This window comes from Amblyomma mixtum, chromosome 8 (genome assembly GCF_055824585.1).
Source record: "Amblyomma mixtum isolate Tamu chromosome 8, ASM5582458v1, whole genome shotgun sequence".
In the NCBI taxonomy this organism is placed as follows: Eukaryota; Metazoa; Arthropoda; class Arachnida; order Ixodida; family Ixodidae; genus Amblyomma; species Amblyomma mixtum.
The window spans coordinates 55,834,284-55,976,982 of NC_143019.1; the positions used below are offsets into that span (position 1 = coordinate 55,834,284).

Genomic DNA, 142,699 nt, shown 5'->3' on the forward strand with positions numbered 1-142,699 from the left:
TGACACCACTTCGAACATTCTACGTCAAACGGGTGTCCCCCAAAATGTCATGCAAATGGTGGTCCCGGTGGGGGGGGGGTCCCACTTCGATGACCGCTATACTGGCGCATAAACGGGGTGTCCAGGCTAACTTTAGCCAAGGGCTAAAAAATAAGGTATTTGAGGTAGGCCAGGAAAACCACTTAGATACAGCTACCAGCCGGCTTGCGCCCCTAGGGAATTTTTCTTATTGCTATTGCTTATTGCTTATTGAAGTAATTTAGATAATTTTTCTAAATGCGTACATATTGACTTTAGAAGGGCAGACGTGAATAGCAAAGTTGGAGAGCACCTTCAGAAACCCCCATTCTATTTATTTGCGATAAAGAAAGCCTCACGTGTATCTTTTTTCTGAGCTCCAAAGAAAGTCCGCGAAATACAAGGGAAAAAAATCACGTGACTAGCGCGTTCGCGGGCCACGATTGTGCTGCTCTCAATCCTTGCTTGAGAGAACGAAATCAGCTGCTGGCAAGGCGCGACGACCCTGCTGCTCCGGCAGGCCGATATGTCGACGGTGGTTGCGACGCCCGCGAGAGCCAGTCTGCAAGCGTGACGGCTCCAGTTGCGCCGCTACCACCGTCGACATATCGGCCTGCCGGAGCAGTAAGGTCGTCGCGCCTTGCCAGCGGCTGATTTCGTTCACTCAAGCAAAAATTGACAGTAGCACAATCGTGGCGCGCGAACGCGCTATTCACGTGACTTTTTTGTATTTCGCAGACTTTCTTTGGAGGTCGTAAAAACGATACGCATGAGGCTTTCTTTATCGCAAATAAATATAATTGGGGTTTCTAAAGATGCTCTCCCACTTTGCTATTCACATTTGCTGTTTAAAGCCAATATTTATGCGCTTAGAAAATTTATTTTAATTGCTAATTAATTAGCAAAACAAGAAATTGCCTATGATGCGCAAGCCGGTTGGTAGGTGTATGTAAGTGGTTTCCCTGGCTTACCTCAAATATTTTACCTTTTAACCCTTGGCTAAAGTCAGCCTGGACACCTTGTATAACGGATCGAAAGTATGCGTATCGAATGATGCGCTACGCGCCCACAGTTGCTATGTGATATTTGGTTTGGTTTATGGGGTTTAACGTCCCAAAGCGACTAAGGCTATGAGAGACGCCGTAGTGGAGGGCTCCGGAAATTTCGACCACCTGGGGTTCTTTAACGTGCACTGACATCGCACAGTACACGGGCCTCTAGAATTTCTCCTCCAAAGAAATTCTAGCCGCCGCGGCCGGGATCGAACCCGCGCCTTTTAGGTCAGCAGCCGAGCACCATAACCGCTGAGCCACCGCGGCGGCAATGTGATATAGTGTGGTCACGTGGTTGGTGTTTTGGTCAATTTGACCTTCATTGCTGAGAGACTCGTCCTTGACAAACGTTAGTAGCGAGAGCTGCAATGCTACTTAGCTAACGCTCTTAAAAGCATCAGTGTGCTGTGCGATTTCAGAGCACGTATGCGCGCCTGATGGAGTAGCAGGCCAGAGGCTGTTAACACCGCGGACCTCTTCATCGCATTAAAGACGCCTCTCTCGAGCTCTAGTATGTGCCCCGTTTGTACGCTTGTTTTCAAAGGAGCGGTTTTTCCGGGGCCACACAGCTTTTACCGTATCGGCCGCTACAGCAGGAAAAAGTGAGGAAGGACGTGCTCCGGTGGTTTTCCTATACACACCCTTGTTTTTCTGAACGCACCTCCTTAATCCGTAACGTTTTTTTTTTTTTTTTTTTACATACGAAGGAGAATTTTCTTCATATTTGTCACGAATATTAAGGCGAAGGCCTTTAATGCCTCATCGATGTCGACAGAAGGTTGTCAACAGAAGCTTGTCAGCAGAGGTGTCACGCTTTTGACGGGTGTCCACCGAGATATGCGAGACAGTTACTGCTTAATTTCCTTTCCTCAAATACAATTTTCATTTTCTTCATTACGGCCCCTCTTTCTCTTTCTTCTTTCACTCCGACCTCCTCCATTCCTGTACGGTGCGGTTCAGGTGTCCGCCTAGATGACTAAGAATTACTGCGCCATTTCCTTTCCTCAAAAAGCGTTGCGTTCAAAGGGCAACGCATCGCGTCGAACGGGTGGTGGCGTTCCGTGGACTCCCTGGCAGCGCTACAACACGCTGTCACGTTCCACTCCTAAAGGCGAAGCTTAAGTATCATTAACGAGCAGTTAATTAGTATTAATAATTAATCGGTAATTAGCCGTTAATTTGTATTTTGCCATCACTCAGTAATTAGTCATTAATTGTGTGGGACGTCATCCAGTCGTGACGTCACCAGTGCCACAGAGGGAGTCAAAGTGGTGCGGAAAACGCTTTCGCCTCTACGCACTTTAGACAAAGTGCCCCCTGAATTTCGGAGACGTAAACGTTGCTAGCCCTACGCAACACATCAGCGACAGAAAGCAAAAATTAAAAATGAATACCACCTTTTCTCTCGGATTCACCCCCCCCCCCCCCCCCCCCTCGTCCAGAAATTTAGACGCACTCCCTAATTTCAGTTCCCGGAGAAACCCCTGCTTTGGACTTCGTCGCCTTCATCTGGGTCCATTACGCCATTGGACCCAGAACAGCTATAGCATATCTGGATGAAGCAAGAGGTCGTTTGTTCGAGCCTGTTAGAGGGACACCTAGTAAACGCGTTGTGATGTGCATGACTTAGTAACGAGTGTTTGGGGTGCGCACTAATCTTACAGCAATTAAAAAATAACAAATGTGCTCATTTGGCTTCAGAAATTGCGCGGCTTGAAAACGCTGTGTTGTGCCGCTTCATTGTACTGCTACAAATAGTATGCATGTGTATGAGTATGCAGTGGCATAATAAGTCGTGCAGTGTAACCTAGATATTACTGGTGTAATGGGTTTTTCGGGTACAACGCACAAAGCACAGCTCGACACAAAGCACAAAGCGCGGAACGGCGTTCACCGACAGGCACTGGTTCCAACGGCACCAACAGGAAGCGCGCGCTCGCCGAGAGCAGTCCGGCTGCCGCGCGGGCACTTCTTCATCACACTGGTAATAGATAATCGTGATTCGTTATCATCATTACCTTGCTACACCTACTGCAGGACAAAAAAATTAGGAGTCACTTTGGCGACTAAAGTGGTGCAAGGCGAAAGCCTTAGTACAGCATTCTGTCACGAATGTGGTTGTGAATGATGATTCAAGTGCTGCCAGCGAATGACGCGTCCATTGGCTGTCTGCGTGTGTTACTGATGTCTGGTTAACATGTTAAGCTTCGCCTGTAAGAGTGGAACGCGACAGCGTCTTGCAACGCTGCCAGGGAGTCCACAGAACGCCATCGCCAATTCGGCTGTACGCCTTGCTGGACGGTAAATTTATTTTTTGAGGAAAGGAAATGTATCTCTCTCGCATATCTGGGTGGACACCTGCACCTCGCCGTAAGGGAAAGGGGGAAGATGGGAGTGAACGAAGACGCCGTATTAGCTAGACGCGCCTTTGTTCATTCCAAACCATTCAGCTGGCATTACGGAGTGGCTAGCGTGCTCGTATCGCACTCCGGAGACCCTGGTTCGATTCCCCAACTCGACCAATTTCGTTCTCGGTTTTATTGATTTATGCGGTCTAACTAGAAAGGTTAATTAGGCTATTTCATATTTATATTATTATATTTCTATCCATCGTGTTCTGTCATTCACCTGTCAATTGTTGGAACTGTCTAGGATGTTCGACACAACGTATATGAAACGAACAACGTCGAACTGAGTGTGGAAGTGCGTGGCGGTGGAGCGAACGCGGTTTCGTACTTATGTTTTTTTCAGCAGCGGCGTTTTCCGCGGACGCTGTTGTCGCTGCGGCGCGCGTCTTTCTTTTCTTTTCCTCTTTCCTCTTTCCTCTGACCTCTTCATTCTCCTCTATCTTAATTAGGCTAATTGGTTAATTAAGCAATTAACTAAACTCAGTCCAACTTAGTTGGAGCATCACTATACGATCCCTTTGATTGGTTGCATGGTTACTAGCCAAAGTACAATTGGCCCCATTTGAAATTCGCGCACTGTGACGTCACGAGCATTTCGACCAATTGAAAAGCGTGACATTTTCTGTCGACAACTCCTGCTTACAACGATGAGGCATTAAAGGCTTCCGCCTTAAAATTCTTTGTGTGTTCCTGTTCGTGCCTCTTCTTCTTTCTTCGCGCAGTTTTATAATGACTGATTCCACGCACCAACAAGCCCAACTGCATGCTTTACTTTAATTCTACTAATAACTCCCTCCTGCTATTCCTAGACCCTATGTCATGGTCTCCTACTACCTGGTCTCCAGCCTGCTGCCTGTACAATGTGCTGTTTTGTAGCGTGAGCTACATTGCCCACAGTCTCGCCGTTTCGCGTGCTCTCTTGCAAGACCATACTGCGCATGCGCGAGGAGCAAGTGACGTCACTACGCACAGCTGGCGTGCCTCGCCGCGCGCGCTCGCCTTCCTTTCCGTAAAATGATCGGAGTGTAAAACGTTGACAACGCCAATGAGCACAATGAACGCCGACGGCCTATGGCTTCAGCGGCGCGTTTCTAGCAAAACGTTGCCAACGCATGCAGAGCACACCTGTCACTACCGCCTCTTAGCTTGAGGCACGGTTGAGGTGTCCACACTGCTCCAAGATGGCAGTTATGCGCCTTCCCTCTGGTTCAGGTGTCCATCGAGATGTGGACACCTCACCCTCACCTCACGCTATGTATATCCTGGCATAGCAGAGCTAATCCACTGCCAATTTTTGTTTTCGCTTTGCTCATTGCCGATTCCACATCTGCATAGAAGCTTTCGGCGATCTGATCATGGCTGGATGTTGGCGCGTAGGCCTGTACCACCTTCAGTTTGTACCTCTTATTAAGACTAATTAGCTACCACCCTCGTTAATACGTTCACGCATTCGTCTATGCTGCCAGCTATACCCTGGTTAATGGGGATTCCCACACCTAGTTCTTGTCTGTCCGCTAATCCCCGATAGCATAATACGTGCTCGCCCTTTAGTACCCTATGCGCCTCATCTGTCCTCCTAACCTCACTAAGCCCTATGACATCCCACATGGGGTTCTTTAAGGTGCACTGACATCGCGCAGTGCACGGGGATCTAGAATTTCGCCTCCATCGAAGTGCCACCGCCGTAGCCGGGATATGGAACCCGCGTCTAGGTCGAGCCAAGCACCATAACCACTGAGCCACCGCGGTGGCTTATGCATCGTGTGAAGTGTCACCAGCGCGGGTAGGTGATACTGGTGTCAGTGAGGCCCCAGCATTACGCAGCATGCAGTACGTAAATGTTGTGAATCTTGTCTTCGAAATTTGTGGGCTCATACTTGCGGATGTTGTCGGGCAGTGTCCCGAACGCCCCCTCCCTGTATTCATCCCCCCCTCAACCACTCCGCGTTTTTGCGGGCTGTGGCCTCCTGTCTATGTATAGCGTCCAAAAAGCGTTTCGAAGCTTTCGCCGGCGTCTTGACCATCGCGGGTAAGCACGCGCCCCACACGAAGACTAGGAAGGTAGCCCGAGCCACACGCTTCAATTTGTGAGGCTGTGCTCCCCTAGATCCTACGAACGTGCTGCTCACGCAATTTGGAGGTTATCGCGTCCGTTATTCCAACGCATGAAAGAGGGGTGGAGATAGAAGAATCGGCCTAGTGCATTACTCGTGCATTACTTTTGTGCATTACTTTAAGCCTTGTTTCGTAAGAGCCCCTTAATCCGAATATGTTAAGCCTCGAGTGATCTTCAAATCACGTCCAACTAAGAAAGATACCACCTTTCGCTGTAAAAGGAATCTGCACCAGAAAAAAAGCACTCATTGCACACATATGCCATACTAACGCATTTAATGCAAACGCAAATAAGAGATTTCATGAAATACGAAATGCGGTCATTAGAACGCCCTGTACAGTTGCTAATACAACATGGTTGTGCCCCACTCGGTAAGCTGTCACAAAATGCAACCTCCTACGACTGCCGACCTCAGTGGGGCACCAACACAATTAGGTACTTCAAGCCGCTGATCCGCTGAGCTTTCTTAGGAGCCTCTTCGAAGGCCGTCTTCAGCGTAAAACAACGCCTTTGTTCTTCACCTATGAACAGAGGCGCCTCTTCGCTGGAGAGTCACGAGCGTTCCAAGACGATCGCGGTCGCTGAACCAACCTCGGACGCTGTCGAAGCACTCTCGCTGTCGCGCGCTATGGCCGATGAAGAACGCCATAGGCTTGCAAGTGGAAACAGATCCGCCATCTTCGCTTCGTTCAAAAAGCAAGTCACCGCGCTCCGAGCGTCCGTGCTTCACACCGTCAACGGAAGAGAACTTTTCCTTGAAGCCACCCACGGTAGCGAGAAACTTCGGACAGGCCCCTGGTTGATGCAGCGGGACACATGGCGGCTGTCGCGGTCTTTCAGCTGTTAGCGCCGCTAGGCACAAGCAGCCAAAGCAGGTAGTACCTGATGGGGAAGGCGGCGGAATGAATTGAGCCCAGGTGCCTCCTGCTTTCTCTACCACGGGCTCCACGATATCATCGAGGATCCGGCGTAACATATCTTGTTTGTTCGACAAGACGGAAGACGGACGTTCAGGAACCGACAGCGGAGGTGACTTCACCATGGCGGGCGCACTCGGCAGCAGCAGCAGCGACGAATCTTCAGCTTGGGCCATGAAGACCGCTGTCTTCACTCCTCGCTTGTTCGAAAACACATCCGCACCGCCAGAGGAACCGTCAAGTGAAGGAGCCGTGGCTGTGAATTCTTCACGCACGTTCAGGCCTAGACGAAGTCCTGCCGATTCACTACTGCGACGCACCATCGAAGCTGAGACGCTGTGGACCTTTCGCTGCCGGCGTTTGACGTCTTCATCCTGCGTCGTTAGGGCGACTTGAGAAGGGAAGTTCTGACACAGACGACGTCCGCAAGTCCCGTCCATAAAGTCGTCGCTGGGATCCAGACCCATGGTGTAGAAGAGCAGAGACGTGGCAGAAGTGAGCACTGCGTCCCATGCGCTTCGAACAAGAACTGCGTTGTTGGCGTTGACTTCCGTTCGTGGCGCGCTAGAAGTGAAAAATTGGGAAATTTTTCTTTTTTAGTAAAGGAAATGACGCAGTAACCGTCTCACATATCTCGGTGGACAACCGAACCGCGTCGTATGGGAAGGGATAAATGAGGGAGTGAAAGAAGAAAGAGGTGCCGTAGTGATGGGCTCCGGAAAAGAAAAAATTCAGGGGGCGCTTTGTAATTGGTTTTTGGGGAAAGGAAATGTATCTCTCACTCGCATATCTCGGTGGACACCTGAACCTCGCCGTAAGGCAAGGGAGGAAGATGGGAGTGAACGAAGACGCCGTATTAGCTAGACGCGCCTTTGTTCATTGCAAACCGTCGAGCTGGCATGGCAGAGTGGTTAGCGTGCTCGTCTCGCACTCCGGAGACCCTGGTTCGCTTCCCCAACTCGACCAATTTCCTACTCGGTTTTATTTGTTTATGTGGTCTGACTAGGAAGGTTAATTAGGCTGATTGGTCTTTACTGTTGCTCAAATGCCATCCATCATGTCCTGTCACTCACCTGTCAAGTGATGGAACTCTCTAGAATGTTCGACACAATGCATATGAAACGTCTAGAAATTTCTAACTATTAATGATGGTTAATGTTAGTTAAGGGTGATTTGCACATTTCGTGATACTAGTTAATGTATGGTTAGTGATAGTTAACGTGACCTTAACTAGTACACTGATTAATTATTGTTAGTTAAGGTACAGGTGCAGTGCACAGTCCCACTTGCCACTTCTTAACCACTACTAATTACTAATTAGTCATTCAGTCATTGAGTACAATATGATCATGAAATCCCTTTATATCATGTTCCGATGTCTTTCGATTGCACCCGATTAAGTATCGTTTGGTTGGTTTGGTTTATTGGGGTTTAACGTCCCAAAGCGACTGAGGCTATGAGAGACGCCGTAGTGGAGGGCTCCGGAAATTTCGACCACCTGGGGTTCTTTAACGTGCACTGACATCGCACAGCACACGGGCCTCTAGAATTTCGCCTTCAAGAAATTCAGCCGCCGCGGCCGGGATCGAACCCGCGTCTTTCGGGTCAGCAGCCGAGTGCCGTAACCACTGAGCCACCGCGGCGGGGATTAAGTATCGATTGGCTATTGATTGGCATACGTCCTTATAAGGCATGCATCCGAAACGCGGACACATTTGCTAGCACGTCTTGGTCACGACAGTATGAGGCATTAAATGCTTTCGCCTTAATAATTTCGGCCACCTGGGGATCTTTAACATTCACTGACAGCGCACAGCACACGGGCGCCTTTTACGTTTCGCCTCCATCGAAACGCGGCCGCCGCGGTCGGGTTCGAACCCGAGTACACCGGCTCAGTGGACGAGCGCCTTTACCACTGTTGTTGTTGTTGTTGTTAGCCTTTCAAAATATGGCACACACCCAGACTGGGGCATCGGCTAAGAATTGGGAGGCAGAGGTTGCTATTCACCAGTACATAATAAAGGCAAAAGAAAGCACGCGGGAGAGCGCAGGTTTTTCTTGTCGTTGTTGCCTTAGTGGCATGGCACATACCCACGACGGGGGATATGCCAGGGTTCAGAGAGGAGAGCCAAAAGAAGGTAAATGGGAGCGAAGCTAATGGTTTAACTTTGATTGTCAATCTTATGATTTAACTTTGGGTAAGAATTCAGAGGAATTAAAGACGAAATTATAAATAAAAAAATGGAATAGAAAAATAAGCGGGCGATAAGATTAGAGAATTGAATACGAGAAAAATTGCCGAGAGATTTTTCAATGCGAAAATTTGGATACCATTAGCAAGAGCACCGCCGCGGTGGCTCAGTGGTTACGGCGCTCGACTGCTGACCCGAAAGCGGCGGGTTCGATCCCGGCCGCGGTTGCCGAATTTCGATGGAGGCGAAATTCTAGAGGTCCGTATGCTGTGCGATGTGAGTGCACGTTAAAGAACCCCAGGTGGTCGAAATTTTTGGAGCCCTTCACTACGGCGTCCCTCATAGCCTGAGGCGCTTCGGGACGTTAAACCCCAATAAATTAAATGATTAGCAAGGCAATCTGCCGGTAGCATTTATTTAATTCTGGAGGTATCCGCAAACTTGATGCAATGCGAAACCTCTGGCGCTAGCACCGAAGGAGAGAAGAAGCGGAACCGACAAAGTGAGCCCCATTCGAGTTTTCACAATAGCACTATTGCTTGTTTGTTGTTTTTGGCCCGTGGTGCGAGAAACCAAAAACGGGAGTGATACACGAATGCTGCAGTTTTGTCTTTTAACTTTATTTTATTTTAAACGAACTAACTGCTCGTGTAAAATGCTGCAACCACGCTGACGGTTAATTGTGCAGCTTTCCCCTGGTCTTATGCTCGGCTTCTCTAGAGTGTAACACATGGAAAAGCACGTCGTTGATTCCACCTCGTGCTCAACAAACACAGCTACGGTGCTATTTGGACAACTTGCCCTTCTGGTATCCCTCTTTATACACGTTATCCAAGAACCCCATCCTTGAGGGGACTTTATATAGGAACTCAATTCCTCGTGTCCATATCCACTGTTCATCACTGTCTGTCAAGCCTTTCGAAGACTTTCGAAGCCTAACAGACAAATAAATGGTTTATGGTTTATTGGGGTTTAGCGTCCCAAAGCAACTCAGGCTATGAGAGACGCCGTAGTGAAGGGCTCCGGAAATTTCGACCACCTGGGGTTCCTTAACGTGCACTGACATCGCACAGCAAACGGGCCTCTAGAATTTCGCCCAGAGGCGATATGCTATAGGCCCGTGTGCTGTGCGATGTCAGTGCACGTTCAAGAACCCCAGGTGGTCGAAATTTCCGAAGCTACCCTCATAGTCTGAGGCGCTTTAGGACGTGAAACCCCCATAAACCATAAAAGCGTGGCCTCTGGGACGGCTGTGATAAAAACCGGCAACTCGTAGTCTGCACACGAACGCACGTTCGCAGAAACGTCGCTTTGGGCAGAGGAAACTCCAAGGCGGGGTCTTAAATCTGAAGAGTAATGTAGATGGCGAGTGGGATTAGGTCTCTACCCTTTATTGGGCGTGTCACCGTACGGCGGCAATAATAATTACGGCCCGTGTTCGACACAACAGGAAAATCATCACCGAGGCCAACGCATGTCCTGGGGACACATACAGACGTCATGCCCCCTCATTTATATACTTCAAGAAAGCAACCCCGGTGGGATTGGATGTTTAGAACGCGCGCCTCCTTGATCAAGCAAAGCTCGCCTTTGATGAGTTTACGATAGCTCCTCGCGAAGTGGACGAAAATGTCGACCTGGTAATCTGATCGATAGATGGAAGAAAGCGACGGCGTGGTGAAGCTGTCGTTTCTTTTTTTTTCCTCCAGGAAAGGGCGAAAGGCCTAGGAGTGATTTCACCCACGTTAGCTGCTAATCGTACATTTATGGCCTCTCCTTTGCGCACCAACACCTCTAACATTACTTTCAGGCTATGCTGGAAGCCTCGGTTCACGATCGCCTGCTTGCAACGCCAATTGTCGCGGACTTACCTTAGACAGAACTGAGACGATTCTCCCAGCAGTTGATGTACGACCATTACAGCAGCGTTTAATATAAAGGAAGAGTATGTACTGCGTCGAGGATTACTTCTGTGCAGACGGATAAAGGCAGCATTCAATTTAATGCAAATCATGCAATAAATTCAGTAAGGCCCTACTTTTCCATTCCTGAACAGTTGTACGTATAAGTAGTGTGTGCTGCAAAATATTTCAGATGCGACACACTAATGATTGAAGGAGTAAGATACAGTCCACAAACTGTATAAGACAGACAAAGAGTCATGGTTGTATTTACATTCCCTGCACACAAAAAACTCACAGGAACAGATAAGGTTATCTGGCGTTTAAGTTGTGTTCCACACACGCGCTAAATATCCCACAGTCACAGATTTTTTTTTTTTAGGCCAACCTTCGCACTTGTCTCCGTCTCGCGGACACAGAAGTCTGATCACTCCTCGCAAGCATTAAACCTTGCTTTTTTTTCTACACACACGCACTTAAAGAAAGTCTGCCCACACTTCAAGAAGCTCCGTGCCTGCCAGCTTCTCTTTCGTCATATCCGAGAGGATGCGATGCTGTTGCTTCGAGAAGAACTCTTTGTAGCAGCCAACCTGACCCTTGACGACTTCCTCTTCAAGATCGCTCCGACCTCCCACCGTTGCTTCCAACCCAGTATCCCTCGCGACCTGACTCAGTACGTCCGGGTCTGTCCGGATTCCCAGAAAGTCTGCGATCAGCTTCACACTTCCCAGCGGGTCTCTCCGCATAGTCTCGTAGCATAGCAGCAGGACGAGAGGGTCGTCTTTGCGGTCGTACCAGGACAGAACGTGGTCGAAGTAATCTCCGAAAGCCACCTCGCCTCGCGTGAAGCACTCGAAGAAGTCGTCGAAGGTGCCTTCGTAGCTTTTGCCGACGTGAACGTAGTTGGAAGCGCACACGTCGAACGGGTTCCTCAGGACCACCACGTGTCTGGCCTCCGGGCTAGCGGGACTGAAAGCATACGGCAAGTGGTGCTTGACGAGCCTCGGCGTGCCCTCTTTGACGCACACGGTGTCCGCGTCCACGACCTCAATGCAAGGGAACTCCTTGGTGAGTAGTGTGTGGAAGTCGGGCAGTGGCGACCCCTGGTGCAGGAGGCTCCAGATGATGTACTGTGCACGGGTTGAGCAGGAGCGAGGGTAGGAGCCGACGAAGATGTCTCCCGGTAGCGGCTTGAACCAGAGGACCTTGCGGATCTTGTCGCGGTCGAACTCGTTCTGCTGCAGCAGCAGGCCCTGGACGTTGAACAGGCCCACCTTCTTGTACGAGACGTCCGCGCGGCGCTCTGGCGGCGGAGCGCTGTTGCTGAGCTCGTCGGCCCTGCATGAGTTGCGAGAGCGTTGGAAGAGCGTGATGTATAGTGAGACATCACGTGACACTTGTAAAGTCAGTCCAACAAGTGCTTGTCTTTCAGCGATTGTTTTAAAAAAAAAAGACATTACTAAACGGTACTGTAAAGGTGGAAATAAGGAAAGGAGGAAGAAAAGGGGAAGGAGGAAAATAAACAAGAAGGAAACACAAGGAAAATATAAAAAGGAAAGAAAGAAAAGGAAGGAAATTTCAGTAAGTTTCATAGTTTAGTCGGCCTTTGTAGGCATCCACTTCAGGATAGCGCCATATCCAGCGAATCCCTATACTTGTCGTCCTTTGTGCGTTTACTGCACTGTCTTGAATATCTCAGTCAATCAAAAAGCATTTATTGGCCCTGCGTTCTTCTGTATTCGAATGACACCGTTTGAGGTCAAGTGTGTTAAAAAGCTAAGTAAGCAGCAGTGCTCTCCATCGTGACCAGCCTGCATAAGTAAGCCTCTTCGCGCCGCATCGTCAATATACTTGGCAATGATAGTTCGTTATCTTGATGGCAGTGAATCACGTTAATCAAAGCAGCAAAAGTTTTGGCGACCGCAGCTCCACCTCTACCGCCTACTGTCTCTGTACGTCATGTATAAAAAATAAATAACTAGCGACGGTGTTCAGGCGGTCGATTAATGAGAGGCAGACACTTCTCTCACTTTCCATGTGTTTCAATGGGACCTTACTGGACTGCACCTACTCGGAAGTACCTTCGCACGGCTTGAGTTTGTCTCCACTGGGACAAAATAAAACACATACACACGTGCCTATGAGGTCCCACCGGAGCTACAACATTGTCCCATGAAAAGCACTTTTTTTTGTTACAATTCCGCCGATCTCGCGACGCGTGTGTGCTTGGAAACCTTCAAGCCACTCATTATAAGTCCTGGCACTCATGACGCCTCACTGATCTAGCTGAGAATTGAGAACGAAATGCGGCTACCAAATTTCGCGTATCGCAGACCAAAAGCATATATGCTTTTGCTATCGCGGCGACACATCAACTCTTCGAATTCTATAATTACGGCCAGCGCACCGTGCAGAAACCAGCCATTGTGCACGACGCGAAGGCAGCACACACCTGTAATTAGACGCCACGAACGGAGCGGTGGTTCATTGACCGACTGTGAGAGGTTCAGACAGCAGTCAAGGCATTGATGACAGGTGTCCTCCTGTCTAATCACTGCGGCTAATCACTCCACTCTTCGGCAGCACTCGGTAGCTCAGGCAGCTCAGTCGGCAGATAGACAACGAGATACTGATGCTCCTTAATGCAGAAAGCAGGACACAGGTTCCAGCGTACCCGTTGCCGTGCGTCACAAGCAAAGAGATAACACATCTTTGGAAGAAAAGCTGGTGCATCGATGTTCGCAATGGCTCGGTTTGTTCCGAAAGGTGAAAAAAAAATGCTTCAGCGAATACACTTTTGCGCGTCCTGTGGATTTTATGCTTCTCTAGTCTTAGTACACATTCAACTTGACGTCTAGTGCCGTATCGTGTGACTCGAAGCTTTTCTTCGTGCAGGGTTTATGATAGTATACTCCATCATTCTGCATTGTTCGTAATTTGCCTGGTGATGATGGCATTGTGCTTCAGTATTTCTAATTAATTTTTTTTGGCAACAAGAATGAAGGATTAATTTTTTTAGGATCTCCATGAATTATCACGCAGTGAAGAAGTGAAAATATATTCTGCGGTTTATCGAATTCTTTCGTGGCTCACATTCAAAGCACTGCAGTTTTTTGAGTCACGAAAATCTTCATCGCTAAGCTGTTTCTGCAGGAGACCGCGGGACGCCGCCTCCGTCGCTTCACGAAGCCGAATATCGCCTTGAACGTACAACGCTGCACAGCAAGCTACCAAATGGCTTTCGAGGACACATATGTCGCCGTTATATGCTCACAGGGAGGCTAAGGTCGTGTACTACCTTCATAAGTCTTGAAAGCTGTAAATGGCTTCGTGAACGACGCATAATCTTTTTCAGCCTTTTAACGTCCAATGCATCTCGAAGGCATTTCAAAGGCATCTCAAAGGCGTGACTACCCCTTGTAAAAATAGTCTATAGACAGTCTATAGACTTCTTATGACTTTACTGCCGCCCTATATATATTTCTTTTGTCTATTCATAGTCTATAGACAAGAATCTACTAAAAGTTTATGGCCACTAATCTACAGACTGTCTATAGCATTTGTATTGCCTACAGACTGTTCCCTAGGATTTGCCCATAGAGAGTCTATAGGCTTTATAGACAGAAGTCTATAAACAGTCTATAGACTGTCTAAAGAAGTTTTGTAAGGGGCACAGTCTTGCACCAGCTCCGACCATTGCATATAAGTCTAAGGTGCCCTAGATTAGAAGTTTCCCTTCTCTTCGTATTTAATCTCTCACCCTAAGCAGCCTCGGTTTATCCATACACCGCGCCATTTCTCGTACGTGCCGTACCCACATTCATAAATTTCCTTCTTATAATTTCATTTCGAATGTCATCAACTCGAGTTTATTCTTCGATCAATTCACGCACGCGGTTCTTTGTATACCCAACAAAGGTAAATCTGTCTTCTTTTGTCACACAATTCTTATCTTCCAGTTCAACATATTTGTAGCCCTTCATTTAGTCTCCAAGTTTCGGCTCCGAAGTGACAGAATGCCTGCTGACAGAATGCAACGGTTGCGCACATTGCTTATGGGGGACGTGGGTAGGCTGCCGTTCATGACTTTGGATTATCCGCAAATTGCATTCTAACTCATTCTTATTCTCCTAATAATTTATTTCCTATTGTTAGATCTGCCGTGGCTATTTCACCTGGATGGATGTGTGTACTCCATCACTGCTTAAACAACCTCAGAGTCGACCATGAACCGCTTTTTTTTTTTTTTTGCAAAAATGTCGAGCATTATTATCTTTTCCCAAAGGGAATACACGGTCGTAACTGTGCGCAGTGCCTTAGCATACAGTGAGGCGTCTGGCGGTGCACTATGCGACGCTCATCAGGCAAACATTACGACGATTATCATCTCCTAACACGACAGTCCGGTTCATCAGAGGTCGTTAAGTTCCCATGCATTTTCGTTCGCTTCCAACTTCAGGGGCGTCAGTAAACAGCTTCGACTTATGCAATGCCAACCAGAGGAAATAGTTCATGTTCAGGTCGGCCACTGGCAAAGCTAGCACTGCCTCAAACCTGGACGTTCGTTTGTCCATCAAAGACGTGTCTTTCAATGGTTCACTTCTATACTGTGCCACTTTTCCAACTGGCTTATAACTTACATGCACCCTATCACTCTCATTACACGTATCAAAAACATCAGAGCTGGCAGTTATAGTTTCTATTAACATCGTCTGCAAACAAGGCTAGCTGCGTTTCAAACTGCCACATTCATTCCACCATCCAATACAGGCGCATATTTCAGCGGTTCTCCTCTTACACACGGCATGATTTTTAGTGCGCTCCATTAGTACCACACAACAGATAACTCCCCTGGCATGTTTCGAGAGCACCAGAACTCTCATATTACACAATTAATACGCGCATATTTCGCCAACCTTTCTCCGCCACTAAAGGCAACGACTTCAACATCCGCCAGGACAGAGCGATTCGTTTCAGGCGAGTTTACGTAACGAGCAAAAAGATCGAGGAACCCAGTACTCACGGCATCTCTGTAAGCGCCGCGCGAAGGGCGACCGAGCAACAGGCAGAATTCCGAGCGCAGCAGCCGAGAGAGGAAGTATAGCGACCGGCGCTTGAATAATCGTCCTCCACCGACGGGCCGCGCTCGATTGGCCAGTCCAATGTCACCCAGCGTATTCAGCCTTGGCAAGCGCGGCCGCGTCTACAGCGGCTCTCTTGGAGTGAGATAAGGGGGGAAAAAAAGAAAGAAAAGACACACAAACACGAAGGCGTCACGTCAGCGAGGCACGTGTTGTTTCGAGGGCAACTTGTAGGAGGAGGCGAGAGAACCTTCGGTGAAGGCTGCTCCTCCGGCTGAACACCCTTTTACACTTTTTTCTTTCTTTTTTTTTCATTTCCCATCTCCAACGGCGCCACTCGACTCGCCGGCGAGGGGCCTCGGGGCAATCTTTTCACTCGCTGGCGTGATGCTGTGGCGAGCTTTTCTCGCGAGACATAGCGAGACGTAGAGCGGAGCGCCGCTAGCGTGGCGTCTGCGGGAACGCGTTTTTTACGACGGGTGACCGCATATATCTTATCGCGGCGCTTGTGCTTCCTAGGGATAAGACTGACGTCTTTGCGAGCACCTCTTCGGCTCCAAAGCCCGTTGATACGGAGAGCTGTACTGCGCTCCTTTGGATAAGGGAGAAGCCATTCCAACGAGAGCGGTTTGCACTGAGCGATCACGACGGCCGGGTTCGCTGCCGTATGTATAAAGGGTGTTTTAATTGATTCAGTACATGCGGTTCATTAAATGCTACAACAGATACATAGCATCACTTTTGAGGTTGAGTTATCTGAATATGCGACTAGCTCTTTTAAGCGCATTTGTGAGTATAAATTGCTTAACCATGTATCGTTCTGTACGTGACTTTCTATATATCATATTCCCTTCACTCCTAATTGATTATGAAGAATCGCCTTGTATATCTCAAAACTCTATGATAGGTAATTCTGCGAGGAATATTCTGAGCAGCACGTGGTACCTTCATGCAAGCTAGCAAAAAAATACTCCTCAATCAACCACATGCTTAGAAAACGCATAAACAACCCCCCGCGGTGGCTCAGTGGTTACGGCGCTCGGCTGCTGACCCAAAAGACGCGGGTGCGACCGCGGTCGCGGCGGCCGAATTTCGATGAAGGCTTAATTCAGAGGCCCGTGTACTGTGCGATGTCAGTGCACGTTAAAACACCCCAGGTGGTCGAAATTTCCGGAGCCCTTCACTACGGCGTCCCTCATAGCCCGAGTCGTTTTGGGAAGTTAAACCCCAATATACCAGAAAACGCATAAGCAAATCAAAAGAATGAGAGATATATATGTTGATGCACTTATATGAGGGCTACCTAAAAAGGATAGCCGAAGCCATGCTGCTATTTAACAGCGACGTCACTATAATACAATGCATCTCGTTTACTGCGTTCTTAGTTCTGCCGATAATGTATTTTCTCTCTCACCCTCTCTATAATCAAACACGGCGAATAGAGGTCCTTCTGTAACAAGGCCGCTCTTGTTTCAACTTACCAGGGCTGTAGTTATGAGGCTTGAGTAGGTATATAAATCCTGTACCGAGAAGTGGTACGACCCAAAACCCCTCCTTATACAGTTCGACAGCGATTGCTTCTGTATTTAAGACTAAGGATCCAACACCAGCAGCCGTCATAGGCGCAGTTCTCTATCTCTCAGCACAGCTCGGAGTGACGTCAAAGCACACTGATATCGTATCACCACATTATCGCTAGCACCCGAGCCGCAAGTCGTAAAATGCGCGGCTGCCAGAAGTTATAGGTCGCTTTGTGCACTATGGAAACCAACATGGCAGACAATGCCCTGTTTTCTTCTGCTGTTATTGTTTTCGATAACAACAGCGTCTCCAAGTAGCCCGTTTCGCTCTACGGTCATGGTTTCATTGCAAGCATTATAATGCTATACGTCGAAATATAGCACTGCGCGTATTTCTTAAAGCTTTGGAATTAATTCTAGCGCCGCAAATCTCGTCACTGTACCAGGTTTTACAAGGTTACATTTATCGACTACCCATAACGATTGCACTAAGTCCCTCTTGACGTCACCATGCTATACATGCTTACATGTGGCAAATATCTCTAATGATCGCGCTAATTCCCTCTTTTGATGTCATCAGGCTATACATGCTTGCATTTGGCAAATATCTCTAACGATCACGCTAATTCCCTCTTTTGACGTCACCAGGCTTTGCATGCTTACGTTTGGCAAATACCTCTAACGATTATTCTAATTACCTCTTTTGACGGCACCAGGCTATACATGCTTACATTTGGCGATTACCTGTAGTGATTATTCTAATTACCTCTTTTGGCGTCCACTCTGACACTATTCAACCACTGGTAGTCAGTTCTGTCCGTTAAGTGTTCTGCCTATGTCGCTTTATTCCTTTCTATTTCAGCTAAAGTAAATTCAGAAACCGCACTGCACTACAACAGCACAACAGGCCAAAACACGAACACAGCAAATCAGCATTATGCTTTTAGTCACCAGAACCGCACTTACGAAGCAATCGTCACAGCAACTATACATGCGAGTGCTTAGGGTAACTGTCAAAAGCGTTCCCGGGCACACCCGGAATCTTCCGTCCACATGGCTGTCTCCAGTGACGTCATGGGATCGCCCTTGTTTACGAGTTGCGTGGGGCACCGACAACGACGACTGCGCCAGACAGCAGCGCGTTATCGCGGCTGTATACGTGTCTGCCGACTCCGCGGCCGAGTTCTTCTGGCGTCGTTCCAGCCGGGATGGGTGCGCTCCGGACCCGCAGTTATCTGCGTGCCGACGTACTCGACACCCGATCCCTTTACCGTGCACACGCATGTTTGAGAAGCGCGCTGGCGTCACAGCTGATGTCGCTTGAATGCAAGTCTTTGAGAAGGATGGTATATACCGTCGCGTTCTTCACTGCGAATGTGAAATCACTATTTCACGGGGTCAAACCCAACCAAGAATCTTGTGGCGTCCCTGACCTTGAGTGTGCAGAAATAAAAATAAATAAACGTGGCCGCGACTGGATTTCGAACCCGCGGCGGCGAGCAAACAGGTCAGCTTCGCTGGCCACTGCACGAGAGCACTAGGCTACCGCCGCCGCCGATCACGTCTCTAGTTATTGTTGTTGTTGTTCACTTTCTAGAATGACTGCAACACACTCTTGCGCTGTGCATTGCACGTCATCATCTTCATCAACTTCCATCTGCAGTGCGAACAACAGATCAGATTAGCTTAAACTTAACCTTATACCGCCGCCAGACGTGCCGACGACCCATTAAAGTACAACCATGAACCAACCATGCTAAACACATGCTTTCGCACGTCTGCTCGGTTTAACTTCGTTCAAACGCTACCTTTATAGAGGGATAGCTTGCACTATGCGTATTTATCTCCCCCCGCCCCCCTACTCACGGCTAGGAAAACCGGAACATCAACAGTTCTCAAGAAAAGGCCTTGCGTAGGTGACGCCGCCGGGCAGAGCGAATGCCGCCACTTGCTTAAAGACAGCGACGTCCAGTTGAGTTATGCCACCGGCCGGGCTCCGGGGGGGGGGGGGGGGGGGGGGGCGTCTGCTGGGTCAGCAGTCCGCGGTAATCCGACCCGCATGGGAACGCGGTCCGGTGTTCCCGGTTGTTGTTCGCGACGGTCATGGCTCGCATTCGGGACCGATAACTACCCTAATTCTGAGAGCCGCCAGGGTCACGGGTTCTGGGGAGACCGGCGCACCCGTGGAAGTGTTTTGCTATGTTGTTTCTATGTCTTGTGCTTTTTCTTTCATAAAAGAGAGAGTTTTTCTGATACAGTAGAAGTGTGGAGCGTGGCACGTGACCCAGGGAGCCAATCCGTTTGTGTGTCCGTTCTCGGAGTGTACGATGTTTGATGTGAAACTGATATCCTTTTTACACTATGTATATTTGAGAGAGTGTTCCTTACATGATTTGGAGGGCGCGTTGAGTTGTGATGCTGTAAGCTACAGTTGGGGTTAGCCTTGAGGTTTCTGCCGGCAACTGCTCCACGGTAGCGACACCTACAATAACTAAACCACATAATCCGGCACCGAACTCACCAACACAAATAATAGTCACTCATGCTGTCACCATGTACATGGAGACTAGATCCGTGTCCAGTAAGTACTTTAAAAGAAGACGTGTAGCCTCCTCACTACAGAATTGGTTCCCGCGCGGGAAAGCAGTGTTCTGAAGGGAGCTGTGAGGGAGTCCTGCCTTCTTGAGAGAACCGAATAACACGCACCTTTCCGAGTTGTAAAGAGTACAGCACATTAAGTAATGTCCTATATCACCGCACACACCACGCGTTGAAACCCGCCGCGATGGCTCAGTGGTTACGGCGCTCGGCTGCTGGCCCGAAAGAGGCGGGTTCGATCCCGACCGCGGCGGCCGAATTTCGATGGAGGCGAAATTCTAGAGGCCCGTGTACTGTGCGATGTCAGTGCGCGTTAAAAAACCCCAGGTGGTCGAAATTTCCGGAGCCCTTCACTACGGCGTCCCTCATAGCCTGAGTCGCTTTGGGACGTTAAACCCCAATAAACCACACCACGCGTTGAACATGATGGAGACGATACCAGGGTCGTCTTATACATCCACGCAGGAGTACGAGCAGAGTCCGTGCGTATGCGGTACAGTAAAGTTGCTTGGGATCTTTGGAGACCCTTGGTCACACATGGCTTGTCGGGTGAGCTCCACAAAGAAGTGAAGTGACTCAACACTGTCTCTTTGAAGATTCTCTTGTCATCTTGAGGAACTTTTCTCGAAGGGTTCCCAGATAGAGCTGTATGGTCGTGGCTGTCCGCCATCTCGTTGCCTATGACACCTATATGCGAGGGCACCCATTGGAAGCGTATAGAGAAGCCTCTGTTGCTCAGATTATGCAACAAGCGTAGAGAGCTAAGACACAAAACACCATTAGAAAACCCATGCGCTAACCTTTAAAGCGCAGATTTTGAATCCGGAAGGATAACAGCAGGTTGAGCCGTACAAGACCCTAGCTTCTTAAGAGCCGCCTGAATGGCAACGCTTTCGGCAGTTGTGTAGGACACTACTTCAGTAAAGAGTTGGAGGATGGAACACACGGCTGGTAACCAATCGTATTAAAATTTCGGCATGATTGGATGCTGAACAATCTGAGTCGGGCCCATAGGTCTTTAAAACTGGGTCCCACAGCCCGGGAAAAGGAGTTCTGGGCTACGGTCAGATGTTATGCATCTTCGGCTGTGCGGAGTAGGGGCCTCCCCTAATGTTAGCCAGTTCCATGTTGTTGTGCTCACTGCTCAACTTTTTGTAGATACGTAAATTCATGTACATAAAGCATCAGTTTATATCCCCTGCTAGTCCTCTGTTGTTGCCGAATATTGTCTGCTGGACCGTCGCTGACGGGGCACCTCTGATGGAAGGAAGAAAAAAGAACCTGAATTTTACTACCATATTTCTGATGCTGTGAAATTTGTTGGGAAAAGCCCTGTGCATAATGACGTGCCGCTAGAAAATGTAAGAATATAAGAAAAGATAAGCACCTCTAAACAGCAACCCGTAAAGCTCCAAAAGCGGCGAGAGGTGTCTGAGGCGAAACGGCTGAAGTAGGAGGCTCCTCAAGCCGCGCAAGGACCCAGGAAAACCATGCGCTCGTCCTTGCGAAAATTTGTTTGGACTTTCTATAGACTGTCCACGGACTGTCCACACACTTTTAGCTATAAAGTCTGTAGACTTCCTATTGACAAATCATATATGCTAGTTATCATTTGTTAAACAAATGATATAGACGGTTTATAGACAATCTATAGATTTATGGCCGAACGTTTTAGCAGACTTTTTCTATATACAGTTCACAGACTATGAATCGACAAAAGGAAATATCAGTAGGAAGTCAATAGAGTCCATAAGAAGCCTAGACAGTCTATAAACCATTTTCATACGGGAGATCTGTTCAGCTCGAAGGATAGAAGCGACCGGCGACACCGAAGAACCTGCCAATACCAAAGTGCGCCTGGCGCCATCTATGAGCCACCCTAAAGTCTGTCGAGCCTTTCCCGAAAGGCATTTCATGCTTACACCTGCTCCCGACGAAGCGATCGACTACAGGTTTTGAAATCTATATCCCTAAAGTGCGCGCCCTGTCGCACGTCGGCGCCGAACCGGAGTACAGACGCTCTCACCCTTGCACCAGATACATGAAATACTGAAGTAATAAAGAAGTGCGATTTGTTAGCGCTCAGCGTCTAGGCTATTGGCGAGGGGCACGAATATTTCTTCTACTGTTTCGAGATCAAGAGATGTTCTTAGGTAATACAAGCCAAGCAGTAAAGTGTTTACGACTTTTAAACTTGCTTCGACCCAGAGGCACTCACCGCACAGTTCGAAGTCATGGCGTCGGAAAGGGAGACAATAGTCCGTCCGTCCGTCCGTCCGTCCGTCTGTCTGTCTGTCTGTCTGTCTGTCTGTCTGTCTGTCTGTCTGTCTGTCTGTCTGTCTGTCTGTCTGTCTGTCTGTCCGTCCGTCCGTCCGTCCGTCCGTCCGTCCGTCCGTCCGTCCGTCCGTCCGTCCGTCCGTCTGTCTGTCTGTCTGTCTGTCTGTCTGTCCGTCCGTCCGTCCGTCCGTCCGTCCGTCCGTCCGTCCGTCTGTCTGTCTGTCTGTCTGTCCGTCCGTCCGTCCGTCCGTCCGTCCGTCCGTCCGTCCGTCCGTCTGTCTGTCTGTCTGTCTGTCTGTCTGTCCGTCCGTCCGTCCGTCCGTCCGTGCGTCTGTCTGTCTGTCTGTCTGTCTGTCTGTCTGTCTGTCTGTCTGTCTGTCTGTCTGTCTGTCCTTCCGTTCGTCCGTCCGTCTGTCTGTCTGTCTGTGTCTGTCTGTCTGTCTGTCTGTCTGTCTGTCTGTCTGTCTGTCTGTCTGTCTGTCTGTCTGTCTGTCTGTCTGTCTGTCTGTCTGTCTGTCTGTCTGTCTGTCTGTCTGTCTGTCTGTCCGTCCGTCCGTCCGTCCGTCCGTCTGTCCGTCCGTCCGTCCGTCCGTCCGTCCGTCTGTCTGTCTGTCTGTCTGTCTGTCCGTCTGTCTCAAGCCTGTTTTGTGGCAGGCTACCCACCTGCCCTCACCGGGTTGTGGACAACCTGCCCAGGAGGTATGTGTGAGTGTACAAATATAGACGCCTGGCAGTTTGCCCACTTCCCACTGCCCATAGGGTTGTGGGTCACAGGAGATTGCTCAGCAAGTGCAACCTGGGTCTCACGAGACCCTTGGACGGCAGACCTTGCCATCTCAGGGCAGTGGCGTACCGCTTAACTGCTGTACACTGCGTCAGGAGTGGTATGAGCGCTCGCAGCAAATAATGTAAAGAAGAGGAGGGTGAAGTCTGCATATACGAGCATTAACTTATCGCTATTTGAACAACTTCCATCCGTGAACAATGGATCCGAACAGCGGAACTAAAGTGAAACCATATTACGCTAGCGCACCCAATTCGCATTTGGCTGAACTACGCAAGTCGACCGTCATTTTGGAGCGAAAGCCATATTTCTGGCGTGCAAACTTTGAAGGTCATGTTACGGCGCAGATATGACCTTGAAGCAGCCCCATTTAATAAAAGAACATACGAAAATTGTGGCGTAGATGGGTATCTAAACCGGGCTTCCTGCATGCGAGACGGGGGTCACTTCCACTCCATCACGACTGTTCACTGTTTCTCCTTTATTGCATGAGAGTACACCCACCCTGACAGGCTTTAGTCCAACTTAACCAAGTCGGATCCAGCTCTCACTTTGCCTGCACATCAAAATCCCGGGAGGCACACGCATGCATAGAGGAAGGAAAGAAAAGAGAGCCAGGCAGGGGGATCGACCTCCTTCCTGGCTTCCCTTCGACTCTTGGAAGAGAATGAAGGCGCGTGTAGTGAATTAAAAAAAAGAAAACCCGCCACCACACCGTTAGCTAGTTGCATCATATAGTCTCTGTCGTGGTAACCGACATCAAAAACGTAACTAAGATAGTTAAACGAAGAGATTTCACAGAACCGCCTCCACACTGATACAGGAGATTAACGTATAGGGTATCGTCACCGCATCGGATGTCACTGATCCTATAGTGAAGTCTTTGAAAGGAACACCCGCTGAAACATTTTTTTTTTGTCCGCATTAGAAGATATCAGAAGAGCAAGCAGTTAACCCTTATCGTTCAGAGCGTTTTTTTTTTCTGGAATGAAGCATTAACCCGTTTACAAGCGCTGATTTTAGACCCTTTTTTATACGGTACGCTGCGGCGGCACCCAATATGGCTCACTCTTGTGCGCATGAAAGGGCTCGCTTCATCAAAATCGCTGACCCCTCACGGTTGCCAGCAATAACCAGCTTATAAATAACGCGTTGTTGAGCCTATGGGAGCCAGAAAAAATAGCGTCTGTGCGCCTGGGTACCTGAGCATACTAGTTGAACGGGCTGGTCTGAAGCGAAAAGTTAGGGGAATTGCAATGCTTGTTCGGCGCCCAAAGAGTGCGTAGTTTATTTAGCCACGCTGGATCGTCCCTGCTTAGATAATGGGCGAATTCTTTGTACACAACGGTTAACTTTGGATTTTTGGTGCGCCAGGACGCTTGAAGGGATCAATCACGTGACTGCTGCCTCCCTCCCTGATTGGTTGATCCGAATGAGTGCCGAGGAGAGCGGCGCATAGCGCACACTTCGCCCAGACAAGTCTTGCGTCCTCAGCGGTCTACGTAGATATCAGGTGAGACTACACCGTCTCGTACTTGCCCTTAGTGTTCGAAGATTAGCACGTATAGTGCGCAAACTGCTGCATGTTGAGCGTTGAAATGGCAGCTCCTGAGCTTTGATATAGATACCTGAGTGAAAAAATAGACGATTTAATGTTTGCGTAGATGGTGTCTTCTGGAGTGGACTATGTTATTCTGTGAGTGAATATGTGCATGGATGGTGGCACTGCAATGCACCGGTTTTCTTTGACGAGTTTTAGGACATTATTAACATATAAGTGACACTACGGTGGAGCAACTGCCGGCAGAATAAGCAAGGCTAATCCCACCTGTAGCATACAACAGCTCAACTCAACTCAACTCAAAATAGGTGTATTTAAGATCACAGAATAACGGAACTCCGAAACTTTGGTTTCATTGAGATTATTATGGCTTAAGATTTCGGAAGTTTGGATTTACCTGCAGTTCTCTGATATGGCATACCATACTAGCTATGTACACCAGACTGCGCTCGACCTTCCCCGGGCACGCATTTCTTCTAGAAAATTCGTGGCTCGTGACTTTATTGTCAAAATTTGTTTTCCGAAATATTTTGAAGACTGACGACACATTTAGGCCCCTTGTGCTTGGCGCATGATAGCCTTAGCCGCTTATACGCCATTAAACCCAACACAACACACATTTAGGCCCCATCAGACGTCCAATACTATCTCATTAAAAGATCTCGAAGTTGCGAAAAGTGGGTTTTATCGTCTATTCAACCGTAAATCTCATACTGAAATGTTCCAAGTAAAAGTACAAAGTACCGCGCACTTGGTAGTCACGGCATCTGGCTCAAGGAATTTCAGTGAAGACATTTCCGTTCTAGGCGAGGAAAGTTGAGAGCCCCAATTCCCGATCATTGTTGCGTCGCATTGTGAATCCATTCCATGCATGGTTTTTTTTCCTCCATGATTCCATGGCAGCTCTCGCCGGTTCCAAAGAGGCGCTTGCTGGCCGCTTCGTGCTCTGATGAACCTCATCTCGTGTTCACCCTAACACTTTCACAAACTTAAGTTGCTTCCTTCCGGAGTAACTAAAAATACGCGAATTGAAATTCGTCTTGTGGGATCATGTAACATGATTGATCCTGGTCGGGACTGTTTGGCGCATATTACAGCTAGGACACATTTCATATAGTCCTTCTTTTGAGGCGCTGTTTCTCATAGAATGTAGGCTGCAGATGGAAGCTTGAGAACGGTCCGAGGCTGCGTTTCGGCAACAAAGGCTGTGGCAGTGAAAGTGACGTGGTCATTATACATCGACCTAAAGCCATCATCGCTCACTAATTATACTGTTCAGGCCGGAACAACATTTTCGAGGCGAAAGCCTCTAATGCCTCATCGTTGTCGACAGAAGGTTGTCAGCAGAGGTGTCACGCTTTTCGGTTGGTCGAAATGATTATGACGTCAGAGTGCGCGGATTTGCAGTAATGAGGTCACCCACGGATGCCTGACGCCCCCTTTTGGAGCAGACGACAACTAATAAAATAGTTGTCGTCCGCTCCGACAGGGGGCGTGAGGCGTCCGTGGGTGCCCACATTACATACCTCATTGTTGCGAACAGAGCCATGGATATAACCGAACTCATCGAAGCAAAGAGAGAGTCGTGCTAAGGAAGCAAAGTCGGCAGTCAAAGCGTGTAGTTGTAATGTGTAGTCAAAGTGTGTAGTCAGATAAAGCACTAGTACAGCACGAACAGTCTCGCAATCAATGCCAAACAGTGCGCCAGGAAAGGCTTTCGCCTTGAAGCACTTTAGAGAGCCAAAGTGCCCCTGAATTTTTTCTCAGCGACAGCGCAGCTTTGAGAAAGGAACTGCTGTAAGAGCTCCAGTTCCATAAGCGAGAATGACAGCTTCACCTGCTCCGAGCACCACGAAAGCACCAGCTCAGTGCCTCTTCCGAATCTGCTAGAGCGTCCCCTTCTGTGAGAAGATGGCATACGAAGCAGTGACGACAGATGTAACGATAGCAGTAAAAGTTTTTCATGCAAAACAAAATCTCTTGGAATAAACCTTCAGTAACCGTTCCGGTATAGGTGCGGTATCGATGCATGTTGGTCGTATTTATATTGTGCCCACTCGGGTAGGTAGGGGAGTCATGTTACCTACGGCAGAATCCGTGCACGAAAAATATATTTTTTTAAATTCTGTACTAGTGCAGCGGTTCTCACCAGAGTGCGGTGGATGCGCTATTGATAAGGCAACATGCCTTATCATGTTTGAGATCAGGGCTTTATTGCATCTTGTTTACTAGGGGTATACGTGCGGTTACGGATCTCGGGAGCCCGGCAAGAAATGTGAGCTGCGGGCGAGAGTTGGGAGAGAGCAATCGAAGGCAGAGTGAAGCGACGGAGAGAGCCTGGAATGTTGAGAGACTCACGTGCTCTCCCAGTCAAAAATTCCTTCAGCCTATCGGTCTGAAGGCTGAAGGAACCCGTAATTTGGGCCTGTTGGGCCTGTTGGTGATGGGCCTGTTGTGATGGGCCTGTTGGCCCTGTTGGTGATGGGCCCGTTGTGATGGGCCTGATGGCAGAGTGAAGCGACGGAGAGAGCCTGGAATGTTGAGAGACTCACGTGCTCTGCGTCTGAAGCCCTGGTCACGAGACGACACGCGTTCGCACCGCAGGTCATATAACCACACGCTCATCGTGAGAAACGTGGCCGCCGCCGGTTGCGCTCTGGGAAGACAGGCGTGAATGCCTGGGTGCTCGAGCGCGTGGTAGGCTGGAATTTTCAGCAGCGCAGCCGCTGTGCTGTGCAGTGAAGTGGCGTTACGGCACAACTATTAAACAAAACCAACCAACTATTAAAGGCAGTGCGGACACTCAACTTCAGATTTTTTTTCCCCCTTCTTGTCGAAGTATGCCACAGACATTAAAGGTATCAGATGCGCTATCTTCCGTATGTTTATTTGGACCAGCTCAGTATGAAATTTGCTGCCTAATGTGCGCCAAAACGCAACTTCGGGACCTTATTCTCCTCAACGTTGAAAGTTCTGTTCCAGCTAACAATTTTTTTCCCAGAAATAGCAAAGGTCGCGCGTAGGGTATGAAATTTTTCCTAATTACCAAAAAAGAGGCCTATATTTTTTTTTTGGAAATCGCAGAAATAGCGCATTTTTACTCTAAAGTTACCAGTTAAGCTATGAAAAATTTGCTACTTCCATATTTTTTTTGCCGACAGGAAAGAACAATTCTTGGACACCTTTTAGAAGAAATATGTAGTGTTGACAATGGAAAAAAAATTATTTGTTAATTTTTTAATGCGACCGAATTTTGCACTCGCCAACAGAATTGAAAGAGTTGTCATATGTCCCGATTTTTTTTTTTTTGACGGAATCATGAAGGTTTGGTTTGGTTATTGGGGTTTAAAGTCCCAAAGCAACTCAGCCTATGAGGGACGCGGTTGTGAAAGGCTCCTAGAAATTTCGACCGCCTGGGGTTCTTTAACGCGCACTGACATCGCACAATACACGGACCTCTAGAATTTCGCCTCCATCGAAGTTCGGCCGCCGCGGCCGGGATCGAACCCGCGTCTTCCGGGTCAGCAGCCGAGCTCCGCAACCATTGATCCACCGTGGCGGGGCAAATCATGAAGTATAGACTGCAAGGTATGGTACGTTTGGAATGGAATGACCCTGTTTACCATTTTTTTTACTTGTTCTATCTTCCATTGGGCAGCTAACTGAAGAAGCCAGCTTCTTCCGTGGGACTATGGAAGTTGTGAGATATTTTTATGCATAGATCGGAGCATTTGCATTCGGGAATAGACTACATGAAGTGCCATGTGATAAGCGTGTAGTAAGCGAAGTCCGCTGCCCTCCAGACAGGTGTCACCCATTCACACAAAATAATATCCCCACGGTGCGGCCTATATTTAAAACCTGAAAAACAATATTTTCCACCTACAAATAGCTAAAGAAGCTTTCACTTCTCCCCTACGCACACAAGCAGTCGAAGGGAGCGAAGCTCGCGATTTGAAATCAAAACCTGTCTTTCCTGCCACTTTCCTTCCTATAATTGATTAATTACTCTCACTTACTCTGCTTATTTATTTGTTGCTAAGCTGTCTTTTTGTTCTACTGAGTTCAATGGTACACAGGCAACTAAGGCCATCGTACGCCAAACGCAAGGTTTAATACGTGTGCTTGGTGGGAGGGCGTTAAAATTAAAAAAAAAAGACTTGCTTGCTTAGAAACTTTGCTTGTTTTAAGAAAGACGCAACGCAAGAAATTTCGATGAATAGATTTTGTGTAAGAATAAGCTGGGATGAAATGGGATGTGTCACGTGTGCAACGAAAAATTCTGGGAAATGTTTCTTTCCTCAGTTTCTCTAGCTGCGTGCATGAACATAAAATGTGAGTTATGGTGATCACTTCTCCACACAGCTCGCATGTTGGTCCGTCTAGTTTTGCAAGAATAAGACTGTGTGTAAGAAGTGTGCGTCCAGTACGAAGCCGATTAGCTGTATTTGTAATAAAATCTCGTTTCTTCTTTATATTCAGCAGATTGGGGGGCTCGTTCGATGTACTGCAGAAGAGGCCAGCAGTAACTAAAAGATATGAAAGCGTAAGGAAATATACATTTTCGCACCGTTCATTGGGGTGGAAAATTAGCTGCGTAGTCTGTCAAGCCAAATACAATTTCACAGAGAATAGAAGAAAATACAGCCACGCCGCCAGTTTGATTCGAACCCACAACGTCCGCATTTCGCGTGCATTGCTTCATCTTTGCACTACAATAGCGGCAGCCCGTCTGTCAGTTTTCGGGAATTTTCGTGCTATGTCCTTTCTATAGATCATCCTTGTCTCATTATGATAAAGTTGCCATTTTATTTAGTATTTTTATTATTAGCGTTTGCTTACGGGCCATAGAACGTTTGGCGTATATTCTTATATGTGTGTGTGTACAAATTAAAAAATAAAAATTTCTTGACGTAAAAGTGGACTTGAAACTGAAAGCTGATAGCGATAGTAAACCCTGAACTAGAGCACTGCACGGGCCTGAATCTGAGGCCCAAGCCCGGCCCGGGCCCGAGACCTGAAGCCCGAGCCCGGCCCAGGCCCGCGGCTTCAAGCCCGGGCCCGGCCCAGGCCAAAGCCTCCTAGAATACTTTCAGGCCTGCGCACTCGCTCCGTGACGTCACGCACCTTGACCGAGCAGTGCGGGAAAGTATCTGCCGGCGTCGCGCGCAGTGCATGCGGCACGCATGAGCTCTAAACATCGGACAAATAAAATTTAGCGCCTTCGCGAGTGAGTAAGAAAAAAGAAAATGGAGGCAAAAAAATCACCATATTACATTCTTGATGCCTTTATTTCAGTCATATAACTAATATGTCCCGGTCACGGTTTGTCACGGTTCATTTGAACTTCTTTAATTTTCTCTCTTGAGCTGCGGCCTTCTTAGCCGTTAGCAGGTACGTCTTCATCTGTACGTAATTTTTCATGTAGGTGTTCGTGGCAGCCCACAAAATGTTGGAAATCACTTTGTCCGGGTGATGTCCGTTGCAGCAAACATCCAACTCTTCGTCATCGCTCAACAAGTGCTTCAGCAAGCAAAGGAGCAGCTCTCTCTGATGGCGTGTGGAATGGAACTGCGCGGCGTTTTCTTTTGTCGTCAATTTTTCAAGCACAATTTCTGTGTGCAGAACAGCGTTCACAACGACAGGCTGCGGAAATTTGAGCGCTCCTCTAGTGAGCCCTTGAATTAGACAGTTCTCGTCCGGTGGAATGTCCCTGTCCTCTCTTGTGAGATTTCTTGCACAAGCTTCGCAAGGAAGTTTGTTAAAGGCGGCGTGGGCGCAGAAACCAGCTATGTAAATTACTGCGGGCAAACTTTGTTTCTTTGAATTGATGTCATCCCATGTAACCGTGATGTTGTATTGGTCTTGCAATTTTCTGCCGTCAAATGTGATGGTGCTGGACTCTGAGAGTTCTTTCATATCTGGAAATACCAGTGAGTCTTGAAGACGCAGTTTGGTTTCCGACTCAAATATTTGCTGAACAGAAATATGATAATTGGATCCAGCAAGCCGGCGGTAACGTCCAAACCTGCTCTCCAAACTATCTGTTCGAAATTTCCCCAGCAAGACATATTCAAAATTAAGCTCTTCGAGACAGTACCTGCTGAGTTCTATCAACGCATATGATGTCAGCCGGAGTGCTGCATGAGTTTCTGGAGTCAGTGAACCAGAACGGCTGCCACTCATCTTCAGGTCATTCCATGTGTCCAACCAGTCTACAAATTCACCAAGAAATTGCAGCTGCTTGCCAGTCACGTTTCTGACAGGCTCCTGATAAGGATCTCTGAGGTGTCGGCCCTTTGATGGTGTTTTTGTGTTCACGATGCACCACCACCTGTGTATTAAGTCAATGAACTCCGCAGTATCAGCGGCATAAGGAAAGCCGGTTTTCATACCGGGAGTCTTCAGAGCTTGTGCTACAAAAGGATTGATTACTTTGAGCGCAAGTTTCACATTTTGACGCTCAATATTTGTTGGGTGCAAGGCCTTGTATGTTAGTCCATAGGCAAATTTAGACAGGTTGTGTCGCTCTGAAGTATACAGGTCCCGAAGCGTCTGAAACGAAGCTTTTTTTATTTCAAGCTTTGATTCGGTGCTTTTAAACTCTGGATAAAGAAAAGATGTATCTGGATTTTTTTGATTGAGCCAATTGTTCCTAATGCACTTTAACAGGTGCACGGGATCCACCGCAAAAAACAACGGCCGTGCATTGTCCGCCGGATGAGGATACACTATGTCAATTGCTTTTTTCTTGGAAAATAATGACATTACTTTTCTGTTTATAGAATTGTTATCGCTTACAACCGCAATAACCTTGAGACCGGCTTTTTCAAGCCCTAAAATAACCTTTTTGAGGACTTCATGCAAGTCACTTGCCTCAATGCTGAAAACTGGCAAGATATGTGCCACATCTTTGTGTCCAGAAAGCAACGACTGCGTCATAAATACGTGCGCAGTTTTGGCAGCTTCAGAGGAGTTGGATGCTGTTCCCGTGAGGGAACCTCCCTTATACTCAAAATATTGCTGTATATGGATCTCATCCATCATAAGTGTTACCGTCCTCTCATGGGGTTTCAGAAGATTTGCTTTTTTTGTTATATAACTTAAAAAACCCTGATCACTTTGCTCTGCCGCAGGGCTAACGTTGTATTTGTTACAGAGTCTGGTGATTGTACAGGGATGAGGCACGATCAATTTTCCAGAGCTGCGAACAAATTTGTACGCATGTGGGGAAATTGTGAAAAATATGCTTGACAAGATGACAAGCTCTGAAGAATATCTAAATGCAGTCCGTTCTCTGTGGAGCAGATGAAGCTGTTCTTTTAGAAATCTTAGGGTTTCCATCTTTTCCACTGGCAGAAGTTCATCACTTGAAAGGTCATCAAGAAGAGAAAAAAGTAATTGAAAGCAGGCTTTAAGTTTTTCGTCTTTCTCGCAACGGTCGGGTGCTTTGAACTGCTGCACACTTTTGAGGACGGATTCCAAACTGCGCATGTCTTCAAGTCTGTCGGGAACTGTCATTTCACCACCGCGCAGCTCAACTTTTCTCCAGAAGGCTGACACCTTCAACGAATTATTTACTACCACGGAGCGTTCGATTTCTGGGTGCGCTGAATTCTTTTCGACGTGAAAGAATGCTACGGCGGCGTCAGTTTTGCGCATCACCCAGAAGTCTGAGACGTGAAAACCTTCAAGGAGAGACAGAAGTTCCCCATACGACGAGACTTTGTTCCTGCGCTCCTCTTCTTCATGTGTCGCAAGTGACATCTCGATGGCGTCTTGCAGACGAGTTGCTTCGCGTCGTCTCCGCTTTGCATCGGGCTCCTCGCGAATCGGTGCAGAGTTAGACAAGTATGATGGGCAATTTGGCAGTATCGTAGGTACCGCGTCAGGAGTGAGTCGGGTGAGGTTCATCGCAACTTCTATTGTCTTTCCATCAGCATCTGTGTACGATGTTGTAGACCGGAGGTATTCGGGCTTAAAATGGAGCTCGCACACCTGCATAAAAGAGGAATGTTCCCTTTGAGTATATGAAAATTTTCTACGTCATGTTTTCTTTTTTTTTTATTTTGCGATGTAACTGCTGTTGTTACTACCATTGGCTAATTACTGCTATTGGTGCTGCTTATAAGTGCTGCTGTATGTCAGTTAACTGGCATCAACTGTAACACGCTGTGTACCGAACTGGTTGCATGCCGTATGCTTAATGCATCCGAATGTATATTATCATTTGAAATTAACAGTGATTGACATATGAGAAAATTATATTACCTTTGGATCCCGCAGTGTGTCGATGTCCACATCATCACGCCGGATGGCCTGCTTCCATTTTATCCTCCGGTCGTCTTTTGGGAATGAAAAGACACGGACCTTCGGACCGCCGTCATAATTTCCACGGCAGTTCGGCACACAACAGCGGCCCATCCTGGGCTGCCGGAACTTTCACTGACACTTTCACGACGCAGATATGCAGCACACAACACACGTTTGCAGAAGGAAATCAGACCACGCTACGAAAAGAAACACGTGCTTAGCTTCAGAGTCAAGCTGCCGTGACAGGACACTGCACGCAGCACGTGTGTACTGACAAGCCTAAGCGGTAGTGCACCAACTTGTTTGACCGGTCACTGTACCGCCCGACCGGTCAAGGTGGGGTGACGTCAAAGGGTTCGAGGAGGAAAGTGCGGAGGCCTTAAAAAATTCGAGGAGGCTTTGCCCAGGCCCGCTAAATTATCGCTCTAGCGAGCCCGGCCCGGCCCGTGAATCCCGGAGTGAAGCCCAGCCCGGGCCCGGCCCGGCCCGTTTCACAGTAATGCTTGAGGTATACTGCTCACTCTGAGCAAGCAGACTGTTACTAGACCGATAAAGAACTGACCGACAAAGGTTCTGAAGCCACAGTTTGGCTTGCAGAAAGTTGGTTCTTTTGAACCCAGAAGGAAGGGATTAAGAGCAGTGCTCGCCAGGCCCTCTTTTGGACAGTGATCTCGTGTAGGTGCGCAAAGATAAGCTCGGAAGTTCCGAAAGCCAAATAAAAAGGGCTGCATACGCGCGTAATAGACTACTTTGCATTACCCCATCAATTATATTCTACCGCCCGGAAGAATAAACATCAAAGCTGCCTAGCAAGAAGTGGGATGACATTTTTTTAGTGAACGCGATCTCACAGGTTGAACTCATAGCCGAACTGGTCGCCTTTCAGCAGAAAAGAAAAGCTAAAAGGCTTGAGTATTTCACGGTGTGTTTTTTGAAGACTATAAGCGTCCTAAACTAATATGTCCTTCCAGAATGCATTTCTAATAGTGTATAGATATGTTTTGGGATGACGAACGATCAATGGCCAATAAGGACCGGTAAAATTTTACTCTTGCTGGTGGAGGAGAAGATAACGCGCGAACCACGTGATAACTTACAGGGCAAAACACTTGTCATGACAACCAGGCTGAAGAAGCGAGGAGGGATATATGTGATAATGAGGTGAGATTTACAAACTCTCGCGAGCTTTTGTGGCTATTTCATTTACGAGACGTTCCGGTCAGCTGATCAAAAAGAAAACCAAATGCGCATTAGTTTGTGAATTTTCTTGCATGAGAAAAATATAGCTGTAAAATAAAAGCTATGTTTTTCGGGCTTATGGGCCCAAGGGGAGTCAGGCTGTGAGAGACACCGAAGCAGAAGGCTCCGGATCATGTCGACCACCTCAGTTTCTTCAACGAGCAATGATACTACAAAGTACATGGCTGTCATGCTTGCCGCCTAAATAGAAATGCGGCCGCCGAGGCTAGGAGCAAACCCTGGTTCACCGGCTCAGTAATCAAGCGCCTTGACCACTAAGCCACCGCGGCGAGCAAATAAGGAAATAAATAAGTCAATGAATAAAGCTAAGTTTTTTTCTCAGCGCATACTATAACCCATAGCTCATCCGTGTCACTGCTCCAATGCCGCAGTTGTGTACTTCACTCTGCAATATTGAATGAATAGTCGGACACCAGCCGTTTCTATATAGACCCAAGCCCAGCTCGGGTCCGCAGCTTTAAGCCCGAGCCCGGCCCGGGCCCCCCGGCAAAACAGATCATGTCCCGGCCCGGCCCGCGGGAAGGGCTGGGCCGGGCCCGGGTTCTCGGGCCGGCCCGAGCCCGGGCAGTGCACTACCCTGAACTTACTTAGCTGATCTTGTAACGTATAAAGAGTCGAGAACGCCGAAACCACTGTAATGCTATTGTAATGTGTATCTCAATTATGTTGTTTGGTGTACCTTTCATGTAGTGTAACAAAGTGGCAACTTGTTTTTCTTACGATGAGTACTGTCATGTAATGATCCCCTGGGCCTTTGTCAAGCTGTGTGCACAAATTTCAGCCCAGGGTGACCAGCCAGATTTTTCTGATAATTTGATTGATTGATTGATTGATTGATTGATTGATTGATTGATTGATTGATTGATTGATTGATTGATTGATTGATTGATTGATTGATTGATTGATTGATTCGCCGCTACAGTTGGAGAAACCACTAATATTCCTATCGGTCTGAGCACGCCATCTTCTACAACCATAGCTGAGAAACCTGTGGCAGCCCCCGGACAAGGTTTTTTGGACGACCTTCGAACGACCGTCACCGGTTCCCGGATACGCGACCCAAGATCGCCAGCCTCCCTTGAGGCTCAACAAGCATCCTCAACAACACACATCGAAATAGCGGACCTAACGCCAAGAACTCCAAGAGAAATATATAGGCAAGTTGGTGAGCGTTCTTGGGCATAACTGCCAGCGTCCGTTCTTGGCTCATGCGTCATCCATCGTGTCCTTTTCCTTTACAGTACTCCTACCCAACAATTCTGGACAAGAGCATTGTTGAACGGGAAACAGTTTATGAACTCAATTTTTTATATATTGTAAGATTTCAGTATAACAATCAGTATACCCGCAGATCTCCCGTCAGCAGGCTTGAATGTTTTTTTGCTATTAGCGTTTTTGCTATCGTCAAAAGTGTTCTCCATTGGTTTTATGGCAGTCTTAACTGCTCGATTCGAGCGATGGAAAGACTTTAAAAGAAATATTTTGCTACACGTCAGAAGAATGGACCATTACCTTCAATATTTCCACAACAATACCTTGCAATTCTCCAATATTCAAAAATTTTGTCCAAGAATGTTGTATGTGCGTTATGGTCATGAACTGTGCCTGAGGGCCCAGACGCATGTGACCTGGAAATCTGTGTATTAAGGCGAAAGCCCTTAATGGCTCATACTGTCGTCCGTTAGCAGAGGGTGTCACACCGTTGGGAGCGTTTAACTCAGGAACTAAAAAAGATAGGAGAAAAGGAATGGTACCTCTAGATAAAGGAGAAAAAAATGAACCTAGAGGCCGCGTTTTATGACTGTAGAATAATTAGTTAATTAATTATGGTCAAAAATGACAAAATAGCGTCGAAATAACACAGACAAATTGATATAGCCACAGGAACGCTATGACGTTACATCCACCGAAAGTCGTCACGGCATTGTGAAAATTGTCACAGAATGGTCGGGAAAACGCCGGATTTGTGTCAAATTAGGTGGAAAAAGGTGTAATTAAGCGTAATTAACACTTAAGATCCCCGAAAGATGTCTAATCTGGGTATCGATATAGCCACGGGAACTGTGTGACGTCACATCCACCGGAAGTCGTCACGGCATAGTGTCCTCGGCTTACGCATCTCAACACTTTAGTTGCCAAAGTGTCCTCGCAATTTTTTTGCGTGTTTTTATGCCTTCTTTATTTTTTCCAGCGTGTCCAGAAGCTTCATAAAACGAGAATTGAATGAAATAAAGACGTTCAGACAACAGCTCTGAAGCCATTGCACCTGCCCGTAGTAAAGAGTGGAGTCCAAAGTGAGCTGTACCACGTGACGAGCAACCGGGCGCACCGTAGCGGTCGCGCGGGAGGGAAAGGTCGGATTTCGTCCGTGCCCGGGCGGGAAGAGATTGCACCAGAGGTAAGCAAGAGATGAACCAGACAATGGCAGCCGCCAGCGGGGCTTACGGCTGAGGTGAGGAGAGCGGAAGAGGTGGTAATAAGAGCAGCCAGCGCGGCTCTCTCTCAGTCTCCGCGGCGCGACTGCTGAACAGGAGAGCTCATCCGGTCTACCACATCCCTCCCCATCGGGCCTTGCGCTAGACTCGAGTCGTTTCGTTCACACGAGTCGCCGCCACCACTGGAAGAACACGTGCTCGGGTCTTTCTCGCTTGCTGAATCGAGGTTCCGATCGCCGACCGTCAGGACTTGTGCACGTGCGTATGAGTAATCTTGGAGGGTCGGGATTCATCCGGGATTCCGCTTTTCGGGCTGGCGTTTGAAAAATTACTTAGAGTACTTCTTTCGTAACTAGTTGGTTTATTGAAATACTCCGAGTACAAATGAAAAAGTTTTTGAAAAATTATAGTATACTTCCTTCGCATACTAGTTCTGTCTGGCTTTGTTCGTTATGTGCCTCAAGCATTTCAAGCCTAACGAAAATTCTGTGTCCAACGTATTCTTTGACAAAAAAATTGGAGATTGAAAAGTTGTAAACTAATGGTATAGAAATATTTAAGGTGATGGTCCATTCTTCCGATATGTAGCGAAAACTTTCTATTAGAGTCCGTCGCTTGCATCGAGCAGTTAGAACTGCCATGAAAAGCCAGTGGGGAACGATTTTGGCGATAGCAAAAGCGTCAATAGCAAAGGAATTCCAAGCCTGCTGACAGAAGATCTGCGGATATATTGATTTATAGGGAAGTCTTACAATATATGAAAAAACTGCGCTCATAAAATCTTTCACGTTCAAAGGTGCTTTTGTCCAGAATTGGATACGTTGTCATGAAATGTTTGGTCTCAGAGCTCAACCAGGCGATTGCAAGGAAGAGGCTGGAGGTAGAGGTTTACTTCAGAGAGAGGCAGGGAGGTTGGCCTGAAGGCTCACCATATGGCCTTTTGCGATTCTGCGCTAGGGAAAGGAAAGATAATTAAGAAGGTTATGGTGGGTGACCATGTGGATAGATGAGAGGTGCGAATATATACGACCTCATAAGTAGTGACCCTAATCACAACCGCTAGTCGAGACCTGTGCTATAGAAGCGGTCGCGTTGCCTGGAAAGCTTTTCATCTCTCCGGCCAGGTGGCCAGCACAAAGTCCTTCGAGGGTGACCCTCGAAACGCGTTGAGGAAACACCCAAGGCTAGCTTTTCACGCACATATAAAGTGCTTACCAATGCAAGGCTGAGGCCTTTATCATGGAATGATCTGGAGGTATGTCAGGATTCTCCCTATGGAAAAGGGGATTGGATGGCTGTGCCTAAATCACCATGTGCGAGTGAGCATGTAAATATGTTCGTCGGTGCTTAGTATGCTCTTCGCTTCTACAGGTTGCGAGATGCGGCTGATCCCGATGCTCTTGGCGCTGTGGGTGTCCTGGCCACTCGCCCATGGACTGCGGATGAACAAAGCCACCGGGGCCTACGAGGACGTCGTGGTCGCCATCCACCGCTATGTGGAGCCTGACGAACGCATCATCGACAACATCAAGGTTGCTCACTCGGTGCTTTTTCAGGCTTGCTGCTGTGCGCGCGATACTTTCCTCTTACCTTATTTGCATGTGCTGTATGCTTGTATGTACGGTTATGTGTGTGTGGGGAGAGTGACAGGCCCGTTGCGAGGCGCCATTAACCCGGCTGGTAAGACGCAATTGGGGTCAGTGTGAAATTCGAAGGTAAAGTGAGTGGATGAACTTGGAGAAAGACAGTATGATATCCACAGAGCAGTGAGAGTGGGGACATGGCTCTGGGAGCCCAGATGATGATGATAAGAATGATGGTGAGCTTGCTTTCCTGGCGTTGCAGGTCCGAGCTGGAATAGTATATTGTGGCAGTTCCTTTCCCTGCGAATTATTATGGCTCTTGGCCTTTAGGTTGCACTACTTGATACGCTAGAGACCGTGGCGTAGAGAGAGAGAGAAAGATGAACGGAGAGGTAGGGCTAACTATCAGTAATAAGTGGTGGGGGGTCAAATGCAGTGGTTGTGGGCGAGAAGCCGGCAGGGATAGCTATGTCAAACCACACCAGCTATTAGGAGAGAGCCTCACTCCAAGGCCCGTGGATGGCGCGGCCAACACAGGGTACACTCTCGAGAGTTCATGCGCTGCAGCCCTTCTTGATGACCATGGCGTACCGCGAAAGATGAATGCAGTAGCTTTCATGGAAGATGTACAGTGGTGAGCAGCCTTGTCTAGAGCGCTTGAGCAGTGCGCACTTGGTAACAAAAACTGAAATTAGAGAGCAGCCCCTCATTACAGGGCAAAGTTTTCGTGCCTGCTTTGTTTACGAGGCTATCTGGCGCTACTTCCGTGCAAGCGTTGCAGCTGGACCCTAGAGGCTGCCACAAAATCTGGATTTGTTTGCAAGGAAGTGCACCGCCCGAGCGCTCTAGACAAGGCTGCTCACCACTGTACTATGACGTAGGCTGCGTTGTTTGGCACTAAGTGTCATATGCATTTTTCGCTGCAAAAGAATCCTCACAAAACGCTTCCCCCTGTCTTCCTTGTGGCCAATGTGGCGCTTGTCCTGGCAAAAAGGAGTAGCTTTCATCATACTAACTGCAAAGTTCCGCATACCGCCCACCCATCAAAAGTCTGCATTGACAGTTAAAATACTCGCTGGTTAGATGACCGTCACATCACCTTGCGGCATGGACATGAACTGCAAAATGGTTCTCAAGAAAAAAAAAACGCCGACGATTGGCGTACTTACTCAGGCCCGTTGAAATCGGCGAACTCGGACCTGGGAAAAATTCCTAACGGATTGCGGTGAACTAAAGTGGCTGTTTGGGCTTGTTGGTTTGGGTGAAGGCGGATGAGTCACCAAGAAGCAACGAGGCAGCGAGGACTCGGCAGCGGCGGCATCAAGTGGCTGAGTCTGCCCTCGGTTGGCCGGACGGAGCGGGATGTTGTTGGGCGCTCAATCTGGTGGCGTTAACTGAAAGGCGGCTGCGGCCTCGTCACAGGTCTCCTGTTTCCGACATCCTGCAGTGGAGTACGATCTCTCTCATGCACCTGCTAGGAGACGGCTTGAGATTCCGTTCCTACGGAGGCTCCGAACAGAATACCTGCCGCAGTGGAGAAAGCGACTCAACGGTGTTCTATAACTCAGTCTTTCCACCCTTGCCATCGACCGAGCAGCAAGAGTGCATCAGAACAGCCTCCTGCCGTGAGCGGTACCCGAAGTGTCCACAACTGCCCGCCTGATTGGACGTCGTTCACAGAGCTTTATTCCCCAGCCAGGTACATCTAGGGAATACGAACTGTATGTAACAGACTGGTGTTCATTTATCGAGGTACTCATATCTAGACTGTAAAATTGTGAATATAAATCTGCTCTGCGGTTTCCTTCGTAACGGAGTCCGGCGCCATCACTCGCAGCCGAAAACTGCGGGCCTACAACCCAAGGGCCACTGATCTCTAACACTCCAACTGAGAGCATTTGCGCTAGCATGGTGTGTTTCGCAATTTTCGCATCATTAAACATTGTTGCTCTAAACTGTTTGTCGTGGTGTGTCTTCTTTATAAAAGCTGTGCCACCTGCTTCATAACGCATGGTGGCTCACTTGCCACCTATAGGTGACCACCTAGGTGTGATCACTTGAGCCTAAGCATTTACGTTCTTCTTGGCGGTGCTGCTTTGTGCGCAATGAAATCATTGGAGAAGCAAATGCGTGCAGAGGCCTGGCCCTTCCCTCTCATTTCCAGTGTGCGGGAGAACAAGAAGAGGCAGCGGTTCCGCCAAATGTGTGAGATTCTGTCGGCTGGTTGGTAGTGCTAGAGGGGGGAGGGATTGAGAGTAAAGGGACCCCACAGCCCTATAACTGTCTCCTTTAGGGATAGGGACCACCGCAACAGGGCTGCGCATGGGAGGGGGATTGAAGAAAATGTGAGAGGAGGTGGGTCTGGAATGGGTGGGGGAGGGGGGGGGGGAGGCGTGATTGACGCACTCGCTAGATTTAAATGTGGGGCGGCTCGCAGGCACGGTGGATGAAAGAACCAATAGAGGCAGTTAATTGCTGCGCTCCAACTTTTCCGTCGCTTCAAAGACACTAGTTGCTATCCCCTCCGCCAGGGGCACTGACCACATTGACGGCATAGCTTTGGAGCTACCTTGACAAACGATTGTAATACTGTTAACGCTGTAAAAATGACAATTTTGACAAAGGGTGAACGCATCTTTGTGAATTGCTACTAAATAAAGTCCCTCGCTCTCTTTGCATCCTTCTCCCCTCACTGCCTCTTCTATCATTCTAGGTGTGATTTATCGCTCAGTCCTCTTTTTCTGTTGGTTCCGGTTCATGTGGCAGCTTGGAGGCGCTTACAGAGGCCGGTACCCCTTCCCACTCAGCCTATACTCTGAGCCAAAAAGGACTAAAATGGGTATAATAGACCCTTGGGGCCTAATTGCGCAAACAGTATCATTAGTCCCCCAAAAAGATAACTCCCAAGGGCTTCATCCTCAGAGAACCTCCCCACGGACTCACCGTCCTTGGCGATGGCTAAGTGATGCATATGACCTCACTTCCTTGGCTCTCAGACGAAAAGTTGCGCGCCTCTGTTTCTTCCATAAGTTATACTTCAATTTCCCCTATCTCCGTGGTTCCCTTATATCTCCTCCCTTTCGCACATCGCGCCGCTTTTTCAATTCAAATAGCGTCCACCGACTTCATGGCTCCACCAATGCTTTTAACAAGCCCTTCTTTCCTACCGCAATTGAAGAATGGAACCTTCTGCCCGACTCACTAACAAATGTGCACGATGCGACAAGGTTTAAGGCGATGTTGTTAGATCACCTGTGTTGACATGTCTTTTTTTCTTCGATTTGTGTTTATATGAAGTCCTTTTTCCTGTATTGAGTTTTGCTGCCCTAACCTTTCGCCGACGTGTGTGGTGCTTGTGGCCTAAAGGCATTTTTTACCTGCACCGTTCTAACTATCGCGTTCTTTGCTTCTCTTTATGTTCCTATATTGCATTGTTATATTTTTGTGCACTTTGTTTTTGACACCAACCTTGTATACGCTCCCCCCTTATGTAATACCCCGTCAGGGGCCTTTAAGGGACAATAAATTATGATGATGATGATGATGATGATGAGGATTTAGTCCAATCTTACCCATTCTTGGCTTTGAGTGTACTACAAGCAAACACCATTGCCGACTTCGCTTGTAACCTTTTCGTCGCAGGCGTTGTTCCGCTCTGCCTCGTCGTTACTGCACCGCGCCACCCACGGGCTGGTGCACTTCGGCAGCGTGACCATATCCCTGCCGGACACGTGGCCCGCCAGGCCCCAGGCAGCTGGCACTGCGGCCAGCCTGTTCCCGGTGGCGGCTGTGCGAGTGGCTGCGGCCAACCCGCGCTACGGGGACACCCCGTACACGGTTCAGCCCCGTGGTTGCGGAGAGTGCGGCGAATACATACACCTGACGGCCCGCTTCCTGGCGGACATGAACGGCTCCATCACCGGCGAGTACGGCGACCCGGGTGAGGAGGAGAGGGCTCGATGGTCTGAGTCAGCTGTGCAGGATGACCGACTATACTCACTTGTGTTTGGTGGGCTGCCTGACGAGAGGCTCCTCAGTCAAGGTTCCTTGCTACGGGGAATGGCTGATTATTAACCCATATCAATCGAGCTTGTACTGTGCGCTGTCAGCGCACGTTACAGAACCCCAAATGGTTAAAATTTCCGGACCCCTTCACTACAGCGTCCCTGATAGCCTGAGTCACTTTGTGACGTTAAACCTCAATAAACCAAACCAAACTAATTTTATTTCATTTCAATTATTTAGCTTATTTGAATTAATTTGCCTGCCGACTGATTGAGTTGTTGGTTTCAATAAATACTTCGGTCGACAGTGTGCAAGAACTGCACGTGGCAGCAATTAAACTATTGTAATTAAATTACAATATGTTAATTACTCTTCGCGGTAATTTGTAACGTATCGAATCACTTTACTGCTCTAGTAATTCAGTAAATAATGAATTACTTTAGGGCAGCAATTTCGCACCAAAAGTAAGCAGTTACCTTCTAAATTACTCTTCCTAAAATGCATCATTACCACCGTGATCATTAATTACTCTGTGTCAGAAAAACTTGGGTCTCTAGAATGTCCGGTAGGGTGCGCCTGCTTGCCACTCGTCGTTCCCGGTTTCCACCGTACTGCTGCAGGCTTACTGATCTATTAAAGCTTTTTCTTTTGTTACTGCAACGGTAACGCAAGCTCGTATCGTACTTAAGCGCTCTTTCTTCGCTGAACTCGGCCATTCTCTGCGAATGGCGCCTTGCAGCTTTCCAGCTCCTACACGAGTGGGCCCACTTCCGGTACGGCGTCTTCGACGAGTACGGCTACCCGGAGAGTTCCCGCTACCCGAGCCTCTACTGCGAGTCCGGAATGGTGAGACGGGCAGCATGCATTGCGACTCGTGCCTGTGCTATAGTCAGTCACGCTACACCTCTTCGATGGACTGCGCTTAGATGTTAGTTGTAGTTAAAAAACTGTAAACATTTGTTGGTTAATTGGGGTTTAACGTCCCGAAGCAACTCAGGCTATGAGGGACGCTGTAGTGAAGGGCTCCGGAAATTTCGACCACCTGGGGTTCTTTGACGTGCACTGACGTCGCACAGCACACGGGCCTCTAGAATTTCGCCTTCATCGAAATTCGGCTGCCGAGGTCGGGATCGAACCCGCGTCTTTCGGGTCAGCAGCCGATTGCCGTAACCACTCATCCACCGCGGCGGGGCCTGTAAAAATTAAATCGGTTAAAACATTCAATATGTCTCTGAAAACTGCGCTCACATGTTCACTATCCAGGAAGGCTCGTCGTTCACACTCCTCACTTCACTTCTGTTGCTTATCTCAGGGAAGCGTGATTGATTGATTGATTGATTGATTGATTGATTGATTGATTGATTGATTGATTGATTGATTGATTGATTGATTGATTGATTGATTGATTGATTGATTGATTGATTTATTCACGCCGTGGTAGGTGACTTCGGGTTACTTTCTACCATCTGGATTCTGAAATCTCGGTACATGGGCCATTTCTTTTTCTTCCTTTCTAGACGCGTCGGTGGCTCAGCGGTTACGGCGCTCGGCTGCTGACGCGAAAGACGCGGGTTCGATCCCGGCCGTGGGGGCCGAATTTCGATGGAGGCGAAATTTAGAGGCCCGTGTAACTGTGCGATGTCAGTGCATGTTAAAGAACCCCAGGTGGTGCAAATTTCCGCAGCCCTTCGTTACGGCGTCCCCCTTACCCTGAGTCGCTTTGTGACGTGAAACCCCCATAAACCATAAACCAAACCTTTTCTTCCTATCTCCATCAAAGTCAGCCGCCAGGGTCGTACTGGCGAACCCGTACTTTGGTGCTAAATGTCGTGGCACTCCCCACACCTTGTGGTACTGTCAGCCCCTCACTTGGACACTCCACACTAGCATCCCCACACATACACTATATAGTTGTATACACTCGGCAGGGGTTCCGCAGTGGCCATGCAAGCTCTGGTGGAGCTGCGCTGTACTGCTGGACGCCATCGACGCCGCTTAGCCCCATTAGTAGCCCCCTTTTTAGAGGCCAGGACTAGGCGTGCTTCTATAGAGTTTTTCACCAGCACTGCCGTTTCATTTGGGCCACTGAGACAGTTAAACAGCAGCACTGAACGGGTAAATCTAGATTACTTCTTATTAATTACCAATATGGGTCTCAGGGTCATCAGTATGGCTCAGGGCACAAAGCTAGCGGGTATAGGCCTCGGCTACCCTCCTGGGCAGCTAAAGGACCTCTTAATGGGGCACAGTTCATTCATCCCAATCTCCAAGGTCAGATTGAAGAATAGATATATAATAAATTAACCCGAACATGAACCTACGTCCTGTTGAGCCGGACAAGAGCTGTTAAAATAAATGCGCTTTCTCTCTGTTCGACTACTCCATTAGGTGCACTAGCCCACCATTTACCCACGACGCATTGCTCTCCGCACAGGTTCGCGCCAGCACGTGCTCGCAGCAGCTCAAGTTCAGCGCGTCCACGGAGTCGGGCGAGAAGTGTCGCATCTACAAGGGATGCCGCGTCTCCTCCAAGTGCAAGACACGCTTCTCGGCCAAGAGAGGAGATCCCGTCACCTCGTCCATTATGTTCATGCCACACGTCGAAGGCGTAAGTGCGCACTACGGTGGACCATCGCTTCGCCAAACTGCGAGGATCTTTTTTTTTCTCGAAGCTAACCTAATGTCAAGCCAAGTTCGAAGCTCCAGTCAAGTCCGTCATCGAATCTACAGCCCACCATTGTTCTTTAATGGATTTAATGTAAGGAATGGGTTCAAACTCCAAGTGCATCCTACACAAATCACGTGCGCCTAACTGTTGGGAGAGATAAGGGAGCCCCCATGATTTCTGGCGTGAACAACGACTTGCAACATTTAAAGGGAAACTGCATCGGTTTTAGAAATCAACGAAATCAGGGTCAAATGTGTGAAACTTGCAGGTAAAGCATGCGAAGTTCTTTTGTGCTAGCCCTTGAAATAGTGAAGTAATCGCCGATTAAAATCCGGACGTCCTTCAAGCTTCTCCGCAGCGCACAACGCCAAGGCGGGGGGCATGATGACGTCATCGAAGGTATCGGTACATTTCCAAAGCACAAACGCCTGCTTTGAAGGAAAAAACTAACGCCACCGAAGGTAAACCCTTCCGAGAGTTGTTTGGCAGCTTCTAAGGAGTCAGGGCAGGATGTGATTAGCGACAGCGGTAATTTGAAATCATACCTTCCGTGACGTCACGCCGAATTTCTCTGCACTCCACTGGTGCATTGTGGAGAAGCGCGAAATTCAATCGCCGATTACGTCACTATTTTAAATGCTAGTGCTAAAGCACTTGGCATGCTTTACCTAGAGCCCATATAGATTTTAATCCTTGAATATGTCGAAATTCTCAAAAAATTGCTGCAGTTGCCCTTTAAGCGGGCATAAAGAGTTCCTTACCAAACAAATGGTGACATGACATTGTGCACATTTCATGTCCAACGTGCTTGGAAAAACATTTTAAATAGTGGAAAATCGTACGGTACAATTGTGTAAGCATTGAAGTTAACAGTTCATTCTTCCGATGTGTTGCACAAAAAAAAAGTTTTTGTTTTTTTTTTAGTTTTTCCATCGTTCGCATCGAACATTTAAGTCTGCCATAGAAAACCAATAGGGAACGTATTTGACGATAACAAAAGCTTTAATAGCGAGAAAATGCAAGCCTATCGACGAGAGATGTGCGGATATATTGACTGTTATAGTGAAATCCTACAATGCATGAAAAAAAAATGCATTCATGAATTCTTTCCCGTTCAGAAGTGCTTTTATCTAGAATTTTTGGGTACGAATGCTGAGGCAATATTAGTCCGTGTCGCGTTTGGGAACATGAAGGACTGAGAAATTTTTTGAACAGGTATATAGGATTTCCTGGCATCTGTCTGGAGTTCGTAGTTTCAAAAACTCCACCTTTATAAATTCGGAAACTCTGGTCGCGCAGTGCTTAATATGTAAATGCATCATTCGAACTGAAAAAAAAAATTCCAGTTAACTTGAGTACCGCCACTCTACCTGGACGGGAAATCTGTGCAACTCTTTTTAAAAGTTTGCAGTCGACGAAATGCAATTTCACTTTTCCGGTTTGGTAATCAAGCATACACCGTCACCATAGCTGCACAGGGCATCAAGATGGCTAGCAAACTGTAGGCGAGACTGAATTTACCAAGAATTATAAGCAGCAAACAAGTGAGATTGCCAGCAGACAATTACGTCTTAGTCGGTTTGTTTTGCTCTTATGGACAGACGCCGCAGTTCTGCGACAAAGCCAGACACAACGCATTCGCGCCCAACAAACACAACCAACTCTGCAATCGCAAGTCCACGTGGGAGGTGATCAGCGGCAACCAGGATTTCGCCAAGTAAGTTGGAACTCATTCAAACCTAGCTGTATAAATCCGAACCTGAGTACTCAGTAGCAGTAACCAATCAATGCTCTGAACACGGAACTCCTGGCTCACAACAATGACAGCGAAGAAATAAAACTGCGGACCTGTGTTCAAGCGAAGAATACAGCAAACCATACCTTTATGTAGTTGAATCCTCAGCATTTCCTTCTTTTATTCGCAGCACTCCATCTTGACAATGATTAATGCTATAGCAGAAAACATCTGAGTGCACAAAGACTTATCGATTGATTGGAAACCGCCAGCTTGCAAGAATCCTTCCTGTTTGCTTTGACCACCGCTAAAGCCTGGCGTCCAGTGCATGTGCTCTCGTATATTATACTTACTCCTAGCCATATACTAACTCTTATTCACTCCCGTTTCATTTGCACAGCCTACATCACGGGAACCTGAAGAAAAACATCGAGGTGACATTTCAGGAAGTGCAGAAGAAAGATGGCGTTCTGGGCGAGATAGTTTTTGCCCTGGACGTTTCCAGCAGTATGGGCGTAAGTGCAAGAACGTCTGAAAAAAAGACTGCTTACTATTTCAGGCCGCTTTTTTCGTGCAAGCATAGATCATGCAGCATCTGCCAACAGGCTTGCCAACCTTATGCACAAAACTTCTGGCTTGATTCAGTTCAACTCAAGGTGTCAGTTATCTGCGAAATCTGACAGCCAGTGAGCTAGCTACATAGCAGACAGAGGCCTTTACATTTGACTGAACGAATACAGTGTGTTTCAAATTATGTAATACAGATTTTTCTTTGAAAAGCCTTGAAAGGTACAGTCTTTGTCAAAAGTTTAGAGCCCAGGGGGTTCACTTCCAAGCTTTATAGACCAGATTCTTTACCCTCACACGCAGGCTGCTGGGGCGCCCCTACTCTCGACACTAGTCGCCATCTATCGGCGCGCGCGGCCCGATGGACTGCGGGTCGCGCCGGCGCCGCGCGTAGAATGCATGTTTACGTGTTCGCTTCTGCGCTGTTGTGCTCCATCATAACGTATGAGGGTGTGTGCTGTGCGTCACTACTCACATTTTCCCTCTACCAGACAGTACTGCGGTTATCTTGCGCGCAGTTAGTCGTTAACGTGGCATCTCCGAGTTCTTTCCCGTTCATTTGGATGTAAGTGCGGCGAGACAGTGCGCGTCTGTCTCGTTGTTTGTGTCCACCATGATGATATTGATATTGATGATTAGCGCTCGTGTCCTGTCTTCACCTTTTCTGTGTCTTGTTTTTCGCGCTACATTTTTCAATGATGATATTCTGCTGGCTCAGGATTCTAAACGCTGGCACCGCAGCGGCGACGCTGCTCCACCGCGCCGCTTGTGCGGCGGCGCTGCTCAGGGAAATTCTGGAATAGTATTGCAAACAGCAAGGATTTTTCCCGCGGAGTAGTCGGCCAGGTAGCGTACGGACTGCAAACCGGCACCTCTAAGCAGATTTCTGCGCTGGCGTGTCGTTTGTTGCCGTCTTTTCCGTGCGCTATCATCTATGATAATTTTAGGCACAGGAATGTGGATTTATTGATTTGATTCAGGGGTGTAGTAACTGGATAGGCGAGCTGCAGACTGAAGGTTGTCCCGACGAAGTGCGTGTTTTCGATTACCTCCTTGCTCTGAGCTTGCTCTAGTTCCTATTAAACACATTTCATGCACAGGATTGTAAGCACGACCGCTACCGATTTCAGTTGCTCGTTCCGCACGCATGTCATGGGGATCAAGTGGGGGGGGGGGGGGGGGGGAGTAAAGATTTTACCGTAGTGTCTTTCTGTTTTTGCTGTCTACCTTAATCATAGGAAAATATGCGCGATTTTAATACATTCATTCACACTTAGCCAAACGCCTACGCAACGCTGTCACACGCGGCGAGAGCTACCGAATAAAATGAACGCGACTTCGGACCTCAGAATTCGTGAAAGCTGGATTCGCTGCTAATATCCATTAAAGCTTTGATAATTTGAGCAAAAGTACGTTTTTATGCACCAGGTTGCGTAAACCATGACAAATTTTGTTTTTTGTTGGCGCTGCGACTCAGTTAAGCTCACAGCGGTAATTTGTTGATAAACTGGCGCACCACGCATGCGACAAGAAAGCCCTGTTTGTGGGTGGTAATTTATGGCTGAAGGATTAAGAGTGCATGGGAATTGGAACTGCATGCTAGCCGCACACTTAATACTTGGTATTGAACAAAAAGTTTTTTTTTTCAGTGGAGCACCAAGACGGTAGCGATATAAGCACAAGCGCGTTCTAAGCGTCAGCACAATTCACATGAATATCAAACTAAATGTCATTAAAACGCATCAATGTACTCCCTTTGATAACGTGAATACTTCCTGCAACACAGCCACGCTGCGGAAGTGTGCTCGGTGATGTTTTTTGAGCGCCCGAAGCGCGGCTATATGCAGGCGCGGCCGCGGAGCTGCCGGAGCCCCGCAGTCCCCAAAGAAACGCCCGCACCACGGCGCACCAGTCGGCGGAAAATGGCCGCGCCCAGGAGCGTCTCGGGATTCTGGTCTATACTGGGACTCCAGGAGCATTCATGGAAGTCCTAGCTGTTGTAGGGAGGCAGTACCAGAAATCTTCTCATGGCCAGGAAATTTGGAGCGCTAGAGATCCATTAAGAACGACACAGTGTGGCTCGAAAGGAAACCCCCTGGGCTCCAAACTTTTGACAAAGGCTGTACGTATGGGCGGTCTGTGCAGGTTGATTATGAGGCGTGGCGCACGTTGTTTACGTAATAGAGTGCAACGACAAAAACGAGTGGTCAACTAAAATAAATGTATCAACTTTTTGGTTTTCGGTCTTAGGGCACAAGAATATATTCAGGAATTGAAGGCTTTCGACATAGAAGGTGAAACCAATTTATAACATTTCTGAATAAGCATCGTGGTTCGAGGTATGGAGCCCAGAAAACACACGTTAGGCAACTCGTTAAGTTGGCTTTCCCGCGTTGCATGTTTACAAAATGGCTTCGCTGAACGTGGTATCGTCCTGGGAATCGCACGCGCACTTAAATGGAGCCATAAGTCAATTTAACTATCTCAAGTAAAAACTAACAAGTCCGATACTACAGCGTCCTTTAGCGCACTCCCTTTTATGAACGGAAGTACTCCAGAGGACGCCTTGCTCCATTTGTGCTCTCATATGCTGTATTCGTGTTTATAGTGCACAACACCAATGAAACAGAGCACAGACAACGCTCAGAGGTGGGTTACGCCTTCCGGCGGCGGCACACAGTCAAGAGGCGCACGTTACAGTAACGGTTACGAAGGTCGCTTATATATACGCTGGCCAAAGGCCTGAAGGGTTTATAAGCAAATTCTCTTCCTCTTCGCCCTGTTTTGTTATCTATTCAGAATGCCGACCGCATCGGGCACCTCAGGGCAGCGGCAACCCACTTCATCGAGGTCCTCATTCCGGACGGCCTGAAAGTGGGGCTGGTCACCTTCAGCACTTCCGCTAATCAGGCGTTCCCGCTGACGCCAATGCGAAAGCATGAGCGGGAACGGCTCGTTGAAATAGTGAAGAGGCTGGGTCCTGGAGGAAGTACGTGCATTGGATGCGCTCTGCGAACTGCTCTCCAGGTGAGCGTCGTCCGTAGAGCTTAAGCCTTACGAGACCCTAACGAGTACATTTCGCCTCCATCGAAATACGACTGCCACAACCGGTACCGAACGCCAAAGATTTTAAAGGGGCTGCGAAACACTGCTTGGGGGGATACCGGCTATACTTCAGGTGGATTCTTTATGTCACACAGATGCTGACTTCAAAAGAATTACAGGAATCGATGCACAGGAACGGGAGTTATTCAATGGAGAAATTTCAAAATACAAGCAAACAAACCGCTGCCCTCAACTCGATTTTGGCGGGGCTTCCCACTCCTATTTCGCTCTCCCTATGACGGCACCTTGAGCAACCAATCAAAACAGCCTGCCAGAGCACGTCGCGGAAGTTTGCACTCCATGGTTGCCTGCTCTCTGTAACTCGTTCTTGCTGAGACTGGCAGCGTCGTTTCCATGCCAGAGCCCCTGGTGGTGTATTTTTATTTTACTTGCTTTGCAGGACTTTTATCTAAGAAAAACAAGTGGTTTTTGTTGATCTAATATAAAACGCATACAGGTGACAAAATGTGTCTCTATTTATTCACACAATTTGCAGTATATTTACTGTTTGTCCGATCATCAGCTCGCGCCAGGTGATGTCATATCCGCTGCTAAAACCCGCCACTATGTGGGGACACCATCAGAGCCATGAATTAGTTTTTGGGAGGATATTAAAATATTTAAAAACGGAATATGCGCGGTATTACCGACGCTAATAGCACCATTGTAACTCACTGTTTGCGATCAACAGGCAAAACATCCAACTAAGATAGTGTTTCTGGGCCCCTTTAAAGCCACAGGGACCAAGGCGCGAGCTCCTGACATGGCTGGGGACGCGCCTTTACAAAAGCGCGGCCTCACTATAATATAAGGCAAAGCTTTTTCAGCTGTGGTGCGCTTTCTCGCAACAGGCTCTGGGCAGGTACGAAGTCTAACGAACGGCAGAGAGCCAGAAATCATGATAACAGAGATCTTTTGATGGAGATGCAAGAGAGAAGTTGCTGTCGTTGTCGTCGTAATTGAACTACTCTGAATTACATACCATCACAGGCAGGCTGCTATTTCCCACACCTTTCCTAACCGTGAACGTCCTCCCTGCCTTGCACCACGCAGATGTTGACCGCGAACAATCGGCGCGCCCACGGCTCGGTCATCATCCTGATGACTGACGGCAACGAGAACCAGACGCCCCAAATGGCGGACGTCATGGACGAGCTGGTCTCGGCGGGAGTGCTGGTCAACACGATCGCCTTCGGCACGGAAGCCGAACGAAAGCTGGAAGAACTGGCGCTGCGCACGGGAGGCAAGCCGTTCGCCCTGAGGGACGGCCAGTCCAACGTGGCCATCGCCCTGGAGTCGGCTTTCCTGGACTCTACGGTCGCCCTTCTGGACTACGCCCAGAGGCCTGTCGTGGTGAGTCGGACTTGAATTTTGATCATCACTGACACTGGGTGTGTAGTTGGTACTGATGCACATTGTGATTATAGGGTTTTAGCGTGGGGGAAAACTAACATCGAACTAAGCGTGAGCCGGATGACCATGAGCAGAGGTGACGTGGTGCATGTCTACGCTGGTAAGTCTAGACTGTGCTAAAATTACCTAATAACAGCACAAGACGCAATTGCACACCAAGACAAACACTTCTGCCATCTTTTTCTTGCTGCATCCTTGTGTATTGTGCCACCATACATACTGTGGATTTAAAGCTTGGTTCAGATTTGTCCCGACAGTCGTCCTAGTGGACTATGCCAAGGGGCCAGTCGCTGTGAGCAGGGCTTGAGTTTGGAGTCGAGCTTACTGCATGTGTTGAACTTTGCTTGCGGCCTGTTAGCTTCTGCTCTGTAACCATGGCGGAAGAAGAGGAAGATGGCCTTCCTATCAGATTTTGCTGGTGAACCGGCCAAGAGTGGTGGCAAAAGCCAATGGGCTCTTGGAATGAGGGCCCACCCAACCATTCTATACGCATTAAACGTTTTTCTCTCACCTTGCTAAAGGAGGGCACCGCCTCGCTTTCTTACCAAAAGCGCATGCTACTTGCATTTTTAGGCATATTCATCACGAGAACGTTTTGGAACCCGTACCCATACTACATGGTAAGACATACAATAAGCTCTCGTGCCTAGTGCTCGAGCTGCTGCGGATGCCACAGGGGTCCTGGACTAGGGACCCGTCCTAGAATCCCCACTCTCTCCTGTAAATAGTCTTCAATAAATGTTTTCCACCACCACTAAGCTCTTGAAGGGTTAACACCCACAAATCATCCCCCAGTGAGCTCCCAAGAATTATCAGTGAAACAAATCTCCTCAGTGAGCAACGTTATAGATGGCTGCTTAATGTAATGTGGATTTAACTTACGAATTAAATATGCTTCCGTCAGTTGTGTCGTTACTTGATCGCGGATCCGGGGAACAAGGCACTCGTGTGTGCAAACAGTGTCCTGCGCCTGTACTTTCACCTGCGGGTACAAATACCCGAGGTTACTGACTCGACCAGCTTTCTGTCTTACTTTAGATTTTCATCTCCGCAAAGTCATCATACCTGCGGGCATGGGTGCAAATTTTCACCCGCAAAAATGCGGAGTTTTGGCAACGAGAGAATATTTTAATCGACAGAGGAGCGTAGTCGACACAGTAGTTTTAAAGAAAACGAATAAATATGCAAGTTTATTTGCCTGCCTCGCTACATGGAAACACTGCTCAAAACGGCGTTTACACGGAGACCACTGGGAGTCCGTCCTTTCTGTAGCAGAGTTCAAAAGACACTGCACCGCTCCGACCGGATGTCGAGGGAGAAGCCCGAGGTAACAGCAGAACGGCTGTCAGATGAGCCTGGTTGTTTCCCAAACCCACTCGCGGCTCGTTGAAGGAGCGTGGTGGGCGCGCACGGTAAAGTGCCTCGGGGCTCGAAGAGCCAGCGCGGCTTGTGCACGTGCTAGGAGAATGCGGACCACCTCTGTCGACAACTGGTGTATCTGCCGTTAGCAAAAAAATGAAAAGAACAGAACGCTGAGGCAGCGTATGAGTATCGAGCGTTAGCAATATCGACCGAACAATGCGTCATCAGCCATCATCGCTATATCCGGTACAAATTTTTTATTATATCCAGATATCTACTTTTTTGATGCCAACGTATACAGCACAAGAAGACAAATCGTTTGACATCACTTCGAATGTGCGACGTCAATTAGTTTTGCCGTAATGGACGTTTGAAGTTTCAAGAAGTAAGTCACGGTCTGGGGAACCAAAGGTTGTCGGTGTGAATCCTTGTGACGTCCTGGGCTTTGATTCGACTAGTAATCTTATGCTCCGTAACGCGCTGAACCGTTTGATACTACTCCGAACATTCTACGCCAATTAGGTGGTCCACAATCTGTTTACCAATAGTACCACCCCCGGGTCCCACTTCAATGACTTTGAGTTTCATACTAACGCGACCTTGAGTAATGCTAGTGTTGGAGTCCACGCTCTAAAGGCAAGCGAATGAGGCGTAAAATACCGCTGCTCAAAATTCATCACGCTGAAGGTGGAGCTACAACTGCCACGAGCTAACCAGGAGCGCGACCATTCCTATCCGTGTCCCTATACGACAAAGGTTCGTTAGACATTTAAAATAATCAGAATGGTTAACATAGGAGATATCGAAAGATAGCCTTCCGCGAACGGCTGCGCAAAAAACAGCTTGGAGCTGAGGTGAGTTCCAAAATCGCCAATACCTTTTAAACGTATACATTCTCGAATGCCTTAGACATCGTGGCTTCTACTCCAATTCCAAATGTATGCTGCAAGTTAACTTTGCTCCCCTTGTTGTTTCCTGAGGAAGAAGACTAAATGGGCATGGGAAGGGCATGTAATGTGAATAGAATAAGAAAACTTAAAAGGACGCCGACCAAAAGGAAAAACAAGAAAAAACGACGTTTCGACGTTTTCCCTTTGGTCGGCGACCTTTTAAGTTTTATTATGATTGTCCCTGACCAGACGATATTTCGTCCAACTCTCGACTTAATGTGAACAAAATATAACTGAAAGACCTTCAGGGTAACGGCGTAGGTTCCAAGAGCAAGCAAACATAGCTGGAAGCTAAAAGTCAGGTTGGAGGAGGGGATTACGCAAGGTTTGCGCAGATAAATCGACCCCACATGGCAAAGGGTGCAGGTAATTGGAGGGACTTGGGAGAGGCCTTTGTCCTGCAGTGGACCTAGTTAGGCTCGTTATGATTGTGATGACTTTCTATCAAGGTATTCGACGGGGCGGCGAAGGTGCTGAACGAGAGCCAGTTCCCTGTCCTCATCGACGCGGACCTAGGCAACGGGACCACCATCACGGTCACCTCTGACAGGGCATCCGCAGTGACGACCGAACTCCGCTACCCCGATGGCAAGTCGTGCAACGACTGCCTGAAATCGGGGCCTGCAGATGCGGCAACTTACCTCACCTACAGGATCCCAGGCATCGCCACGGTATGTGAATCATCCACGGGTGGCGAATTGAAGCAAACTTTCCATTCCATGTGGGCGGGAATTCTGGGAGTGCACTTAGTTTTGTGCTTCTTTTTTACGTGGTGATCACGTGGCTTTTATAAATCGTACTTCCTACAAAACATCAGTTTAAAAGTGTTACAGAGGACATGTGCGCCCAATTTTTGTTCTGAATTAAATTCCATTGCTTGGCGTTTTGTGGCCCTGTTGATGTTCGTTCAGAAGCAGAATACCTAATCATGCTGAGAAATTTGGAGTTGAAAATAGGATATTTTTCTCGCCATTCAACCTTAGCTGTGACGTTGATAATGGTGTCGGCGGAATTATGGACTGGGTGATCGCTAGGGGAAGTGGAAGGCGATGTGGTCTATCACTGGGTGATCGCCGGAGGAAGTGGAAGGCGATATGATCTATCACCAGGTGATCACCGGAGGATGGGGAAGGCGAGATGATCTATCACTGGGTGATCACCGGAGGAAGTGGAAGGCGATGTGGTCTATCACTTGGTGATCACCGGAGGAAATAGAAGGCGATATGGTCTATCACCGGAGATCCATTACGAAAAAATGCTTGACGCCATCACGGATTTTCTGTTCGTGCTTTTGGCAGCGATGCCTGCTGTAATTTTTTGCCTTTCCTAACTTGCAAGAGTACCGCTTCATGGGAAAGTAGTTTATTGTGATTAGAACGCAGTAATCAGTCTGTTTAGGGGAACGTTAATCTAATGCCGTATTCCATAACTGTCCGTTTTATCATCTGTCATTGCCCTGCTGAGATATACCCGTGGCTGCTATATGCAGCCAGTGGAGAGGTCCGGTCGCCAATCACCGAACAGTGGAGACACTTCCCACAAACGCTTGAAAGCCACGGGCATATATGAGCGGGCCAATGACAGAGTACCAAATGGACAAACGGGCAATAGACAGTAATAGACTACAGTCTCTGTAGTCATTTTAACGAAGGTTATCGTACAGTTGAGCAATAAAGCGACGATGGAACTCTCAAAGAAGTCAGGTGTGCGCCACAGTAATAACATGTCCCCGAATGACAGCATTTTGGTATTTTTTTTTTGGATTGCTAAAACCTGTGAATGCCTTCCAAACTCTGTTCAGTGCTGGCAGGGACTGACAAGATAAACGAAGAAATTCTCAGCCCTGTAATGTGCAGCAGTTTTGGTGCCGTTCACCGTCAAAGGCGGGAACCCGTTGATTCACTTAGGAGTCGCCTTCTCTCAAAATTTTGACTCCCTGAACCTGCTGCTGCTTTGCAGCTTCACTTTGCAGCTGTCTACGAGAACGTAGGGTGATGGTGATGACGAGAAAGTACGGGCAGCAAGCTGCTCACTACGTCATGCTTTGGGATAAGACCGGACTTCTTCAAGTTCGGCGAATGCGATCTAATCACAACACGCGTGCCATCGGCCGGCTCGCTGCGGTGAGAATGCAATAGTTTTCTTCCTTGTATGCCAAAAAACGTAAAGCATAAGTAGAGGGTAGGCTTTCGGTCGTCCAGTTCACTTCCAGCGTACAGCAATGAGACTCAAAATTAGTCGTAAAAGCATTCTTGCAGCTGCCTTCTACGTTTTACCTGCAACACGGGCCAACATCTTCCTTGAAAAATGGGACATGCGAAAACTGATTCATTTTCAGGGGTTCGATACCGACCGCGGCGGCTGAATTTCGATGGAAGCGAAATTCTAGAGGCCCGTGTACTGTGCGATGTCAGTGCACGTTAAAGAACTCCAGGTGGTCGAAATTTCCGGAGCCCTTCACTACGGCGTCCCTCATAGCCTGAGCCGCTTTGGGACGTTAAACCGTAATAAACCAAATCATTTTCAGGGTAGGGAAACGAGTCTCACGTAATTTGTGGAACAAGGATCCTTAACTGTCTTCTGCGTTCACCGTACCGCATATATTTCGGAGTGTACCTTGACACACGGCACATCAGAACAGGAGCAATGGAAGGCTATAACCTATGGACAGGCTATAGCCTGTCCATTTCATTTACAAGGCGTGCCAGTGAGTCTTTTTCGTCGGAGCACCCATAGCTGTCTTCTATCTCTTGCGCAGCCCGGCACGTGGACACTGGTGGTGTCTCGAAGCAGCAGCGACAGCGCCGAGATCGACGTCCACGTTCGTGCCACTTCATTCGCCAGCGACCCTAAGGGGGAGCCCGTTATGGTGCGTGCTTTCCTAAAGAGGACCGAGGTCAGCCGCGCGACCGACGCCGTCGTCTACGCCGAGGTCACCAAGGGGTCCCGGTTTGTACTCCACGCCCGTGTTACGGCCACGGTCATCAGACCCCTAGAGCCGCACGAGGTCGAAGTCAAGCTTCTCGACGACGGCCTCGGTACGTTTCCGGGCACTGTTCGAGCATACCTGTACTTGAATTTTCTCTTGTTTTGCGCTTATAAATCGCCGCCGCGGTGGCTCAGTGGTCATGGCTCTCGGCTGCTGACCCGAAAAACGCGGGTTCGATCTCTACCCCGCCGGTCACATTTCTATGGAGGAGAAAGGCTAGAGGGATTCCGGAGACCTCCACTACGGCACCTCTTTCTCTCTTTCTTCTTTCACTCCTACCTTCCTCTCTTCCCTTACGGCGCGGTTCAGGTGTCCGCCGAGATATGTGAGACAGATATTGCGCCATTTCCTTTTCTTCGCACCACTGCTCGCGAAAGCATAGAGGCCCATGTGCTGTGCGATGCCAGTGCACGTCAAAGAACCCCAAGGGGTCGAAATAGAAATTTCCAGAGCCCTTCGCTGCAGCGTCCCTCATAGCCTTAGTCGCTTTGGGACGTTAAACACCCATAAACTGAAACCTAGTTTATAAATCATGATATGAGCACAAAATTGTGTCCAACATCAGTTTCCAACTTCAAAAATTTGCACGGAAACCTTTCATTAGTTATTAAATATGAACAAATGAAGTGTATTGGGGGGAAGCTGTAGGTCAAAATACAGCAAACCAATGACTAATTCAGTTTGGTTTGATTTATTGGGGTTTAACGTCCCAAAGCAACTCAGGCTATGAGGGACGCCGTAGTGAAGGGCTCCGCAAATTTCGACCACCTGGGGTGGTATAAATTTCCGGAGCCCTTCACTACGGCGTGATGCATAATTTAGTGAACAGCAACAAATAGAACGGAGGATATGTACTCCTGTGTAGTGTGCGATTCAGCAAAAGCTACTTGTCGAGGTGAATATAATGCTTTTAATTCAACTATTACGACGTCATAGAACCGGGAGACATGTGTTTCACAGCTGCCGCTATAGTAAGCTCGCATTGAAAGGACTAATTGGGCTTAAAATTTGTTCAGTCAATCCCAAGACCAGTGGTTTATGAACGAATTTTATGGTTCACATAGAAAAAAGGACAAGAAGGTACAAAAAGCACGGTCGAGCAAGAAATTAGTATTAGTAATTCGCAGCTGACACATGACTCACTAAGCTTTGCTCGGAAATATGAGTAAAGTGCAGCAAAAGTAACTGGCATTCACTATCAGTCCAAACTAGCGCTATACAAACGGAAAAGTGATAAACAGCAAATACTGAAGAGACTATAAGGACCAGACGACTGCTTTTTTGGATAATTTTACGATCGACGCTGCTTTGGCTAAGGAATCAATGCAGTTAAAACTCATTACAGTATGCGCCAGAAGCGGTATTGTGGTAGTTTTCCGATGATAAAATCTATTACTGGCAGCTTAACTTGGTCAGAAAATGAACAAGCACTTCAAAATAATTTATGACACTAAAAAGGTTTCGCGCAATCGACTTGCGTATGAATAAAGATTGAAACGGGATCGAACTTTTGACCTTGGGATCAGCAGCCGAAAGAACCAGGGCGAGTGAGCCACCACGGTGGGTTAAAAATAAAAGATTTGTACCCACGCAAATATATAGCGAGAATTCAAGTACACTAATGTCTTACGCACAAGCCCGAAAGTGTGTTCAACCAAAAATTTGCTGCAAAATTTCCTGTCTGGGTTATTTAATACTGACCGTTGTGTCCTACCCTATGCAGGTCTCAACTTCTTTATTTCACCTACAATATTACTAACTTGGCTTCACCCGCCGCGGTGGCTCAGTGGTTACGGCGCTCGGCTGCTGACCCGAAAGACGCGGGTTCGATCTCGGCAGCGGCGGCTGAATTTCGATGGAGGCGAAATTCCAGAGGCCCGTGTTTTGTGCGATGTTTGGTTTGGTTTATGGGGTTTAACGTCCCAAAGCGACTAAGGCTATGAGAGACGCCGTAGTGGAGGGCTCCGGAAATTTCGACCACCTGGGGTTCTTTAACGTGCACTGACATCGCACAGTACACGGGCCTCTAGAATTTCTCCTCCAAAGAAATTCTTGCCGCCGCGGCCGGGATCGAACCCGCGTCTTTTGGGTCAGCAGCCGAGCACCATGACTGCTGAGCCGCCGCGGCGGCTTTTGTGCGATGTCAGTGCACGTTAAAGTACCCCAGGTGGTTGAAATTCGCGGAGCCCTTCACTACGGCGTCTCTCATAGCCTGAGTCGCTTTGGGACGTTAAACCCCAATAAATCAGATAGAAGACTACATCCAGAACTTTGATGTCGGCTTACACTTTTTTCATATTCCGCCCACCTCTTTTTTTTTCTGACTTGTTAATTTTGGGTTTAATGTGTAGTAGTGTCACGTGTGTTTTGAGAGACGCTGTAGTGTAGGGCTCTGGATTGCTTTGAACCGCCTGGGGTTCTTTAACGTACACTGAGGTCGCGTAGCCCATAGGGGTCTCCTGTATTTCGCCTCCATCGAAATACGGCCGCCGCGGCCGGATCGAACCCGCGACCTTCTGATCAGCAGCCGAATTCCAAAGCCACTCAACCACCTCGGCGGGTCCCACCTCTTGTTTTATGGCCTTTGCTGAAATCACTACGTGAGTCGCCTAACCATTTCGCGGAGCTGCGGCAAGGCCATACTGCGCATGCGCGAGGAGCAGTGACGTCACACGGCGCACAGGTGGCGCGCTGCCTCCGTCGCTGCGCCGCCGCGCTCGCCAGTTGCGCATGCGCAGTAGCGACGCATAGCTAGCGTGCCGGGGCCGCCGCCGCTGCCGCGCGCTCTCCATCGCCTCTTTATCTCTCCTCGTTGCATTCGCAATCCTCCAGGTTTAACCAGATCTAAACCACTGCCAATTTTTTTATGACTCTTCCGGAATCCTCAACTACGGCACCTCTTTCTTTCTCTGTTCTTCGATTCTCTCCTTCATATTTTCCACCAATGCGCGGTTGAAATGTCCACCGAAAAGTGAGACAGTCACTGCGTCTTTCATTTCCTCGCCATTTCTTTTTTTCTTCCTCGTCAGGCTTCCAAGGCTACGCTTTCCATGGCGGCTTGAGAAAAGTGCGCATTCGCATTAGGCTTAGCTGAAGCCACATTGCCCAACTATTAGGCACTCGTTTGTCTTAGAGGTCTTTGTTTCAGGTATGGAAGAAAGGGGCAACAATGCATCCTTTCTCGGAATGAACGTAATTTCTCCGGGACTTCCTTCCCCCGCAGTCTCCAGCGTTCTTTGCGGAATGAGCGTCGCCTTATCAGGATCTTCGTTTCCGCAGGCTCCGACGTAACGGCCAACGACGGCATCTACAGCGGCTACTTCACGCAGTTCGATGGCGTCGGTCGCTACTCGGTATCGGCTCGTGTCGTCAGCGCCGACGATTCCATCATCGTCAGCGGACGGATGGCCTCGGGAGGGCTGCCCGCCGAGCAGCCGTCAGGTATGCGCAGGACTGTGGTAGCTGGACATCGGTGATATTACGTCATTGGATCTAACTATAATCGTACACTGATAAACATGATGATGGTGATGAAGAAGTGTCGTCACACATAGAGACGTCTAGACAAAACACGTTCCTTTATACAGGTGATAATTCTGTGTTTCATGTATTTACACGTAATCTTGTCACTTAAATGTCGCCCAATGTGCAGCCATTGATGAGAACCACTCATACGCTCGGTGAAATGAAGTGTATTGCATGAAACACTTTTTAAGGCGAAAGCCTTTAATGGCTCATACTGTCGTCCGTTAACAAAGCGTGTATCACGCGTTAAACTGGGAAACTAAAAAAGATAAAAGAAAACCAATGGTTGCTTCATATAGAGGAGGAAAAAATGAACCTAGAAGCCAAGTTTGATGACTGTAGATTAATTAGTTAATGGATTATAGGCAAAAATGTCGAAATTTCGTCGAAATAGCGTGGACGCCGATATAGCCACGGGAACGGTGGGACGTCACATCCACCGGAAGTCGTCACGGCATAGTGTCCTCGGCTTTCTCCTCTCAACACTTTAGTTGCCAAAGTGTCCTCGCAATTTTTTTTTCGAGGGGGGGGGGGGGGGTGGCAGAGCGCGAAATCCACCCGCAAGTTGGGTAGACGAAGCTGGTTCCTGGCAATCACTAGACTGATAACACCACCGTCTTCCAGATAATGCGGATCATATCGCAACGGCGAAAATACGTCATGACTCCGTTCTGATTTTCTTTTCGTTGCTATTCCCACTACAGGTGCTTCTTTGAGCGAATTTTTTTCGGCAAACTCTAGACGTAGGAATTATGTCGAAGATTTTTTCCCAAACCGTTATTTTCGTTGTTGAAAAGACAGATTTTGTCAGGCTTATTGATAACTTCGTTGCAGGTTCGTAACAGATGCACGCGAAATAAAGTTCATTCATGACGATGGAGCCACAGTGTAGCGATGTGTTAAGGACCCTAAAGCTACACCCTAAACAGAAAGGTGTAAAAAGGGAGTAAAGTTGTCCTCTAACACACTCCCTTTTACACAAATAGGCCTGGGTGAAAAACGGAAGTGCACTGGAGGATTGCTTACTCATTTTCACTCCGGTATAAGCCTATTTGTGCAAAAGGGGGTGCGCTAGAAGACAGCCTATTCTCTTTTTACTCCCAGAAAGGCATATCTGTTTAGAGTGTACATCACGGAAGCAAAAAAATGTGGCAGTGCTTTGCGAGCGTCCGATCTTGCTGCGATATCGGAGAAAATAACCTCGCTATGGGTTTATTCTTTTTTTTTTTTTGAGAAAGTTTCCTGGCACCATATATGCACTGTCTTGCGCACTCAAAATGGAGCCAAGGACTTCAGGTGCAGGGTAGAACACACTATAGCGAGTACACTTCAGCGCATGGTTTTGCCTCTCGCACTGCGCCAGTTGCGGGCGCTGCGCAAACGGTTGTACCACGCGCTGAAGTGTTCCCGTTATGTGCGGCCAACCATGCGCATCATTATCGTCATCAGCCTGACTACGCCCACTGCAGGGCAAAGGCCTCTCCCATGTATCTCCAATTAACCCTGTCCTTTGCCAGTTGCGGCCACCGTATCCCCGCAAACTTCCTGTTCTCCTCCGCCCACCTAACCTTCTGCCATCCCCTGCCACGCATGCTTTCTCTTGGTATCCACACCGTTACCCTTAAGGACCAGCGGTTATCTAGCCTTCGCATTACATGCCCTGTCCAAGCCCATTTCTTCCTCTTGATTTCAACAAGGGTGTCATTAACCCGCGTTTGTTCCCTGCCCACTCCGCCCGCTTCCGATCTCTTAACGTTACACCTATCATTTTTCTTTCCATACCTCACTGCGTTGTCCTGTTCATAAGTAAAAGTAAAGTTTCGCACATCAGGCGGTTCATCTTTCACAATTGTGACCACTGACCACGCAGCTCAAACTCCGACTGGCGAGGTCGATGGCATTCCGCTTGACCAGTTTGTCTACGTGGACCGGGACATCAAAGAAGACGAACCATCCGTCCTCTCCGGCGACAAGGCACCTCAGTTCGTTCGCTACGCCGAGGGAGGTTCCTTCCGCCTCACCACGGCCATCACCGCGTCGCAAATACCCCCCGGCCCGGTTCAGGACCTCGCAGTGGAGGACACCTTTGTGACGGACAACGGTAGGCTCGCGATCTCACTGTCCTGGACCAGCCCGGGAGCTCATCTGGATACTGGAAACGGTGAGATACCGTGTAAGCATAAAAGTGAGCGGCGCTGTTGTTAGTCGCCTTTTTCACTTCAAGTGGCGCCCTCTGGAGGATGGAGAAAATGGTTTGGTTTGGTTTGGTTTGGTTTGGTTTGGTTTACGGGGTTTAACGTCCCAAAGCGACTAAGGCTATGAGAGACGCCGTAGTGGAGGGCTCCGGAAATTTCGACCACCTGGGGTTCTTTAACGTGCACTGACCTCGCACTGTACACGGGCCTGTAGAATTTCGCCTCCGTCGAAATTCGTCTGCTACTCGTAGATAATAGACGCACGCGGGAGACGCAGGCGCGATCTGGTTCCACGATTGGATTAGATTGTAAAGCATTTATTGCGTCGAGAGCAGGTCGGAGGAGACACGTACAGTCTTTGTCAAAAGAAACCAGGCTGCGCGTTTTTCTTCTCAGTCGTATATATATTAGAGCTATTATGCCAGCCCTCAAGCTCTAAATCTCTGTCTGGTAAGAAGAACCCCTGTTCTCACCTTCAAAGAACTTTTTGATCTTTAGGGAAGCCGTGCGGGCTCTGTTATACGAATGAGAAGCAAACCATGGAGCCATGATTACTTTTGGTTTGGTTTATTGGGGTTTAACGTCCCGAAGCAACTAAGGCTATGAGGGACGCCGTAGTGAAGGGCTCCGGAAATTTCGACCACCTGGGGTTCCACAAAGACTGTACTTGATGGCCGCTAGCCCATGGCTGGCGGCGACCTCATTGGTCCGCTCGATTGCCCGTACTTGGATCTTGAGGATCCATCTGCGCCTGCGAAGTGGCAAGTGTGTGTGTGTGTGTGTGTGTGTGTGTGTGTGTGTGTGTGTGTGTGTGTGTGTGTGTGTGTGTGTGTGTGCGTGCGTGCGTGCGTGCGTGCGTGCGTGCGTGCGCGCGCGCTTGACAGCTGCCGCCATCTGTCGCATGCGCCTTTTACTAACAAGAACTGCGCATGCGCAATAGAAATTGGCGGTTTCATTTTCAACCAGTGGAGTGGGGGAGAAGAGGAGCGCATGCGCAGCGTGTCCTTGTGAAAAAGGCGGATTCCTCGATGATAAGTGTGCACTGGACTTTGTGTCGGTTATTCACCGGCGCGAAAGTTAAAATGTTCGGGCCTACCCCGATAAAGTTCTGACGTTCTCAAAGATGTTCACTGCGTATAGCTGCGTGTATTCTGATGATGGCCCTAGAGTTGGAGTCCTTATGGTTCCTTGAAAGGGAGGACATTGCAAAAATGTCACTGTGGCTTCTCCGTGCGGAAGAAGAGCGGAACCAAGGGGAGATGTTCTGCAGGTACAATTCTTGCACTAGCCAAGCCAAATGCGAAGTTCACACTTCGATGCATTTCCGTTGGGCGTGAACCAGTCTTTAGCAAACCCACTTTAAGGGTGGTGCCTCTTTTTGCGCAAGGTAATCTCTAGAAACTGTACAAACGAGGAAAGTATAACCATCCTCCCAGTTCCTTTTGCACGTAAAGGGAGTGCGTAGGAAGTTATACTTTGGCTGACATCGGTGTATCACTTCTTAGGCAGTTTGTGCGGAGTATGTATAATGTAGCTGATAAAGAGAGTAAAAGAACCGGTTTACTTTTTTGCTTAGAGTGCACCGGTTTCTAGGGTGCATTATTTTAACGGTGCGCGCAACCATATCCAACATTCTTGGACAAAAATTTTTAATACTGGAAAATTGCGAGGCACTGTTATGGAAATATTAAATATAACCGCCGATTCTTCCTATGTGTAGCAAAATCATTCTCTTGAAGTTTTTTTTTCATCAAAACCAGTGGGTAATGCTTTTTGATGATAGAAAGAACGTTAATAGCAAAAAAAATGCGAGCCTTCCGACAGGAGATCTGCGGATACTGTATTAGTGAACTCTCACAACATATGAAGAAATTGCGTTCATAAACACTTTCCCATTCTAACACGGTTTTGTTCAGAATTGTTGGGTATATGTGTACGCAGCGTCCCGACTGGAGCTGAGGGCGAGCAAGCTCCTGACCGATCTTATCTCGAACTTCGAATCGGCGCCGAAGATTACCGCCGTGGACGACGAAGACGACAACGATGCGGGAGCTTCTCGGGATGGAAACTTCTCGCCAGGAGTCGCAGGTTCGAGGCAGCGGCGGCGAGTCTACCTCCCTGAAGCCCTTCTCTCCTCCGCTGGACGAAAAGACGACTCCCTGCCGCACTTCTATGTGGCCGCCGTTGTCCGGAACGCGGACGGGCTCAACTCCTCGCTGTCCAACGTCGCTCGGGTCACGTTCGAACGGCCTCCACCCATCTCCGAGCCGTCGGCGAGCACCGGTGTGCGGGAGACGGTTATTGTGGTTATTCTCAGCGTGCTGGCCATCTCACTCGCACTCTTGTCGATAGCACACCTGATAATCAAGAGGAAGAAACGCGAACGCGAGGATTATTAGCCTACACATCACCAGCTTCAGTTAAAGGGCAACTGCAGCACTTTTTTGAGAATTTCGCGATATTCAAGGATTCAAATCTGTACAGGCTGTAGGTAAAGCATGCGAAGTGTTTTTGCACTAGCATGTATAAATAGTGACCTAATCGACCATGGTATTTTGCGCTTCTCCTCAATGCACCGGAATAGTGCAGAGAAATTCAGCGTGACGTCACGGAAGGTATGATTTGAAATTACCGCTGTCGTCAGCCGCACCCTGCCCTGACTCGTTAGACGCTGCCAAACAACTGTCGGCAGGGTTTGCCTTCGGTGGCGTTGTTTTTTTTTCCTTCAAAGCAGGCGTTTGTGGGTTGGAAATGTACCGATACCTTCGATGACGTCATCATGCGTCCCCACTTGGCATTGTGCGCCGCGGAGAAGCTTGAAGGGTGTCCGGATTCTAATCGGCGATTACTTCGCTATATAAAGTGCTAGTCCAAAAAGACTTCGCATGCTTTACCTGCAAGTTTCACACATTCGACCCTCTTAAGCTCGTTGATTTCTAAAACCTATGCAGTTTCCCTTTAACGACGACTCTTTGCAAGAAATGCTAATCGCACTTACCATACAGTTAGAACCATTGTGAAGTCCATCTTGCAGCGAAGCTTCTCGGAAAAAACAGCAGTTCATACTCTCTAAACACCTATGTCGGTGTAAAACGGAAGTACACTGAGTACTAAGTAGGGAAGTACTACGGGAGTCTAGACAACGCGACGTCACAACGAGTCTAGACAACACACCCCGACACGACGATTTATGCGTTCACTCATTGCATTTTTTTTTTTTTGGAGGAGGACAAAAGATGCCGCATATTAGTCACATCACTCTAAACAGTAAGGTGTAAAAAGAAAGTACTCTAACGCACTCCCGTTTATAAAAGTGCGTGCACTAAGGACACCTTACTTCGTTTTTTACTCCCATATAGGCGTACTTGGGTCTGGAGTGTGGTGGGCCACAGTACATGCAAATTTTAAAATGCGTGTTTGTTACAGAAATTAGAGAAATTTTAAGGTAAACGAAGGAAATTAAATTGCTACCTCATATTTTTACGGTGCTTGTCTTATGAAGCTCAAAACAGCTGAGGCGGGAGGTGTGAAGTTATGTGCCGCCTTTGCTATCTCCGATCCTTCGCGTAGCTATTTTTTCGATACTAGCGCTATCGTAACTCCCTGGTTAACTTTATCAGCTTATCCGCATTACGGATGGCTTAGCAATCAGACGCCGAGGTCACCATTACCGTAAAATTAAGGAGAGAAAGCACTGAATCTGCAGAGTCAGCCGTGCGAAGTTGTGATGGGAGAGGCACAAAGTCACATTTTTGTCTGGGCTCCTTTTTAATAGTTCAGATACCTTGCAGGTATCGCGTGCATTCGTTCACTCGTTGTACCATGTATACGTATCATAAATAAAGAATGCATTTAAAGGCGCCAGTCTTGTTTCTGTTGTCACATTTGTACTATAGTTGTCCTAGCGTCTGCACTGTTTTTTAGTTGGCCGCCGCTGATTCTTTAAGCATTTTAATCGCGGTATAAATTTCTGGCATATTTATGATCAATATTTCCTCCCTACCTTACTGAACGCGCCCATAAATGTCTCAAAAAAAAAAAACAATGCTTTTCTTGGCCTCTTTTTTGTTCTTACGTTCACCTTTAACTCAGTTGGCAGAAATTTCGGGGACGTTCAGGATTAGAATTCGTCCTGCGACCTCCAGAAAGAATTAAAGCGTTTAAGCTTCCTGCACAATGCGCTAAACTGGAGGATGAGGCGGCTGGGAGATACAGGTATGATTACTCTCACGTTATTCTGTCGGCAACTGCTCCAATGCAGCATCCTTGCCTGTACCTCTGTACCGTTACATATACTGTGTGGGCCAGGAAAAGGTCATTCTCGAGAGATTTAAAAAGACGTCGGTGCGGCCGGCGGGGAAAACATTCTTCCCACTGCCAATATGGCCATCGCTTCGAGAGAAAGAAGTATTTGTCCCATGTTCCATAAATTGTCTAATATGCAGAAAACCTGAGACATTAAATCGTGTGCTTCTTGACTGCATAGACTGCACTAATTGCACTGCATAGAAAGAGAAACGAAGGTTTGGCTCTGTGTTAATTTCACTCGCCTTACAGCTTGTCAGGGTGGCCGAGCGGTCCAAGGCGCTGCGTTCAGGTCGCAGTCCGGTCTTCCGGGCGTGGGTTCGAATCCCACTTCTGACATTTCTTTTTATTTTTGAACCATACAAGAGGACAAAAGAAGGTTTGGCACTGTACCGATTCCAAGCACCAACCGTCTCGTCAGGATGGCCGAGCGTTCCAAGGCGCTGCGTTCAGGTCGCAGTCCGGTCTTCCGGGCGTGGGTTCGAATCCCACTTCTGACATTTCTTTTTATTTTTGAACCATACAAGAGGACAAAAGAAGGTTTGGCACTGTACCGATTCCAAGCACCAGCCGTCTCGTCAGGATGGCCGAGCGGTCCAAGGCGCTGCGTTCAGGTCGCAGTCCGGTCTTCCGGACGTGGGTTCGAATCCCACATCTGACATTTCTTTTTATTTCTGAACCATACAAGAGGACAAAAGAAGGTTTGGCACTGTACCGATTCCAAGCACCAACCGTCTTGTCAGGATGGCCGAGCGGTCCAAGGCGCTGCGTTCAGGTCGCAGTCCGGTCTTCCGGGCGTGGGTTCGAATCCCACTTCTGACATTTATTTTTATTTCTGAACCATACAAGAGGACAAAAGAAGGTTTGGCACTGTACCGATTCCAAGCACCAACCGTCTCGTCAGGATGGCCGAGGTTCTACTTCCGGCCACCGATCGTGACGGACGCTTGTAGAATGGGCTCCACTGGAGCAGCGATTGCGGCCCGTGCCGGCCGCGGAAACAGGATTGCTGAAATTGCTGATAACGAGTATCAGGTTCTTTTGCCAACTTTGCCTACCGGACGGATGGTGTTAAATACTGTTTTTCTTCATGGCGATGTGCGACGGCGGCCCTTCAAAGTCGAAGACTTCCGTGATGCCCTGGCCAAGAACGGAACTCTCCCTGACGTGATAGCGGTGGGGGCGTACCAGGTTAACCACGTATGGGCGGTGACCCTCAGCACTCCCGAGGCAACCAAGCGGCTGCTCGCCGTGAAGGAAATGCAAGTGAAAGGGGGCCGGTGCATGATCATCGACCCTGAGGACCAGCACGTCAAACTACAGCTGCATTGGATGCTGCCCGGCGTCGATGACGAGGACATCATAACGGCATTTGCAGCGTTCGGAAAGATCCCCGCAGTGACCCGCGAACGGCGGCGAGTTCAAGGAATGACTGAAAAGGCCTCTACTACAAGGACTGTTTTATTGAAGATGAAGCCAGGCGTAACAGTCGGAGACATTCCTCATCAGCTGAGGGTGGCGGGAGAGCTTGCGCTTGTGGTTGTGCCTGGTAGGCCAATGCAATGTCTGCGCCGTCGCGGCACTGGACACGTACGGCGGGAATGCAAAATTCCTCGCTGTCAGAAATGTAAGCGATTCGGTCATGGTGAGGCTGATTGCATTCGCACCTACGCATCGGCCACGGGAGCTGCGTTGGAGGACGAAAAGGCGGAGCTGCAAATGGATGCCGCTGAAGCTGAGGAGGCGGCTAAGGGGGCAGGGGGAGCGGAGAAGGTAGCAGCAACCACCGTCTCCTCACCTGCTTCCGCGGAGGACACGGAGACGCCCAGCGACCAAGGGAAGGAGCCTGAACTTCCAGGCGCCGCGGCGACCGAAACGGCAGGGGACGGCGGATCTGCAGGTGGTTCAAAAACCGAGGTGCCCGAACCTATGTGCAGCGACGAGGGCAGGGATGACGGCGACAGCCGCATGGCGACCGTTAGTGCTCCCGTCAAGCGCCCTCACAATCTGACTCTCAACGAAGGGATCAACGAGACTACCACCAGTGCAGAGGAGCTTCCAAAGAAAGCTGCGCAGGCCCGGAGGCCTGCATTCAAGCCGCGCCCCAACGTTTCATCTGACAGACGAGTCACCGCAAGTTCACCTATGCGGAAGGCCACGGCGACCGACCTGAGGACCCTGGCGTAACACAAAGCGTCTAGCGATACGCTGGACGTGAGAGGTAAGCGCTATGCTCTCGGTCTCTACACCTTTTTGTCGAAATGGCTCCGCTATGTTGTCTGAAAATAGCCACACTTAATGCAAGGGGGTTGGCGGGGAAAAGAAAACAGAGTCAAGTATATCGACTTATAACAGACTATGACATTGACCTGTTGGCGGTACAAGAAACTAAAGTAGACGGGGAGGAAGAGACCGGGAGCATGGTGCAGCGTTTCACGTGTAGGTATTACGCAGTAGTGGCTCATGCAGTTGGAAAGTCGGCTGGGTGTGTGCTCTTCGTCAAAAAGCTGCCGGGCCTGGTTGTTCAGGCTTATGCAACATGTTCTCATGGACGATTTATTGTGCTTGATTATGCTTACATGAATGTGGAGTGGAGAATAATCTGCCTTTACGCACCTAACAAAATTGACGAGAGGGCAGCCTTTTTTGGAAAAGTTGAGGAGTACTTCACTGTCGAAAGGCAAATGATCGCCATGGGTGATTTCAACTGTGTCTTGGCTGCGCGTGACAAAACAAGTGATAGAATATTCAGACAGAAGTACCGAAAGACTGTCCGAGTTGGTGGAAAAATGGAATATTGAAGATGTGGCTGACTGTTTAGAGGGTGAGCGGGATGTGAAATTCACGCACTTTCAGCGGACGATTCACGCACGTCTAGACCGTATTTATATGGCGGTAGACCTGCTGCAAAAATTCAACAATTACAATGTTGAACCTGTGTCCTTCTCGGACCACTGTTTGGTACAGTGTAGGATAGGAACAGCAAAACGGGACAATGCTTTTAATTGGGACTTGTGGAAATTTAGTGATAAGCTGTTAAAGTGTGAACGTTTTTGTGGCAACATAAAAAAAGAAATTGGCAAAGTAGAGCCAAATTCAAGACAAAAGATATGGGAGCAGTGGGAACTATGTAAGCAGCAAATTAAAATATACGCAATTGAAAAGGCTAGCTGCTTGAAAAAAGAGGAAAAAATAAAGGAAAATGATTTAAGAGAACTGCTGCGGAAACTAATTGAGCAGGAGAGTAAAGCTCCTGGTAAGTGGATTGATGACGTAAAGAAAATTAAACAAAAGCTTGAAGTTATGGAACAAGAGCGTTATCGCGGTGCGCTGGTGCGTGCGAGAGCCGAAGAGGCCGTTTTCGGTGAAACACCAACAAAACGAGCATTGGGCATGGAAAAAGCACGGGCTGAGCGCAATAGGATTGATAAAATTGAATGGGGAGGCGTCGTAGCAGATGACGAAACGCATATAAAGCAAGCTTTTGCTGAATACTATAAGGCGCTTTTCGCAAAACATGACGTAGACATCGACACATTAAAGGGAAGGTTTCTAGGAGCGATGCCAAAATTAGATGACGAACAGAAACAGAGATTAGAGGCACCAATTACTGAATCCGAAGAGCAAACAGCAATAGAAAATTTAAACTCGGGTAAGTCGCCTGGACCAGACGGTTTAAATGCGGCTTTCTATAAAGCCTTTAAATAAGACCTTTCCCTTTTGTTAACGGTACTCTTTAATGACGCATATGAATTAAAAGCACTACCTCCTTCCTTTGGCGTATCTACACTGTCCTAATTCCGAAAACGGAAGATAGTGAAAAGTTAAAGCATGTTACAGCCTACAGGCCGATTTCACTTACGAACGTGGGCTACAAGATATTCATGAAGGTGCTAGCAAGGCGGTTACAAAGAGTAATGAATGTGATAGTAGGTTCTCATCAGACGTGCGGCATCAAAGGTCGTTCTATTGTGTCTAATATTCATAAAGCAAGATGTGTTCTTGAGTGTTGTCTTATTACGAACAGTCCTGCTGCTATCCTTCAGTTAGACCTGGAAAAAGCGTTTGATTGCGTGGCACATGAACTTTTGTTTTTAATTTTGGATCACGTCAATGTCGGGTCAGTCATCAGGAAGGGAGTGGCCATGGCGTACCGAAACTGCACAACGAGACTAATAGTAAATAAGAGTTTGGGGGCCCCCATAAGCGTGAAGCGTTCGGTGCGCCAAGGCTGCCCCCTCAGCTCTCTTTTGTTTGGTGTATACATAGAATCCCTGTGTTTGAGCATAATACAGAATGACGGTATTCAAGGTTTTAAGTTACAAGCGACAGAAATTAAGTTGCTGGCTTATGCGGATGACGTAGCTGTTTTCGCTGCTGATTAGAGAGCATAAGGAAGGCCATTGATTGTGTTCGGCAATTTAGTCAATCGACAGGAAGTCGAGTCAACTGGGCCAAATGTATTGGCTTCTGGCATGATGAGTGGCCAACCACTCCTGTTAACTTTGCGAATGTGTCCTGGGTGACGGCCTCAGTGAAGTATTTAGGTGTCCCACTGGAATGTTATTGAGATAGCGAACCGCATTGGAAAAGGCAGCTGGAAGACACCCGTGCAAAAACTGACAAGTGGAAAGGGGCTAGGTTATCTACATTTGCCAGAGCTACAGCGTGCAACTTATTCTTCATCAGCAAGTTGTGGTACGTGATGCAGGCACTGCACTGTTCGCGAGTTAACGTGCAGAAACTGCACCGCATCTTTGCAGTGTTTGTCTGGGCCTCGAGCTGGGAACGATGCAGCCGGACAAATTTGTTCAGAAGTGTAAAAGACGGAGGACTAGCGCTCGGCCATCTGTTTTTGCGCCAAATCGTCAGCAGATTTTTATTCTTTCGAGACGCGAGTGACCTGTTCTTGAGCACAATCTGTCAAATAAGGCTGGGCCATGCATTACCGGAATGGATTGTTGGGACAGATAACATTCAAGGTCGTATTTTTGGCTACACCAGAGAAGTGGTTATGAGTGTTAGATTTCTAGCTGCTCGTTTTTCGCAGCAGTACCTCTCTACTGTAAAAAAGAAAACACTCTATCGGGATTTACGAGATGTTGTTCTGTCTGAACCACTGTACAGGGCCATATACCGTGGAGGCCAGGGCGGTAATGTGTTGAAGAGGGTGAAGAAAATGCAGGTACCAGCGGCAGCCAAAAGCTTCTTTTTCAAATTACACACAGAAACACTGGCCGTGAAAGCATTTTGGAGAAAAATGGAATGTTTCTCCCTTGGGGTTCAGATTGTCTGATATGCAAGAAGCCAGAGACAATCAATCATGTATTCTTGCACTGCTGGGAAGGCGTCTACTTCTGGGACGTCTTGCAAAGAACGCTTAAGAAAGACCTACCTCTAGATACTTATGGAATAAGGTATCTCCCCCTACAGAACGAAGAGGGAGTGCCTTATGATGCAATACTGCTGCTGGGCCTCCCCGCTGTTTGGCGCTCACGAATGGCTGGATATCACTGTGAACCGGATGCAAGGCCTGAACGAATTTACTTCCGTGAGAGTGTCCACTGGTTTCTTAAAGTACAAAAAACGGCTGTTCACGTTCCTGAGTGGCTCTCGAGGGTAGAGCCCTTGGTGTCCCTAAAGGACTTTTAACATGACGATGCCAGCAGCGGATGGTTGAGTGTGAGAGTCCCACCCGAAAGGGGAACAATGTAAATTTCCGTTTGTGTTTGTGTACTGTGTCGGAGCCCGGCAATAAAGAAAAAAAAAAGTCAGGATGGCCGAGCGGTCCAAGGCGCTGCGTTCAGGTCGCAGTCCGGTCTTCCGGGCGTGGGTTCGAATCCCACTTCTGACATTTCTTTCTTTTATGAACCATACAAGAGGACAAAGAAGGTTTGGCACTGTACCGATTTCAAGCACAGATCGTCTCGACAAGGGGATGTTTGTACCCTGGAATGTGAATTGCCGTCTGTGTAACGTGCCTGAGACAATTGATCATTGCTTCATCCTATGCCGTGAGGCCCTGTTCTTTTGGGACATACTACAACGAACTCTTAAGAAGGACATTGAAATTACACAATACACTATTAGATTTCTGCCTGTTGGCAAAATCTGTTGTGCCTTATGATCTGTTTGTGTTGATGGGACTATTCAGTCTTTGGAAAAGCCGTATGATGGACAGACATGCCGAGCCACCATGATCGTCCAAATCTGTGTTTCGTGAACAGTGTGGTTATGCTGCACGCGAAGAACCTCCAAGCTGGCTGCCGTGTCTAGATGCATGTGTGTGCCTCCCTGAATTTTGATGTTTTGATGGGGATGCAGTGTTGAGTTAGGGCCATGGCGGGCTCGTATTAAGCAGCCCGGTAACTTGAGACGCGAACCAGTTTGATTGAAGTTTTCCCCCTTTTTACGGAATTCTTCCATGCAATAAAGAAAAAAAAAATCGTCAGGATGGCCGAGCGGTCCAAGGCGCTGCGTTCAGGTCGCAGTCCGGTCTTCCGGGCGTGGGTTCGAATCCCACTTCTGACATTATTTTTATGAACCATACAAGAGAACAAAGGAAGGTTTGGCACTGTGCCGATTCCATTCACCTACCGTCTCGTCAGGATGGCCGAGCGGTCCAAGGCGCTGCGTTCAGGTCGCAGTCCGGTCTTCTGGGCGTGGGTTCGAATCCCACTTCTGACATTTCTTTTTTTTATGAAACATACAAGAGGACAAAAGAAGGTTTGGCTCTGTACCGATTTCAAGCACCGATCGTCTCGTCAGGATGGTCGAATGGCTGGGGGAAAGCCAAAATAGACGGGCGCTGGGACTTCCGGCCACCGAGCGTGACGGACGTGTGTATCATGGGCTCCCAAGGAGCGGATTTAGCGGCCCAGCCGGGCCGCGGTATCAGGAGTACGATCAAACCGAACGAGGACTACCAGCTGATTTTGCCCCATTTGCCAACAGTTTCGAGCGTTTTGCATACTGTTTTTTTGCATGGCGACGTCCAAGCCAGGCCATACCGTGTTGAAAACTTTCGTGACGCTCTTGAGCGTCTGTCATTGCTGCCGGAAGTGGTTGCCCTCGGGGCATATCAGATGAATCATGTTTGGGCCGTGACATTCTGCAATGAAGAAGGAAAAAACAAAATGCTACAGGCGGAGGCGTTCAACGTCAAGGACCACCGCTGTGTGGTCATTGACCCATGCAACCAGGGCGTCAGGCTGAAGCTGTTCTGGCTGCTACACGGCGTGAAAGATGACGACGTGAAGGCAGCTCTGGCGGCTTTTGGAAAAGTGACCGACATAACTCGGGACAAGTGGAGAGTCAAAGGCTGCGTCGACAAGTCGTCTACTACGCGCTCAGTGACATTGAAGCTGAAGGTGGGCGTTACCATCGAGGACTTACCGCACCAGCTGCGTGTTGGAGAGGATGTCGCACTCGTCCACGTTCCTGGCAGAGCTCCGCTCTGCCTCCGGTGCCGCGGCACCGGACACATACGTCGGGAGTGCCGTGTGCCACGTTGCGGGCTCTGTCGTCGCTTCGGCCACGACGACGCCCAGTGCGTGCGAACATATGCTACCGTAGCTGGTCCTGGTCGTAGGGATACTACTGAGAAGCATATTATGGACGAAGTCGACGCAGTAGAGGCGACCCGTGAGAGTCGGGAAGACGCAGTACCGAAAAGCATAGCCTCAGAAAAAGCAACGCTTCCCACGGAACATGAGGCTGCCAACTCAGAAGAACCGCCTGTGCCTGACACCAGAACTGAGGCGGACGCGGGAAAAGCAGATGATGCTGCGGTAGGTGCAGCTGAGACGGTTTTGGAATCGACCGACGAGAAGGACGTTGACACGGAGATGCCAGCGGCGTCAACTTTGCCAGCGAAGAGGACGCACGACGAAGCTGATGACAAGGCGACGAGCTACGACGGGACGGACCATGAGGAACCTCTTCCCAAAGCGCCTCCTGTTCGACGTGCGGCCTACAAGCCCAAGCCGAACATCCCTCCTGATCGTAGGACTTCGTCGGGTGTCCCTCCGCCTTAGCGGAGGTGCCTTGCAGGGTCTTCGTGTTGGTAACCCGGTCTTCGATCGGGTTCAGTGCTGACACCGCCGTACTTTGCAAGCTGGAAGGATTTTTGATGAGGTGAGCTGCAAACCGATGTCACTTTGAGAGCGGCGAATCCCAACCATTTAGATGGCGCCTCAACTAACATCTAGCTTGCGTATTGCCACACTAAACGTGAGAGGTCTTTCTGCGCGAAGAAGGCAAAATCAGCTTAAACGTCTCTTGTTCGAAAACGAAATCGATCTGTTGGCTGTTCAAGAGACAAAAATTGAAAGCGAAGAGTTGACAGATGCGATGGCAGAAATTTACCGTGCACAGTTCAGTGTTTGCGTGTGCCATGCAAAAGGAAAGTCGGGAGGGTGTCTGATTTTAACTCGAAACGGCAAAGTCGCTGTGGAAACTGTATTTTCCTGTGAAAGTGGCCGGATTGTAGCATGCGATTTTTACTTTTCTGGTGTAGAGTGGAGAGCTGTGTGTGTATATGCACCTAATAGAATTCCCGAACGAGATGCCTTTTTTCGCCGTGTTCAACCTTTCCTGCTGACAGAAAAGCGTGTACTATTGCTTGGAGATTTCAACTGCGTGTGTAGACCTGAAGATAGAACAAGCAACAAAACCCTGCAGGACACGAGTGCCGAGCTACTGTCTGAGATGATTAATGAAGCAGAATTGGAAGATATTGGCATTATAATGCAAGGTTCAGAACAAGCACAGTGCACGCATTTCCAAGGCGTTAGTCACGCAAAGCTGGACAGAATTTATGTTCCTTCTGAAGTTGTGCCCTTGTATTCCCAGTACCAGACTGTGCACGTCAGCTTCAGTGATCATTCTTTAGTCGTGATCACACTTGGGGAGAGGAAAAGGACTGTCAAGTTTAGTTGGGAATTATGGAAATTTAATGACTCATTGTTGGAGGATGACAAGTTTAGCAAGAAACTAAAAGACTCAGTCAAAAGCTTGTTAGAAAAAGAGACAGACTTTATACAAACATGGGAACAATTTAAATGCGACGTGAAAGTGGCCGCTATAGAAAGAGCATGTGTTTTAAAGCGTAAAGAAAAACAGCAAGAAAAGGAACTTCGTACCGAGCTTGATTTCATGCTCAGCATGGAAGGCGTCAAGCCGGGGTTGTACAGACAAGAAATAAAAGAGACCAAAACTAAGCTTGAACTAATAGATGAAACGAAATATTGAGGTGCTGTGATAAGGGCACGCAGCGGAAGATTTTGGCTTGGGGAGACGCCCGCAAAAAGGGCGCTCAGCGACGAAAAACAGTATGCAGTTTCGAAAGAGATAAATGAAATTTGTTATCGCAATGACGTAACTTCCGAATCTGAGGTGATTGAAAGGGCGTTTCTGGAATATTACCAAAACTTGTTCAGCCTTAAAACGCCTGATGTTGAACATTACAAAACTGCATTCCTGTCGCTAATGCCAAGAGTCGAGGAGGACCTGGCGCAGGTACTTGAGGAGCCCATAACGGCAGCAGAAATCGAAGCTGCAATACAGCAGCTGAGCTTGAACAAGTCGCCTGGGCCGGACGGCCTCGGTGCCGCACTTTACAGGGCTTTGAAAACAGAAATGGCAATAGCATTACAGCGCGTAATAAGCGAGTGTTACGAAAGAAAGTTAACTCCGCCGTCTTTTCCAACTTCCCACGTGGTGTTGATCCCAAAATCGGACGACCCGAGTAGGTTGCAGTCAGTTGAGTGTTACCGCCCAGTTGAGTGTTACCGCGCATGAAAGAAAGATTCATTTTTACTAACATACACGTGCTAGAAGTGTCCTTGAATGCTGTGATGCAACGGAGGGTCGTGTCGCCATGATGCAACTGGACCTGCATAAGGCGTTTGATAAAGTTGTGCATGAAATTTTGTTCGTGCTTTTGGAACATGTGAATGTAGGATGTATCATCACTGATGGCGTGAAAATGGTTTATGATGGCTGTACATCAAGATTCATAATTAATAACGGCCTGAGTAATAGTATTCCTGTCTTGTCGTCAGTGAGGCAGGGTTGCCCTCTTTCTCCGCTGCTTTTGCACTTTACCTGGAGCCCTTTTGTTTAAAGCTGTTAACTACGCAAAACATTCGAGGTTACGCCTTTTGTCATAATGAAGTGAAGGTATTGGCTTATGCAGATGATATAGCAGTGTTCTGCAGAGACCAGGAAAGCGTGCAAGAAGTGGTGAGAGAAGCCGTAAATTTTTGTGATGCAAGTGGCTGCGCGATAAGCTGGCAGAAATGTTTTGGTTTTTGGCATGGAAAGTGGCAGGCCACGCCAGAAGTATTCTGTCGAATGAAGTGGGTAGACACGCCAGGAAAGTACCTCGGCGTGCCGCTAACCAACTACAGAGAAAGCAAAGAATATTGGGCCCATGAAACCGAACAAGTCAAAGCTCAGACAATCAAATGGGGCGGTCACAACTTTTCCATGTTCGCAAGAGCTACGGTGTGTAACATGTTTTTAGTAGCGAGGATTTTTTACGTTCTGCAAGCGTTAACTTTGCCAAGGTCTTCAGTGCAAAGGTTGCACAGAGTGTTTGCAACATTTATTTGGGCGTCAACATGGGAACGTACCAGCCGATGCAATCTGTTCCACAAGGTGCGGAACGGGGGGCTAGGGTTGTCAAATTTATTTCTGAGACAGATAGTCACTAGATTCTTTTTCTTGCGTCAAGATAATGATTTTCTGCGAACTGTTATACAAGTGCGATTGTCAGAATCACTGCCTGATTATGTTGTGTCATCTATGTCTGCAGGGCGGAGTGGGTTAAGTGCTTTTTTGCAAGAAGTTGTTGCAGCAGTCCGTATTCTTCGGTCAAAATTTTCCGATGAGTATCTAACCATTGTAACAAGGAAAAAGATGTACAAGGACCTGCTTGATGTGTTTCTGCCCTGTTTATCGCAGTGCTTATCTTCTGGGTCCCGAAAGGGATGTGCTAAAAAGAGTCAAAAGAATGCCGGTGAAGCCTTCAGTGCGTTCCTTCTTTTTTCAATTGCATACTGGAACCCTCCCAGTGAAGCCATGGTTGCAAAGCAAAGGCCTTTTTGTACCTTGGTCAGTAGAGTGTCTTATTTGCAAGAAAGTGGAAACTATAGAACATATCTTTCTCGACTGTCATGACGCTGTTTTTCTTTGGGATGTGTTGAAGCGCACACTGAAAAAAGATTTCGCCCTGACTGCTTTTGGAATACGCTTCCTACCATGTGCAGAGCCAGGTGAAGTGCCTTGCGACCTGCTAATGTTGCTCTGCATGCACAGCCTATGGCGTACGCGAATGGATGTCAGGCATGAACATGTTGTTGTGAATCCGGCTCATCAGTATTTCATTGAGAGCATCATGTATACTCAGGAAGTTTTCGGACAGCAAGCTCCTCAGCCTGAGTGGCTGCCTGTCCTCGACCAACTAAAATCATTTAACCCATTTTATCATCGTGCACTAGCTAGAAACTGACCTGTGCTTTTATTGTCATGTCATTGTATTTTTGTTTTGTTTGCCCGGCCAAGTCGGTAATAAAAAAAAAAATAGACGGGCGCTGGGCGATGAAAAACGATACGCTACGAAGAAGAAAATCAAACAGATATCTTATCAAAATGAAATCAGTTCTGATAACGCGCTAATTGCAAAGGCATTCGTCGAGCACTATAGGTATCTTTTTGGCGGCGCAAAACAAGTGCAAAGTGGATTTGAAGAAGAGTTTCTTGCTGACATGCCGAAGTTAGAAGATGAAACTAAAGAGAGCCTAGAAGGTGCTATAAGCACGGACGAAATTGTGACGGCGATAAAGGAATTACCTGTAGGCAAGTCACCCGGGCCCGATGGCTTAAGTTCAGCCTTTTACAAGGCTTTTACGCCCGAACTGTCAGTGATCTTACAGCGTGTGTACGCAGAAGCGTACGAGGAAAATAGACTGCCCCCTTCTTTTAGGACAAGTCACATGGTGCTAATACCAAAAACAGAAGACCCAGAGAAGCTGTTGTCGGTTGAGTCATACAGGCCAATTACATTAACAAACACCGATTATAAAATTTTAATGAAAGTTTTGGCGAAGAGAACACAAACAGTAATTAAAAGTCTTGCGGGGCCTCACCAAACATGCGGAATCAAGGGCCGCACGATCACAACTAATACTCATATTGCGAGAAGTGTTTTAGAGTGCTGCGACGCGTTCACAGGCCGAGTTGCTATGCTGCAGCTCGACCTGGCGAAGGCTTTTGACCAGGTCTCGCATGAAATAATGTCTGAGGTACTAAAACATACCAATATCGGCAGCGTGATTATTGAAGGTGTCAGGATGGCTTACAGCGACTGTACAACGCGTATTGTAATAAACAGGACGCTCAGCGAACTTGTTCCTGTCCAATCATCAGTGAGGCAAGGCTGCCCACTCTCCCCACTGTTGTTCACCTTGTACCTTGAACCCTTTTGTGTTGCTCTGTTGCGCCGTGCAAGCATTCATGGCTTCAAACTGCAGTCATCAGAAGTTAAAGTGTTAGCTTACGCGGATGACATCGCTGTATTTTGCGAGGACAGAAGTAGTGTCCTTGAGGTGGCTCAAGTAGCCGACAAATTTTGCAAACAGACGGGCTCCCAGATTAATTGGGAGAAGAGCGTTGGCTTCTGGCACAGCAACTGGGACATGACTCCGGGCTATTTTGCAAATATGGCTTGGACGGCGACACCAGCTAAATACCTGGGTGTCCCACTACAGTATTACAAAGGAAATAACGAATATTGGAAGGGAGAAATGGAGACTTTGAAAGAAAAGACTGCATCATGGCAAGGTCGCGGTTTCTCAATGTTTGCGCGGGCTACAGTGTGCAATGTATTTCTTGTCGCAAAGATTTGGTATGTATTACAAGTTCTCTTCATGTCACGTGCGAATGTGCAAAAATGCACAGGGTTTTTGCGGTATTCATTTGGGGCTCGAGTTGGGAGAGCGTTAGTCGCTCAAATCTTTTTCGATCCGTTCGCAGTGGAGGACTTCGCTTATCAAACTTGTTTGTTAGACAAATTGTGTCACGTTTCTTTTTCTTACGGGACCAAAGTGATGGTTTTTTGCGCACAATGTTACATGTTCGACTGGCTGGAACTTTACCTGATTTCATTGTTACCACTGGTGATGCTGTGAATCGTGGTGTAACTGGTTATCTGCACGAAATTGTTGTGTCATATCGCGTACTAACAGCTCGGTTTTCTTTGCAGTACTTGTATTTGGTTAACAAAAAGAAATTGTACAAAGATTTAATTGACGTACGTCATGATGCCAGTCCCACTGTACAGAACGTTGTGCTGCGGAGGCCCAGGAGATGATGTTTTAGAAAGAGTGAAAAAGATGCCAATACGAGGTTCTATTAAAACTTTCTTTTTCAAGCTGCACACTAATACTCTTCCAATAAAGACATGGCTCGAGGACAAAGGAATTTTTGTGCCCTGGACAGTAAACTGTCTTTTGTGCAAAAAACCAGAAACCATTGAACACGTTTTCATTGAATGCTGGGATCCGATCTTTCTCTGGGACATTTTAATTACAACGCACACTTAAAAAAGAACTACCAATTACCCCTTCAGGAATCAGGTTTTTAACTGCAGAGACACATGATGACACACCGTATGACATGTTCATGCTCCTGGGCCTCCACAGTTTGTGGAAGACAAGGATGGCGGTTCGACATGCGGACATCGTTGTTCGTTCTGCCCGTGAAAATTTTATTGAGAGTGTCACGTACGTTGCAGAGGTGTATCGCGCACTAGCGGAGCCGCCGCAATGGATGGCTGTTCTGGAGGATTTGGGGAACCTTAAAAAGTTTCAACCACGCCAGGTCTGCCTGTACTGGCGTGTTTTATTCGTGTCTGTATTGTTTGAACTGTTGTCTAAGGAGGCAATAAAGAAAAAAAAACTCGTCAGGATGGCCGAGCGGTCCAAGGCCCTGCGTTCAGGTCGCAGTCCGGTCTTCCGGGCGTGGGTTCGAATCCCACTTCTGACATTTCTTTTTTGATGAACCATACAAGAGGACAAAAGAAGGTTTGGCACTGTACCGATTTCATGCACCGGTCGTCTCGTCAGGATGGCCGAGCGGTCCAAGGCGCTGCGTTCAGGTCGCAGTCCGGTATTCCGGGCGTGGGTTCGAATCCCACTTCTGACATTTCTTTTATTTTTTTTAGTGTGCTAGCACTTATAGTGTCCGTTCCCCGAATTCAGCCGCTGTTTGTCCGAAGCCGGTTTTGTGGCAGGCAGCCCACGGACCCACGGAGTTGTGAACAATCTGCCCAGGTAGCTATAGTTTAAAGATATTCCGCGGCACATCAAGACGACGCAACTAAATGCGTGTTGCCGGCTATTGTATGGAGCAAGTCGCAGTAATTTTTGTCCTTGCTTAATTGCATAATTAGTCGGTGTTAATTAACCAACTTTGCAAGCAACGAAGATAGGCGGAAAATTCCAGCGATCGAGAAAGCTGTAGAACGGTCCGAAAAACGTCCGAGTGAACAGTTTCGAACTTTCCATCTATTACGTACTAGCTTTTTTCCGCTCACTGCAGATTCCCGCGGCATACAAAAAAATACCACTTGACACTCCCCGATTGCAGTGCTCTCAAACGCTCCGCGTCGTAGCGAACAGATCATTAGCCCTGAGTGCAAATGGCGACAGGGCAGCTACACAGCAGCTGGGTGTGCGATTTACGCCAGCGATAAGAGCTGCGTCTGCTTATCGCCATCATGAAGCACCGCGAGGGAAGCATACCGCTGGCGTATGCTTTTTGTGCCAGTTGTCTGGCACGATTGAAGCCCTATTGTCCATCGGGCCTATCGACCGAAGGCAGTGTTGTCGGTAACGCGTTACAATAAGTAACGGCGTTACCGGTAACGCGTTACTTTTTTTCGGTAACTTAGTAACGTACTCATTGCCATTTCGGAACTGTAACGGGTAACGTACTTACGTTAACATTTTTCGGTAACGTGAGGTGTCACGTTACTAGTTACTTTTTATTTCAATTGTCCCCCTCCGCCTCTTTTTCATAAAAGAAACAACGCCGAAAATGATGTCGCAAATAAACAAAACCTACCGGTATTCTCGACGACCCTTGTTGCGGCTCGCATGCATGCCAAATAACACCTGCCCTTGACGACGCACTAAACTAAAAAAAAATCACGAACACGCATTCACACACTTGTCTTCACCCCCAAACCACTCACACACACAACTCTCTAAAGAGTGGACGCATGCCGAGCCACCACTTACCTCCAGCCAATGGGCATGATCCCGTCTTGTGACGTCACCTCCTTCCAGCCAATAGCAATGTTCCGTGTCAGGTGATTTCAGTTCGATCTCAAAATAGGAGAATTTTTTTACCAGCGAAGCATTTTAAAACTCGCGGGCGATCATACGATGTGACGCTGAAATTGGGCGTTCGCAGTATTGTTTGTACATTTCATTTTTACATTGCCGCCTTCACATTGCGTCTTTGAACTTGACTTCGCCTCCGTTTTCGTTCCGCTTCTGCGTGAGCTTCTGGTGGGTGAAGGTTTTTCTGACCGCTCACCCACCGGCGGATGTTGGTGAGCTCCATTTACTTTTAACGCTAACGCTCCTGTTTTGTAGAAAATCCGGCTTCGTCGTTGGTGTCCTCGTCGGCACCACTTTTTCGCCCAGGCCCACGCCGTTGGGTGGGTGGGTGGCGCTTCTGGAAGGTGGCGATTTCTCACCCCGAGGCTTCAGCCCACCACCGTTTCGCAGGGAATGTCGCAAAGCAGTGGCGTCCCTTCCGGCCGAAGAGTTCTTCATAAACGTCTTCATGGACAACATACATACAGTATTTCTCAAAAATATGCAGCCCATCACCGCGAAGCGGCTGCTTGAGCCGATGGTGGCGCCCGTCTCCCACGCGCACTTGGCACCTGGGTATGGAGCGTGAGGGTGAAAGACTTCCGCGCTCTTGGGCGGGCGACGAAGTCTGAGTCGCGCTGGCTGGACGACAGTAAGTGCGGCGTTCGCGTTATTACTTCGTTCGCAGCGCCTGTGCGGGGGCGCTTGCATTGGTGCACAGTGGAGACTGACCTTCGGGCCGCGCTTCCAAGCGGGCGCGCGCGGTGCGAGTGGCGAATCTGTTCCGGGCGCTCAAAGATAAGCCGTGGCTTCGACCTCGTGCTAGTGCCGACTATGCCTGGAGAAACTACGAAGATCGAGAATATTCCACGCGTGCTTCGCCAGCGAAAAAAACGAACCAGGGTTCAAGCCCACTTAGCAAATGTCAGCCGTCCATGCGCTGCACTCGATTTCTTTCAGGCTCCTTTTCTGTGGTTTGCGTCAGTTGTCGTGAACTTTTCATATCTTAGCTTCCCGCAGTAATCCTTTCCAACTTACTCTGGTGCATGCCCATGTGCACTGCACGCAATACAATCAGTTACTGCCGGCAGCCCGCTGAAACCAATGAGTGCGAAACTCCTTATTTTCACATATCGAATAAACAGTGGCCACACTCCGTTAACGTAGTTGGGAACTCTCGTGCCATTTTTGCCGCGAAGATGAATGAGAACCTTGGAAGGAAAAGCGTGGGTGTAAGGCACAAGCGGAGACTGGTTGCCACGGGAACCGCCTGGAAGGCAGTTACTCCGGAAGAAGGGGGAGAAGGATGGTTACCGTAGAAGGAGAGAGGGTAGTGTGGCGAGAGGGGATGAATGTAGCACGGTCCTGCTGCTAAACCAACACCCTCTTGTCAAAATTCTTCAGAGGGTGTTGGCTAAACGCGCCGCCTGAGGAGAAGGTCACTGGTGACGCCGAGCGCCTATATAGCGGCGGACTGGACAGGACCGCTAGTCGAACAGGGAGTATGCGTAATAAACATAAAAGAGCGCTCTGGAGCAATACAGATATATGAAGTCACTCTCGTATTCTCTACCTCAACATATCGTAAAATATACCATCGTGCGAGTTTTCTTCTCCGTCTCTCTCCTAATGTAGTTTTTGCATTTGGAGGCTGCTTACTTAGAATCTCGGGGCGCGTAATTCACGCTAATGAGATATTTGCGAATACAGGACCTATCTGCCCAACGAACGTTGTGGAAAGCGGGCGCTCAGAGTGCACACGCAGTATTGTCGCCTCTGCATGCAGAACAGCGCCGATAACAATAGACGATGATTATAAGTTTACAGCTTCGTGACTATTGCGCAGAATACGGTATACAGCCGCGTTTGGGCCGTGCGTGTAAATGCTGTTCCCCCCAAAATGGCACCCGGGCAACTGAAAGAAAGCAGGCATACAGCGCTGACATTGTGTATGATTTTCCTCGTCAAGCACATTCCGCATAGAGCAACAAACAACGCACTCTTCATAATATGATGAAGATGCCATATTTCCTGAGTTCCTTCATCAGCGAGCGGAAAACAGGGCCAGATGAGAGCCTCCTCTCACCTACGGCCGTGGGTCCCACGAGCGAAGCACCGATTCGAACCGTCAGCCAAACCGTGATTATGGTCCAACGACAAATCCCACCACTATACGCATATGCCTTCGCTTTAATTCTAAGTGAGAACAACTTGAGGTGACGCGACCTTCGGCAATAAAGGGATCTACCAGTCTGGTAAATTTATTGGAAGCAGTTCTGGCTGGACGTCGCACATAATCCATAATTTCAATGGGCTCTCTCCGTAAAGGGTCCCCCAGACCCACGCTGAATCGTTTTAAAACAAGGGTGGCCGCACAAACAGTATACACATGCATAATCTCGCCTACACTGTAATCGCTAAAAATGAGTAGAAAAATTACGCTTTCTTGCAAGAACAGCACCCCGTCAAAATCCCGAAAAAAAAAGTGCGGCCTCCACGCACGTGTCTACACACGCTTTACTCAAGGTTTGGTGCTGCTGGCAGTAATGTTCTTTCTCTTTTTTTGGGGGGGGTTAACATATTCAAATGCTCTGCCGCAATTCATTTCCGCAAGAAGAGCGGAAAAATATATGCGCATAGCTGGCCCCTAAGCTTCGTTGCACTGTTTAAGGAAAGTGATCTTCACTCTAGAAAATAGTAGTTCGACCGCTAGAGGTCTGCCAAAGGTCGAAATGGGTATTTTTCAACCTTCCTGCCACTCTTCTCGTGATAGTATGGTAACGCTACGGAATCCCCAGTCAAGCGGACTAGCAGTTTCGGCGACAGCCGTCTGTTGCCGTCTTTCCAATCGCGACGGAAAGGTTACGTGGCACTGGTATGCTCCCGTCTGCTAAAAAGCAAAGCAGTCGAGCGCGACTGAACGTGAGCTTCAAACCGAGATAAAACAGTGCAGTCTTAAAACTAAAAAACACGAAAACAAAAGAGTCGCTGCGGCCTCAGCTGCAGCACGCGCTATCAACTCTGCTATCAGGCCTCCCGCTTGTTCCCGCCCGGCGGACGAGAATTAGCGAGACTAGGCCTAAGCCTACCTGGCCGAGACAAGGCGGCGGTTCGCCGTTACAGCGGTGTTCGGATGTCATTTCGTTAATTACTTGTGACGTAGTTCGAAACTGGCATTAATTATTGGACTAATGCGCCCTTTATGCATCTCGTCGTAATGTGACCCCAGCCCCTGTTTGTCATTTCTGTCAAGTTATGGCTTGAAAAATTCTGAAGCTCCAGCTACCACCGGCGCCTGACAACGTCGTGTTCGTGTGAGCTGTTCGCCTGACCGTCGCCATTCACGGTGGGTATTCTGTTCTGCGGCGGAAGAAAGAACTCTTGCCAACGTGCCAGTGCCGGCTTGTCTTCGAAGTGCGGCGTTGTTGGCGTGATATCTTCAATGTGTGAACACGATCGGTTTGCGTGAACTAAGCCTTCCCCAAAGCTTCAACCTCAGCAGCAAGAGTGGTAAGTGCGATGGCATCTGGTCAGTTCTGTAATTGGCATTGCTGAATACGCGAGTCTTGCAACAATCGAGAATTTTATTAGCGTAGAAAGTGCTTTTAGTGCTCACGCGAAGAACCCGTAACGACCTATATTTACTCCGTGAGATTTGTTGCCCAAATCGCAGAAGCACTGGTGAAAGAAAGTGACAGATACAGTCATATACCGCTGAGGGTGGTCGCGTGGCTGTGGCCGATGTAGAAGTGAAACTCAGGCCTTGACGCGATCACGGCTCGCCTCTTCTAGAAAGCACGGATGGAAGTAAGCGCCGTAGTTCTTCACTCAGCGAGTACTGCAGGTTTTCAATCTAGAAGCACTGTTCTTGCCGGTGTTAACACCGGGAAGGTTAAGGATGTTTCAAGCGAATGAGTGGCGCGACGCCGCGAAAACTTTCGTACTTCTCGGAACATCGTCACATTGGCCCCTGTAGCTGTCGCGGCCGCTCGAAACACGTTTTTCTGCTTCGGGGACAGAAATCGCAAGCGTTTTCGCTTGCATGCATGTGAAACAGGCTTTAACTGTGTGAAGAAGTCATTTTGTTATCCGGTACTGAGGGAGAAAAGATTGTGTTTTCGAAAGCCATTTTCATCCACATCGAAGAAGCCTTCAATTTTAAGTTCAACCACCGGCGCTCGCTTGAGTCGCATCTGCATGCGTTCTGTTACTCACTCTTGCATATCGCTCGCAATAGCGCGCATATGTTGAGAAGCAGGGTCTTTGTTTCGCCGAGACTTGAGCGTACTGATGTTACTGCTGACTACCTGCCTAAATCTGATGTTTCATTCTAAGTGCACGCCACTGAGCACGCATCGCAATTATCATCCAATAATTAGTATGCGCACGCAGAGAGCCTTCGCGACGTTGTCCCAGTTAAGTCCTTGTCGTGAAATTTCCAAGAGTTTGGCGATTGCACACATGACCGTATCCTATGTCGCGCAAGGTGGCATTGAATCGTCGCGTTAGAAAAGATTTTTGGACTCGTAATTTTTTTTTTATTCCTTTTGAGTTCGGTCGCCTCAAGAAGCAGAACTGCATTCATGCATGTTATCGTAGATGCGATGGACTGCCAACGCTGTTGGGAATCATAAGATTACAGAGAAGCTTAGTGGCGTTTATCTTCACCCTCGGCATTCCTATTCATCGCTGCCAACGTGCGGCCTTTGCGTTGTCATTCTGCCACGCCTTTCATGCACCCGCCAGAAGAAACCAGGAGGCTGGCAAGGTATCGCAGTTCTTCGCAGGTGATTACGCTTTTTTCGGGACTGTTCGCGAAGGTGTAGAACCTTTGTCAAAAATGCACACCCCAACGGGTTTGCTTCCTTGCCACGCAGTATGGATCGCTCGTGCAATCCAAATCTTTCTTGGGCAAGGAGGAATCTCGCCTTCGTCTACCCGAATTTCTGGTTTTCCTGGAATGCCAGGGGGTCCACTACTCGGCTTAGAAGCGCACCTTTCCTGCTGGATATTCATCGGCGTCGGCTGTACAGTATAACGAAACATGAGGGTTCGCTGTCGTTTAGGCCAAACTGCACCAAATTTTTTCTGCTTTCATGTTCACTTAAGCTCTTCAGTAAAAATGGCGCTGCAGGATAGTGCGGACCGTGGGGTGATGGTCCAGCTTCTAGCTAAGCTCCCGTGTATTGGTCAGTCTTCCTGCGATATTGAACCGCGTTAGAGTACTTAAGATTAGGCCTCGAGCAATCATCTTCGGACTGTGTACAACATTGTGTTCGGTGCGTGCATTCGGCGTCGCGACCATGCAGTGGCATGCGCTTGGTCGGTTCGCTTTTCGGGAAAGGAAATGGCGCAGTGCTTTTCTCACATCTCGGTGGACACCCGAACCGTGCCGTAAGGTATGCGGGTCGTATGCAGTCCAAGTGAACGGACTTAAGGATGTTTCAGGCCGCTCTGAATGGGCCACAAGCAGCTCCGGCGGATACTGCCGCTCGCTTGCGCCGAGGATAGAGGGCGAGAAATCGATGCCGCTCGCCCTCGGGTGGTCAGCGGTAACCAGTGAACACCAGTGTTGTCGGTAACGCGTTACAAGTAACGGCGTTACCGGTAACGCGTTACTTTTTTCGGTAACTTAGTAACGTACTCGTTGCCATTTCGGACCTGTAACGGGCAACGTACTTACGTTAACATTTTTCGGTAACGTGACGTGTCACGTTACTAGTTACTTTTTATTTCAATTGTTTTCCTCCGCCTCTTTTTCAAAAAAAAAAAAAAACGCCGAAAATGATGGTGCAAATAAACAAAATCTACCGGTGCTCTCGACGACCCTTGTTGCGGCTCGCATGCATGCCAGAAAACACCTGCCCTTGACGACGCACTCAACTAAAAAAGAAAGCACGAACACGCAGTCACCCACTTGTATTCACCCCCAAACCACCCACACACACAACTCTCTAAAGAGTGGACGCATGCCAAGCCACCAATGAACCATTTGGAGAAATCTTTAAGTGAGTTTCTGCGTAAGCTTGTTTTTCAACCAAAATCTATCGTTCCCAGGCGACACTCTCGCATTCTTGGTGGAAGCAGTTCCCTCTTGTGAGCAAACTCATGAATGTCGCCAGTTCACTTCAAGTTGGCCCCAAGAGAGCCATAGAAAGAGTGCAATGATACAGCACAGAAAAGGGGATTGCAGTCAACCATTTGTTTCTATCTGCAACTGCGGCTAAGTTTTGCGAGCGAAGCTGACCTTGAACACCTTGACGCAAACACTCAGCATTTTTGCAATAATTATGCAGGTTCAAGTAAAAAAAAATTGTTTATGTGCGCAAATATATTTTTCTGAACTATGACATTTAAGCATTTCGTTATTGCTACACAATTTCCGCGTAATTTCGTAAGCAGAAGCACACCAGAATTACTGTAAATTTGTTCAGTTCAGCTATTTTTTCTTTGTGAAGTTGGAATTATATGAAGTATGAGCTTTATAAAATTGTTATCTTGAGTTCTTACAGCGAGGAACCACTGATTAAAATTTATGGCCATGGAGTAACGGCAAAGTAACGTGCGATCCTTTTTTCGGTGACGGTAACGGAAATGCGTTACCTTTTTTTGTAGGTAACGTAGGGCGGTAACGCGTTCTTTTTTTGTTAGTGTAACGAGTAACGCATTTAGTTACTTTTTTTCGGTAACGCCTACAACACTGGTGAACACCTAGTGCGGCGTTCGCTTTGCCCGCTGCGTCCATGTCTTGCGGCCGCCGCGCTACGGCGCTTTGCGCGAGTGAACACAGTGGCCAGGGCGATGCTGCCCGGCGCTGTAATGATTTCTAGCGGCCGTGAACATCCACGTAGCCGCTGCAGCACAGATCATCGGAGCGCTATTTCATTACCTTCTCATTTTTGCATTCCGGGCTCATTCACATGGCTCGTCTACTTTTATACACTTTTTTGTTTTTCAAAAGAACGGAAAGGAAAAATTTAACGTCCATTACCTCGCTAACAGGGACGCGTTCATCACCTCGCATCTCATGGCCGTGGCCTTTACGCGATTCCGACTTAGCGGTTAATGTTAAGGGTGATAACTTTCACGTTACCGTGGACCCTAATGAGGACAGTATCCACTTGTGCCTCGACAGTGTGTACATTGAAGTTGGCACTAAAGGCATGAGACAGCATTGTCGACGTCATCAAAAGAGGCCGATGCTGTGGCGCCATATGCTCTGTGTCGCTCCGCTCCCGCGTAACATGGACATGACTTCACATAAAGGCAGACTACAAGCCCGGGTTCGCACGCTTGAGAGGCAATATGGATCTAAACAGGGCGTCTACTACGCGGACATCACAGGGCCGTCGGCCGCGGGATTCTGCACGGCTGTCGTAGTCCCCCGGGGAGTGCATGTCGATGGCCTATCGTTTAGGGCCCCGAAGTCAACGCGAGCGGAGGAAATAGCAATAGCTCTCGCTGCCACCGATCCAAAATCGAGAACGGTTAGCACAGACATTCGCCGGGCCTGTGAACGCTACCTTGCAGTGGAAATATCACCTCTTGCCTCCCAAATTGTAAGACGGGCTCTCGCCGATCCAACTCGTTCAAATGTAATCTGGGCTCCTGGCCACCAGGGTCTACGAGGCATTGAGGCCGCTGATGCGGCCGCCCGAGCGATCACACACCGGGCTCCTCATTCTAGCTCTCCTGGCTGAGTAGCTCATAAACCGCTTCTGCGGTCCCGCGAAATCTGAATTCATTACTGCGACAGCCACCGTCTCTACCCAACACCTGCCAAGGGGCTGAGCAAAGCGGAGGAGCGAACTCCACGGTACCTGCAGTGCAGACAGGAACTCTTCTCTGTTCTGCCATCGCCAAACACTTTGATCCGTACATAGATGGGCGCTGCCCGCACTGTGGGGAGATATACGATAGCTTTGACATGGTGTGGCCATGTGCTCAGAATCCTCACCTTCCCCCACACCCACCTGAGAGGCATGGGAGACTGCCCTGCGTTTAAACGTGTCAAACTGCTCAGAGTGGAAAGCCTAACACACTACGCTATGGCGTCGTACACTTTTTTGCTAAGGATCCGTCGGATAAGGTGTGTGAGATCTCGGCAGTCTTTTATAACAAAAGCTTAACGGCGCCGGAGCCTCGAGAGGAGTAGCAGGCGGTTAGCAACGGCGTGCCTAGACAACGGATATGCGTCTGGAAACAGGTGGTCGCAGCGCCGAGCTCCGCGCTTGGCCGCGGAGTAGCGCCGCAGGATCGCTAGTCTTATTGCATCTAGGCGTGTACTAGTTACTGTGGTTGACCATGATGACGTCATAGTATAGTAATGACAATACATTGGAGTAAACAATGTCCACATGTAATGCATCATTGTAAAGATGAAGTTTTGCCTAATTAACATTAATTATACAATTTAATTGCAACAATTAATGAGTTGATATGTTTCTATAGCAGTGGATAACTACAAGTGCTAAACACGATGTGACCTTCTGCTTGACTTTGAAAAATTTAGCAAAATGTAAGAATAACAATGGGTGAATGGATGACGTCATATACCCTATAACAGAGTGCAAGTCACGTGACCTAGCATAACGTCACTCTGCGTGTTGAAAAGGTGCCTACCGGGACTGATCTCGCCGCAGACGGCGCTGACGTGGAAGGGAACGAAGACGCAGCCTCTTCGACGAGTTCCCGTGCTGGTAGTTGTCCGGAACGTTCTCAGCGTTACTGACGCCAAGCCGCTTCTAGTTACTCGATACACTAGAGCTTTCACTCTCTAACTAGGTTGAGCAGTAGTTAAACCACAGCTAATTTACTTTTTTCACTCCCACCTTCCCCTACGGCGTGGTTGAGGTGTCCATCGAGGCGTGAGACAATGACCGCGGCTTTCACTTCCTGATAACCAGTCATTAGCCTGGAGCTGCATAGGCATGATGCCACTCGCGGTCACTGAATTTCCGTTCGCAGCGCAGTAGCCCTGGCTTCAACTGTCTTGCGTTCTCATCCTGTGAAGTTCATTGCTCGAGTATCGTTTCATAAGAAGTAGTTCGAAGAAGTGCGTTTGGGCGCTGCATCAACTGCACCGTATGGTTTGTTTTCCGTGACCGCAGGTGGTCGAAATTTCCGGAGCCCTCCACTACGGCGTCTCTCATAGCCTTAGTCGCTTTGGGACCTCAAACTCCATAAACCGTTGTTGTTAATGTTTCGTGCTCCTTCAGTCATGTGGCTCACGCACTGTGCGGTACGAATAGGAAAACTTTTTTGAAATTGTACAAGGTTGCAGTTTGTATTGTCGTAATCGTGTATTAGGAGTCCGAGTATTCTACACGCTGTCACCTTTGGTACCTGTCTGCCGAGTAGGGTGAGTTGTAACAGGGCGGTGGTTTTGTTTTGGTATTGCATTCGATTCATCAGGAGGAATTCCGACTATTCTGCTGACGGTTTGAATCCGGTTACGTGGAAGTGATCCACTATGGTGTGTATGCTTTCCTGGAGGGTCGTTTCAACGTCCCCTGGACATCCGGATTCGTTCCACAAGGTAACGGCGTAGAATGTGGGATGACGGTTTCAGATCGTGGATAGAGCTCTCAGGCATATATTAATGAGGGTTGGAGATATAATGGATCCTTGAGGTGGTCCACGGGTAATGTTGACTGGGGAGGAGAGAGAGACGGCGCTGCCTTGAAAAGGGCTACCCTACCTTTGAGAAAACTGCGTATGTAATTGTACATGTTGGGGCCGCATCGTGTGTCTTGAACGGACTTGAGTATGAGATCATGTGTAACATTATCGAGGGTCTTTTTTATGTCTGTTGCGAAAAGTGCCTGTGTCTGTGCTGTCTTTGGCTGCAGAAGCGTGCTTTGTAGTATGAGAAATACGTCCTGCGTGCCAGCATTATAGCGGTATGAGCTTGTGCGGAAAATGTTTCGTGTTTCCTAGGTGTTCTCCTTGCCTCTTTTGCGACTGAGAAATGTACGCCATGTTTTCGCAGCTAAAGTTTTCATTTGGGAGAAGGCGTTCAAGCATGCTCTGGCGTGTTTCGTCGCGTTCGTTGGCTGAGTCAAGTTTCTTTGCAGTGTCAGTCAGGCGGTGAAGTCTGTTCAGTCTTTTCAAAGCACGTTAACGGGATCTCTGTTTTGTTCATATCAGATTCTAGCATTGACGGTATGTGTTGGATATGTTGTTGATATTGTGGAGCTGCGTAAATGGTAGTAGTAGTGTGTGGTTGTAACATCGAAGAAGGAGTGCTTGGCTTACCAGTCGGCGTAGCTGTGTCAGTTTTTCTAGATGCTAGGCTGCGCACAGGGCCTTTACTCGAGGCACATCGTTGCAGGATGTCAGCAGCATTTGCCGATGCCATTGGCTACGACAGTGGTGCGTTAGGCTGCTTGTCCTGTGCTTCTGAGACTGCGGCGTCTTCGCTGTTTGCGATGGCTATTCTAGATGGTAATCGGGTGGCGTTGCGTTGCTGGGTGTGCTGCAATAAAGTGGAGTCTGGTGCTGGTTGCGCATTTTGATGCGTTGTATATAGATTCATTCAGTCTGCTTATGGTTTTTATGGATCGTTGGCTCTATGATCTCCGGGGCAGTGCAGGCAGAGGAGAAAGTACTGGGTCGTCAGAGTGGCCGAGTTAGATAAGTTAGACGTCACGAGAAAGAATATCGTTCAGGCGTGCTACCGGCATCATCATCATCATCAGCCTGACTACGCCCACTTCAGGACAAATGCCTCTGCTATGTCTCTACAGTTAACCCTGTCCTTTGCCAGCTGCGGCCACCGTATCCCCGCTAACTTATTTATCTGATCCGCCCACCTAACTTACTGCGTCCACTGCTACGCGCTTGCCGTCTCTTAGAATCCGCTCCGTTACCTTTAAGGACCAGCGATTATCTTCCATTTGCGTAACATGCCCTGCCCAAGCCCATTTCTTCCTCTCGATTTCGACTAGGATGTTATTAACCCGCATTTATCCCCTCACCCTCTCTGCCCACTTCCGGCCTCTTTTTCCGTAGCTCACTGCGTTGTCATTAACTTGAACTGAACCCTTTTCGCTAGCCTCCGCGTTTCTGCCCCGTAGGTGAGTGCCGGTAAGATACAAGTGTTGTATACTTTTCTTTTGAGGGATATTTGTAAACTGCCATTCATGACCACAGAGAACCTGCCATATGCGCTCTGTCCCATTCTTATTCTTCTAGTTATTTCCCTCTCACGATCCCGATCTGCGGTTACTACCTGCCCTAAGTAGACTTATTCCCTTACTACTTCCAGCACCTCGCCACCAATTTCAAACCGCTGTTCCCTTGCTAGAGTGTTGAACATTCCTTTGGCTTTCTCGTTGTAATTTTTAGACCCAATTCGGGATACCGGCATGGATGTGGAAAAAAACAGAGGTGCCCAAATCTATATCTTCCCAATCGGAAGTTGAGGATAGCTTTGAATAGTTCGTACAAAGCAGGTTTTGAGACAGAAATGAGCTAGGCGAGCCTGAAGGCAGTCAGGAAGATGCGCCAACGGCAGAGGACAATCATCCAGCTTATATAATCGACATAAGCTAACATAATCAAGTTAATAAGGGAGTAATTACTCATTGACGTCCACCCGAGCGCAGCCGTACGGCTACAAAGGAAAGCTATACAGCTTTCTCAGAAACTTCGTAGTTAAAGAAAAATTCGTCGTGGTCCGGGGTACGAACCCAGGACCACCGCTACACCGGAGCAGTCGCTCTACCAATTGAGCTAACCAGGACGGCAAGCTTGGACCTCAATGAGTAATTACTCCCTTATTACAAATCTACTCCACCTTGGGGGATTCTCCGAAACAGTTGGTCATAATCAAGTTAAATTTGAGTAACTTCGTTCTGTTTCATTACCCTCACAAATTACTTCCTCGGTATTTTATGCTGCCGCTTCCAATCGCTTTTACGAGTGAAAGTTCCCATCTAGTTGTTCATCTTGCCTCATTCATACATTATTTTGTTTGTTTGTTGTTCTTTAACGTGCACGGGGCTTTAGCATCTCGCTCCCATCACCGCAACGCCACCTTGAGTCTCAAGGTGATTGTGCTTGGTGCCACCACGGACCCTTAGCCCCCTTATACGGAAGCTGTCATCCGCACCGTGGCGATAGTTTTTAAGGTGAATGTTAGAAACCATGAACGGCGGCGGTTGGAGCCATGGTCAAGTTCCGGCCGACGGGCTCCCCGTCTGTTTACGAGTCAGGGGCTCCGGGACCTTTCTGTAAATAAGAATGGGCAACACAGGCGACGTTTCAGGAACCGTCAGCATACCTATATCGCATGAGTTCCTCTTCCTCCAAAAAGCCTGATGAATTCCTGAAAAGCAACTGCACCGTAGAAGGCTCCACTAGAAATCGACCGCACTGTGACTACTTTCCTCGTTTCCTGATATTTTTTAATTATTTATTGCAAGTACCTACAGCGCCCATGAGGCATTATGGGGGGATATTACTACATACAATAACACATGCACAGAAGATATTGGGTAACATGTCAGCAAGGATAACACAGCATACTAAGAGAAGACTAAAGGAGTTCACAAGTAGTATGAATGGTAACACATCGGCAAAGCGCTGGTAAACGCATGAGACCTGGAAGAAATACATCAGGTTATCATTTCAACAGCACTTTAGAAACCAGGTGATCAATCGGAAGCTTATTTCAGTCCAGAATTGGGGTAGGAAAAACGAATACTTAAATACATTAATGCGGCATTGATAACTCTTCATCTTTTTCGTGTTGTCTAGTCTCTCTGAAATGTAATACGGCTGCTTTAGATAAGTGTTTTTATCAATACCGGTGCAATCATTGTAAATGCGGTTATTCTCACTCCCTAGTAGATAACGACAAAGTTCCTGCAGTGTCTGTTTTTGTTATTGCTAGAACCCTTGAGAGAATGATAGGAAAAAATTACAAAGCAAAAACACTTTCATCCGATGACCTTCTGGTTGAAGTTTCGCAGGAAGATCACTCTGACATCCTCTCAAGCAAAAGCACCATCTGGTGACAGTCACCCCTCAAACGGAATCTAAACACTGTACAAGGTGGTATATCAGAATGCGGTCTGATCTCCTGAAATGCTTCAAGGTGCGATTGCCCTTCGCCGCATCACTATGAGGCGAAACGAGGAAGAGGCGTCCGATATCGCCTTAACGGTGCCGTCTACCAGATACTGTGAAATCGGAATCATCCACTGTAAAATCTGTCCCTATATCCCAAACCCGAGAAGATTTTTCAACTACGAAGAGTACGGACACGGATCCAAAACATGCCGTGGAAATCTCATCAATGCGAAGAGCGGTGCCCATGAGCGCCTGACTGATAACTGCAGTGCCGGTCAAGCAGAATGTCCCAACTGTCACAGGACACACGCTGCGCATTCACGAACACGTCAGGCGTTCCAGAAAGAGAAAAAAAAAGTAATCCAGATAAAGGTTACAGAAAAGAACGTTTTCTGAAGCCCGGACGAAGCTCTAGCTTCTCTCCGGAAGATCGTATACGCTGACGCAGCGTGCAGAGGCGGGCGCCGTCTGGGCACGCAATACACCATCGCCAACGTTCCCTGTCCCAGAGGTCAACTTTTCACAGAGCTCTGAGAAAATACAGGCACGCGAGAGAGAGTCTCTCCCTCTTAACGAATCCACATCTGCTTCCGCGTCTCCAGTGGAGGTAATACCAGGCTTCTCAGCGTCGGAGACGCTGAAGGAGTCCCCCAAATAGAGGCGGATTTTCCAAGACCGTCTCAAACCGAAGACATCTGTCAATTTAGCAGGATAATAAATGCGGCTATATGTGAATAACTCCGGCTAGTTTTCGCGTCCTCGCTTACAACTATGGCTGTCGAAAGCATTATGCACTGGAACTGCCGAGGGCTACAAAGAAGCTGGTTGGCATCGAAATACTCGCGCAGTATCAACCAAACATAGTTTGCCTACGGTAAACTCAACGAATCTTTCTGCAGAAATATGTAGTGTACCGGAAGGACTGGCAAGGAAGTACCTCCTCATCAGGTGTCGTTGCTGTTGTTTTTCAGAATTCAATTGCCTCTCAGATTTAGAGGCAGTGGCAATACGAGCACTAACATGTAGTAGAGTAATAACCGTATGTTGCCTATACATACCACCACATCATCAACTTTCCATTGACTAACTTGAAAAACTCATTTACCAGCTTCCGGAGCCGTTCCTGTTGGTCGGCGATATTCACGCACACCACCCATTGTGGGGAGGTATTAGAACCGATTCTCGAGTTGCGCTAGTCGAAAAATTCATATTGTTATCTGGGTCATGCATATTCTATAGAAGAGAACCAACATGCTTTAATGCAGCACACAGCTAACGCGCTGCGATAGACCTTGCTATTGGCAGCTACTGTGAGGGCTGTTGTAGATAATCTCTATAGAAGTGACTTCTTTCCCATATCTCTAAAATGCACATAAAATATAAACCCGAAGGTAAATAATCCTAGTAAGTTTAAAGAACGGATTGCTGATCGAAAGATGCTCCATTGTCATCTTCATCAATTTCATAACTAGGTATAGATGAATTTCAATTCTTGGTCGCACTGCGTATTATAGGCGCTGCACAGAAATCCATCTCAAAGACACCAGTTGAAATACAAAGCAAACGTAGAGCAGGGCAGGATGCACACTGCAGAAGAGCTCGTGAGAACGAAAATAATTCGTTGTAAAAGTTTCGCTATAATTCTACGGTTGGCAACTTGAACTTTAAGCGAGCTAAAGCAAATGCAAGCGTACTCGATGTATCCAAGCGGGAAAGTTAGCAGTCGTTTCTCTCCTGTGCAAATTCTTACGCAGATACGCATAAAGTGTACTGTACACTAAAAGCACTTCGAGGGCATAGTGCACGTACATTACCTCTTGTTATCACTGCTGGCGGTACATTTCAGCACCAAGCAGATGCACTAGGCAAACACTTCTAGCTCAGTGCATTATGCAGAAAAAATCAGGGGGCACTTTGGCTCACTAAAGTGCTGCAAGGCGAAAGCGTTTCCTGGCCACTGTTTGTTTTTATTTACTTTTTTATTTTTCATATCTTGTTTTTTATTTATTTTTTGCTCCTATTCTTAATTTTATTGTTTTTATTTTTATTTTCACATCTTATTTTTAGTTTTTATTTTCCTTTCCTTGACTTTACTCCTTTTATTTTATTTATAAAGCCCATGCATTCACTAGATGCGCCTTTATTAATGCTGGAACCTTGAGCCTATTAAGCAGTGACGCCGAAAGGCGGACGAATCTGCCGACGCGTCTGTCGACATTCCTGCCGACGCGTCTGCTAACAACAGTATGGGGCATTAAAGGCTTTCGCCTTAATAGCCGAGCGTTCGTTATATCTGTCGCAGTTATACGTGTAAATCAAACGTGAGTTGAATCGGTAAAAATGAAAGTGCTCGTAGGTTGGACAAGTCCAGATCTTGCAGAGATCGTCCTTCGATTAATATTTTCGCTTCCTACGCTGAAAAGCAGATTTTAAGGATTGCTAATTAACAAAAAGAAAGCAAAGTTAGCATTTAAGAGGATTTTTGGGAAGGGGTACGCAAGGAAAAATAAAGTGTAGGGAGTTTCGCGAAAATCAGTGTCGAAGAAGTCAATCTCACGCACGATGCTTCATAAACGGCAAGAAATACGTGTACCACGGTAATAAAAGCCAGGTCGCACCGGTCATGTGAAAGTCAGCATAATGAAGCGGTGATTTCTTTTCTCAAAATTAATTTCCGATGCATTAAAAAAAAGGTTTATGAAATTGGTGTATTCGTTGATATGGTTAGGCCGTCCGTTAATCTGGTCACGGGATAATGGTTAGGTAGTGAAGTTGCTGATTAAGTATAGTCAGATCGCTTTCAATGTTACAGAAAGCATAGAAACTTGTATGGCAGAGGTGCGTTCAAGATGTGTTGTGGGTTACATGAAATAATGCTTTCTTGTCACTCTTGTGAAGCTGCACTCTTTTTTTTTTGTTTCCTGTAGCCCCACTATAATGCCTTTGGCGCTATGGGTTTCTGGAAAAAAAAACCCTAGATGCCCTACAGGTGCGTCAACGTAGACGTGCTGGACCAAAACTGCTGAAGCGAGCATAACGCATTAAAAGGACTTACCGAGCGCTAAAACTTGTATTGGGAAATTGAAAGCAAGTTCCGGCATTGGCGTCGTGGCATTCGTTGGTCGCTCCGTTCGCACAGAGAACAACCGTGGATGTTTAAATCGCGACGAAAAGGAATATAAATAGGCACCCTACGTCACGTAGAAAGCTCAAACAACGTATACTAGTGCACGGAGTCAGAAACTAGCCAGCTGATGTCCACGGACGTAATGCAAAATATGCTACGTTTTATGCGCAACAGGAGCTCTGTTATTGGTAAGCGCAACATGCGTTGATGAGGAATTCTATGAATGGCATCTTCTATTAATTTCCTGAACATGGTCGTCTTAGTAAATTACAAACGCTACTGAAATTTCTTTCTCAGTCTCCAGCCAGGAGTAGGAAGTTCTTTTCTCATTTTTCAATTTCTGTTGTTTGCAGTCTATTAACCAATGAGTTTTATTTCATCATCAGGTGTCAGTGTGGTGCTAGGTTCGGAGACATTCTCGCAGAAAAAGACGTTGCCTGCTACAAAGAGTAACTGAAAGTACAAAGCGTCACTACGAGCTATGCGTGCTTAACAAAGCACCCTCCGTTACAGCTGTACTGTCTGAATCGGGAAATAGTGGAACTTGAATACTTACAGTTGACGTATTACTGCCCTGCAGCCTTGGGCAGCGGGAAATGCTTTGGTATACTAATCAAGACAACGACAATATGCAGCGCATACTTCTATTTATTTGTGCACATGCCAAGAGGGAAACAGTATTACACGAATGCAGGCACTGTTGCTTCTTCCGTTGCTGGGTTCATAGGGTCTTCCAGCAGCTGCTCGAGGGCTTGCATACCAAAAAGAATGGACCGCCAGATTGCGCGCAAAGAGGGAAACTATAAACATTTGAAAAAGTCCTAATTTGTAAAGAAAAAACTTTATTCCGTTATTCCAAACCCCAAACCTAACTCTGACACTGAAATGAAAGCATAGGTTGCAGCAAGACAAAGCACGTTTCATTTATTGCCCCTTCAGTCCTTCGAACACTTTGCCTCAGACAGGATCCCCGTCAGAAAATCGACAAAAGAGAAGAAAAGCAGCTCGGAATGTTGCAACGGTAGCTGTGTGCACCGCGCTGGAAACTGCGGTTTCACCCTGCTGAAAAAAATCTATGATGCAATAACCTCATAGAGGCTTCCTCATAAAATATTACACAATTCGTATAATATTATGTGACATCTTTTTGATGATTGCACGACTTTACAGAAATGTATGACATTTGTATGATAATTTTCTATGATTTGTATGATAATTCTATGATATTTGTGTGACGAACTCTATGAGCTTATTGCATCGTACAACTTTTTTCAGCAGGGCAAATCATCAGTGGGCAACGCTTCCATAACTGGCGAAATGCTGGACACCAATCAAAGTTTGTGTTTAGATGTGGTGACAGGCCAACCATTGGCCATTCTAAGGAAGGCCAAGCATGGGCAACAATTGGAAATGCCTTGACCATCATAAGGCCTTCACTCTAACACCACGTTAAATCCAAGCAGTTTCTTTGATTGTAGGCCAATCATCTTGGTCAATTAGTATTTTAGCTTTTTCCTAGAACCATTTTTTTCACTAACTGCAGCTGCTTCTAGATCCCTGGACCCTTCTGTGAGATTTATTAACTGTACACATTAATTTTGGGGCCACCACTTGCCAAACACCTCAAATATATAGAATCCCTTCTAGAAGATCTCAGTCTCAAAAAACACCAATATCACCACATGACCGGATGGTGTGAAATGCAGCAGTAAGCAGCTGACAGCATTGCTGCAAAAAGACTTCTGTAAAGAAAGGTGCAAAGTACTATTTGAGCCAAGCACCTAAAGAATTACACATATTTGTAAATTTGCCAAAGGCTACACGCATGTCTTTTTTTTTTCCTTGGCATTTACAGCACATTTCAATTATGGTGAGGCACCGTAAATTCAAGGACTGTTAGATCACTTAGTTAAATCACTTAATTTCACAAAAGCCACGATGACGGTAACGCTACCAAGGCATTCAAAAATCTTACCCGAGTATAAACACTGCTAATGAGTTATCTCGGAAATGTCGTTCAAATGCAATATAAATATTATTTTACGGAAAATACCGCTTCTCTTGCTTGACAAACCGAAAAAGTAGCCGTAAACTCGCGTGTCAGCATACAAGCCGAGAGTATCTGTCAGAAGTGCTGGTAAAAATTTTTTTACTTATTTTACAGGCCTAAGATACAGGACTTAGGCAGGAGTGGACAATACAAATCAACAAATTCAGAAACAGCAAACAATTAGATACAGGACGTTGAATGATAAATCAGAACAAAGACACAAGATACTGTTTACAACATGAATGCATTTTGATGGGGGGAGGCACAAGGGCGCAGAGGAATCACGAAACCGTTGTACAGTTGACCGTATCGGCGGATAACAATTCCAATCGCAAATAGTGCGCAAGGAAAGGAATTTTTAAATGCGTTAGTCCTGCACGAAAAATCTAGGACTCTTTTGGTGTGATAGAGCGCGTAGAGCGGCGGCGCAGGCTGCCGAGATTTCGGCTTCTACCCGACGCGCTGCCACAGCTAGCTCGTTCAAGTCGCCGCAGTGACTTCTTCCGCAAATAGAGAGCAAACGTGGGGTGGCTCTGTCGGACAATCCTTTCCACTCGCTCCGCATTCGAAGCTCCGGGATCGGCGTAGACGTATTGCTCCTGCATCGCCCTGACGTTCTGGACCAGTTCCAACTCCCTCTGCATCCGCAGCATCCGCACACGAGCGGACCGGATCGCGGATGGTCCGGGCGCGTCAGCGCTGTCCGCGTGCCACGTAACGTGAACGTCCCTGCTCTGAGCGACCTTGAGCCGGCGGCGTGCACTTTTCTGGGCCCGGACCGCGGACCGAAAGAAAAAGGCCAGAGCCTTTTTCAGTCCGAGGGCTTGTCGGCGGACCGGGATTGTTTTTGCTTCTAGGTGCGCTCGTCTGGCTAGCTATCCTGAATGAAGTCGGCTTTGCTCCGTGCTGGCGCCTTTCGTTTTGGCGCGCTTTTCGCCGCATTTGCAGCTCGAGTGCAGCATTATGTGTCCTCCTTTTCGTATTTCTCTCACTGCGTCGTACTGTGTATTTGAGCGTGTGCGTAAATACCCGCTTAGCTTTGTTGTTTCTGCTTATTTGAGTGAATATGGAGAGAAGGAGCTCTGTGAGCCAGTATCTGGTAAAACTGCTCTGGACTAAGCCGCAGCAAGCGTTTGTACTCTCCGGGTCGCATTCAAGTAGGTCCTCGTACAGCAGGTCCTGCATGGCCAAACACTGTTTTTCCAACCTTGACTTTGTCCAACATAACCGTTTTAGACGCGAAAGCTTCCTTCTCGCCCTCAGACGCTTTAATGGCGACAACCAGTGCGGCGAGACGACGTTTTCGTTCGGCGTTCATGTTTAAACTCTCGGCAGCTGAGTTTTCGAAGCCACGCTAACAGCGCAAGCCCGCTGTGGGCGAGAGTATGCGCGGATTGTCCGCTGCGTTCGTGTGAATGCCCGACGTTCAGACCGACTCCCGGATGCACGTGTCACGATAACCGCGCTGACGCGCGCGTACCATCCGCGATTCGGTCCGCACGTCTGGGCCCACCTTCATGGAGATACGATCACGTGGTGGGTACACCAGTAATGGCAAGGCTTTGGCTTCGGTTCAGCTACGGTTTCGGGTGAAAATTCGGGTTCAGGTTCGGTTCCGGTTCGACACTATGCTTTAGACAGTCAAAGTGCCCCTGAATTATTTGCTGTCCTTTTCGCCAAAGGTAGCTTCATATTCGCTACTGAGAGCATAATTAGCATTCGACTCGAAGAATTTTTTCTACTGCTAATTGCAACGAAAAATTTAGCGGCAACAACGCGGCACATAAGAGAGCGCGAAGAGTGAAAGAACATCTGGCGAGCGCGGCGCCTTGGCTTTCATGCTCATTGATGGCAAAATCACCGAGGTCCTTATCTGTGGGAATGAATGAACACCGTCCTGACGTACTTCCATCTCTTGGGGACACAGCTGGAACACCTTGGTTACTCTACTGTTGACTCCGTAAATGCATCTCTCAGTCAGACCGCTATCTCATATGCGGATCTGTCCCGCAAATAATGTCACAACTTCGGCTTCAGTGCCCATGGGGATTCTAGAGCACGTCAGAATTAAGCGCTCACCGTCAAAAACGTGACCGCTTTCCACAAACCAGCGCGAATTTCATCGCAAGCCAGGAACAGCAATACATTTTCAAAGCGACCAGTTATATGCATGGACACATCCACAGACCACGTACGGACGTTTGCAAATACATCATCTTGCCCAGTGTAGCAATATATTTATGATGACGATGATCACGTCCACGTTCACACCCCTTTTCAAAGGGCTGTCACGTTGTTGTGAGCCGCCAGACATCACAGTGCCCCCTTACGCTGAGTTTGCTCGCGAATAGAGGGCAGCGCGAGATGAGCGAAGAGGACAGCAGTTCCTAGAATTTTCCTTCCCTCGGTGTGTTGTCGCACTCGGCACATCACTCACGTGACCTTTTCTCCCGTGCTCCGGTCCGTCGTGTGGACACTGACGTTCTAGAAGACCGTGGTTACCGCTCCAAACAGTGCACATCTCGGAGATACGGTCACGTGGTGGGTACACCAATAATGGAAAGGCTTCATCGCTCTTAGGCGTTTTTCAATGCCAAATTAAAATTATATATTTTTGTTTCCTCCGATATGGCACTGCTCCACTCTTACATCATGGTACTTTTTTTTCGAATATAATCTCATGACACGTGTTTCAGTCAGTAATTAATATACTGTCTCTTTAATGAGCACAGACCTCGATGTTTCATAAATGCTGCACTTACCTCCCAGTATCCAGCGACCTAGTACCAAGCACCCATTGCCAGTAACCCTGCGTTATTCCCAACACTGCTTCGTTATCAGATATGGCAGCTGGTGACTGAGTTCCAGTTCCTCTGGGAATGGGTATTCTAGCCAATATCGACGAGCAGTGCCAGAAAGGAGACAAATGCAAAACAAACCTGTTCATTTTGGCGAAAATGTTGGAGCGAGAGCTGACACGCTGCATGAGACACATTCACTCAAGGCGCAACGCTGACACAGTGCAAATGGTGAGAATTTTGTAGCCCTCCAATCTCCGAGATTAGACATGAAGGCATGCTGATGTCCTGCTGCATCCCAGTCTCCATGGGTCACACATGAAGTATTGCTGATGTCCTGCTCCATAAGGTCGGTGGTCATGTCTTCATGCAGATGATGTTAAACTAGTCGCGAAACCTATGCCGGGTTTTCTATCAGTGACCTCACCACATTGCATACCTTGAGAGCCATCCCTAAGCTCATACCCATGACATTTGTTAGGTAGTCCTAAGTAAACGTAAACAAACCTTCCCTGTCAGTTAGCTGTGCAGTGAATTCTTCGACGCTTCCTGTGCAGCTTGGAATTTCCGCGATGTAGGGAATAGCCTCCGGAACCGTCCAGCCACGAGGGCTTTCAGACCAGCAACGCCAGATGCTCCAGCAGGTTTTCCACTTTCTCTTCGTCAACCATGTTCCACTGAGGATCATAGTCAGCAGTCGTGTTGTCCGGGATCCAGGCAGCAGGCGGGGTAGGGGTCCTGAAGCCAGTGTACTCCTGCGTAGAGTAAATATGCCGACTCTAGATCGAGAGCTCCACATTCTTGGAACTGCTGTCGCAGCCTTTATGGCAACACATCTTAGCCAAATTATAGTGGCAATGTATTCTAGACACAATGAACAAATATTACTATGCAGACCAAATACAGCGCGTACTCAGTAGTGTTCTCCAAATTATAGTACCAGTATAATGTAAGCACTTTGAACAAATTTTACTGCACACAAAATGCTGAGCGTACTCAGCAGCGTCCTGCCCCACCGCGGTGGCTCAGTGGTTACGGCGCTCAGCTGCTGGCCCGAATGACGCGGGTTCGATCCCGGCCGCGGCGGCTGAATTTCGATGGAGGCGAAATTCTAGAGGCCTGTGTGCTGTGCGATGTCAGTGCACGCTAAAGAACCCCAGGTTGTCGTAATTTCCGGAGCCCTTCACTACGGCATCCCCCATAGCCTGAGTCGCTTTGGGACGTTGAACCCCATAAAACCAAATCATAAACCAATCAGCAGCGTCCTGCTCCGTTGATGTGATCACGTTATCTAACTATTTCCGTGATAGCAGGACTGCGACGCTTTTAAGTCCTCAAATAGCTAAAAAATATTCTCCTTAATAATACTTAACTGGGAACGCGGGCAGAAAATTTTTTACTGGGGAGGAGCGGAGAATTAATTTTTACGTAGGTATGGTGCCTGCGTGACTGTTTTTGCCGCTGCCCGTCGCGTACCCTTGACGCCGTCACTGATTTTCAACGCTTGTTGAGCCTCGTTTTGAGCAAGCATCGCAGGAGTTAACTAACACGACTTCCCCTCAGCGCTTTGCCACCCTTCTTCCTGGAGCACAGCCAGTAATTTTTTCTAGGGCTATCTGTTTTTTTTTTTTTTCAATACATAATGACATGACCATCGACCCGCAAGCGCTAGATTGATTTGTGATTTTGTGACTTGTGATTTTTTTTTCCTTTCAAGAACGCTTGCAACATCGAATGGCGATTCATTCCCGCCACCTGCATAGAGGCGATTACAAACCCCGCCAGCCCAGGAGAAATAAGCCGGGTGCCGCTTCCAAACCTGTCTTCCAGCTTAAAATAAATAGAATTTACACATGGCATGCTTACACGGAGAAAAATTTGGGATTTACCTTTCTCAGCTCGAGCAGAATACGCCAACGCTTTTTCGAGGTGGTGATCCTGCTAAAAACAATCGCCGCGAGAGGCGTCAATCGTCGAAAGCACGTTGTGGGCATTTAAAGCACTGCATCCAACGCAAAACTGTCGCAAAAGTAGGCCCTCACAGCATACATGTATATTTAGCCGGGGTATGTTGCGTATTTAGCGAATGGAACATATGTGATCGTGCACGGTGGCCAAAGAGTTGCGAAGTCATCTGACCAATGGTCGTCCTATTTAGTTTCATTAGCATGGTATGCAAACCATTTCCTATCAAGGAAGTAGGCTGCTAGCCAAGTGTGATGGACATTGAGAGGATTCCGAGACGTGTCCAATGATAAATGATCGGCCACTGCAATGTCCCCTGCGGGAGAGGAATCAACGCTGGTTCACGGGGCTTTCGCTTGTGCCCCACTAATGGATGAAATAGCACGCACTTCTTTCCATCTATTCTTCCGAAGCGTACAACTAGTCGAATATTCTTGAGAAATTGGAAGGCCCAGCATCAGGTTTGAAGTGCTCTCGTTTCAATGATGTTTTCCGAGGGTCCTCAACAGTGTGAGACTTGTCCTGCAGCCGACGTTGACGAAATGGTCCGAGCAAAGAAAGTCGTTTTCGGAAAGTGTCTTATGTCGATCGAGATAGCTGTGCCGCACTGACCCATGCCCTCTAGAGATTGCTATCCTTTCGAAAGGGTATCACAGCTCGTCAGCGCCACATACGATGTGTTACACGGTGGAGGCACACTCTAATTAACTTTTGCAACAATTTTTATCCGAGCAAGTACCCCCTGCGTCCTGTTTCGCCGGTCACAAAACTACATATTGCAATGCAGCAGATTGAAGTGGCCAGCTACCATATAGTACACCAGGTGACTGTGCTATCCGTGCTTCCGCTACTTGAAGGACGCATCGATGCAGCTGCAGCAGGGGCGCGCCGTAGGTGACACCGGGCTAACCGCGTGCTGTGAAAAAGTGTGACGTCATGGCTGCCAAGAGGCTGCTGTGTCAAGCCCCCCTAATGAACTTGCGCAGGTCACGACTGTACGCAAAAGCGGCGTTGGATGACTGAAGGTGCTGGACGCGTTCTCCAAGTGCGGCTTCGGACGGCACAGAGCTCACCGTCGCCGAGGAGGCACACGGTGAGCAGCTCACTCATTTCAGCCCGCGCGAGAATGCCGCACCCGCAGCTATACGGTCTGTAGACGAAGCACGAGCACGTACAGTCGGACGAGTAAAAGCAGGACAGCGTAGAGTGAAATTTTAGTGCGAAACACCGACTGAAAAATTTGGCTGTGGCTTAGCTAAGGTTAAGCCTGGATATCTCAAAGCGAAAAGCTCTCGCTGCTTTTCAGCCAACTCCCAAGCTACCACTTCTGGATCGGTGTTGATGATGATGACGATGTCCTCAGGCTTAATGGCACATACCCATGGCGGGGGATTGGCCAGGGTGTTTCTGCGCCGTCCGACTGTTGCTTTTTCTTCTCCTTCTATGGCGAGTGTCTGCGCCTGTTCTATGGGGAAGCACGCCTTATGTACCCCTCATTACAAATGCGCACTGCGCACGGATGTGGCGAAAGGTCAAACGCTAAACAGAGCGTATTTCTCTTTGACCAAAAATGCCCTACATGAGGCACACACCCTGCCCACGGTTTCACTCAACTTTGTACCAAAATCTATGTCCAACCATAATTGACCAAGCCAAACAATTTGAATTGAGGCATTTCCAAAGTATGACCCGGGCCACACCCGAAATTTGACCTTAGCCTATTGGGACCAAAGAATACTTGGTATAGGCAAAAACTAGAGCTTTCGCACTAGTAGGTTTAACCAAGTTAAAACCCTGACATCTTTTCTTGGATGCGTTTAGTATGCGCTCCCCGTACTGTCACACTTGTGTTGTAACTATATGTTTATGAACTTTCACAAGGCAACCATTTTTGGTGTATTAATGATGGACCAATCAAGCTCTTCAGTGTGATTTTTGCAATGGAATGACTAATTTTCACAAAACTACCTGGGGCAGAGAGACGACGACAGAACGAGCGTTTTCTCTCAAGTGCTACTTATAGTATACAAGCCACGAAGCTATCCAAACTTGCATTACTGGAAAGACGCGCCGACGCAGCTGCAGTAGGGGCTCGCCGTTGCTCGCACCGCGCTAACCATGTGCTCTGGAAAAGTGTGACATCAGGGCTGCTGTTTGAAGCCCCCGTAACGAATTTGCGCAGGACACGACTGTTTACGAGCGCGGCGTTGGATGCCTGGAGGTGCTGGACGTGTTCTCCACGTAGCTCCAAGTGCAGCTTCGGATGGCAGAGCTCACCGAAGACAAGCACACGGTGAGCACATCATTCATTTCAGGCCGCGCAAGAATGCAGCACAGTTTACTGAATGGTCTGTAGACGAAGCACAAACTCTGACAGTGGGGCGAGTAGCAACAGGACTGCGGAAAGCGCAGTTTTTTTATATGTCTATAGTATGTGCTCCTCATGCATACAGCGACAGCGGTGTTGCAGCCGTGATATTTATGAAGTATCACAAGGAAACCTGTTTTTGGTATACTGAGAGAGCAATCATGCATGTGTGTGATTCTTGAAGTGAAGCGATAACCTTGACAGGAAGGCCTGAAGCAGAGAGACGACAAACAGAACGAGCGATTACTTTCAACCGTTTTATTTTTTTGGCGGAGGGTGGGCACACACAGTTATGCCTGTGCTGTCTTGGTGAGCTTGACGGATAGGCTGCTCACATAGTCATCCGTCAGTGCATGTCAGTAGGACACGCACGAAGGTATACGTCGTCCAGAAAGCGTAACCCCCCCCCCCCAAGAGGCCATTCACAACCAACAGGCTCATCTCCACCGTCACGTACACCATATACCACTCACCAAGGAGTCGAACAATACATTCAGACAGAAGAATTCCACACCAAACGCAGTTACGCAGGAACAAGCAACCTGTACATTAAAGGGGTCATTTATGATCTCCCAACAAATCGTGGCGTTCTAGCCACGACCGTTGTTATGCATACTTAAAAAAAGAAGCAGGGCTCTACGTGGGCATTTTAGCTAAAAATTGCAATTTGAAGTTGACTCTAAGCCCCTCCCCCGACAGCGCCGCCGTCTGGTGGAAAACCGATGCAAAATCACCTTGACACATTACAGTTAAGCCGCCGAGATCGGCAGTAGACAGAAAAGGGAAGGACACGGACCTCTGTTGCCTTTGTCCCCCTGCCGTCACTCCCCCCCCCCCCCCCCCCCTTTACCCTCAGCACTCCTATCCCGAACAGCGAGCCACCCACTCCCCTACGCTCGTTACGAGGAGTGCGCAGTTCACTCGTTCAGTTGAGAGAAAGCACGTGAGCGTTGGTTCACGGCGTCATGAATCGCGAGCGCGTTAGTCTTACCTGACTACCACACGGTACAGCACAAGTTTTAAAAATTCAATTACAAATTACTCGTTGCATCAAATGACCTCATTCCCAGTTGTTCCGAGAGTCATAGCGAACAAAATGAGTCTGAAAAACGCAGTCATAACCCATTTAAATGTTATTCGGTGACAGCACCCACACATCACACAGCCATCCTCACTCCTTAAACCTTACCAGTTATCAACAGTACACCGACACAAACCTAAACACACCCGCAAGAATCGGCACGTGTTACATGCGGGCCCTCGGTGACCTTGCTTACATATGCAAGCCCGCACGTCTTGGTTAAGCCACAGGGTGTCTTAGCAGATTATCTCGGCAGCAACCTCCCCATCTTTATCACTACCCATACATTCAAAACCAAAATATTTCTTCCCCACTCTTCTCTTCCGTGATATGTCAGTGCACATTAAAGAACCCCAGGTGGTCGAAATTTCCGGTGCCCTTCACTACGGCGTCCCTCATAGCCTGAGTCGCTTTGGCACGTTAAACTCCAATAACCCAAAGCACTCAACTCCTCTGAGAGCGAGACAAACTTGGCTCTCATCTTGCGCCAGAACCAGCTCCCTGGGCGAGTAGGATTGAGCAAGCTTTACACACCCCCAGCAAACGAGTCAAGAAGATTATTCAATTTGATCTACAAAAGACACAAAGTGAACAAGGAAGGGGAAGGGGGCTTCTGTTCACCTGGGCCATACGAAGTCTTCTTGCCGAAACGCTGGCAAGCACCCTGAGGCTTTCCTCTTCCTTGTTCTCTTTGTGATTGCGAGAACCATCTCGCTACCTTAATGTATACAAAAAGGGCACTGACATCAACCGAACTCTACAAGACATATGCACTGCGAAAACAATTCTATCGATTGGGACGGAATCACTTGTCCTGGGCCCCCTCGGCCTAATCCGAACCTCGACAAGGACAACACCCTTGATGAAGTCGAACGATCACTGATTACCATACGCCGGCCAACAGCCCCCGGACCAGACCACATGACACACAAGCTCCTCCGCAACCTTGACGACACCTCACTTTAGGAACTGATGGAGCGCTGCCCTCCACCTGGAAACATGCACACATCACTTTTATTCCCAAACCCAGCAAGGCAGTCATCCTCCGAAACCTTTGCCCTGTCTCCCTCATCAGTTGCGTGAAAAAACTGTTTGAACATGTTTTCCAGCCAGCACTATACCATCCGTCCCCATCCAGGTCAGGTATGTTGGTGAGTTGTTTAGCCAGGAACTGCACCTTGTGGAGTGTTCTGGATTGGGAGGGTTAATAAAGGTGACACTCCACAAGGTGCAGTTATCTGCTCCCTCCTACTGAAAATAGCGTTAGCCCACTATCATACCTGACCTCCGCGCGGCACTATACACCTACGACACCACTTCATGGACGACAAAAGGCTCCATAGGAGAGGCATAAAATACTTTACAATATACAATTGATATTATCACTTCGAAACTGACCTTTATGGGCCTTAAGTGTTTTCCATTCAAATGATCACTCCACGTGATCAGACAACTTCCTCGGGTTCTACGCATACACTGCGACACACCCCTGGCCAACAGACTCGGAATCCTTGGCCTCTATATATACAAGACACTTTGGGTGCCACCCTCATATAGAACTCTTAGACAAGGAAACCGAAATTAACGGCAGGCTTAATTCGCAGATTTGCTATATGCAATCACGGCCTGTCGAAGAGGGGAACCCTTAACATGACAGACGCCCGAATCACCAGCCGATTGAGTTATCACCTTTCCTACCACTTTCTCGTCAAAACACAACAAGATAAAGCTGATGTCCTTATCATAAATGCGACCGCCTGAGCACTCCGCCTGCAACTGTCAGTTTGGTACGTTCCTTATTAGATTATGGGTTCACTGTACGGTTGGGCAGGTCTGTCATGCCGTAAAAATTGGATCGAGTACAAAACTGAGGCCTAGCGCTCACATGTGGCGCATACAGAACAACTCCCATAGTCAACCTCTGTGCAGAAATAAATGAAACCTCCCTTGAATACAGAAGAATCGCTACCAAAACATATATACTATCCAGTTGTGGCGAAATGTCATTGTTGAATATTATTTACCCACAAACCGCAAGCTACCTGGCCACTGGTATTGCGATTCGAAGAGATATGCCAGAATCTCAATATACAGGACACATTACCTGACAAATAGATTCATAACAGCGCTACGGAACGAGGACAGAAGGAACACGAAAAACACAGGACGGGCGCTGTCCTGACATTTGTGCAGCTGCAGGAAAAATAGTAAACGAGAATCTCACGAACAGTATTATTTACACAGGCCCCCTAATGGTACTGACATCTCTTCACTCTAGAAGTGCAATCACTCCGTCACTGGGTGACACCATTCACAACATAGCAAAAGAAAAAATTATGCTGGGTCCCCAGTCATGTCAGAATGAAAGGCAACGACAGAGCAGATTTGTGCGCTGCTGAAGCTTGTGGGAAGACAAAATAAACAATGTATACCATTTAAGGATTGCACGAATTTAGTACAACGTAAATTAAGAAAAAAAAGGGCATTCGCCTTGGAAAAATGAAGTAAATAGCAAACTGCGCTTGGTAAAGATAGCTTTAGGGTGAATGGAAGTCATGTGTGCAGCAGAAACGTTTCAAGCAAGTGGTTCTCTGTCATCTCCGAACAGGCCACACACACCTTACGGACCAATTCCTGCTAACAAAACAAGACAACAAGGATAGCTGCTGAGGTGTCCAACCCCCTTTAAAGGTTTTAATATTAGCCATTTCTAGAAATTCTTTCCTATGTGATCATTAGGTCGCACTAACGTTTTAGGCCCCCTACACCACCGATGATTCTTCACTTTTCTATAAAATTCAGCGGAAAAATTTTCGTAACACCGTATGCTTGGCGCATGATGGATGGCCTTAGTTGCCTGTGCGCCATAAAACACTACACACACACCAACCGCCCGATGCATCCCGAGGTCTGATGGCAACATCAGACAAACCGTTGCGTCTCCCCCTCTGTCCCAAAGCAGAAGAAGCCCCAGCTTGTTCATCCTCAACACGTACAGCGCGCCAAATTACAAAAGTGCTAAACAACCGCGCGAAGAACCCGAGGAGATTTTAACGCAAGAAACGTAAGCTGGGGTTACAAGCAAAAGTGCAGAAAAGAATCGCAACACTGGACATTAATGCAAAATGAGGCCCTAACCCGTTAACGATACACAACAGCGCGCAGCTAAACACCAACCCAATCCCACGATCACCAAAAACATCGCACAGTGTTTGTGAACCAACACGCAGACCTCCCTAGGCAGCGACGACTACAACATTCAAACAACTTCCGCACTGAAGTCAATCTCTCCCTCTTAAAAAGGACACTAAAAATCACAGACTGGGATAAATTCAGGAATCTCCGGAAGAAATCCACTGCTGAGATAGAGAACCTTGCAAACTGGGTGAATGCACTCACATAGGACGTCGGAATAAGTGCCACATCCCGAGTAATCGGGAAACGAAAATCGTGGACAGCAGCAGACTTGTCCACGTGTGGGAAGCACACTCCAGTACGCAAAAAAGATGGCTGAAAAACAAACACGGCCTCTTAAACTAAGGATAGCAGCCTTAGGAAAAAGATTGAAGCACACGCAGTACACCTAACCCGTCAACAGTGGGACCAGATTTGCAACTGCATGGAAGCAAATCTGGATTTGCTTCCATGCGGTTGCAAATCTGGGAGTGAAAAACACGTGGAAGCTTCTACGTTGCCTCTTAGAAGCATAAAACACTAAAGACTCCCAACAACGTAAAGTAAATCGCAGCGCCAAGAAATTAAATGTGGAAGACAGCGCTTTGATCCAAAACTTAAAAGACGGGTATCTCACAACCACAGCTAGAAGCCTACCCCTCAAATACTCAAGCCCTCTGAACCCCGTGTTTGAAGAAGACATATCGACAAGGGAAGTGAGAGTAGGTATGCACAAGCTGCGCACCATGTTGGCGCCGGGCGCGGATAAAATCACCAACAAAACATTACTGAACCTGGACGAAAATTTGGTTCAAGCCGTAACCAAGCTTTTCGATGAACACTGGAGAGGGGCACCCCCTCCCGGAATGGACCTACGCTAAGGTCACCTTTATTCTAAAACCAGGTAAACCAGTTCAATTGGCAAGCCTCCGTTCCATGTCGGTCACCTCGTGCCTAGGAAAACTGTACGAACACGCTATCCTCGGCCGTTTCCAAACCCACATGCAAAAACACGGCCTCTTCCCCCATGCGAGGCTGGGATTTAGAAGCAAACTGTACACGACGCAGGACGTGATGCTTCAAATCTCAGAAGTAGGGGTGTGCGAATATCAAATTTTTCGAATACGAATCGAATACGAATAATCAAGGACAGACACATTTAACCACTACAAAACATTTATTTGAGCACCCAAGAACATCACAGTTCAACTATCAGTGATGAAATGAGCACGAAAGGTGCGCGTGGCTGCACAAAAAGTATCAGTCTCGAGCACTGTTCTTAGAAGAGTGAAAATATCAGAGAAGGTGGCTAGGACACAGCATTGATCAAGGCTAGCTTGCCATAAGCACAAAAGCGCGTTGCTGGGATGAACATAAAAGGTTGTCGGCTGCTCTACTTGGTCAGGCAGAAGTAGTTCCCTTCTAGCTGAAACAACTTCTCCAGCTACAGAAAATGCCCTCTCAATTGGCACTGAACTGGCTCGTATTGAGAGGTATTTCGTGCACTGCTCTGACTATACCAGCTTCGCAGGTATAGCCACAAAAAAGTTCACCAGTGCAGTCAGCTACTGCATGGCCCAACTGTAGTGCCTAGAACCCAACGTTACGCATTGCTCTGGGCGCCGCCATGTTGTTATGTCTCTGTCGATAGGACTTGCGGACCGAAATGAACGCCGGTGCTCGCAGTAGAATATTCGGCTAGATACGAATATTCGCGTCGTGTCGAATAATCGGAACAACACGAATATGTGGATTTCGAATCGATCACGATTAATAAAAAAATAATATTTGAATTATATTCGAAAATTTCGAATATTCGCACACCCCTACTCAGAAGAAATTCTACACCTGAGACACGGCAGACGCACGAAACCAAACTAAACGCACTATCTTACTGAGGTGTAGGGGCTAGAACACACGCGTATTTAACCGCCTTTATGAGTAACAGGACGGCGGAGATATGGTTTGGGTCCACACAATCCCCCTCGTTAGCTCTAGAAAGCAGGGGCACATCTCAAGGGTGAGTTTTATCTCCACTACTCTTCGACACCACTCCCATACCCATGGGCCGAAAATTAGAGCGGATCCCACTCCTACGCAGACGACCACGGCAAAATGCCGGCGAAATGGAGGAAAGCCTCCAAGCGGAAGCGGTACGGACTGCGTGGCCTGTATAGGCCTTGCACACTCGCTGACCGAATCCTGCTGCTCCACCCGACTGCGGGCCGTCACAAAAAGGGAAAACCCTCTATACAAGTGACGGTCGACGGCCTCCCAGTATCGGAGGTACAGAAACTCCGCATCTGGGAACGTTTGTCCAAACACACGGTCATGACACATCAAAGCATCAGGCTAATCAAAAAAATACCAAACAAGCATTCGTGATTAGCAGAATGGTATACTCACTGCCCTATATTCCACCTCACAAAGATAGAAGAGGAAAGAGTTGTGGGTTTCTAAGTGGACACAGGCCACCACCCACCGCGGGTTCGAGCTTCGCGCGAGCCAAGGGCCCCGATCAGCCGTCACCACACACACACTGGGACACCGATGCGGCGCACTCAACCTCCGCTGGGAGGAGAGCGATTCGCCGCAAAGAAATAGGCCTCCAAGTTCACAAAGGAGACGTTTATTCACGTCTTCCTTCAGCAGGTACACAAACACTCAATAGTCACCCCGTCCCAGGGGCGCGCGAGGAGCAAGGCTCCTCTGCGCGCACGAAGCGACTCGAGTAATGCGCGCCGCTAGCACGCCGCTGCAGGAGAATGTCCCCGCGGCAGTGCTGTGATCTCCCTCTCGTGTCGACCGTTGGGCCGGTTGCGAGAGAGAGTGGGCAATCAACGCAAGGTACGCCTGTCTGAGGTCGCTGGACCCCGCTGGACAGGCTCGAGCCGCTGCAGGTCAGAGGACACGTGCGGGCGAGCTCGAGTAAGCACTGGTCCGAGCGGCAAAGGCCGGCAGGGACAAACAGTAACGTACGCACCTTTCGCTGTCTCGGAGGGATCTCTCTCTCGGCCCCGCTCGGACGGTCGCGCGGCGCGCGGCCGCCCAAAGCGGTTCCCGAATTCCCGCCAAAAGGCGCCAATGGCAAAGGCCCTTGGCGAGCCGGGGCGGAGCTGTGGCTAAATGACAGTGATTAGTCACCCAGCCGCCTCTCCACCGCCTGAGGCGGGAGCAAGGGAAAGAGGAGAAACAACGCGGGAGGCCGGCACAGCCGCGCAAAGGCGACGGCGGAAAGCCAGGATTCCCACATCGTAAACGTGCTAATAAGACAGGGAGAGACGATCTCGCCTATGCTATTAACCGCATGTTTACAGGAGGTATTCCGGGGCCCGGAATGTGAACAGATGGGGATAAGATTTAGCGGAGAATACCTTAGTAATCTGCGATTCGCTGATGATATTGCCTTGCTAAGTCGATCAGGGTATGAACTGCAAAGTATGATCAATGAGTTATACTCAACCGTCTAGGAAGAAAATATGGCTGTTTAGGGCAGGTAGTGACAGCTGATCATGATCAGGAGAGGGAACTAACTAGAAGAATAAGAATGAGGTGAAGCCCATATGGCAGTTTACCAATACCCCTCAAGAGAGAAGTCTACAACCAATGTATCTTACCGGTACTCACCTATGGGGCAGAAGCGTGGAGGCTAACAAAGAGGGTTCAGCTTAAAGACAACGCAGCGAGCTATGCAAAGAAAAATAATAGGCGTGACGTTAACAAATCGGAAGCGGGCGAGGGAACAAACGCGGGTTAATGACATTCTAGTCGAAATCAAGAGGCAGAAATGGGCATGTAATGCGAAGGCAAGATAACCGCTGGCCCTGATGGGTAACGGAGTGGATTCTAAGAGAAGGCAAGCTCAGCAGGGGGTTGCAGAAAGTTAAGTGGGTGGATGAGATCAAGAAATGTGTAGTAATACGGTGGCCGCAGCTGGGAAAGGACAGGGTAAATTGGAGAGACATGGGAGCGGCCTTTGTCCTGCAGTGGGCGTAGTCAGGCTGATGCTGATGACAAATCGGGCCTAAATCCGCATCAAGGGACTTCAACCAACAGGCTCCTCCGCATGTGGGTCCGTAACACTCTACAAGAACTGTCTGAAGCCCGTTGTACTGCTGGCTATCCTCCACAAACACAGGCAGATACATCCCAAGCCCCCCCCCCCCCCCCCCTTCTGGACAACACCCTCAGCAAATCACGGAAAACCTAATCGTCCACCCAACCAACAACCGGGAAAGAGCTGATTTCACTTCATTTTTTGCTTGAAAGTAAAGTTGTTACTAACACCATGCTACAAATGCTTTTCCCGCCTGAAGAATAAGTAATGGAAACCGAGTGCTCGTGTCAAAGGTAACGTTTACATTTCGAAAATGCTATAGCAACTGGCCCGAATAATCGGGTGAGTGTAAGTGTCAGCTCCGAACTGAATTCTCGAAAACTGCACAAGTGTGCTTTCGGTGAAGAGTGAGTGTTATGAAAAGTACGAGAGACTGATGTTATATTCCGAGGGTTGCCTTGCGTGAGCAATTCGAAGTCGAAGGCAGGATGAACGTTATAATTGTAATAAAAAAAGAAAAAGAAATGAGCACAGTTTTTGCATTGACTGCTGCGCAGACATACAGGCCGGAATGTATTGCGAAACCTCCCCCGGTCTGGTTCCGGTCCTAGGCCCGAGCTAAATGATGCAAGTGCTCTCAGCAGGTGTGTGGACGACCGTACGCAGAAAATGTTTCAGAAGGCTAGGCCATTAGGGTGTGTCCCCGAAGACAGTACAGGATTTCTTAAAAATAAAAGTAATGAGTTAGAACACTTTTTTTCGGCTTAGAATTGTCAGCTGAGTATTACATCAGAATGCAGCTAACACATTCTAAATAGCAGGCTGATTAACAAATACTCATTAGCTGTCTTTTTAACTATTACTAGTAGGCTGCTTAGTTATTGAGACCCCTGTAGCCTATCGTAATTTCTACATCAGTTTTTATAATTTCGAAAATACGCTTACCCTCGACGGTGTGGGCCAACAAATCTTGGCTATTTCGACGAGTTACGTGGCTACATCGAGGCAAAATGCACGCTCTTTCAAGAAGCTTGGAGGCACAGCAAACTCCCTAGTGCATGTAAGACGTCGAAACAGACAACGTTTGTTGTGCCACAGCGCTGAGGGTAGCCGTTATTATTGTAAAAACTTTGGATGCTACTGTGGGCTGCAGGCCTCTTAAAGGTGCAGTGAAGCGAAATCTGAACTCGTCTTTTTGCCGCGGGAACTCAATCTACACGTTTCTCGCATTCTTAGAAACTGCGATTTATTGCCCTGTGTGGTCGATTTCCCTAATTAAATCAAATTAACGTCCGGCTCCCTCCCTTTTTTTTTGTTTTGAATTCTCCCCGTACGGTGGGCGGAGTCGACCAACGCGCCACCCAGTGCCGTGGCGGCTTGCCGCTGTGCCATCGGCGGAGTAATACGTATGCTTCGTCTCACAAGATGTTTGCAGCACTACGGAAGGCAGAGCACTCTCGTCCAATCAGGGCTGCAGGAACACAAAAAATAGTCCCTCGAATATTTGAGCAGTGTAGGACTATTAATCAAACAATGAGCACAGCAATTGAAAGCATAATGTGGACTAAGCCGCCGCGGTGGCTCAGTGGCTATGGTGCTCGGCTGCTGGCCCGAAAGACGTGGGTTCGATCCCGGCCGCGGCGGCTGAATTTCTTTGGAGGAGAAATTCGAGGCCCGTGTACTGTGCTATGTCAGTGCACGTTAAAGAACCCCAGGTGGTCGAAATTTCCGGAGCCCTCCACTACGGCATCTCTCATAGCCTTAGTCACTTTGGGACGTTAAATCCCATAAACCAAACCATAATGTGGACTGGTAGATTTAGGTGGTATAGAGTGCTTCAATCACTGGTGAAATTAACAAAGCCCGTACGAACACAGCTCGGCGGAGGCTTGCTGCGAGGTAGTGATGCATCGCCATTTTCCAACATGGCGCCGGCCGAGTCGGTTGTGTCGTCAGTGTGCCCTACACCGACAGTGCGCTGTTTTTCTAAGCAGACCATCGCAGTTGGCTTCTTGAAGTGCTTCGTGTCGAGAACGGGGGCAGTTCAAGTACGAATGCGCTCACCAAGAGGAGGGTAAAACTCACTCAGGTGAGCGAGCGAACGCTTTACCAGTGGACAACGCAGACGTTGAAGGCGGGCCGAATGTTGTCCCTGAAGAAGCCGGCTGCGTTACAGCGATGGACAACGCGCCATATCATTCGGTGAAGCAGGATAAAGTGCGGGGGATGAGTAGCCTCAAAAAAAGACATAGACCTGGAAAACGGGTCGCGTGGAGTAGCGACATGGTGAAGGCCGAGCTCATGAAGCTTGGCAACAACGTGAACACAGGTGGGGACCGATACCGTGTGGACTGCAGCGCCGAAGCTGCTGGCCGTCTCGATGTGCGCCTGCCACCCTACCACTGCCAATCGAACCCGATAGAGTTTGTTTGGAGCGATGTCAAGGGCTTCGTCGCCAGTCAAAACAAGACGCTTAAGCTCTAAGACGTGGAGCCTCTGGTTTGGCAAGGCATCATGCAAGTGACTACTGAGAAATGGAAGAATTACGTGCAGCATGCTATTAGTAAGGAAGATGGGATGAGGAAACTGGACCATGTCATTGACGATGCTGTTGACCAAGGACCATCTGTTGTTGTCAACCTGGACGACGACACAAACCAGCAGAGTTGAGTGGAGTTGTGATGAGCCCCATTAATGTGCTAACGTACGCGCGAAAGTCGGAGTACCCTCGCAGCGTCTCTCATGAGATATTGCAGACACCGTAGCAGACGGCTCCGGATTAATGTTGACCGCTTGTGCGTTGACTTTAACGCAGCGCATGGGGTTTTGCATTTCGCCAACATCGACATTCGGCTGCCCCGGCCTGCATTTGACCCTTGCATTTGCTTAATAGTGTAGTGGCCATGCTGGAATAAATAAATTCATTTAAACATAGCAGGAACATTGAAAATAACTGACGTGACAACAGAGGAAATGATACAAACAGGTGGCGACAGAAAAAAAAAGAAAAAGTTGGGCCAGTGCGTCTGGAACGGGCGTCTGCCTGTACAAAAATAAACAGACATCAAGCGCCCCCTGCTAGATGTAGAAAGAAGCTAATTAGCAGTACGCCTTCTTTTATATGGAACGAGCCACCTGATGTCCAGCCAGGTGAATCGAGCAACAGGCGCGTAGGAACACACTAATGTAGTGCGCGCCATCCTGATTGGACGAGAGAGCTCTCCCTTTCGTAGTGCTGCAAACATGTAGTGAGACGGAGTATAGTAGCAAATAGTCCGCGCGTATTTTGCGACTATATTATCTGCGAATGAAACTATTTATTCGCGGAAACCAAAAAGACAAAATAAAGCGAAAGCAAAGCTTCCACGGGACTGGCTGAAGGCACTCCACGCATTGGTCGACTACGCCCACCGTACGTGGGAGAAGTAAAAAAATAATGGCGGGAGCCGGACGTTAATTCGATTGAATTAGAGAAATCGGCCACACAAGGCAATAAGTCGCAGCTTCTAACAATGCTCGGAACGTGTTCAGATTTTTCTTCACTGCACCTTTAATAATCAAGGTTCGTAACAGTAACAGTTTAGAAGATAGCTATTGAATATTGGTTTATCGTCTTGCTAGATAGCACGTAGTAGCTGCATCCTGATGTACTACACCGCCGACAGTGCGAAAAAAAGTGCTTTTTGAACACAGAAAGCCTATTTTAGAAGAAAAAAAGATGTGTAAAGTCTGAAGTTGAACACTCACTATATACATCCTTCGCGGTCGCGTTTTCCTAGTTTCCCGGCAGCTGCGCACCACTGCCTGCAGGCTTCTCTAGAGCGAAGGAGTTGCTATGGAGGTTAAAACATGCAGAAAGTGCAAAATCGAAGCGGCGGAATGTCGGCGCGAGAAAAATGGGTTTCCACGGGCCAAACCAAAGATACGGTGTACGCGAGACGACTGCGCTGCATGAGTAAATTCACCGGGGAACTACTGATTGCGACCGCAGGACGTTGATTGGCACGGTGCTGGAGGCGCCGTGGAGGACAGCTGCGAGCGTACATCGACCGGACATCCGGAAACGCGACGTACGCGTCTGGTTTTTTGTTCCTGGATAATTGTTTTAGCATCCTCTCATATGCTGATGTCCCGTAAAAAAAAAAAAAAAAAAGGTCTGCCTAGTGTCTTTCTCATGTGTGCTCGCTGCGGTCTATTATGGTATGTGCAGCGGCATGCCTATTAGTATAACGATATAAAATGATCATCATAAAAGGAAATTGTTTACAGTGGCTGCGGTCCTCATCGACTCTCTCTGCACTTTCCCCATGTTTGTGACGTGCAATATTGCTGTAGCACCGCGTGAACTGCACAATGTAGAACTACGTAGCGCATTCAAGACGGAGGCCAGTAATTAGAGAAGACTCGCTAAGTGTTAACGGTTCCACTTACCGGATTCTCGCAGACTTTTGTGGCAAGTGGCCATCAATTCGGCAGTTGCAACGGACTGTGATAATTGGAAGTGGTGAGCCATTCGCACAAGGAGAGTAAATTCCAATGATTGTCTGCAGCCTGCACCTTACGTTGCTCAGTTGTATAGCAAGGCGATATGGACCAGCTGGCAAAGCAATAACTAGAGCTAGTGAATTTTACGTTGTGCAGTGCGCGCGCTAATACAGCAACAATACAAGACACGAAGATGTTGACAGTGCAGAGAGAGACAATGAGGAGTGCAGCCGCTGTATTGTGCTAGATATTATGATACGAAAGGGCACGCTGCTGCAGGTGCCTGAAAGACCGCAGCAAGCACACACTGGGCAGAAATACGAATTACACTGCGTGCGCCCTTTTCCTCTTTTTTTTATGGAACATCAGGATATGAGTGCATTAAAGAAAAAACCGTACGTAGCGTTTTCGGATGCATTTCAGTATCAACATGCTGCTGCAGGTACCGTAGAAGTCCGCAATAGCAACCAAACACCGGCCAGACATCCGAAAGGCATCACGTACCCTTCTTTTTTTGCTTGCTGGACGTTTTGTTTTTCATGAACGTTCATGGAACAAAACGTCCAGTAAAAAAAAAAAAAAAAGAGCGTGTGTACGTGGTGTCTCTCGGACGTCTCGTCAGTGTGTGGTTGCTGCGGACTTCTGCGGTGCCTGCAGCAGCGTGCGCACTCCTCCCTCGAATTCGGAACGATGGGAAAGAAAAAAAGAAACTTCCTCCCCCGGGGAAACCTCCGCAGGAGCAACGGGCATCCGCCCTCTGGATACCCGGGGGACAGCGAGAAGAAGAGCTGTGCGAAAAAGCACAGATCCTCCCCTTGTCCTCCACACACGGCGGCCGAGCTGTGACGCTGGTGGGATCACCAGCCGCAGTTTTTTCGACAGCGATCCGCTGTGCCTGCGCTGGGAATCGAACCAAGGTCGGTGGGGATATTCGCCCAAGCATTGCCAACTGGCGCGCTAACCACTCGGCTACCGTGCGGCTCTGTTTCTTGTCGGCGTCCGCGAGTGCTGATAGAAGGGAAGCGAAGAAGACCGAAAGCGAGCATGCGGTTATCTCGCCATCGGGGGTGGAGCGGCCGCACTAGGGCGGAAGTGCGATAGCGCGTGGGGCACCAGCCCCGTCATGGTGGTTCGTCCGTGCAGATAAAAGAAAGGTCGGAATGCCAAAGCCGCAACTTGAAACACGATCGGTGCGATTGTTCGGCGGTGAAAAAGGTAGCCGCGCGGCGAGGCAAGATGGCCGGGAACCTTTTGAACGGGTATGGCTTTGTTGTAGGTGTAGAAGCGCAAGCCAAAAACTTGTGGGATGCTTTAGCGTACGTATACAGTAGCACGCAAAAGCGTTGGAGGGTTGTTACATTTGGGATTCCTGGTGCCCCGTATCGGTGAGATGGACAGGTCGGGAAGGGACCTGTCGGTAATGGCGCGCGCAAAGGAGCGTTGTTTCTATGAGCGAAACGTATGTAACCTCCTGGTAATTAATGATGTAAATGGCAGACATTTTCTGGCATGTGCGTGGCCTACCGCACAGAGATGCTGCCGTACTAATAATGGCAGTGTCACGTGCATTGAATGAGGAATGCGTCATCGGAGTTGTAACGACCCATGGAGGTAAAAAAACTAGGAGGGAGTGCGCTCAGCCTCTGCAAGCCATCCTCCTCTGACGCCGCTGCCGAGGGCCCTTTTGCGCACTGACTCATGGGAAATAGGCCCTCCTCCACAGTTACCAGACTGCCAGCCAGCGGTGCTTTTTAGTGAACGTCCGTGCTCCGAAGTACCGCAGCGCCGCGCTTTGGCGGAATGCGTAGCGAGCTCGAGGTTGTCTGAAGGCTCCGCGTCTCTGTTGATTACACTCTTGAGTGTTTGGGTGCACTGTAGAAAACTGCGGGTAAACCTTTCATCAAAGGGTGCGGCCGCGACCTCGTCACTGTTCAACTGTGGTTCATAAAGAGAATGGAGAGGAATTCCTTTCGTCGTTATACACACATACGAGCGTTTATTTCAGCGCATGCTATGAGCGGAGAACTCTAGAGTAGGCGAAGAAACGAGCCTCTAAAAAAGGGCGCAGCGGCTTCCAGAGCGCTCACGGCGGACGGACGTGTTGAACGAGCGCTCCGGCGCGCTGCGCAAGATTCTATTTCTCGGGCAGGCGGACTTCGGCCCGCCCATGGGCCCTCCGTTCTCCGCTATTCTCAAGGCACAAGTCGTGCCGAATACGCGCGCGCACATAGGCGGTTCCGACGTGAAATTCAGCAGTGAAGTATTTCTCTCTCTCTCGCTGTCGAGAGAGAGTGCCGGCGGCTTTACGTCTGCCCCTGCGCGGGGTCTCCCGGCCACTGCGCACAATCACTTACAAAAAGAAGTAAACTGTATGTATACATAGCCGCGCGCTTGTAGCGTCCTGTCTCGGACTAATCGCGCGCTCGGCATACTGCACTAGCGGCCGGGGTGGGGCGCCCGGCCGCGTATACCGTCGGAGGTAGCACCCACGGAGCGTTCGTGTCACGCGTGCACTACCTGGCGAAGAGCGAGCGGGAAGTCAAGCCCGCCTGTTCGATGAACGCACAGAGGCTCACCACTGTTCTGTCACGGGTATAGAGGCTAGAATATCACGGGTGCGCGCAGTGCCGCGCGGCCACAGGAGCGCTTCGAGACTGTCCGGGATGATTCCCAGCGCCCTGCAGGCCGCGAGAATCTCTCGACGCGGCACTGCAGAAGCGGCACAGCGAAGGAGCATGTGCTCCAAGTGTCTCCACTGCGCCGCAGTCAGCGCACGCGTCGCTCGGGGATGGTGGCCGCTGCGGCGAGCGAGCAGTTTGCGCTCACCACGAAGCCGTCAGTGAACGCAAGCAGATGGTCGCGTAGTTGCTCGTACAGCGAGAGAGCGAAACCGAAACCGAAATCCAGCTAAGAGCTACCACTGCCTTGTCACGTGAGGGCCTATTTCCCATGATGCTTTCCATTATATTTTTTATGACTAGGCTTCAAGATTGTGACGTCATGGTCCCTCCTAGTTTTTCTTCCTCCATGTAACGACCATATGTAATCTCCACCCTCGCAGGCAGTGGCACGGATGGGAGGAGCGGAGATTTCAGTCCCAGGCCGAGGACAAGGAGGTGCGTGGACATTGGACGTGGTGGGGCCACTACCCAGCGTGGAGTGCTCTTTCACACCTGCACGAAGGGACAGCAGGATATAAGTTACTGCAAGAAACACAAGGTTGCAACGGCAGTGCCATCGCGAGAGACCACTTCAAATTCGCAGGAGTTCGTAGGATTTCAGGTGCTAGACAGAGTGTGATGCGTTTCATTTATTCATTATACACTGTTCACTTTCCATTTGAGACACTAGACTGTGTAACTGGTCTCTTTCGTTCAGTATACACTCTTCATTTTCCATTTCAGGTACTAGACAGTGTAATGGATATCATGAATTGGGTATACCCTCTTAATTTTCCATTTCAGACACTAGACTGTGTAACTGGTCCCTTTCGTTCAGTATACACTGTTCATTTTCCATTTCAGGCACTACACTGTGTAACTGGTCTCTCTCGTTCAGTATACACTGTTCATTTTCTATTTGAGGTACTAGACAGTTTGATGGGTTTCATGTATTCAGTATACACTCTTTATTTTCCATTCCAGACACTAGACTGTGTAACTGGTCTCTCTCGTTCAGTATACACTGTTCATTTTCTATTTGAGGTACTAGACAGTGTGATGGGTTTCATGTATTCACTGTTCATTTTCCATTTCAGGTACTAGACAGTGTGATGGGTTTCATGTATTCACTGTTCATTTTCCATTTCAGGTACTAGACAGTTTGATGGGTTTCATGTATTCAGTATACACTCTTTATTTTCCATTTCAGACACTAGACAGTGTAACTGGTCTCATTCGTTCAGTATACACTGTTCATTTTCCATTTCAGACACTAGACAGTGTAACTGGTCTCATTCGTTCAGTATACACTGTTCATTTTCCATTTCAGACACTAGACTGTGTAACTGGTCTCATTCGTTCAGTATACACTGTTCATTTTCCTTTTCAGACACTAGACAGTGTAACTGGTCTCTTTCGTTCAGTATGCACTGTTCATTTTCCATTTCAGGTACTAGACAGTGTAATGGATATCATGTATTCGGTATCCACTCTTTATTTTGCATTTCAGACACTAGACAGTGTAACTAGTCTCTTTCGTTCAGTATCCACTGTTCATTTTCCATTTCAGACACTAGACAGTGTGATGGGTCTCATGTATTCAGTATTCACTGTTCATTTTCCATTTCAGGTACTAGACAGTTTGATGGGTTTCATGTATTCAGTATAGACTCTTTATTTTCCATTTCAGACACTAGACTGTGTAACTGGTCTCTTTCGTTCAGTATACACTGTTCATTTTTCATTTTAGACACTAGACAGTGCAACTGGTCTCTTTCAATCAGTATACGTTGTTCATTTTCCATTTCAGACACTAGCCGATGTGATGTGTCCCATATATTCAGTACACACTGTTCACTTTCCATTTCAGACACTAGACTGTGTAACTGGTCCCTTTCGTTCAGTATACACTGTTCATTTTCCATTTCAGACACTAGACTGTGTAACTGGTCTCTTTCGTTCAGTATACACTGTTCATTTTTCATTTCAGACACTAGACTGTGTAACTGGTCTCTCTCGTTCAGTATACACTGTTCATTTTCCATTTCAGGTACTAGACAGTGTGATGAGTTTCATGTATTCAGTATACACTGTTCATTTTCCATTTCAGGTACTAGACAGTGTGATGAGTTTCATGTATTCAGTATACACTGTTCATTTTCCATTTCAGACACTAGACTGTTTAACTGGTCTCTTTCGTTCAGTATACACTGTTCATTTTCCATTTCAGACCCTAGACTGTGTAACTGGTCTCTTTCGTTCAGTATACACTGTTCATTTTCCATTTCAGACCCTAGACTGTGTAACTGGTCTCTTTCGTTCAGTATACACTGTTCATTTTCCATTTCAGACACTAGACTGTGTAACTGGTCTCTTTCGTTCAGTATACACTGTTCCTTTTCCATTTCAGACCCTAGACTGTGTAACTGGTCTCTTTCGTTCAGTATACACTGTTCATTTTCCATTTCAGACCCTAGACTGTGTAACTGGTCTCTTTCGTTCAGTATACACTGTTCATTTTCCATTTCAGACACTAGACTGTGTAACTGGTCTCTTTCGTTCAGTATACACTGTTCATTTTCCATTTCAGACACTAGACTGTGTAACTGGTCTCTTTCGTTCAGTATACACTGTTCATTTTCCATTTCAGACACTAGCCGATGTGATGTGTCCCATATATTCAGTACACACTGTTCACTTTCCATTTCAGACACTGGACAGTGTAACTGGTCTCTTTCGACCAATTTGCCCTTTTCCTGTTTTGTTGCCTCTTTGGGTTAGTGCAACACGATTACGTGTGAGCGTTCATTTCTCGTGATATTTTTTCCGCTTCGGTCCGGCTGCAAGGGCCAGAAATCTGTATTATATTTAATAAACAGTACACAGTGCTTCAACGCTTTGGCTGAATGTGTACAGCGATGTACTCCGTGCCATGTTGGTCCCATCAACGCTTACATGGCACCAATCGAGTTTCAGGTTGCGGCTTTCGCATTCCCAACTCTCTTTCATCTGCCCGGACGAAATACCATGACGGGGCTGGTGCCCCACGCGGTATCGCACTTCCACACTAGTGCGGCCGCTCCACGTTCGACGCGTAGCATGTTTCTGCTGGCACGCCCGATCTCGAGATAACCGCATCCCCCCCCCCCCCCCCCCCCCCCCCGCATGCTCAGTTTCGGCCTGCTTCGTTTCCCTTCTATCAGCACTCGCCGACGCCGTCAAAAGCCAGAGCCGCACGGTAGCCGAGTGGTTAGCGCGCCAGTTGGCAATGCTTGGGCGAATATCCCCACCGACGTTGGTTCGATTCCCAGTGCTGGCACAGCAGATCGCTGTAGAAAAAAAACGGTGCCTGGTGGTCCCACCAGCGTCACAGCTCGGCCGCCGTGTGTGGAGGACAAGGGGAGGATCTGTGCTTAAAAGCACAGCTCTTCTTCTCGCTGTCCCCCGGGTATCCAGAGGGCGGATGCCCGTTGCTCCAGCGGAGGTGTTCCCGTGGGAGGACGGTTCTTTTTTTTCCTCTCATCATTCCGCATTCGCGGGAGGAGTGCGCACGCTGCTGCAGGCACCGCAGAAGTCCACAGCAACCACACACTGATGAGACGTCCGAGAGACACCACGTACACACGCTCTTTCTTTTTTTACTGGACGTTTCGTTCCATGAACGTTCATGATAAACAAAACGTCCAATAAAAAAAAAAGTGTTCGTGGTGCCTTTCGGATTTCTTGTCAGTGTTTGGTTGCTATTGCGGACTTCTACGGTACCTGCAGCAGCATGCTGGTTGATACTGAAAGCTAACACTCCGATGCCGAATAAAATATTGCAGAGGACACTTGAGCTCCACCTTGAAGGTGGCGCGATAGCATACCGGGTGTTTTTTTTGAGAGGTTCAAAATTTTTAAAGAAAGTTAAATTCCTTTAGATTTATTTTAACCCTGGGGCTATACCGAGGGCTACGGCGGACAGCAGGTAAGAGGCAAGCTACTTTAATTAGTTCGCTGATTAACTGAATACGCTAATTAACTTTTATTTTAGGGGATATGTTGTATTAGCAGAATTGTAGATCGTCTTCCAAACAGTCCAGCCAAGAAAAAAGATTTTCATGCAAAAATGTTTTGCGCGCGTAACGAAGCGAGAAAAAGTCACACTGTAACACAGCGTCTGTGAGCGCCTGTGACGTAGCTCGCTCCGCCCTGCACTTTGTGTCAATGGCCGCATTTGTTTTTCCAGTCCCGGACTACTTGCTGGCAGGTCTCGGCTTCCGCTCGGACAGGAAAAGCGTCATGGTCACATGACCTACTTGCCATAGGCTGCTTTCGAACACGGCGCCAGAGTCGGGCTCCCCCTCGGTTACCGTACAAGGACGCTGTCATCTGCTAGCACACGATGCAAGCCACGGCCACCACGACGCCGAAGCAACGCCGAAGCAGCGCCGTGCGCTCGATCATGATACTGAGTCGATTTAAAGACTGTACTGTCAGCTTAGCGTAGGTGCATTACAGAACTCAGCTTCGGAGGTATGCTCGCCGCTACTGCTTGCGGCGAAGTTCGCACAAAGTAGCCCAACTCGTTGCGGAAAGGCGGATAGACGAAAGCCTCCGCAAAAATGTTGACAACAAGCTCTATAGCTGCTCCAGTATACGAGTGGTTCACCTGCGATGCTTTGAGGTAAGCGTACAGACAGCATGTGGCAAAACAACCGAACAAGAACCTCTTGACGACACGAGCAAACAATACGCGCTCGCAGCTCCGAACGCGCGTCCGTGTGCGGTGGATTTCAAGAAAATAAACGAAGATGCAAGAACAAAAAGTCTTGCGATGGCTCAGAGAGGAGCTACGGAGCTCATGTGAAGGTTTAACACATGATATCGACCTCCAGGGACACGAAAAGCACTCAAAATGCACACGGAGTCTAACTTAATATGGCTGCCAGCGCGGCGCGCAGCTATCGTCTGCTGCCTTCTCAGCAGCCCCAAGCAGCCCGCGGACTGCCATAGGCTAAAAACGAACGCGTTGCTATGGCGATGCAAGCAGGTGGGCGGAGCTTTCGGGCTGCCCGAGAAAAACAAATACCGGACTCGAGTCCGCAAGTAGTCCCGGACAGTCCGGGACTGAAAAACAAATGCGCCCAATGCGTTTTTGTTCCAGCGCGGCATTCCGAGAGGCCGCGGAGCGAAGCGAGATAAGCAGCGATAGCGCAGGGCGCAGTGAACTACGTCAGAGGCGCTCCCGCCGCTGCGCTACGGTGTGAAGATGCCTACCAGGCTGAATTTTTCGCGCCTCTTAACGTGCGTGTAAAATTTTTAATTGAAATTGTTTTTTCTCGGTTCGACTGTTCAGAGGACGATCTCCAATTCTGCGAATACAACATAGCCCCTAAAACAAAAATTAGAAATGTTAATTAACATATTTAGTTAATCAGCGAACTAATTAAAGCAGTTTTCCTCTTGCCTGGCGCCCGCCGTAGCCTCCAGTATAGCCCCAGTGCTAAAATAAATCTAAAGCAATTTACCTTTTTTTTAATTTTGGGCCTTCTAAAAAAAACACCCGGTATAGTTGGTTAGGGTTTCCATTCTGGTCAGTTTGGCACCTTTGAACAGATTTTGCATTTTTTTTTAATTGTTTCAACTGCTTAATCGATCAATACTGATAGTAATAATAGTGAGTTTATGCTGCACGACGCGCTGAATCCTATGACACCATCCGGAACATTCCGCGGCAAACGGCTGGCATGACACGATTTCTTTTTTTTTATGCAACCCCCAATTATTGCCGGCACGAGGTGCTGTCGGGTAGAAGCCCTCCTCTAGCTTAGAGCATATTCTCAAAAACTGTGCAGAGTCTTAGGTGAAATACCCTTATTCACAATCTGCAAGAATGGCGGCCACGCCTCCGAAGACAAGATTGAGCGAAGATGATGATGAGAGGGAAACGTACCAAACGGTTTGCGGTTGCAACTAACCCCGCTCTTAATGCCGACGAGAAGCCTGAGTGGAGAGGTATTCTACGCAACCGTTCAGTATGCATTGCAGACCTACTTATACGGCACAGTCAACGAAAAACAATCGAATTGGAGCATACCCGTCGCTAACCGGATCTCACGGCGACAGAAATAATTAAGGAAAAGAAATTCGAAGAACGAAAGTACTTAGGAAACCCAGGCAGGCTGGTGTCACAACAGTGCCCCGTTCCCTGCCTCCTACTAGAAACACGTCAGCCCTGAGAAGAACTGCGCGACTATTAATAGCGAGTCTTCCATTAGATCTGATAACATGGTGAACGTATCCAGCCTGGCACTCAAATCATCGGAATGAGTTCCTCGCTACGTGTCTAACCTTCTACCCCATGACGGGAGAAATTTAGTCAGTTCCAATTATACCAGGATCCAGATAAGTTCGCATGGAACTTACGCCTGCGTGAGTGTTTCCAAAACCGCGAAACAGACCGTGCAATGAACGTACCAGGGACACCCGGCAAATCATGGATTCCAGCCAAACACAGAGGTAAACATTTACATATGTATACATCACTGGTATTCAATAGCATTTCCTATCATCATATTCAAAATCTAAACCAAAAGCAGCCCACAACAACCCCTTAAGTCATCAAGCCTGTGGACCAAGGCGACGCTATCGTTGTTAAGGACAAGGCCGATTACTTAAAGGAAGGTTTCTGACAATTCCAAAATAAACACTTTTACACTGAACTCACTGGCGACCCCATAGGAGACTTCGAAGTCGAAGTTAACAATCAGATAACATCTCTCCTTCAAAAACAAAAGATGTCCCAGGATATGTTTAAAGCAATGACACCGGCCAGACCAGTCCCCGCACGGTCCTACCTCCTCTCGAAAATTCACAAACCAAACCGTCCCATTGTCCCAAGTAACAGCGAAAGAAGCTCCGAGGAATATGCACTCGTCCCACTATGACCAGCGCCGCAGAACACGTGCGATGGCACTCCATCGAGCGTACGGCTCCGAGCCAGACGCCGTATGGGTGGACGCTGCCTGCACGGATGATGAAGCGACAGCGGGTGTGGTGGCCTCTTCACACTACCTCTCCCTCCAGACACTTCCCCAGAGGCTGCAGAGGAAGCAGCCACTGCGCTTGATATCACCCGCACGGAAGCCCGGTACATTTTAAGTGACTCGAAAACTGCGATTCTAAATTTTGCTCGATACCGAGTCTAAGTCCCTGCTTTTGGCATACTGGACTCGCCCGATGCACCCCCACCCCGCCAAATGGAGCTGATATGGGTGCCTGCGTACTCCGGGAATCCCGGATACGAGGCCGCCAACCATTTAGCCCGAGGTTCTTGAGACCGGGCTCAGGTGGTCTCGGATCGGGGATTCACGGAGAAGCGCGTGCACTCGTTCAGCGTGCTGACGTAGGCCTACAGGGCCTCACGCCAGTTCTGCCCCCTCCCCACCCCTCCCTAGATAACAAACAAGCAACACTCTGGTACAGACTACACACTCTCTCCCTTCACTCCTTCCCTATGCTCAGAACCCTTCGCCTCTGCCCGGCGGACCCTCCCCCGTGGGACCTAGAGAACCTCAAGACATGGGAGGACTGGGAGACCCGGCTGGGCTGCCAGTGTTATCGACCTTAGGATCATAACACTTGAGTGCAGTGGTGTCGTGCGGGGACCCTGGGGCGTGCCCCGAATTTCTCTTACAATAAAGTTTTTAGAGCGCAGCTCTTTGGCGTCCGTTCCTGGGTTTCGCGTTGTCGTCGGCCTCGTAACCAGCTCCGCCCCCCTTTCATCCGCAGCTGGGGTTGACTCACTATCGGCGTCAGCGGCATCAGTCAGTCGCTGCTATCTCTTCCCTCCTCCCTTTATCGTGTTGTCCGCTTGCTGCGCGCGCTTCTGCCCCCATCGTTTGCCGCTGGGTGTACACGCCGCCCCCCTCCCCCCTCTTCCTGCGAGTCTCCGGTTGTCAAAGCGCCGGCTCGAACTTAATTCCTTTCTTCGCTCCTCCTCCAATGCAACCCCTGTGCAGTGGCAATCAGAGAGCCAGATCGGTGGCGGCGGATCTGTATATGTGCACCGCCCGAGCCAAAATTGCCGCTGCCGTTCGCCCTGTGCGGTGGCAATCAGAGAGCCAGATCGGTGGCGGCGGATCTGTATATGTGCACCGCCCGAGCCGAAATTGCCGCTGCCGTTCGCCACTGCGAAATTATCTGCCAGTTCTTTCTGAGCCATGAGCGAGACGACCGATGGAAGTCCTCCGTCTGCTAAAAAAAAAATTCTTTGATAGCGCATACATGTGTTGCTCGATTTCTTTGCCTCAATCTATCGAAAAGGTGAAACAGCTTATTTGCTGCGCTCAAATTTCGCATTAGGAAGTAACGTAATCGTCGGTAATTTTTTTCTTTTTTCATTTATCCCCCCCCCCCCCCCTTGTCCGTGTTCGTTCTTCGTTCGTCCTGTCCACCCTTGCGCCTTGTACCAATTGGGATATTCGTAAACCGCCATTCATAATCTGAGAAAACCTGCCATAAGCGCTCCACCCCATTCTTATTCTTCTAGTTATTATCCACTCATGACCCGTTCTACACTGACTGTCTAACTCATTGATCATGCTTTTCACTTCATCTCCTGGGTGACTTAGGAAGGCAGTGACATCTGTGGATCGGATACTACTTGCATACACTCCACTCAAGGTTACCGCTTCTCAATGGCAAGCTCCCAAATGCAAAATGCAGTTAGTGTGAACGTCTCTAAAACAGCTTATCTCTTTCCACAATCATTTGAAAAAAGTTTAACTCTTCCACTACTGTTGCACTCGCTCGCTGGTTCCGTATGGCTCATCTTTTAAATGTTCGGATGCCTTACTTGACACTGAGTTCGCCTGGAATGACCGCCTGATTTATGTATGCTAATGACTTACGATTCTCGAATTTTAACTTCCTGCTCACAGAACCGTATTCTGAGCCATTTTTGGTCTCATACATCCTCATCATCAACCTGACTACGCCTACTGCAAGGCAAAGGCCTCTGCCATGTCCCTCAAATTAACCCTGTCTTATCCCCAACTGTTCCCAAATCAGGCATCGGAATACCTCGTGCAAACAGGCGGTGAATAGCATTTGCGGAATCGTGTCTCCCTGCCTCACACACTTCCTTATTGGAATTTTATTGCTGACCTTATAGAGGAATGCGGTAGCTGTGCAGTTGTTACAGATATCTTCCAATATTTTCACATAACACTCTTCTACACCCTTAATACACAATTGCTGCACGACAGCTGAGATTTCCACTCAGTCAAACGCTTTCTCGTAATCAATTAACGCGATATACCAGATGTCCCAGCTAAATGTAACCAAGCTTTTAAAAAACACACGGTGGCCTAGCCGTCTGAAACCAAATGAGGGTTGTTTATAGTCGCGTGACCTAGTCTGCAGTATTTTTTCGTTCTTCAAGGTTGACGAATTAGTTAAGCTTAATTAACTAACTTTTTAATTATTGACTTGAGGAACACGGTGTCAATGGAGAAGTTCTAGATCGCTTTGAGAAACAGCTTACTGAGACATTTGCAGCAAAGTAATATTTACGTAAAGCAGTTTTTTTACCAGCCTTTAACCATAACCCGCACAATAAGGAAAAGCTTCCACATGACAACTGTGCCACTTCAACGTCCCAAGACGCGCCTTAAAGAATAAAATCCATTTTTTCTGAAGTCCTCTCCTCGATGAGACTTTGGGTGCACATTGGGGCAGAGAAGTGAGCGAGCAGCTGGTCACGTGACAACTTTCTTTTAATGCCAATAAATGAATCTACGTAAATCGTAACTTGACAGAAACAGCACTGCTAGCGGTTTTTCGAGGTGATCTAAAACTTTTGTATTGACACTTTCTTCTTGAAGTCAATAATTAAAAAGTTAGCTAATTAAACTTATCTAATTAATTAACTTTGAAGGGCGAAGAAATACTCAAGACTAGGCCACGCGACTTATGAACAACTCTCAGTTGGTTTCACTAGACTATGACACTTCGCCTTTTTTAAAAGTTTGGTTACATTTAGCTGGGACACCCGGTATATATAGGGTTTGGTTATATTCTGCTCATTTCTCTATCACCTGATCAATAGTATGAATATGGTCTGTGTGAAGTGTTCTTTTCAAAAGCCTGCTTGATCATTCAGTTGACTGAAATCTAAGGTTATACCTACTATTAGCGATTACTTCAGTAAATACCTTATAGGCAACGGACAGTAAACTGACCAGCCTGTAATTTTTCAAGTCCTTGACGTCTCCTTTTCTATGAATTAATGTTCGCGTTCTTTCAAGCTTCTGTTTTGACGCTACCCTATTCTTCTTGCCATTGTTGGGAGTTTTCGTACCATGTGCCACTGCACACACACTAATGCATTTCTATACATTACCGAGTTCCCTAAAAATGTAACATCTTCAATAGGACTCTTTGCAGACGACGTTCCATCACTCCAGGCAAAGCTAATACCTATCTCTAATTGGTGTTCGCAATGGCAAATGACGCTTAACGCGGCTGTGTAATGTAATGCACATTTGCGTCGCAGAAATTCATGCTACGTTTCCTATTTTATTTCTTTTTCTATTCTGACACCCCTAACATCTTACAAACATCTCGGCGTCATTCTAACCGCATGCTTGGACATCTGAAATTTAATTTTTATTTAGCACCGGCACCTGTCAAGCTTCTTGTGTACAAGTCACGTGTCCGCGCTAAATTCGAATATGCTAACTCTGTTATGCTAATAGGGTCAGGACAACCATAGACTTACATCAACCAAATTGTTGGTTTGGTTTATTGGGGTTTGACGTCCCAAAGCGACTCAGGCTATGAGGGACGCCGTAGTGAAGGGCTCCGGAGATCTCGATCACCTGGGGTTCTTTAATGTGCTGTGACATCGCACGGTACACGCGCCTCTAGAATTTCGCCTTCATCGAAATTCGAACCCGCGTCTTTCGGGTCAGCAGTCGAGCGCCGTAACCACTGAGCCACCGCGGCGGGGCCAATCAACCAAATGATCAGGCAGGCTTTCGTAAAGGATACTGGACGGTAGACCATATTCACGCTCTCAATCAGGTGATAGAGAAATGCGCAGAATATAACCAGCCCCTATATATAGCGTTCATCGATTACGAGAAAGCATTCGACTCGGTAGAAAACTCAGCTGTCATTCAGGCATTGCGGATTAAGGGTGTAGAAGAGTTTTATGTGAAAACATTGGAAGATAATTATAACGATTGCACATCTACCATAGTCCTCCATAAAGTCAGCAATAAAATTCCAATACGGAAGGGTGTCCGGCAGGGAGACATGATCTCGCCTTTGCTATTCACTGCCTGTTTACAGGAGGTATTCTGGGGCCTGAAGTGGGAGCAGTTGGGGATAAGAGTTAATGGAGAATACCTAAGTAATTTATGATTATTTGAATTAATTGGAGAGACATGGGGGAGGCCTTTTCCCTGCAGTGGCCGTAGTCAGGCTGATGACGTTATTGATGACCTGGAAGCAGTACAGAGCCGAGCTGCCCGTCTTATCACCCGTAACTATGACGGGCTGTCGAAGGTCAATGAAATAAAAAAAATAATTGTCCCTAACCCCTCTTTTCCTTAGCAGGGCAGTATCACTCATGTGTCTGTTTCTTCAAAATTTACAGGATGAATTGAATTCTTCGAGATGCACTGACGACGCACATATGGTTCACCCCACATTGATCGATCATGCAAAGTTGGCGTTCCCCGGTGCTGTACAACAATATGCATTAATTCTTTCATTCCAAATGCATCGTCGGCGTGGAACCACCTTCCACCACAAGTTTTACTCGGAAATGAGATTGAAGAGTTCAAGAGGAAGATGTCAGTATATGATTGCTTACCATAGTCATTTTTGAATTTTTCTATTCTGCGTTTCATTTGGTTGTACCCATGCATTCTGTTACATTATAGCCTTCTATAACGTGCCCATCTGAGTGTTCAACATTTGCACAAATGGCGTTATTATATTTCTCATATCAATTTGCCTCCTTGTGTGAATTTTTTCCTCTTGGCATATGTATTCATTCTCGTGCTTCGGTTTATCGACTGACATATTTCCGCCAGTTCGTTATCAGCCTGACTACACCCACTGCAGGGCAAAGGCCTCTGCCATGTCTCTCCAATTAACCCTGTCGTTTGTCAGTTGGCGCCACTGTATTCCCGCAAACTTCTTAATCTCATCCGCCCACCTAACTTTCTGCCGTCCCCTGCTACGTTTGCCTTCTGTTGGAATCCACTCCGTTACCCTTAAGAACCACCAGTTATCTTGCCTTCGCATTACATGCCCTGCCCAAGCCCATTTCTTCCTCTTGATTATCTTTCATTGTGTCACAGTAGTGGTTTTTTTTTTTTTTGCTGTATGCGTTATGCCCTCCTGTAACCAATGAATTTTTTGTTTCTATGTATCGCTCAAATCAATAATGCCCTGTGGGCCATGGGAGTATCGGAACTGAATAAAAAAATATACGCCGCCCGTTTTTATCGTAATTGAGCTAGTAAGGCTTTCGATTGAAAGGTTCCTCGCGCTAAGCTTGCCGGCTTAGCGCATTAATCTGCGAAAGCTGATTGGCATTAGCGGATTTGTGCTCAAGTGCACACTCGGCCTTCTGCCGCTCGCGGATTTCCCAGCACACTTCACGGACTCAAGGGCCAGCTTACACGAAAAAACTGCCTAGTTTCCAGTGTTACCTTTTCCGCAGCATAAAAACATTCGTTTTTGAGGAACGGAAATGCCGCTCTAACTTCCTGACGTCTCGATAGACACCCGAACCTCGCCGAAATAGAAGTAATAAAGGAGGGAAGAAACGTGTACTCTGGTAAGGCAATACGTCTACCTAGGTCACGTAGTGACCGCTATTCCGGATCATGAAAGGAAAGACAAATTTTTATCTCCTGGCTTGTTATATCTATTCTCAGAACAAATCCCATCAAATTCTGGTGTATCCTCTACCCTATAGACATAAATCTAATCGGCTCGATTAGATTTATTAGATTAGACGTTTAATATCTACCCCATCATTGCACACGGGAAGTATTCCTGATGATCGTACGATAGCCCAAATCGTTCCCATCTTCAAAACAGGTGATTGCGCATGCCCAGCTATCATATAATATCCCCTACTAGCATAAATTCTAAACTTCTAGGGAACATTATAGCATCAAACTCAATGTCCCACCTAGATTCAATTAACCTCTTTTATCCGCATCAGTATAGCTTCAGGAAATCGCTTTCACGTGAAACACAGCTGGCCGTGTTCACCCAACACATACTTAAGGACATGGACCATAACCTCCAGACAGATGCAATCTTTTTAGACTTTTTCAAAGGCATTCGAATGCGTATCTCATCATCGTCTGTTTGCGAAACTTTCGTGCCTCGGGATTCCTACCAATCTAATTATGCTGGCTTGAACATTTTTTTAAAAGAGCGCTCGAAGTTCAAATCCGCAAATGACATCTACAGGTTTTCCCACTGAATTTAATCCTAGTGCCAGCAAAAATAATCTGAGCGCCGACAGATATAATCTGCCTGCTATGTAATTTAATCTCAGTGTCATGCACTTAATCTAAGCGCCAGCGTATTTAATCCAAGCGCCAACTCGAACAAATCCAGCGCCAACCAATTTAATCCCAGTGCCAACGCAAATAATACAAGCGCCAGCTGTTTTAATCCAGGTGCCAACCAATTTAATCCGCATGCGAATAAATGCGAACAGAGAATAAATAAAGCGAAGTTAAGATAATTTCTGAGACCATGCAAGCCTGTGAGTCACATTCTCATGCACTATTTCGTTTTCTTCGCATACCTTGCAACATCAAAGAGCCATTAGCAGCTGTTAAACCTCAGTATTTTATGCAACTCTTGAGGCTTGTGACTGTCGTGTATTAATTAGTTGGGTAAGCACTGCTGATTATGGGTTGTCTTATGCGCTGAATCTGCATGCTAGTTACAATTCCGGCCTTTATACTGTTTTCATGCAACCGGTGCAGAATTTTTTCGGGAGGCTGTGATAAAGATTCAACACCACTAGCAGAAACAAAGGTAGCTGTGTAATGCAGAGTTCTTCTAGGTGGGACGAGTCACAGAACCGGAGGAACGGTTCTTCACTTCAAGGTTTATTTAGTTTTAGAACCGAAAGTGAGAGAAGCTACACCGGAGCTTACAGCCTAGGTCAAGAATAGCTACTGGCGGCTGCCTTATAGCGGTGTTAACAATCTAGGTTTATACAAGCACAGAAGGGGCCGTCTTTGAAATGCAGTTTTATTTTCTGTAGGACATTAGGTAGCGCAAAGTGTGATCTCACATTTTACATGTCATCTTCACGCAAAGCTGCTGGTATAAAAGAAAAGTTATGGCGGTCGAAAGCAGCGCATTCTACTCGCTGTACTTGCTGCATACAGTGTGGAGCAGCGTCGAGCAATAAACTGCGCCGATGCTCCCTTTTAGTCAGTCCGGGCGGAGTGGTGAGCGCCAAGTCTCTCCGCTCGCTGAGGAAAGCTTTGACTTCAGACTTGAACTTCGAAAACACTTCCTCTATAGGGTTAAAAAATGGGCTGTAAGGAGGCAACCTCTTGATTGAGTGCAGCTGACTGGCCAGGATTGCCTGTTCCGCTTGGCTGTGAGCGGGAGCATTATCAAAAATAAAAACGGCTTCTGAACCAGGCTCTTCACTTTCGACACGGGCTGATATATCGCTCAAAAATTCGTTTAACACGACCCAGTGAACCTTGTCGACAGCCGTCCAATGTATGACACCATTTGCTGACATACAGGCGATAATGTTAAGGTTTGCGCCTCTGGTGCCAGTCGTCGTCTGCACCGCAGGTTGCCCCTTAATCGCACGGCCGAAGCTCCTTGAACACCATATGTTATAGTTGGTCTCATCAACGTAAAACCTGCACAAGCGGGGTCCTTCACACTGCAGCCACTGCGCATATGTTTTGCGGGTGCGTTTCACGTCATCTCTGTTGCGGTCGATCGGCCTCTGAGTCACCAACTTCATAGAATAGCCGTGCGCATCCAGTAGGCGATCGATGCTACTTGTGCTGATGGCAATTCCGGGCAATTCTTCTTCCGCCGCCTGCTTTATTTGCTTTAGAGTGAAAGCAGGGTTGTTGTCCATAATAATTTTGAGAGCCGCTACAACCTCATTTCCGAATTTCTTCGACGTTCCGCCTTTCTTCAACACCTCTCTATCGGTAGCTGCAATTGATCTTGCTGTCTTTAAATTGATGCCCAGCGTGTCTGCCATTTTTTTTCACATCTCCTCCGCGCCTTGACACATCGAGAATTCTGGCCCTGTCATGTTCAGAGACTTTGCTGTTCTTTCTTCTTGGTGCATCTGGGAGCTTGAATGGCGGTCCTCGTTTTCGGTGTCCAATTAGGACCTAAGAGCACGGCTCACCGGCTTCCATGGAAGAAAATACTGCGCGTTAATGTCCATGCGAGATGTAAGAAAAGTGGTACACTATCACCTGCTTATATTATACGAGTGCGTACCACCACCGTCCGGCTCTACTCCGTTGTGCAAATGTAGCCACAATGCGGCACACACAAAGCCGTCTGCTTTGAAACTTCCTTTTCTTCTGTGTTTTTAACAATGCTTTTTTACGTGCCTGAGAAATAAATCTTATTTCTTGAAAAAGAAAGTTCACAGATTTCTATAACGAGTGCACATATCTATGTCTTTTTCTGTTGTCCTAGACAATTTTGCAAAAGCAGACGACAATCCACAAGAAATGGAGGCGCAAAACTTGCCTTTTGCTTTGGAACTTTCCATCATTGGCTGTGTACCTTTTTTTCACACGAAACTACGTAGGGCTAATCTAAAGTACGGTTTATTAACACTTTCTTTGACTATCTGACAAAATAATCGCATCTTTTATTGAAGACAGTGGATTCAATGTTACATTATAAACAGTGTGTGCATTTGTGCCCTCCTCCGTTCTATGGTCGTAATAAAGAGCCAGTAAGCCATAGCACTGAGCCCCTGTGCAGCTTTTCAATGCTGATATTGTGCGCTTTAAACGGCGCTTTAAAACACTTGTATCAAAGTAGTGTTGGTTATAGTATTGATGAAAGCTATGCAATATGTGGACACTTCGCTTAGGCATCGCATGGTTTGAAAAATTACCTAATCTTTATTCCTGGTATTCGTGTTCTATGCTTTGGAGTCTTCTACAGCATTCGTTTTTCGAGTGTGGATTAAATTGGTTGGCACCTGGATTAAAACAGCTGGCGCACGTATTATTTGCGTTGGCATTGGGATTAAATTGGTTGGCGCTCGCATTGTTTGAGTTGGCGCTTGGATTAAATACTCTGGCGCGTGGATTAAATGTTTTGCACTCAGATTAAATTCATGGCACGCAGATTATATCAGTCAGCGCGTAGATTATTTCCACTGGCACTAGGATCAAATTCAGTAAGAAAACCTGTAGTCACCCTTACGAGATGTAACATCACGTGTCCCTCAAGGGGCCGGCCTATCACCATTACTTTTCTTAATATACATTAACGACCTACCCTCTAACATTCAATGCAAATTACGAGTCTTCGCGCATGATTCGCCATTTATAATGCAATAAATATCCCGACTGATAACCTTGTTTTGCAACAGGACCTTGACGTTATTGCATCATGGTGCGAAAAATGGCGAGCGCCATTACATCTATCTGAATGCACATCATTTTCCTTCACTCACAAACCCACCATATCGCATGTGCACACTAACAGTATCTCATCAGTGCCGATCACCGCTGCAATATCTTATTATCACCTAGGTGTACATCTCGCACCATCATTTTCATGGGTCACCCACATTACAACTATTTGCTCCGATACTTCACTCACACTTGGCTGCCAGAGAAGTAATCTGAAATCTGCATCCCCTAACATAAAACAGCTGGCGTACGAAACATTTTTACGGCCAAAATTATAGTGTGCATCATCCATCTGGCACCCATGGCAATCATATCTCACCGTCGATTTGGAATCGATCCAAAATCGTGCAGCTCGGTTCATTACTTCATGTTACTCAAGAGAAACCGGCGTCACCGCCCTCAAGCAGTCCCTCCGAGTCACGCCCTGTCGTTTCCCGCCTATGATTACTCAATACATTTGTCATAGCACGAGAACACGACACACTCTATTAACCACGTCACTACGAACGTCCTTACGGCTCAGTCACGGAAACCCGATAGCACGCATAGGGTGCTCGCACGAATGCTTACAACAACTCATTCTTTGCCAACGCGAGAACACTCGAATTCACAGCCTAACGACATCGTTTCATGCACTGATCGCAAAACATTCCGGGAGAAAATAAAAATTCATCTCATACAGATCCTGGTCGCATAAGCGCACTTTGCAGCAAATATTGTTTAATCTGTCTTTCAAGAGTGGTGTATCACCTGTTGTCGAATCCTGTCATGGTTGTAGCCCTTGCCATGTGAGTGTGCACGTTTGATTTCCTGTTTGTTATGCATGTTCACATCGCCTTACGCCGTTTCAACAATACGTCCCCCCTTATGTAATGCCTTCAGGCGTTTAAGAAAACAATAAATGAAATGAATTGACTGAAAGAATAAGAATGGGGTGGACCGCATATGACAGGCTCTCTCAGATATCATGAACGGTAGTTTACCAATATCCCTCAAAAGAAAAGTATACAACGGATGTATATTACAGGTACTCACCTATGAGGCAGAAACATGGAGGCTAACGAAAAGGGTTCAGCTTAAGCTAAGGACGACGAATCGAGCTATGGAAAGAAAAATCATAGGTGTAACGTTAAGAGATCGGAAGCGGGCGGAGTGGGTGAAAGAACAAACGCTGGTTAAGGACATCCCAGTCGAAATCAAGAGGAGAAAATGGCCTTCGGCACGGCATGTAATACGAAAGCAAAATAACCGGTTGTCGTTAAAGGGCAACTGCATTGGTTTCAGAAATCGATGAGCTTAAATGGGTCGGATGTGTGAAACTTGCTGGTAAAGCATGCGTAGTCCTTTTGGGCTAGCATTTGAAATGGTGAAGTAATCGCCGATTAAAATCGCGACGGCCTTCGGGCTTCTCCGCAGAGCACAACGCCAAGGGGGGGGGGGGGGGGGGTCATGATGACGTCATCGAAGGTATCGGTACATTTTCAATGCATACACGCCCAATTTGAAGGAAAAACCAACGTCGCCAAAGGCAATGCCCTCCGAACGTTGTTAGGCAGCATTCAACAAGGAACGCTAGTGTGTGGCTGACGGCAGCGGTAACTTGAAATCATACCTTCTGTGACGTCACGCTAAACTTCCCCGCACTCCTTTGGTGCTTTGAGGAGAAGCGCAAAATTCAATCGTCGATTACGTGACCATTTTAAATGCTAGTGCAAAAAAACTTGGCATGCTTTACCTACAGCCTATATAGATTTGAATCCTTGAACATCGCGAAATTCTCAAAAAGTGGTGCAGCTGCCCTTTAATTACGTTACGTTATATGGGGTTTTATGGCGCATAAGCAACTATGGCTATCATGCGCCAAACACAAGGTTAGATGATGTTATGTCAAGTGTACAGAGGTTACATTATAATAGATTTAAAACATTGGCTTTCTTTAGAAACTTACAAACAAGTGAAAACTCGACAAGTGTTTGCTCGCCTAAAAGCAATGCGGGATGAAATGGAATGTGTTCATTGTAAAATGCCGTAAAAAACTTTTTTCTAAGTACTTCGAGATGCGAACAAGAAATTAAAATGTGATTTACTGTGAGCTCCTCACCACACATTTCACACAGAGGTCTGTCTTTTTTTGTTAATAAGAAGTTATGGGTGATGTGTGTGTGACCTATGCGTAAACGACATAAAATTACTTCGATAAAACGCTCTTTATGGCGGCATGATTTCCATTCTTTTAAAATGGGCTTTACAGTATGCAGCTTGTTGTTTCCTTCATTTTCCCAAGAGGCTTGCCATTTGGCTCTTAGTTTGCTACGTACTAACTTCATGTAATCCCTAGGAGGCAAAATCACATGTTTTATTTCCATGGTTCCGGCTTGTGCAGCACACATGTCGGTTCTCTCATTATCCCTAATGCCAACGTGACTGGGAACCCAGCAGAATTTTATAACATGTTTTTGTGTTGTGATCTTTACTATGTTGTGTATGATGCTTCCTATCAGTGACTCCGTGGCATTTTTGGATTTTAATGCTGTAAGAACGCTCAGTGAATCTGTATAAATGATGCTGTTTTTGATGTTTTCATTTGTTATTTTCTGTACCGCAACACAAATGGCATAACACTCAGCGGTGAAAACTGTAGCACAAGACGGCAGTCGTACTGCATTTTTATTTTCTCCTTGTATTACTGCGCTTCCTACATGAGCATGAGTTTTTGACCCGTCAGTATAAAATGACGTGTAATTTCTGTATTTTTCTTGTAGTGCTAGATATTCTTGTATTATATGGTCGTGTGGTGTACAGGTTTTCCTGAGGCGTGTTAGTGTGACGTCACACACTGTGGGGAGAGTGTACCACGGTGGTAGCGCTTCGTGTCTTGGGGCAATATTTTTGATTTCGTTTAGTATGTTCAGAGTTTGACATTTTTCTTCGAAGCGCAAGAGCAACGG

The 142,699-nt window shown here is 47.8% G+C and overlaps 4 protein-coding genes, 1 long non-coding RNA gene and 9 other non-coding genes across 16 annotated transcripts; 11 read left to right on the top strand and 3 right to left on the bottom strand.

Annotated features, from left to right (window-relative positions):
- Positions 1 to 5,852: 5,852 nt before the first annotated feature.
- LOC149332513 (uncharacterized) lies at positions 5,853 to 10,717 on the bottom strand. The gene is made up of 2 exons (XM_089558117.1): positions 10,575 to 10,717; positions 5,853 to 7,075 (listed from the first exon to the last, which is right to left on the bottom strand). Exons 1-2 carry the CDS (start codon positions 10,715 to 10,717, stop codon positions 6,112 to 6,114), a joined length of 1,107 nt encoding a protein of 368 aa, XP_089414243.1. The 3' UTR covers positions 5,853 to 6,111.
- A 129-nt stretch (positions 10,718 to 10,846) lies between these two features.
- On the bottom strand, positions 10,847 to 17,295 carry LOC149332514 (sulfotransferase 1B1-like). Of its 2 annotated transcripts, XM_089558118.1 has the most exons (3): positions 17,167 to 17,295; positions 15,628 to 15,820; positions 10,847 to 11,942 (listed from the first exon to the last, which is right to left on the bottom strand). In XM_089558118.1, exons 2-3 carry the CDS (start codon positions 15,630 to 15,632, stop codon positions 11,081 to 11,083), a joined length of 867 nt encoding a protein of 288 aa, XP_089414244.1. In that variant the 5' UTR covers positions 15,633 to 15,820; positions 17,167 to 17,295; the 3' UTR covers positions 10,847 to 11,080. The 2 variants fall into 2 exon arrangements, with proteins under 2 accessions (XP_089414244.1, XP_089414245.1); XM_089558119.1 differs by lacking the exon at positions 17,167 to 17,295 and having other exon boundaries at positions 15,628 to 15,845.
- On the top strand, positions 16,081 to 35,130 carry LOC149332515 (uncharacterized). Its single transcript, XR_016285236.1, has 3 exons — positions 16,081 to 16,350; positions 24,239 to 24,377; positions 34,921 to 35,130. It is a non-coding gene; the product is annotated as an uncharacterized LOC149332515 (long non-coding RNA).
- On the bottom strand, positions 29,763 to 32,849 carry LOC149332516 (uncharacterized). The gene is made up of 3 exons (XM_089555765.1): positions 32,697 to 32,849; positions 32,345 to 32,423; positions 29,763 to 30,532 (listed from the first exon to the last, which is right to left on the bottom strand). Exons 1-3 carry the CDS (start codon positions 32,847 to 32,849, stop codon positions 29,763 to 29,765), a joined length of 1,002 nt encoding a protein of 333 aa, XP_089411891.1.
- Positions 35,131 to 36,362: 1,232 nt separating the features above from the next.
- Positions 36,363 to 66,394, top strand: LOC149332517 (calcium-activated chloride channel regulator 1-like). Of its 2 annotated transcripts, none has more exons than XM_089558121.1 (14): positions 36,363 to 36,691; positions 37,805 to 37,965; positions 41,659 to 41,956; positions 42,761 to 42,867; positions 44,456 to 44,629; positions 46,291 to 46,406; positions 46,825 to 46,939; positions 49,791 to 50,018; positions 51,150 to 51,449; positions 54,271 to 54,492; positions 56,580 to 56,859; positions 60,090 to 60,251; positions 62,206 to 62,508; positions 64,472 to 66,394. In XM_089558121.1, exons 2-14 carry the CDS (start codon positions 37,813 to 37,815, stop codon positions 64,927 to 64,929), a joined length of 2,916 nt encoding a protein of 971 aa, XP_089414247.1. In that variant the 5' UTR covers positions 36,363 to 36,691; positions 37,805 to 37,812; the 3' UTR covers positions 64,930 to 66,394. The 2 variants fall into 2 exon arrangements, with proteins under 2 accessions (XP_089414247.1, XP_089414248.1); XM_089558122.1 differs by having other exon boundaries at positions 36,365 to 36,691; positions 62,206 to 62,496.
- Positions 66,395 to 67,090: 696 nt separating this feature from the next.
- On the top strand, positions 67,091 to 67,174 carry TRNAL-CAG (transfer RNA leucine (anticodon CAG)). Its single transcript has one exon. It is a non-coding gene; the product is annotated as a tRNA-Leu (tRNA).
- Positions 67,175 to 67,251: 77 nt separating this feature from the next.
- On the top strand, positions 67,252 to 67,335 carry TRNAL-CAG (transfer RNA leucine (anticodon CAG)). Its single transcript has one exon. It is a non-coding gene; the product is annotated as a tRNA-Leu (tRNA).
- A 77-nt stretch (positions 67,336 to 67,412) lies between these two features.
- Positions 67,413 to 67,496, top strand: TRNAL-CAG (transfer RNA leucine (anticodon CAG)). Its single transcript has one exon. It is a non-coding gene; the product is annotated as a tRNA-Leu (tRNA).
- Positions 67,497 to 67,573: 77 nt separating this feature from the next.
- On the top strand, positions 67,574 to 67,657 carry TRNAL-CAG (transfer RNA leucine (anticodon CAG)). The gene has a single exon. It is a non-coding gene; the product is annotated as a tRNA-Leu (tRNA).
- A 4,948-nt stretch (positions 67,658 to 72,605) lies between these two features.
- On the top strand, positions 72,606 to 72,689 carry TRNAL-CAG (transfer RNA leucine (anticodon CAG)). Its single transcript has one exon. It is a non-coding gene; the product is annotated as a tRNA-Leu (tRNA).
- A 593-nt stretch (positions 72,690 to 73,282) lies between these two features.
- On the top strand, positions 73,283 to 73,366 carry TRNAL-CAG (transfer RNA leucine (anticodon CAG)). Its single transcript has one exon. It is a non-coding gene; the product is annotated as a tRNA-Leu (tRNA).
- Positions 73,367 to 73,438: 72 nt separating this feature from the next.
- On the top strand, positions 73,439 to 73,522 carry TRNAL-CAG (transfer RNA leucine (anticodon CAG)). The gene has a single exon. It is a non-coding gene; the product is annotated as a tRNA-Leu (tRNA).
- Positions 73,523 to 80,800: 7,278 nt separating this feature from the next.
- TRNAL-CAG (transfer RNA leucine (anticodon CAG)) lies at positions 80,801 to 80,884 on the top strand. The gene has a single exon. It is a non-coding gene; the product is annotated as a tRNA-Leu (tRNA).
- A 75-nt stretch (positions 80,885 to 80,959) lies between these two features.
- On the top strand, positions 80,960 to 81,043 carry TRNAL-CAG (transfer RNA leucine (anticodon CAG)). Its single transcript has one exon. It is a non-coding gene; the product is annotated as a tRNA-Leu (tRNA).
- The last annotated feature ends 61,656 nt before the right edge of the window (positions 81,044 to 142,699 follow it).

Bases quoted from the DNA above. Each gene is read 5' to 3' on its own strand.
- LOC149332516 (XM_089555765.1), bottom strand. From the start codon at position 32,849: ATGGGCCGCTGTTGTGTGCCGAACTGCCGTGGAAATTATGACGGCGGT. The intron at 32,424-32,696 runs GTAATATAATTT...TCTTTTATGCAG, and splicing joins ACACACTGCGGGATCCAAAG to GTGTGCGAGCTCCATTTTAA. The intron at 30,533-32,344 runs TTGCGATGAACC...CGTTGATAGAAC, and splicing joins TGATGGAAAGACAATAGAAG to TCAGCAGGTACTGTCTCGAA.
- LOC149332513 (XM_089558117.1), bottom strand. From the start codon at position 10,717: ATGATTTGCATTAAATTGAATGCTGCCTTTATCCGTCTGCACAGAAGT. The intron at 7,076-10,574 runs GTAAGTCCGCGA...TTTCACTTCTAG, and splicing joins TCGTCTCAGTTCTGTCTAAG to CGCGCCACGAACGGAAGTCA.
- LOC149332517 (XM_089558121.1), top strand. From the start codon at position 37,813: ATGCGGCTGATCCCGATGCTCTTGGCGCTGTGGGTGTCCTGGCCACTC. The intron at 46,407-46,824 runs GTAAGTTGGAAC...TCATTTGCACAG, and splicing joins GGCAACCAGGATTTCGCCAA to CCTACATCACGGGAACCTGA. The intron at 50,019-51,149 runs GTGAGCGTCGTC...TGCACCACGCAG, and splicing joins CTCTGCGAACTGCTCTCCAG to ATGTTGACCGCGAACAATCG.